Source organism: Vipera ursinii (genome assembly GCF_947247035.1).
Source record: "Vipera ursinii genome assembly, chromosome: Z".
Taxonomy (NCBI): domain Eukaryota; kingdom Metazoa; phylum Chordata; class Lepidosauria; order Squamata; family Viperidae; genus Vipera; species Vipera ursinii.
Genome location: NC_139517.1, coordinates 19,086,036 through 19,229,744, shown reverse-complemented (window position 1 = coordinate 19,229,744; position 143,709 = coordinate 19,086,036). Strand labels below are relative to the sequence as shown.

Here is a 143,709-nt window from a genome sequence, read left to right as displayed (position 1 = left end):
AATCATTTCATTATATCTTTAAAAGCTATCCTGTTTGTCATGTAGTGCCATACACAGAAATACCCTTTCCCGTGCCCCCAACAATTTATACTAAAATCAAGGAGAAACTTGAGAAACTCACGTAAGTGGCAACAATGCTCTGCTGAGCAAAGACGACAGCCAGGAACAGAAAGGGGGCAGAGCCAAGCAGTCCAATGGCACACACCAGGGGATCAGCACGGGGATTGGTGCGATGCCAGCGTCTTGAAATCTCCACTCCAGCAGTAACACCCAGGACACCAGTCACACAAGTGATAATACCAAAGATGAGGCTGCAGAGGTAATTACATACGGCCTGGTGAGGCTCTTCAGACGTGGTTCAAAATGAGTAAACAATCAGCGGGTTGCTAGTCTTTTCAAAAGCCATACAAAGTATTTTAGTTGTCATAATGCTCCTCCAAAAGAGTCCGAGAAAAATAAAATAAACTAGAAATCGAGACACAAGACAGCTCCCGGTGTTAACTCACCTGTCGGAGTCTCCATGACAAACCTTACCACTAGGGCAAGGTGGGAGATTTCCGGCGGCCAACCGTGAGCGGTACAGGAAGGCAGGTGCCCACAATGCTAGAGAGCCTGTTACAAATGCCACCGCTGTGAATCCTAGTGATGACAACACAAAGCTACGGCTGCCAGTCAGGGGGGACAGAAAAAAAACAAAGTAGTAATGTCAGCATGTATTATATAGCTTTCTAGATTGCTAGAAGCCAGCGATAACAGCTCTGAGCCATCAGAGATCTGTCATCGAAACATCAACACATACCTCTATGTGTTCCTAAGTAATGATTTACAACTGAGTCACAAGTTGTCCAAAAAATGACTATAGACATAACCTGTACACGTATTAGAGGTCATCTATGGTACTTTTCTGATGGTATATGTCTTAGACCAGTGTTTCCCAAACTTTTTCCTTCATTACCCAATACCACTTAGAACAGGGGTCCTTTTATGACCTGTGGACTTTTATGGTCCTTTTATGGCTTGTGGACTTCAACTCCCAGAATTCCTCAGCCAGGCACGCTGGCTGAGGAATTCTGGGAGTCAAAGTCCACAAGTCATAAAAGGGCCAAGTTTGAAGACCCCTGACTTAGAAAGTCTTACTGAAATTCAAGGACCAGTTTGAAGTCCCTTCAGCACCACCGTAATTTGAAATGGTTGCTGAATGAATAGTAGAGGGCTATCTGTACTGTAAAATCTTTTATCAGTAGAAGACAACATACGTAGCTCAGGGTTGGATTGTGGAGTGCCCGGTGTTCTTTGAGCTTGGTTGTTCCCTTGCAGACATTTCATTGCCCAACTAGGTAACATCAGTGCAGCAGGACTCCAAAAAAACCCCACCCCAATATCATTGGATGATATTTATGCTATTTCAACCAAGTATCACTAGTAATTTAATCAATTTTCATCTCTGTAGGAATACTTTGGGAGATTTTCCAAATATAGTTTAATAAAAATGGCAATTTTAAGTCAATTTAAATGTCCCTGTTGTGATGGGTAATTGGTTCATCTGTCCTTACCCAAATAGAAATCAATTTTACCCAATTTGGGGTAATTTACCCAGGTTTGGAAAGCACTGTCTTAGGCCGTGAGTAATCAACTGGCTATGTGAGTAGCACAAGGCTGAGAAGCATTATCTCACTGCAAAGGACTTATACGCTAACATTTCTGACTCTGGCATCTCTCTGTCTCTGTCTCTCCTGCAATGCTACCTAAACAAATTCATTAGATTAGAGACAAACAAACCCCCACCTCCATCCAAGTGCTGTATTATTCGGCTATTCAAAAGAACACTATGAACCCAGTTGCTTCCTCCTGTACCAGGGTTTTTAAAGTCAGTTTATTAAGTTTAGTTAGTTAATGAATAAATCTCGAACTGCTAAGCCAAAATATGGCTTCTTTTAGTGATCCGGTCAACTGTGCTTTATTTACATATCATGGTTAAACAAAAATAGTTTAGCAGATGTATTAACATAGCTCATTTCTTAGAAAACTAGCCGGCTGGTGACATTTAACCCAAGGCTTTAAACCAGGGCTGTCAAACTCAATTTCATTGAGGGCCGCATCAGCATTGCGGTTGCCCTCATGGGGCCGGGTGGGTATGGCCAGGGTGGGTGTGGCCTGCTGGGTGGGCGTGGCTACAGTGCGTATGGCCTACTGGGTGGGCGTGGCCAGCTCTACATCGTTCGCATCAAGGGTGCCTATGGGGGCCTGGGCAGGAGTGGGACAGATCTGAGGGTCTCTGGCAGAAGGAGGGTCTCTGGGCCAGGGCCAAGGCAGTGGGGGCCGTTCCCTCACTGTTTCCAGGATGGCTTCGCGGGCCACATGAAACCACTTTGCGGGCCGGATCTGGGCCCCGGGTCCTGTGTTTGACATGTCTGCTTTAAACTATAAACAAAAGGACTAAGGCAAGAACATTTTGAAGAGTCTTTTCTTGAAAGAACAATTTCCATGTTGACCTGCTCTCCTAATTTCATTGCAGAGGATTTAGGGGTACATTTCATGGCTTACAGAGAGAACTGATCAGGTCTGTTAGAACTCAAGACGATGCTCTACGTCACGCCCAACATCTCTTGCAACTTCTTTGGCAATGGTGTCTGTCACGATTGGCTTGAACAAAATCAAAAATCTGCTAACAGTCTGTTTACCCTTCATGCTGATAAATGAAACATCAAACATACTATCCTGCAAAAGTAACCCACACAAATAACTAGCCTCCTACAGCAGTCAGCACTTCCCTGGTATTATTCTATTTCATATTTATTTTATTTATTTATTTATTTATTTAATCCCATTTATATCCCGCCCTTCTCTGAAGACTCAGGGCGGCTTACAATTTTTAAGCACAAATCAACGTGCTTAGCAATAGCCTTCATTCTATGTATATGCCTGCTTATATTAGGGCTTTCACACATACCCCAAGCGGCATTATTACAAAGTCAGCTTAATTGCCCCCAACAATCTGGGTCCTCATTTTACCTACCTCGGAAGGATGGAAGTCTGAGTCAACCTTGAGCCTGGTGGGACTCGAACCTGCACTAATTGCAGGCAGCTGGTGTTACTTAAGGAGGCATTAGCCCACTGCTCCACCAAGGCTCTTTTATATTTTTATATTTTATATTTATATTTTATATTTATATTTTGCATATTTTTATGTATAGCTCAAGGTAGTGAACGTATCTTTTGCTCCTGCCTATTTACTCCAAAACACCCCTGTGAGAGGAGCTGAGCCGAGTGACTGGCCTGAAATCACCTAGCAGGCTTTTCATGGCTAAGGGAGGCCTTAAACTAACAGTCTCCTAGGCCAGCACCTTCACCACTACAAGGAAGTAGTCAGCATTTCCCTGGTAGGTACAAAAAGAAGAAGTCCAACTCTCTATTATACCTACACACGGATGCCTATTCCTTGGCCAGACCTTTTTGTAGACGTCTCCTACCAAGACCACCAGTGGAGCATGGCAATCTGCTGTTTTCTGTCAGCCCTATGAATTTTCATACTGAGCATTGAGCTCTTTTTTTTTCAAAAGCATCCAAACCAAGTGGTCTCCCAGAGGAATGTCGGTGATCCAGTCCTCTCCACTAGCCCTTTCGCTTGGAGGGGCAAAATTTCATGTCACGTCTGGCTACCCTGCAGGTTACGAAATAAAAGCTTGTTTCTTACTGTCATTTACTATGAGTATTTTGAACTGAACCAGAACTATTAAAATGAGGGCTAGAAGACAATTCAGGGGGAAAAAATGGAGAAGCAAGATCTCTTTCTGTCACATGACTCACTTGTGGATCAGGGCTCTCAAATCAGTTGTCCATGAAGTGTAATGAAGAGGGGCATCAGTGCGGGTCTCCACAGCTCCTCGAGGTGGCTCACGCACTACAGTTATCAATAATATCAAAGCTAATGCTCCCAAACCTGGGGTCACCTGTGTGGAACATAATTTTAAAAATCCAATTTGAAACGTTCTAAAAAGAGGGAAAAAAATAAATGTGAAAGACTGCTATCTAACTTGGGGTAAAAAGAAGTTTTGAGAATTAAGATTTTAAAAAGAGATTTAACCTAGATGTACAGCAACAAATATTGACTAAGGTAAGCTATAAATTCTGCTTACCCGCAAGGCCCAGTGCCAGTCATCAGCCACATCTTTCACTTTGGATCCTACGATATAGCCCAGTCCACTGTAGAAGCAAATCAGGAGAGCATTCAAATCTATACTCTGGCAGGTTTTCCAACTTCCACCAAAGCTAGTTAGCACTTTTATCAGCTGAAGTCCCAATTAGTCTTTCAAGATATGGCTATGCAAGCTCTAGAATGTAATGTTAAGTTTTTCATTTTCGACACAAGATCTCGAGTTAGAAACCCATCTTTTCACCCTCCCTCCAAAATACAGAGCACAGGATGTTCCCACCTGCCCACAGGTATAGCAAAGTAGAAGATGCTAAGCATGCGGGATCTCCGGTCACCCAAGTACAGGTCAGCAATAATGGTGGGGGCAATAGTTGAATAGCTAGCCTCTCCCACACCCACTAGGCCTCGTGTAAGTAGCAACATCCAGAAGTACTGAAGAGGAGATAAAACAAAACAAAACAGTACATGAACAATAGAGAAGCAGACACCCTCAAGTCTAGAACACCCTCCAAAGCAGGGGTGTCAAACTCAATTTCATTGAGGGACGCATCAGCATTGCGGTTGCCCTCAAGGGGCCGGGTGGGTATGGCCAGGGTGGGCGTGGCCTACTGGGTGGGCGTGGCTAGACTGTGTATGGCCTACTGGGTGGGCATGGCCAGCTCTACATCATTCGCATCAAGGGTGCCTATGGGGGCCTGGGCAGGAGTGGGACAGATCTGAGGGTCTCTGGGCCAGGGCCAAGGCAGTGGGGGCCATTCCCTGTTTCCAGGATGGCTTCATGGGCCACATGAAACCACTTCGTGGGCCAGATCCGCCCCCCGGGCCTTGTGTTTGACATGTCTGCTCCAAAGGAACCTTGAAATTTTTGCTTGTGAGCTATGAGTTGCTCTGTTCAGATTTCATTTAGTTGTTTACTACTTATCTAAAACAAAAATTCCTTCAGCCATAAAATAGGAAAACTTAGAAAGCTTTCTTGCTAACTTTGGGGAAATTGAGGTCTGATTAAAAGAGAGCAAGAAATACAGCTGCATGAAGACAGCAACAGCCAGAGGGCTAATACTCCTTTTATCATCTGCTACATTTCACGTATTCGACTGTATGGAATCCCTCATCGCTAAGCCTACTAGAAAATTCTGCATCGCTTGAAAATGCAGAATTTCTGGAGAAGGCAATATATACATTCAATTCAATTTCTCCATACCTGTAATTTTAATTTACCAGGCGTCCCCTTTTCCATACCAGTGCAGGTTCGAGTCCCACCAGGCTCAAGGTTGACTCAGCCTTCCATCCTTCCGAGGTAGGTAAAATGAGGACCCAGATTGTTGGGGGCAATAAGCTGACTTTGTAATAATGCCGCTTGGGGGGGGGCCTAATAAGCAGGCATATACACAGAATGAAGACTATTGCTAAGCACATTGATTTGTGCTTTAGATTGTAAGCCACCCTGAGTCTTCGGAGAAGGGCGGGATATAAATGGGATTAAAAAAAAGATAAATACCTCCTTGGGGGTGAAGCTGCTCCCTAGAGTCACAATAGACCAGAAGAAGATTCCTATACACATCAGGTATTTGCGATTGTAACGATCACCCAGGTAACCAAAAATAGGCGCCAGTACCATGTAGCTGCTAATAAAAACTGTTAGGAAAGACAAAAAAAAAGTTTTATGTTTGACCTCTGTTCCATGTGCCCTAACTGTGTACAGTAAAGGGTTGCAAGAGGGGACAGAAAAGACAACCAAGGCCTATTGTGCCAGTCCTCACCTGTCTGTAGCAGTCCTGATTTGCTATCACCAATAGCAAAATACCCCTCAATGTCAGGAAGAACACCTGAAACAAGGCAAAAGAAATAGAGCTTCGGGTGAGGAGATAAAACACAGTATTTTCACCCATTTCATCCATGATCATATTCTAACCAAAGCCAGGAACAAATGGGGGAAGAATCTATTTACCTTTGCTTTAAAAGTTATACACCTTCACCCATGTCATCAGTTCAAAAAGAAGCTGGAAGAATTTCAGCGACCATCCCATTGTGCTTACCGGCCACAGTGAAGCGATCCATGTAGTTCAGTAGATTAATAAAGAAGAGTACGCCCACAATAAGGCCTGCATGTTGAGAGGATATCCCTGTCAGGGCCCGTACTTCTTCTTCCCCTATGTGCCCTGGCTGAGGATCATCTTTTCCTTCACCTTCAGTATCATCTGCCTGGGTGAAAATTGGAGCTGTATCAGCATAAGGTTGCTGGTGGGATCCCATGGCCGGGAATAAGAAAAGTCCACTGTAATGAAAAAAAAAGAAATGTATAATTGCAGGGGGGACAAGCTTTAGTTTTTGTAGAGGGTCTACAAAAACTGTATAATTACAGGAGAACAGGATCCATGAGAGAGAGACAGAGACAGAGAGAAAGAGAGAAAGAAAGAAACAAGGCCTATCAATTTTTGTAAGCCGCCCAGTCACTGAATGCGAATGGGGAGCCCTACAAATTTTCATCAAACAATCAATCAGCTGAAGCATGGTGTAAAATTAAATGCTACTATTAAGAGTCTATGGAGATTCTCAGTCATCCAGGTCATGGTGCTTTTTCAAGAGGCACCTGGACTTTCTTGTTGTTCTTTGAAGATGTTTTGCATCCAAGAAGCTTCTTCAGCTCTGTGCAAACATCAGTTAGAACCACACCAGTTAGAACAATTAATCAGTGCAACAACCTGCCTCCAGAAGTTGTGAATGCTCCAACACTGGAAGTTTTTAAGAAGAGACTGGACAACCATTTGTCTGAAATGTTTCCTGCCTGAGCAGGGGGTTGGACTAGAACAGGGCTTTTCAACCGGTGGTATGCCTACCACTGGTGGTACGTTGGCACCCGGCAGGTGGCACATGTACGACGGGTTGAAAAGCACTGTAAAAAAAGTGTTTAAAAAGTGTAAAAGTGGATGAGGTGAAGCGGCTGCAGCACCATACAGGCTTGTGGGAAAGTCAGGTGGAGCTGCTTGAGGTGTTGCCTGGGTTCTGCGGAGAGCCCAGGATTGGCGCGCACAGCTCCAGCTGATCGGCGAGAGCCTTGGGGGTGGCAGGCAGCCACACGTAGTCTTTGGGCAGAGATTCAGCTTGAGCTGCTTGAGGTGTTGTCTGGGTTCTGCTGAGAGCCCAGGATTGGCGCACGCAGCTCCAGCTGATCAGCGCTTCCAGCGCACCTGGAAGACAAAAGGAGGAGGGGGGGAGAGAGAGGGGAGAGGCTATAAAAGGAGATTTTGGCGGGAGGGAGAGGAAAAAAAAGACAACGGGAAGAGGGGGAAAGAAAAGGGGAGGGCGAAAGAGAGGTGGAGAAGCGCAGACTTGAGGAGAGCAATCAGCTGGAGGTTCACTGAAAAGGGGGAGAGAGGAGATGATATAAAAGGGGGAGGAGAGAGAAGAGAGGATATAAAAGAAGAGGAGATATAAAAAGGGGGGAGAAGAGAGATATAAAAGGGGAGAAAAGAGAGGATATAAAAGAAGGGGGGGCAGAAGATATAAAAAGGGGGACAGAAGAAAGGAAATAAAAGGGGGAGACAAGAGAGGATATAAAAGGAGGGGGGAAAGAAGATATAAAAGGGGAGGATATAAAAGGGGGAGAGAAGAGAGGATATAAAAAGGGGAGAAGAGAGGATATAAAGGGGAGAGAAAGGATATAAAAGAAGGGGGAGAGAAGAGAGAATATAAAAGGAGGAGGGTGGAGAGAAGATATAAAAGATAGGTGTTAAATGAGTTAAATGAGTTTTGCCCCATTTTATGACTTTTCTTGCCACATTTGTTAAGTGAACTACCGCAGTTGTTAAATTAGCAACCCGACTATTAAGTGAATCTGGTTTCTCCACTGACTTTGCTTGTCAGAAGGTTGCAAAAGGGGATCACATGATCCTGGGACAATGTGACCCATCATAAATATGAATTAGTTGCCAAACATCTGAATGTAAATCACATGATCCTGGGGATGTTGCAACGGTCGTAAGTGTGAAAAATGATCATTAGTCACTTTTTTCAGTGCCATTGAAACTTTGAACAGTACTTTTATCGCTTTTTCCCTTTTTTTTTGGTCATCAAGTTTTTGGCACATTGCTAGGCGACTGGTGGTACTTGAATATTGCCATCTCCTAAAAGTGGTACAATCCGTGAAAAGGTTGAAAATCCCTGGACAAGAAGACCTCCAAGGTCCCTTCCAACTCTCTTATTCTGTTCTGTTCCGTTCAGATAAAACATCTTCAAAGAAAAACAAGGAAGTCCAGGTGCCTCTTGAAAAAGCGCCTTCAGGGCTACTACAATTAAAGGCACCGATCAGTTAAGAACCAGACAAGGAAGGTACCTGAACTCACAGCAATAATAATAATAATAATAATAATAATAATAATAATAATAATAATAATAATAATAATAATAATAATTTGGAAGGGACCTTGGAGGTCAGTCCAACCCCCTGCTCAGGGAGGAAACCCTATACCATTTCAGACAAGTGGCTGGCCAGTCTCTTCTTAAAAACTTCCAGTGTTGGAGCATTCGCCACTTCTGGAGGCAGGTTGTTCCACTGGTTAATTGTTCTAACTGTCAGGAAGTTTCTCCTTAGTTCTAGGTTGCTTCTCTCCTTGATTAGTTTCCACCCGTTGCTTCTTGTCCTGCTCTCAGGTGCTTTGGAAAATAGCTTGACTCCCTCTTCCTTGTGGCAGCCCCTGAGATATTGGAACACTGCTATCATGTCACCCTTCGTCCTTCTCTTCGTTAAACTAGACATACCCAATTCCAGCAGCCGTTCCCTATATGTTTTAGCCTCCAGTCCCCCGATCATCTTTGTTGCTCTTCTCTGTACTCTTTCTAGAGCCTCGACATCTTTCTTTTTTTTACATCGTGGTGACCAAAACTGGATGCAGTATTCCAGGGGTCTTCAAACTTGGCCCTTTTATGACTTGTGGACTTCAACTCCCAGAATTCCTCAGCCAGGCACGCTGGCTGTGGAATTCTGGGAGTTGAAGTCCACAAGTCATAAAAGGGCCAAGTTTGAAGACCCCTGCAGTATTCTATCCTAAACTTCACTTCAACAGTGGGACCAGGAGCCAATTCCTTTGCCCCGGATGCCTTCATTTTGCAACTGAACCTCAGGAATCCTTTACCAACCTACCACAAATCCCTGCTTATCTCCCAGTAGATTCGTTTTCAAGCCACGCTTGCTTCTTTCGAAGAAAGCCGGGGGGGGGGGGAAGAAATGCTCTTAACCGTAGTGCCTGCTCTACAGGGTTGTTGTCAGAAATGGTCCCAAAGAACTACATTTACACCCCACCCCACCCCCTTCAAAAATAAAATAAAATAAAATAAATAAAATAAAATAAAATAAAATAATAACAATAACAACAACAACAACAACAACAACAACAACAATAATAATAATAATAATAATAATAATAATAATAATAATAATAATAATAATAATAATAAAAAATAAAGACTCTCGGGCCTCTTTCGGAAAGAAGAAATAGCGGGTGGAAAGAGAACGGGGAGGGCAGGAAGGCTCTTTCAAAAGCTACCAACTGTCCAGTCATGATTCTTGGAAGGCTTAACCAGGTATAATAATAATTCAGCCATAGCCCCCACCCCACCCCCCAAGATCAGTCAACCCCTCCCCCCTCCCGGGATGACCCATTAGAACAGGGGTCTTCAAACTTGGCCCTTTTGTGACTTGTGGACTTCAACTCCCAGAATTCCTCAGCCAGCCATGCTGGCTGAGGAATTCTGGGAGTTGAAGTCCACAAGTCACAAAAGGGCCAAGTTTGAAGACCCCTGCATTAGAATGAACTCGGGGAGGGGGAACCCTTTCACTTAGCGCGTGCAAAATTGCCCTTCGAATGCAATGCAACGTTCCCCTTCTGCAAACTTACCCGGCCTTTCTTCCCCTCCGTTTGAACAGCCGGATCAGATCACGTGAGGGCTTTTTTTAAAAAGAAAAAAAGACGTCCTTTAAAATGAACAACAGGGGGGAAAAAATCACTTCCTTATCATATGACTTTCCCTCTCCCGCCCCGCCTTTTCCGCCCCTGCCTCGCGCGCTGCCACTTTAAGAGAGGCCGAGGGGGGAGGGGGGTTGCCTCTACGACAAGCCAATAGAATGGGCCCTTTCATCGGACGAAGCCATGAAAAGCGGCAGCTTCCGTTGCGCTTGTTATCGGCCCTGGCGCAGGCTCCTCCTACTTCTCCCCCTCGCTCATTGGGTGTTCTGTCTTTGTTCGTTGTTATGGTTACGGAGTACTGCTTTTGCCCAGCGCGGTTTCCTTACCTCGCGCTGTCTCCCTGATTATTCTGTGCGCCCAAATTTACAAAATGTCACATTTAATCTTTATAATTACCAGTTTTTGCCCGAGCTCTCTCCGTTCTCACACTTCTCTCAAAAGTTATAGAGCCATCTCACTCATCTTAAATTTTATTTATTTATTTATTTGATTTGATTTGTATACCGCCCTTCTCCCGAAGGACTCAGGGCGGTGAACAGGGACATAAATACCAAAATACCAAAATACAGAAATTAAAAACAAATTAAACCCTAGTGCCCAAATGCAGAAAATAAATTACATTAATGGCATGGTTTGGCAAGTCCCAATTTTAAAAGAGGAGGAGGTGGAGGTGAGGTGAGAGAACAAATTGTTTAGTACAGGTAGTCCTTGACTTACAACAGTTCATTTAGTGACGGTTCAAATTTACAACGGCACTGAAAAAAAGTGACATGACTGTTTTTCCACACTTACAACCATTGCAGCAGCCCCATGGTCACATGATCAAAATTCAGACGCTTGGCAACCAGTTCAGACACTTGGCAATCAATTCATCTTTATGACTGGTTGCAGTGTCCCAGGGTCATGTGGTCACCTTTTGTGACCTGACAAGCAAAGTCAATGGGGAAGCCAGATTCACTTAACCACCGTGATACTAGTACTGCTACTATTAATAATAATAATAAAATTGGAAGGGACCTTGGAGGTCTTCTAGTCCAGCCCCCTGCTCAGGCAGGAAATCCTATACCTATACCATTTCAGACAAATGGTTGTCCAGTCCCTTCTTAAAAATTTCCAGTGTTGGACCATTCACAACTTCTGGAGGCAGGTTGTTCCATTGATTAATTGTTTTGTCAGGAAATTTCTCCTTAGTTCTTGGTTACTACCTGAACTTGCAGTGATTCACTTAACAACTGTGGTAAGGAAGGTTGTAAAATGGGGCAAAACTCACTTAACAAATGTCTCACTTAGCAACAGAAATTTTGAGCTCAATTTCAGTCGTAAGTCAAGGACTACCTATATAGCTGGAGCCTTACAATTTACAATTATTGTAAATCTTCTGTTGGACTAATACAGATACAGACTTAGCATCAATGTTAGTTAATTTGGCAATAGAAGCATGCCCCATGTAGTGCCCCAAGGCTGCTGGTTAACCATTTCCAGCTGTTGGTTACATAAAACTAAACCATTGTGGTATCACTAATCTTAATTGATACAAAAATCTGTTCGTGGAAGGTCATGTCACTTAAGTATATAGCCCTATGCAGATTTATTCAAGTTGTGAGCACAGAGTCAAGGTTTCTTAGGTATTAATGAGAGTTTTCATAATTATTTTTGTGATATCCCCCTTCAAACCCAATTTTTTTTATTTCAGATTTGCAGCCTAAAATCACATGCTAAAGTATATACAGTACTTTGTTTTACAAAGCACAACTGCTGGATAACAATAGCAAACCCAAACAAATTATATTGTGGTTTAACATTATGTTCTTATATAATACTATGAAATAATGGCTGGGCAAATACAACTCATAGCTACCTGTGCTTAACTATGATGTTTCTACTCAAGCCATTTTTCTGCATTTGCATAATACAATTATAAAGTAGCCAACCTGGGTTTCCAGAAAACACTAAACATGATAGTTAATGTGATTTAACATGTCATATGAATACAACCAATTTGGCTCTATCATGGCCACAATGATTTTTAATCATGGCTTATAGTTTAGCTAGTTTTTTGAACACATCTCAAGCATAATGCAGCTATCATCACTTGCTATTAGCTAGTTTGGAGATGGTGGCTACACATTGTCTAAAGCCCCATTCTTGCAGTAAGATATTGCAGATTTCTTGTGAATTGTCTTTCTTATAAAAGGGTTGTAGACAATCACAAATTTCTTTCTCCCTTTTTGAAAGGCAGCTTACTGAGTTATATTGCTCTAATTCAGACATGTCAAACACAAGGCCCGGGGGCCAGATCCGGCCCGCAAAGTGGTTTCATGTGGCCCGCGAAGCCATCCTGGAAACAGTGAGGGAACGGCCCCCACTGCCTTGGCCCTGGCCCAGAGACCCTCCTTCTGCCAGAGACCCTCAGATCTGGCCACGCCCACCCAGTAGGCCATACACACTTTAGCCACACCCACCCAGTAGGCCACGCCCACCCAGGCCACACCCACCCGGCCCCCTGAGGGCAACCGCAATGCTGATGCTGCCCTCAATGAAATTGAGTTTGACACCCCTGCTCTAATTGAAAACCTGTAAAATGGGTATGGGTACTGTAGTCCTGGACTTAACAATTGGTCACTCAGCAACTGCATTAGAACACGTACTTTAAGGCCCATAAAGCATTTTCTGCCAATATAAAATGTGCAAGCCCTCCCCCCATGCCCCCATGCCATAATTAACCTACCAATTAACCTGCTGGAGTCACAGAACTATTTAAAAGCCATATACAGGGAGTGCAGAATTATTAGGCAAGTTGTATTTTTGAGGATTAATTTTATTTTTGAACAACAACCATGTTCTCAATGAACCCAAAAAACTCATTAATATCAAAGCTGAATATTTTTGGAAGTAGTTTTTAGTTTGTTTTTAGTTATAGCTATTTTAGGGGGATATCTGTGTGTGCAGGTGACTATTACTGTGCATAATTATTAGGCAACTTAACAAAAAACAAATATATACCCATTTCAATTATTTATTTTTACCAGTGAAACCAATATAACATCTCAACATTCACAAATATACATTTCTGACATTCAAAAACATAACAAAAACAAATCAGTGACCAATATAGCCACCTTTCTTTGCAAGGACACTCAAAAGCCTGCCATCCATGGATTCTGTCAGTGTTTTGATCTGTTCACCATCAACATTGCGTGCAGCAGCAACCACAGCCTCCCAGACACTGTTCAGAGAGGTGTACTGTTTTCCCTCCTTGTAAATCTCACATTTGATGATGGACCACAGGTTCTCAATGGGGTTCAGATCAGGTGAACAAGGAGGCCATGTCATTAGATTTCCTTCTTTTATACCCTTTCTTGCCAGCCACGCTGTGGAGTACTTGGACGTGTGTGATGGAGCATTGTCCTGCATGAAAATCATGTTTTTCTTGAAGGATGCAGACTTCTTCCTGTACCACTGCTTGAAGAAGGTGTCTTCCAGAAACTGGCAGTAGGACTGGGAGTTGAGCTTGACTCCATCCTCAACCCGAAAAGGCCCCACAAGCTCATCTTTGATGATACCAGCCCAAACCAGTACTCCACCTCCACCTTGCTGGCGTCTGAGTCGGACTGGAGCTCTCTGCCCTTTACCAATCCAGCCACGGGCCCATCCATCTGGCCCATCAAGACTCACTCTCATTTCATCAGTCCATAAAACCTTAGAAAAATCAGTCTTGAGATATTTCTTGGCCCAGTCTTGACGTTTCAGCTTGTGTGTCTTGTTCAGTGGTGGTCGTCTTTCAGCCTTTCTTACCTTGGCCATGTCTCTGAGTATTGCACACCTTGTGCTTTTGGGCACTCCAGTGATGTTGCAGCTCTGAAATATGGCCAAACTGGTGGCAAGTGGCATCTTGGCAGCTGCACGCTTGACTTTTCTCAGTTCATGGGCAGTTATTTTGCGCCTTGGTTTCTCCACACGCTTCTTGCGACCCTGTTGACTATTTTGAATGAAACGCTTGATTGTTCGATGATCACGCTTCAGAAGCTTTGCAATTTTAAGAGTGCTGCATCCCTCTGCAAGATATCTCACTATTTTTTACTTTTCTGAGCCTGTCAAGTCCTTCTTTTGACCCATTTTGCCAAAGGAAAGGAAGTTGCCTAATAATTATGCACACCTGATACAGGGTGTTGATGTCATTAGACCACACCCCTTCTCATTACAGAGATGCACATCACCTAATATGCTTAATTGGTAGTAGGCTTTCGAGCCTATACAGCTTGGAGTAAGACAACATGCATAAAGAGGATGATGTGGTCAAAATACTCATTTGCCTAATAATTCTGCACTCCCTGTACACTGAGAAGTTCTCTAGATGTATTTACATGATGCTGTTAGATGTACAAGTTAGGTAAAAAAGATTCAGTTGTTAAAAAGTGGAGTATTTATGGAAATAGGCAAGATAAAGCTATAAGCATTCCATAGCATTGTGTCTCTATCATCTGTCTGTCCGTCCATCCATCCATCCAAACCCTCATTCCTGTAACCTTTCACTGGGGAAAACCCTGCATCACAGGGCAACAATTTTTGAACCAAGATACTTCAAATGAGCTAACTTACAGTATGCATCCAAAATCCAGGACCTATAACTCCCATGGAACTGAAACTTGGCAACCTCAGTGGTACCTCGGAACTCATTGTTAATTGGTTACGGGAGGTGCGATGAGTACCAAAAACAATGAGTACCATTTTTCCCCTGTAAGGAATAATGTAGTTAAAAGGCAGCCAACACCAACAGATTCTAGCTAGTGTGCTCAGTACCAAACAAACGATGAGTCCTGGGATAAAATGTTCATGTCAAAATGTATTGAATACAAAATTCGATGAGCAGTTGCGTACCAAGGTACCACTGCATTGTAAAACATTTTGACATAAAAATTATCAAAAAGCAGTTTGTGACATAATACAAAACATCATAAAACATTTCCTGTGTTGTTGTTTGGTTGTATTATTCAGTTCAACATGGGCTACATTCAAGGCAGATACCTCTCTGAGCATCTCCCTGAATTTTTAAGTTTTCAAGTACATTAGAAGCTCTGCCATTGTTGAAGGCATTGAGGGTAAGGAAATATCTCTGAAATGATGAATCTTAAACCAAGGGGGTCACAGGTAGTCTAGTCCACTCCAGCCTTTTTGTGCCACTCAACCTAAAACCTAAAAACAAGTCTTCTGCCATCAGCTGACTTGAGGAGGTATGGCTTGTGGTAGAGTTAGGAAATACATTTTATTTACTGTTCCTATGTTATCTGTGGATATATTTATCTATTTAATGATTTACAAGACTATATTCTTTAGGGGATCAATGTCCTTTTTCATTGGTAAGACTGTAATTTTGTTTTATCCAATTGTAGGTCCTATGAGCTCAATAGTGTAAATGCTGGCATAAATGAATTTCTATTTCAACTTACTGTATGAAGAGCTTTGTATCTAACTAGAATTTGCTTGAAGACAAGCAAAAATGCTCTCCAGCACCCATTTTGCTGCTGAATTATTTCTTCCAGGACATTTTATTTGCCCAAGAGAAAGGAATCCAGGACAGATGAAGACAAAAGGAGATTCCTGCAGAACTCTTTAAGTGTTTGGGTTCTTAGTGTATTCGCTGTGGTTTACAGTGCTCCAAATTATGATTAAAAAGTCAAAAATAAAATTGCTAAGTAAACAAAAAAACCCCATTATTTATCAGTGTGAATGTCCCACAAGAGAAAAAAAAAATAGGAAAGGTTTTTTGGCTTGGATTACGTACAATTTTGGAATATGTTATTTTTCAACATCAATGGTATTAGAAGCTGTTCATAAATTAAAACCTTGTCTACGTGCAAAGTATGATTTCCCTGTCTTTAAAAATGTCAGCTGCTTTAATGAAGAACACAATACCAATTTCTATGTGCATACATTTTGAGCATAAGCAGAGTTTCTTCCAAGTTGGTATTCTCCACATGACCTATTGGAGGCCAGCACCTAATCAGCACTATTGACAAATATCGGGATTCAGTGAGTAAACTGGAAAAAAAGCCAACATTATGGTAAAAACGCTTCCATAGTGTTGTCAAGAAAAACACAAGTGTATACCCTTGCAGTCACTGGGATTTTAGCTCTACACAATGAGACTTGATATATTCTCGTTGTGTTGTACTCCAAATCACCAAGCTTGGAGATTATGAGAAATTCAAAGTAACAGAGAGCACCTAAATATGATATGCATCTGTTTATCCAAGACAGCAAAGTTAGATCTACCCAGCAATTTGGCAAAGATGGAAGTCCACAATTTTCTAATTGACGTGACTCTACTTAGGAAACCTTAGGATGTTAATACCATGGAAAGTAAGAAAATATAATATAGTATTGGGATTGTTTTTCATATTATGATTGTCAGACAGCCAGATGTTTAGACCAGATCTGGCATTTTTGTCTGCCTATCGAGTCCTTCCCAAGGGATAGGCAGATGTTGTTGTGTAATAATATTGAAATATTGACAGGATGTAAGCTGTTCCAAGGGACGCGGTGGCTCAGTGGGCTAGGATGCTGAGCTTGTCGATCAGATGGTCGGCAGTTTGGCAGGTCGAATCCCGAGTGCCGCGTAACAGAGTGAGCGCCTGTTACTCGTCCCAGCTTCTGCCAACCTAGCAGTTCGAAAGCACGTAAAAATGCAAGTAGAAAAATAGGGACCACTACGGTGGGAAGGTAACAGCGTTCCGTGCGCCTTTGGCATCTAGTCATGCCGGCCACATGACCACGGAGACGTCCTCGGACAAGCACTGGCTTTTTGGCTTTGAAACGGAGATGAGCACCGGCCCCTAGAGTTGGAAATGATTAGCACGCATGTGCGGCGGAACCTTTACCTTTACCTAAGCTGTTCCAAGTAAAGCTGCTGTTTGCAATTGACTGGTGATTTCGTTAATACCGATAGCGTTCAAGCAGTGTTCCTGATTTTGGAATCATACCCGAGGTGTCCATTACTATTAGTCATATCTTTGCTTTCTTTTGTTGTTCTAGTTATGTTTACAGGTCTTTATCTTTTGGGATGTACTCCATTTCTCTCTCTTCTGTTCTGCAGTCTTCATATTATTATTGTTGGTTGCGGTCAGCTATTTAGACTGCATTTGGCATTTTCATCCACCTATCAAATCCTTCCCAAGAACCTGGGACAGGCAGATGTTGTTGTTTGATGGTGTTATTAATATTTATTGAAGTAGAGTTATTAAGAACATAGCATTCTCTTAATATCCATCATTATTCCTCTACAAAGTTTGTGTGCAAGCAACAGGACCATTAACAAAATTTAATTTTATTACATATTCCAAATTTGGGTACAGGACATACAAGAACAAAGTGAAATTTATCCTATGTTTACTTCTTCCACAAATTAAACTGCCACTTCCCACTGTGATATTAGGCATGGTGAAAATTAAATCAGGGAAACTAGGATGCAGGTAATTCATTCAGAGTGGGTAGGTAGCAAAAAACCAAAAAAAAAATCAAGTCTAGACATGGATTCTTTGGAGATGCAAGGATGCTAGTTCCACACTTCAATCACATCACCAGATTCCATCCCCAATTGTTCAGGGGTCAGAGTTTCTGCCAAACGCTGCCCATCAAAATAGAAGACAAGTTTGCATCTGCCTAGACCTTGAGCTTGTCTGTATTGCTTCATAAGGACTTCTAAGGGCTCCCCCTGCAGAAAGGAGAACGTAATTACTATACTGTGATGCGTCTTCACAGAAGAAACCCTATAAGCCATACCTTAGTTCTTTTACCTTCTGGATTGTAATCTCCCTCACAGAACTTTTGTCTTTTCCTTGTACTCGAAGCAACAGGGTTCCAGAATCATCCGTCCGTTGGCTACTGGTCTCCACTATACAATCTGGAAGTTGTCCAACAGAGAATGTTTACTCTACCTTTTCTCCAGAGTTCAAAACAGCAAAATAAGAATGTGGCTGAACAGGGAATTTAGTTATGTCCCAAACCTTGCAGTGGTTCTAATTTTTGAAAAAACAAAACAAAACAGGCTTAGGCAATATAGTAGGGAGAACACAAGAAAACTGCTGTAAGATACTGGACTGTACAAAAGTTCGATTCATTTGGGAGGCAACAGGTCTGAGGAATTTAAAATAGTCAATGAGATTGGAAGCAATGACAATCTGAAGTTAATAAAAAAAAGAAGTCCCTAAGGCAGGGGTCCTCAACCTCTGGTCTGTGGACCAGTACCGGGCCGCAGCATGCCAGCAACCGGTCTGCACAAACAAGCACAGCTCCATCCGCAAGATGCAGGCAGCACACAAAACCACACACCCTCCGGTCTGCGGAAAAACCTCTCTCCACGGAACTGATGCCCCAAAGGTTGAGGACCCCTGCCCTAAAGTATTCACCAATGATGTCAGCAACGCCAAGGTCCAACTTAGCAGGAGTAGCATCAGTCGCAAGTTCACAATCTCGATGGAGGAGGAGGATTCTGTTCGGATGAACATTTAGTATCTGTGACATGTGCTCAACCACACGCTGAAGAGGCTCTGTCTACAAAATGGGAAGTAAATAGCTGTGTAAGAAGACGAGGTAAATGGATTCTCTGTGCCCTTAATCGTGGCTAAAAGGCTGATATTGCAGCATTTGGACAATAAATATATGGCCCCATTGACTCAGTGGATCAAAGACCCGATTACGCTTGCCCTTTATGAGAAAGTTGCCTATAGACATAGATTTAGTGCGGACAAGTGTAATGAAATATGTGACTCATTTATACAAAATAAGTAGGTTAAGAAAGCATGATACTCATATAAGCGCATTAAGAAATAATTGCATACATATTTACATAATATTTGTATTAAATATATAGAATTGAAACTGTTTACTCTTATAACAACATATAATACTTTTGTTTCCTTTTTTCAATTGTTCTTTTAAAGCATTTGATATGCATTTTGTTTGATAATGTATTATCTTTGTTTAGTTCCCTTTGTCTTGTTCTGTTGTTTTAAAAGCAATAATAAATTAAAAGTAGCTGGGGAAGAGAATAGGATATACTAGGATCCTCAGATGGATGTCCAGATCCTCCTCAGTGACATACTTCCCAGTTCAAAAATTGTTGCCCATCATTTGCATGGCTAAAGGTTACAGGTAGGAGAATTTTAGAAGTATGTAGATGTGGCTATATAAGCAAAGCAGACCGAATGTTGTGGATCTTTGGTTATTCAGGTTTTTTCCCCGCGTAGAACTAAAGGTGCAGGGGCGACGTTTCGACGGAATCCCATCCGTCATCATCAGGCTAGTGGCTTCTGCTTCCTTCTTCTGGGAGAAGCATGTGGCTGTTTGTTCCTCTTTTTTAAACTGCCAGAGGGGGTGTGTTCTGTGGGTGGAGGTGTGCTCTGATTGGGTGGGGGAGTAAGTGTGTTCTGATTGGGTGTGTGTGTGTTTTGAATGGTGGGTGTGTTCTGATTGGGTGGGGGTGTGCTATTCTCTTCCCCAGTGCCTCCGCACTGAAGCTCAGAAAAAGAAGTCTCCATTGCAGATGTTAGGACTGAGTCCTAGAAATGCGCGGGGAAAAGAAAAAGAGAAAACGAAAGCCCACGTGAGGACAGCAATGGGAAGTGAACAGGGATAAGGTGATCAAATACCAAAGCATCACACCGTTTGAATGCAGACTCTGTAAAGATCAGCTCGGCATCGGACTTTCAGCATCAACTCCTGGGGCTCAAACACATCAACCAGAATCACATCATCCTCATCACATCCTGACCCTTGCTCTTGCAGGCTCTTCTTAGCAGCTGAGAGGGAGATGGTCAAATTTCTGAGACTCTGATCGAAGATTCTGCTAAGAAAGTAAGGGCAAACCTGAGTGAGAAATCCATACGCTGGGTTTTGCCTTGGGATGCCATGAACTAGATGAAGGGGTAGGCAACCTTGGCTCTTTTATGACTCGTGGGCTTCAACTCCCAGAATTACTGAGCCAGCCATGCTGAGGGGAAAGGGAGAGGTTTCCAAGCTGAGCCATGCTGGCTCAGGAATTCTGGGAGTTGAAGTCCACGAGTCATAAAAGAGCCGAGGTTGCCTACCTCTGACCTAGCCCAAGGGGTAGGCAACCTTGGCTCTTTTATGACTCGTGGACTTCAACTCCCAGAATTCCTGAGCCAGCCATGCTGAGGGGAAAGGGAGAGGTTTTCAAGCTGAGCCATGCTGGCTCAGGAATTCTGGGAGTTGAAGTCCACGAGTCATAAAAGAGCCGAGGTTGCCTACCTCTGACCTAGCCCAAGGGGTAGGCAACCTTGGCTCTTTTATGACTCGTGGACTTCAACTCCCAGAATTCCTGAGCCAGCCATGCTGAGGGGAAAGGGAGAGGTTTTCAAGCTGAGCCATGCTGGCTCAGGAATTCTGGGAGTTGAAGTCCACGAGTCATAAAAGAGCCAAGGTTTCTTTCTTCCTATGCTGAGCTATCTGAAGCATCATGGCATGTTATCTCAAACTGGTATGACAGCTCCTGTTTAGCTGGAACAACCTAGGGAAAGAAACCTCCAATTTAAATCAATTGTACCCAAGATCCCAATCCTCCCTAAAGATTTTGTTCCTCCGCTATTATCAACCTACTGTAGCCCCACCTCATTTCCAGAAATATCAATTTCTTACTGGGCTTTTACACGACGCTTCTTTTGCTGCGGTGGAGAAGGTGGAGGTGAAGGTGAAAATGAAAGATCTTTACATCTGCCAAAAGGAGAACAGACAAAGTCATGGTTTAAATTCAGCTTTTCTGGAAAGTCAGGAAGCAAACAAGAGAACTGAAACTTTGGTTTTTGCTTCACTTGCTTTACAAGAGTTTGCTCTTTCTCTTTCTCTTCCTCCTCTTCTGATGAGCTAAGGACCAGAGGCTTACTACAAAGCTCTTCAACTTGTTCAGGAAGCTTCAGAGGATTTTGCAACAATTGTAGGCTGCTTTGAACCTGCAGATAAGAAACAAAAGAAGTATGGGGGGGAATTTATCAGGTTACTACAAAGAGAAACAGGAATTAGTCACTCAATATGTAGGAGTCAGTGATATGGTACTAGTATATCTAGATCAGACATGTCAAACTCACGACGTCACGTGACGCCGCGCAACGTATTGGGACGGTTTTGCCATTGCCGGCAATGGGGTGGGCGCAGCTTCCAGATGACGCATCCGGCCAACGGGCTGGCAGTTTGACACCCCTGATCTAAATGAATGATCAATCACAGTAAAAGTGGGATGCTATGGTTCTTTGCTTCTCTTCAACGAAGGGTACTGGTGACAATAAGGAGCAAACTTGACAATAATTGAAGGTAACCAAGATAGCTTTGAGGGCAACATTAATTACAGTGCATTAAAAGAATTACAACGGCCTTCTCTTTAAAAAAACATCCAGACCTCTTCAAAAATATTTTAGACAATCAGCAGCAATTTTTAGAAAAAAGGAAAAAAAGAATACACCTTTAAACAATAAATCACCTTTTTTGTTATCTGGACATCATGTTTTAAATAATAGAACCTATTACTGCAGTATCTGTAGTTACTACATCTCCCTTCTGGTTCATATCCAGCACGTGGGTCACTAAGATCCTTTTTACCCAGGTTAAATTTGGTCTATAAATAATTCTTGACTTACGATCAAACAACAGTCAAAAGTTACAATGCCTTGGAAAGAGTGCTTTATGGTCCCTAAAGCACTTCTGGTTGTTATAAAATGTTGCACACATGCAAACCCCACAATCATGTAATCATGATTTGACTGCTTGGCAACCTATTTGCACTTACAATCGGTTGCCAAGCTCCCCATGATATGTGATTGCCATTTGAAATCTTCTCTGCTGGCTTCTCCAGAAAGTCAATGGGGAAGCTGGCAGGAAAGTTTGCAAAGCTGTTGCCACTGAGCTGAGATTTCCTCCGGGCAGGCAATTCTTTCAGAGTGACAGGGCTATCTGCCAGGAGGAAATCTTAGCCAGGAGGGAATCCCAGCTCCCTGTGGAACTGAGATTCCCCCCTCTCAAAAGGCATTCCTCTGAGATGAAAGAGCTGCCTGTTTTACAAAGAATAAACACAAATTGGGCAAGGGACAGTTACAAAACTCTTTTCTCCAAGGAACAGCGCAAAAACCAGTTGGAGGAATACTGGGGGCTGTACAACAGTCATTAAATTAAGCTTTCTCTTGTCCCTAGCAAGGAACACCAATGTTTTTGCAAGATGAGCAAACCTTTCTATTGAATTATTTAATAATGGAGATCAGGCACATCCTTCCATACTAAACAAGAAGCAGCAGAGACTAATTTCTGTAATCTCATTTTTAGATATAAACATTCATGTCTTAGTGTTGACCATCTGTGACTTCCTGAACACATCCCTGTAGAGATTTTTTTGGCAAGATTTTCAATAGTGGCCTGTCTTTACTTGTTTCCTAGGGCCGAGACTGTTAGCCCAAAATCATTACCTACTTTCATGCCTCAACCAGGACTAGACATTTCTAGTCCAATGCCAATGCCTTTAAACCACTGCACCAAACTCGTTCTCAACCCCATTATACAGATTTATATTCATTATAATACATATATTGCAGCAGAAAAATTGATTGGGTATCCATTTGGATACAGCAGCAGCATACAGTAATTTAACTGGAAATGTACTTGTGATAAAGACGCTGCGGTAGTGAGGGTGGCACAACAAAAACAACAGTTCACTAAGTTAGACAAAGTCTGTGTTCTTTGAATGAGAATTATTATTGATATGTTAATTACCTCCCTATGGCCTTGTTTCCCAGCAGTTCCTAATCACATGTTTTGCAATTGAACGTTTTAGGGTTGACCTGACAATTTTCTCTCTCCCTGAAAAACCGGGTTTGAGAAGGGGATAATTTAACTTAATGTCAGGACCCACCCCAATCCACGTCCTAGGAAAACAAAAACTCTTGGGAGTCAGTTCTAGTCCAAAAGGAATTTTTACTAGGACATACTTGGTTGTGGAAATACAAGACAGGACTTAGTATTGCTTTACAAATTGAAACTTTATAAAGGGTTCCCGGTTCAACCCCCCTTCCCTCAACCACATTTGGCCAGCCCCCCATCCTTTTACTTCATGTCATCCCTTTTGTGGGAAAAGAGGAACTTCGAATCTTTATGGTTATTGCCTTCTTCCTGGAGACACAGGCCAGATGCCTTCTTCTCTGACCCTCCCTTTTGTTCCCCTAGTTCAGGGGTAGGCAACCTCGGCTCTTTTATGACTCATGGATTTCAACTCCCAGAATTCCTGAGCCTCAGGAATTCTGGGAGTTGAAGTCCATGAGTCATAAAAGAGCCAAGGTTGCCTACCCCTGCCCTAGTTCAAAAGATTTCCCTTGGTCTTTGAAATAACCTAAGGCAGGCTGAATCCACATGCGCTCCCCCTTCCTCGGGAGATGGCAGAATCCATGGGGGGGGGATAATGTTTTAAACATACATTCATGAATGTGATATAACTGGATTCTGACACTTAACTAATCCCATTTCTCCACTACAAATGAAGACGACGGAAGTGGAAACGCGGTGACACTGAACATTAAGCTAAGCGTGAATCAAACCCAAACTTTTATTATAGCCTTTAGCCCAAAGAACTCTGCAATAAAAACACATCACGTAAACCTCTAACTAGCGTCAAATGGGCAAGAAAACGTCACGGAATAAACAAAAGTGAAGACTAACACACAGTGCTTTTTTTTGTAAAACAAAAAGGTGCCGGAACTCACAGATGTCATACAACCCGCCTTGCCTACCCTACAAGGTTCCATCCAAAAAAAGGTGCCGGAACTCCGTTCTGAGCGTTCTATGAGAAAAAAAAAGCCTTGCTAATACAGATAACAGCGGTCACCATCAAAATGTGTATCCATCTTGGCAGGGCTTTTTTTTTCTCGTGGAACGCTCAGAATGGAGTTCCGGCACCTTTTTTTTGGATGGAACCTTGTAGGGTAGGCAAGGCGGGTTGTATGACGTCTGTGAGTTCCGGCACCTTTTTCTTTTACAAAAAAAAAAGCACTGTATCTTGGGCACCAAATCAAGTCATCCGGGAAAAAAAAAAGAGGTGGCGATCCAGGGATCGGGCAGGAGAAACCAACGCGAACTTGGGGGGGGGGGTCGAGAGGGAAGAAATGACGTCACGCACCCCTGGACCATAAGAAAGGCTGATCGCCAAAGAATTGAAGCCTTTGAACTCTGGTGCTGGAGAAGACTCCTGCGAGTCCCTTGGACTGCAAGGCGATCGAACCGGTCAGTCCTAGAGGAGATCAACCCGGACTGCTCTTTAGAAGGCCAGATCCTGAAGCTAAAACTCAAATACTTTGGCCACCTAAATGAGAAGGAAGGACTCACTGGAGAAGAGCCTAATGCTGGGAAAGATCGAGGGCAAGAGAAGAAGGGGACGACAGAGAATGAGGTGGCTGGATGGAGTCACTGAAGCAGTAGGCGTGAGCTTAGATGGACTCCAGAAGATGGCAGAGGACAGGAAGGCCTGGAGGAACGTTGTCCATAGGGTCGCGATGGGTCGGACACGACTTCGCAACTAACAACAACAACCCCTTAAAACAGGGGTCTTTCAAACTTGGCCCTTTTATGACTTGTGGACTTCAACTCCCAGAATTCCTCAGCCAGACAAGCTGGCTGAGGAATTCTGGGAGTTGAAGTCCACAAGTCATAAAAGGGCCAAGTTTGAAAGACCCCTGCCTTAAAAAGTCAGCCCGTCCGCACACACCTTGTTTGAATAGATCGGGACGGCGGGGATGTTGGCGATAAGGCGGCGTCGCTTGCGAAAGGGCTTCCTGGGGGCCTCTTCTGGCTCCGAGTCGCTGCTGGAGCAGGAACCTACCTGTTGGGAAGGGGCGGGAAACACCCGAGGGCGTGACCCAGAGGCCAAAATTCCATCCCGCTTCCCCCCAATTGTTCCGTCCCTTCCCGCCTTGCTCCTATTTACCGTCTCCGCCATGGCAGGACAGGACCCTTTCCTATTGGTTTCGCTATTCGCGTTGCTCCGCCTCCTAAGCCTCCGATTGGGCTCCAGCCGAGATTCTTTTGTTTCTTCACACCTCCAAGCAAAAGTTTAAAGCGAGCTGGGATTAGCTAGAGAGAAGGCTTCGCTTCCGGCAGCGCTAAGCAGCCTGGGGATGGTAGTTTTTTTTCCCCCTTCTTCTTTTTGTTTTGTTTTAAGGCAAAAAAGGGGCACGTTCCGATGGTTTGTTTTTCCGGGGCGGGTCGAGAAGAGCAACCTGGGGTTGCGCGCTGTCTCGAGAGACGCCTTTTTTTTTTCCTCCCCCCCCTGAGGCAGTAAACCTCTGGATGAAAAGCAAATACCTATTTTGCACCGTCTTAACCCTTGCAGGGAATCGTCCATTTTGGAGGGATTAATTGCTACTTGGACTCAGCCACTTGGCAACTCCCGGGAGGCCGTACCCATCCAGGAGGGCTATGAATCCAGAAGACAAGTGGCTGAACTCGCAGCTCCAAAGAGGCTGTCCACTGCCTCGACAGCAATCGGCTCAGCTCTCAGATAACGAGGCCTCAGACGGGTCTCCCCTCTTAAGGAGTCTCCCTAGCCCAGGGGTAGGGCAACCTTTTATGACTCATGGACTTCAGCTCCCAGAATTCTTGAGTCACCATGGCTGACTCAGGAATTCTGGGAGTTGAAGTCCATGAGACATAAGAGCCGAGGTTGCCTAACCCCTGGCCTAGTCAGAGTTAGCTCCCAGCAAAATCTAGTGATTTGATCTAACGGATGCCAAGAATATTCCTCACGCCCGCAACCTTGCAAGATCCTCCTTACCCAGGAGAGATGGGATTATCTGAAACAGGGCAGCTAGTTGACTCCCTACAGAAGCAATAAGGGGGATGAAGTAATTATGTTTTGCGACTCTCATCCCCACAAGATAGAGACTAATACATGTTTTTACCTGCGTTCGGGCGAGTCTCACACTCTGTCTTCCTCCTGTGGTGCTGTAGGCATCGCTTAAGCTAGAATGATAGAGGTGCCTCGTACATTTTAGCTGTCTTATTTATCTCTCTGTTGGAAGTTAAAAGGCCTCTGATCTGCCCCCAGCACTTTTAGCAGCTTTCTGATCTGCCGATCACCATACAATTAATTCCAGTAAAGACTAGCATCCCACTAATGAGATCAAGGAACAGGAATTCCTTCAGGGTAAGGAAAACGCCACTTGGAGGGAGGGAGCTACGTATCTGAGGGCAATCTTTCTTTCCGGATTTCACACACTTCAGGAGCAAAGCAAGGAACAGCCCAAACCAGCATAGGAAGGTCTCATTAAACCTGCATGTACACAAACCAGACCTCAGAATTTACACCAAGGGATTAATACCCCTCTAAAACCAAGTCCCTGCTCTCCATTTTTCTCTGCAATCTGCCCTTTCTGTACTGAAGAATAAAATCTTTTTCACAGTATGTCTGGATTTATATTTTCTTGGATTTGTTCTTGCTTCACCCTGGCTCGTGGAAACCCCAAATTACAGGTAGATCTTGACTCATGACCACAATTCAGTCCAAATTTTCTGTTACTAAGCAAGACAGTTGTTAAGTGAACTTGGCCTCATTTTACTACAGGGGTGTCAAACTCAATTTCATTGAGGGTCGCATCAGCATTGCAGTTGCCTTCAAGGGGCCAGGTGGGTGTAGCCAGGGTGGGCACGGCCAGCTCTACATTGTTGGTGTCAAGTGTGCCTGTGGGGGCTTGGGCAGGAATGGGACAGATCTGAGGGTCTCTGGCAGAACGGGGTGGGGACCAGGGCAAGTGCCAAGGCATGGTCCACTGGAGGAGCCTCACTGTTCCTCTCAGGCCATGCCGGTGTGTGTGTGTGTGTGTGTGTGTGTGTGTGTGTGTATGGTGGCGTGAGCCGCCTGGAGCCCTGGGCAGCAGAGGTCACACGCCTAGCTCGGCCCTCGAGCACCCGCGGCACCAAGCCCAGCCCCACTTCCCCAAGGGGGAAGCACTTACCTCCTCCTCAAGGTTGCTGCTGCTCTGCTTGCTCTCCTTAGCCAGGTACGAGGGCAAAGTCAGAGGGAGGCCCATTCCCTCTCCATGGGAGGAGACCGGGCTTTGTATCCAAAGCTTCCTTGGCAATAGGACGGGAGACCTCCAGGATAGGCCAGGAGAAGGGGACAAGGTGATGGGGAAAGGGCAGCAGGGCAGCACTAAGGCAGGACTTCCCTCAGACCCTCCTTCTCCTTCCTTCCTTCCTTCCTTCCTTCCTTCCTTCCTTCCTTCCTTCCTTCCTTCCTTCCTTCCTTCCTTCCTTCCTTAGAACAGAGTGCTGGGAAAATATCTGAGGGAGGGAGAAAAACAGGCAAGAAATGCAGCTGGGAAACTATTGCCGTGAGGAATGAAGAAATGCACCATCGCCTGGAAATGGCCAGCACATGGCCCTTGCCTACTTCACATTATCTGGCTTGGTGGGCTCTGGGGGAGGGGATGCCATGAGCAGCATGAGAGTCAACGTTACCTGCGCAATGCCGCCCAGCCCCCAGCCTGCCCGGTTTCAGTAGGCAGCAAAGCGCTCTCCTCACAGCACCAAGAGGCTGAGCCAGGCGGCACGAATCTGAAAAGAAGCACCACGCTGCCCAGCCCCCAGCCTGCCTGATTTCGGCAGGCAGCAAGGTGCTCTCCTCAGTGCGCCAAGAGGCTGATGTGGGCGGTGCAAATCCAAAAAGAAGCGCGATGCTGCCCAGCCTCCAGCCTGCCCGGTTTCGGCAGGCAGTGGGGCGCTCTCCTCACAGTGCCGAGAGGCTGAGCCAGGCGGCGCGAAACTGAAAAGAAGCATGACGATGCCCAGCCCCCAGCCTGCCTGATTTCGGCAGGCACCAGGGCGCTCTTCTCAGTGTGCCAAGAAGCTGAACCAGGTGGGGGGAATCCAAAAAGAAGCACAATGCCACCCAGCCTGCCCGATTTCGGCAGGCAGTGGAGTGCTTTCCCCACAGCGCCGAGAGGCTGAACCGGGCAGTGCGAATCCAAAAAGAAGCACGATGCCGCCCAGCCCCCAGCCTGCCTGGTTTCGGCAGGCAGTGGGGTGCTCTCCTCACAGCGCCGAGAGGCTGAGCCAGGCAGTGCGAAGCTCGCCAGGTTTGCACCTTGCTGCCAGCTGAAACTGGGCAGGCTGGCGAGAGGCTGAGCCAGGCAGTGCGAAGCTCGCCAGGTTTGCACCTTGCTGCCAGCTGAAACTGGGCAGGCTGGGTGGTGGCGCACTTCTTTTTGGATTAGCGCCGCCCAGCTCAGCCTCTCGGCGCTGTGAGAGCACCCAGCTCCCTGCCGAAACCCCTCCCCCAGAGCCCATCAAGCCAGATATGTGAACTAGGCGAGTGCCATTTGCTAGCCACTTCCAAGCGATCTTGCATTTCTTCATTCTTCACAAAGGGTGACACCTCCCCAGCGCGCGCCCAGCGGGTGGGGCTGACGCAGCAGGGGATGGTCCCTCGCTGTTTCCAGATGGCCTTGTGGAGCTAAGACTGAATGCGTTTCAGCATAGATGGCCACCACAAAATTGTACATTGGCTCCCGGCCCGGTGTGGGCCGGGACCAAGGCAGCGGGGGCAATTCCCTCAGTTTCCAGGATGGTTTCGTGGGCCACATGAAACCACTTCGCGGGCCGGATCCGGCCTGCAGGCCGTCTGCTTTACTACCTTTCATGCTACAGTTGCTAAGTAAATCACTGCAGTTATTAGTCACATGGTTATTAAGTAAATCTGGCTTCCCCATTGACTGCTTGTCAGGTCACAAAAGGTGATCATGTGACCTTGGGACACTGGGAGTCAGTCACCAAGCTTCTGAATTTTGATCACATGACTAGGGGATAGGTGTGAAAAATGGTTGCAAGTCACTTTTTTCAGTGCCGATGTAACTTCGAATAGTCACTAAAGGAATTGTTGTTAGTTGAGGACTGCTTGTATTCTTCCAATATTACTATCAATGTGCATTAAAATATTAAAATATAAAAATGAAAAATGAAAGTTAAAAATTTAAAAGAGCCAAGGATGTTTAAAGATTTGAACGGTGAAGGAAGGGCTCAAAAGACGCCAACCAGCCCCATTGTTGCAACCTTATCTGGGCTCCCCATGCACAGCTATGTTTTCGCTCCTTTCCAGAAGGCCAGGAGGGTGGTGCCCTGTCTGAAGTGTAGTGGGTTAACACACACAAGACGACACCAGGCAGTGAATTCAGCTCTTTATTTGTAGAGAAGAACCAGCAACAGAATGGGCTGCCTGTGCCCTTTATATACTCTGGCTGCTGAGCTGACAGCCAATCAATTTAACCAGGCTTTCCCGCCAAAAGCTGAGCCACGCCTTGCGGCAGTTATGTACAGCCTCTTCTGTCATCTGTTAAGCTATTGCTTAATACAATACACACTCCAATACACAGCACTGTCTCACCTCCAGAGGGAGAATATTACACAGGGCCAGAGCAAAGGCAGAGAAAGCAATCCTTCTGGAAGCTGCCAGAATATAGTAAATGTGTATTCTTTGACTCTCCTACTAGTGGGATCGATGTGTTATCTATCCCTGTAATCTCTTTCCTGCAATATACATTTCCTGCTACAGTTGTAAAACCTGTTTCAATATCCAGCTCAGGTCAGATTTTTAATTTCAGGAACACTCACACAAGTGTATACATCCTGTCTTTATTAGCTGCCCTGTCCTGTGGTGAAACAATAATCTCATCCAATGTAATAAAACTTTTCCACAGACTAAAAGAAAATAGGAAAACTATAGAAAATGATGTAAATCGACTAATGAAAAGAGGCTAATACACCGGTCTGAGCATACTTTTTTTTACATATTATCACCGAAAGACTTCAAACTGTTTACCATTTCATTTGCCGATACGTATCTTAAACACATCCTGTTGTGTTCTAAAAAAACAAGTTTATTTAATATACAAAGTTTAAAATGAAGTCAGAAACCAGGGCTTAAAAAGTGACCATCGTAATGATAAAACATAATTGAGAAGTATAAAAATGTCAGGATGATGGACAAACTGTGAATTGGCCCAATCAAATGATCGCTTTGTTTCCCCCCCCCCCCGCCCCCGGGTGCAACGTAGCTAATTATCATGCAAGACAGGAAACTGCAATCTGTTTATTCTGTACAGTGAAAAGAAGCGTGTTCTCAGAACTATTCACGAATAGAGAAACCCAAATACAGGTAGTGCTCGACTTATGACCACAACTGAACCCAAAATTTCTGTTCCTGAGACATTTGTGAAGTGAATTTTGCCCCAACTGACCACCTTTCCTGCTAGTGGTTAACTGACTCGCTATAGTTGTTAAGTTAGTCACATGGGTTAAGTGAAGCTGGTTTCCCCACTGATTTTGACAGAAGGTCACAAAAGGTGATCACATGACCCTGCAACATTGCAACCATTATAAGCAGGAACCAGTTGCCATGTGTCCAAATGCTGATCACGTGACCACGGGGAATGCTGCAAAGGTCAGAAGTGTGAACAATGGTCGTAAGTCAATTTCTTCAGTGCCGCTGTAACTTTGAACGGTCACTAAATGAATGGCTGTAAGTCAAGGACTACCTGTATACAAATTGGCATAGCTTTTAAGCGCTTTTGGAAAACAAAGGCACATGATCATATCAAGCAACCAGTAACAAAGTATTCACAGTGCTGTAGAACAGAGGTCCCCAACCTTTTGGGCATTATCTCAATTTGAATTATTTGAATTCTGGACTGCAGAAACATGCTTTGGAAACTGCATGCTTGTTCTTAGAATTCTAGATTCTGGGTCTGCAATTAAAATGAAAAAGCCGTGAATTCATTTTTGGTGGGGGGGGGAGGGAAGGGTTTAGTAAATGAAAGCCTAACCAACCATTCTACTAAAGTTGAATTAATGTTGAGAAAGGTTTAGTACTACAATGGAAGAATGGATGACAAAGGTGATGGAGTTGGTGGAGATGGTAAAAACTGACTTTTAATTCAGGAGAAGAATCTTATCTAGTTTTGTTTCTCCTTGGAAACCACTTCTGGACTTTGTACTCGAAAGTGAAAATAATGAAACCTTGATTTTAGGTTTTGATTATTAGAACGAGTCTGTTTTTATATATTTGGCTTGAAATATTTAGAAGTGTAAAGCAAAAGGTTGAAGTTATGACTTTTTTGTATTTACTGTACAGAAGTGGGAAGTCAGTATTTTTTTCCCTTTCGTTTTCTCTGCAGCACTCTTACTTTCCTCTTTAACTTTCGTTTCTATTTGCATTTTACCTTATAATAAACTCTTATTAAAGTTTATAATTGAAGAAAGAGAGACAACGGTTTATGTCTGCCCCTTGTTTCTCAATTTCATGGAACCTAGACATATTTTTCCCTCTGGTTAAAACTATCAGTCAAAAATTGTTCAAGTTCTAAACGCCTTACTTGATTTTAGATCGGGCTACTTGAAATAGCATATTTTACCATATAAATCCACTAGGTTATAAAACCTTGAAGAGATTATTCTTGTCTTGTCTCACCAGTATTTGAAGCATGTTACATAGGTGTACAGAAAAGTCATTTACAATGGCATTTTTTTCATTTTGGCACTTGCTCTAATAATGAACATGATTTCAATGCATTGGTAGAATTATTTTAAAAACGTATAGAAACTCCAAAAATTCTTTCTATGTAATATATGTACACAATACTTTCTTGCTATTATCTTTTGGGTGAAGCAGCTTCATGCAAAGCACACAAAAGAATATAAAAAATAGTAAACATGGCAAAAGCAGGAAAGTAGCTAAATTTACATCAGTAATATGTATTTTTTCATACCTTTCTAATCTTGAAACTTTACTTCCACATCCATTTCGGACATTACCTTTCATTCTTTATACTTCTCACTTCCTTCTTTTTGAGAATATCATTAACTCCACCCAAACACAATTTTCTTCCTTGCCGCCTATCTTTATACTCACTCTTTTTTTTGAAAAAAGTGATTTTGAAATTACATTTAAAAGAATGTGACTTCTTTTCCATTCAAGGCTCAGCTGGCAAGTATAGCAACACTAAAAAGTCTTACATATCTGATTTAAAAAAAAAATGGGCAGCACCAATTAGGGAATATTTTTTAATAAAAAATAGCCCAGTAAGTTTGTACAGGTAGTCCTCAACTTATGCAACTGAGCGCAAATTTTCTGTTGTTAAGTGAAACATGTCTTAAGTGAGTTTTGCCCCGCTTTATGATATTTCTTGCCATATTTGTTAAGTAAGTTGATAAGTTATTAACCCTTACGCCAGTTAAGTGAATCTGAGTTCCCCACTGGCTTTGCTTGTCAGTGTGATCACATGGCCTCAGGACACAGTAATGATCATAAATATGAACCAGTTGTCAAGCATCAGAATTTGGATCACATGATCATGGGGATGCTGCAAAGGTTGTAACTGTGAAAAACGGTCATAAGTCATATTTTACATAAGCCGTTGAAGAGTCACGAAATGAGCTGTTGTAAGTTGCGGACTAGCTGCACTTCAGCCTACATGCACGTCAATCATAGCCACTCTGGTTGAAAAACGGGGCTCTGTGAAATTTATGCCTTTGAACTGTGGTGCTGGCATAAAAGATTGCACATACCATGGACAGCCAAAACAACTAACAGAAGGGTGGTGAATCGTATTAAACCAGAAACAACACTAGAATCCAAAATCACAACACTACGTCTGACTTACTTTAGCCATGTCATGCGTGCAAATTCATTGGAGAAGCCAATGATGCTCGGAATGGTTAACGGATCAAGAAAAAGGGGCTGCAAAGAACTCGCTGGCTTAATACCCTCGGAGCTGATACAAAGATGAACATCCAACAATTGAGGAAAGCTGAACTTGACAGGATAGCATGGAGACCACTTGCCTATAAAGTGGCCAAGAGTCAGAACTGAATGAATGAATAAAATGTTTGAAATTCAAACAACTATTTTGAGTTTGAAAAGCTTCCAAACTGATCAAAGCAGTCTTTTTCCACTTGAAATAATTTCCGTCCTTGAAATAGGGTAGTTCAAATTTGAGGTTTTTCCAGTTCTAAATGTTTTGCATAGATCTAGCTAGAAAGTTTTTTTTAAAAAAAAAACAGGCAGGGGTTTTTTCCCCCCTCCCCCTTTTCTAATAACTAACTAAAAGAGAGGTTTAGTGTTTGGCTTCACAGCATAATTTGTAGAACAGATTGATTTTTAAAAATGAAAAGGCTAGAAATCTGGGACTGATGGCTTATTCCATAGAGTAATTTCCACTTGTTGTCTTTCACAGATGCCTCGCCTTCACATATTTGTGGTTTCCTTAAGCCATGGAAGGAAATGAGGCATTGTATAGATCACCAAAGAGAAACCTGTAGATTGGTTTTTCACAGATGACCATTTTCAGCAGAATATATATAGTAATCAACCATTAAAGTCGCTGTTCCTGCTCATCATTACACTCTTCTGTATGCATTAATCCACTACTGGTCTCTCCAGTCTTGGGGTTTGAGCTGTCAAGTACCTTCTCTTCATCTGTCTTTTGAAGAAGCTTTTTCTCACTGGATATTCCTGTAACTAAATTATTCTTGACTGTAAACGGAGAGAAAATTTTTAAAAATGTCATTAACAGGTACAGGTTAATTCACATATGACTGGTCCCTTAATGACCTTACAAAGTTACTACAGAGCTACGTACAATTTGTTTTCAGTTAGGACAGCCTTATCCTTGGCATGGTCATGTCATCACATTTTGGGGACTTTGACAACCAGCTCCCCTTTACTGCTGTTTGTACCGTCTCAGTCACACGACCATAAGTTGCAATTTATCTGATAATTTCCAGCATTTACATCCGGTTTCTGGCACAATCCATTGGGAAAGTGGATTTTTTTAACAACCACTGTCTTCGCTTAACAACTGCCACAAAAATTGTCACAATAACCTATGACCATAATTCTGGGCTTAAATATAGTCATAAGTCAAGGACTAGCTGAACAGTTTCCTCACTGGCTTTGCTTTAACAGAACATAATAGAATACCAGAGTTGGAAGGAACCTTAGAGGTCTTCTAGTCCAACCCCCTGCTCAGGCAGGAAACCCTATACAATTTCAGACAAATGGCTGTCCAATCTCTTCTTAAAAACTCCCAGTGTTGGAGCATTTACAATTTCTGGAGCCAAGTTGTTCCACTGATTGTTTTAACTGTCAGGAAATTTCTCCTTAGTTCTAGGTTGCTTCTCTCTTTGGTTAGTTTCCATCCCTTGCTTCTTGTCCTGCCTTCAGGCGCTTTGGAGAATAGCTTGATTTGCTCTTCTGAGAAATTGGAACACTGCTATCATCCCACCCCTAGTCCTTCTTTATACCCTTCATTTTTTAGATGTGAAAGCTTACCTTTATTTTTACAGTACAGTACTGTTCCAGCTCCTAGTGCCAATCCAGCTATGAGCCCAACAGCCAATCCCAACAGTGAAGGAATCACTGCAGTTTGTGGAATTGTAGGGGTAACTGTGGGCCAAGAAGTTGAGAGAAAAAATGTACTCCTAGTACTTTGGGTACCTGGGAGATGAAGAAGAATAATTGCATGTAATAATTGTTATCACTGTGTGTTGGGGGGAGAGAGCACGGGGGGAGGCTCAGCTAATCTCAATGTACACATGTTGTACTTTGACAATAAAGGTTTATTTATTTATTTATTTATTTTATCTCCCTCACCTTCTGGCTGCCAAAGGACAGACTGTTCCAATGGGGTCTCCAAAGCTTCATGTTCTGCTCGACAAACATAAGTCACTTCAACATCATTCTTCTGGGGGAATAAGACACTGTTGATGGAAAACATCCCATCTGGCATGCGGTGCACCTCTGACTTTACATGCTCTTGTGGCACTCCGTTTTGCAACCACTGAATGTGGATTGGAGAGGGATAAAATTTGCTCACACTACACTCAGCTGCTACAAATTTCTCCCCCTGTGGCCTTGTGATCAGTTGAAGGACGGGGCGAGCTGCAAAGAGAGGAAGGAAATTTGAAGCCCTGGATCCAATCGGCCAGTTTTTCTCAAACTTGGCAACTTGAAGATGGGTAGGTTGAGTAACACTGCAATAGACAATTCCTATCATCAGTTCCCAACTCCTTGAAGCCAGCCTGAGATTACAGATAGTCCTCAGCCTACAACCATTTATTTAGTGAGCGTATGAACTTACAGTGGCGCTGAAAAAAATAAGGTATGACCATGTTTCACACAACCATTGAAGCATCCCCATAGTCATGTGATTAAAATTCAGACACTTGGTAACTGGTTCATATTTATGATTGTCGCAGTGTCCTGAGGTCATCTGATCAGCTTTTGCAACCTTCTGGAAGCAAAGTTATTCTTGGCACAGCTGTTGTGTAAACTAGGGTCAGCTGTTTCAGCTGACCAGTTAGGAACACCAAGATCAGTGTCCAGCTACTGACTGTGCCCCTCTTCTGTCTAAAACAGTGTTTCTTAAACTTGGCAACTTTAAAATGCTTGTACTTCAGAATTTGGGGAGTTGATGTCCATGCATCCTAAAATTACCACGTTTGAGAGATCTGAAACAAACACAGGTCATGAGCTACGAAGCTACCTGTCAGCGCTGCTAACATCGGATGTTCTTGCTTTGACAACAGATGGAAATGCAGCCATTTTACTCTTTTGCTTTTAGAGTTAGTTGATGCTGGGAGGAGGAATGTGGATGAGAGTCCAGCTAGTCATAACAATAATAACTCAGCCGTGGGAATCCAAGGTTATTGCTCCCAAAGTTGATAAAGATTTGGCGGCCTGGAGAGCTGGGGAGAAAGCCTGCACTTCAAGCTAATTGGGGAATGTGATTTATGACCGTTAATTGGAGGAGGGAATTGTGCTTTGTTACTTTGTCCTCAGGGGAGGGGAAATCAGTTTTTGGCTTTAACTATGTCATGCCAATACTTTGTTTCTCGAATAAAAGATTCTTTAAGGTAAACAATGCCTCAAAGTTCATTTGAAGAGTTTTCATCTGTTGGAACCATGACGCTACCTGCCTTTGGGCATTCCTGGATCCTACAGGGAGCCAAGATGCCTGATGCCCACCAGTGGGAAACCAGGCAATTTCTAAGCCTTACGGAGCCCTAGGCTCACGATTGACTTGTGCTAGCAGAGCGGTTACAGGGCATAAAGGCCATATATTTACAATCTCAAAGAACCAATCTATCCAGACAGTAAATCTACTGTAGTTTTTATCACGTGCAGTTTGAACAACCATCATTACAGATATATGCAGTTACTGCAATACCCTTGTGTTTTTATTTCTCACTTCTCCTGACCAACAGCAACATCTCTGGGGTCCACATCCAATGTTTGGGGAGCTGCATGTAGCACTGGGACCTTAAATTGTGCACCACTGTGTCTGAAAGGTGCAATGATGTCAAATTGACGTGTGCCATGTTCTGATTCTACAGGGAGCACAATTTAGTACTTTAGTCCCTTCCCCCCCCCCTTTGGCAGATATCCAAGTTGTGCATATCCTTCAGGGTGACATATAAAATATCACATGGTATCTTTCAACTTAGTATCACAACATATACAAGGCCCCAAGAGCTTTTCATCTTCCACTAAATACAGATTAGTTGAAAGAATGACATTACCCATAAGGCAGAAACGTCTGCAAGTTGAGTCTAAAGCCAGCTGTGAACCTAATGGCTGGTTTATGCTACACAACAGTATGGTTTGTTTGGTTCTGACTTTAGGATGTCACGATAACAAGCCACACGACGTTTGTCAGCTAAGGGTCGGTAACTGGGTGGGTCACATAAATATAGTCAATTAGGACTTTTTAAAAAATAAAAATTTAAATAAGCAAGATGATGTTTTCTGCCTTTTGTGGACTCAGCGCTGCCTTTCAGCCCAAATGTCAAGAAACAGGTTAAAATAAAGAGGCTGTGAGTGGACAGCTGGAGAACGGCTGCCAGCAATCCTTGCTTTCCAAGCAAAAGGTCAAACTCACCTTGCAATCGCAACTGGAAATTTAGCACCTCTGGCCCTTCGTTTGCTTGGTGATGGATATGGCAAGAGAAGTTGGCATTGGCATCCGAAAATTCTGGTATGAGCTTCAAGACACTTTCTGCTCTGAACAATTGGCCGGTGCTGGGCTGAGCAGGAGGCTGTTCGGGGCCTTGCACAATCCTATCATTTTGGAACCACGTCATGGATATTTTGCCAGGATAAAAATCTGTTGCTGTACACGCAACCGTGCTTGGCTTGGTCAACTGCACGTTTGTGGAGCCAAGTTTAACAAGTGGGGGAGCTGGGAACAGAGAGGATAGAAGAAGACATTCTTACTGTCTAGGAACCCCATTAAATCCATTAGTGAGCATCCAAGGCCAACAGCTGTGATCCACCTACTGCTATATAGTATTGCTTGGAAATGTACAGGAAGCTGCACCCAAGACAGAATGAGAAAACTCCAAAAACAAGAACAGAAAGATTGTTAGCTTCCTACAGGAAATGTTTCAAAGCTGTAATTTCTCACAAAGGAGGTGGCACTGTTCGAAAGAATGTCTAAACATCTGCACCTGTTTCTCACAATTTTCTTACTCTGGGTCAATAAACAATTGTACATAAACACTGTAACACACATTCAAGTTGTAGAAAGATGCATTTAACTCCATACCAGGTACAGGTTGTATCCAGTTCTGTTGCCTTTGGAATTTACTGAAACACACACACACACACACACACACACACACACAGACATGGTGGCTCAGTGGGTTAGGATGCTGAGATTGTCGATCAGAAGATCGGCAGTTTGGCAGGTCAAATCCCGAGTGCCGCGTAGCAGAGAGCCTGTTACTCGTCCCAGCTTCTGCCAACCTAGCAGTTCGAAAGCACGTAAAAATGCAAGTAGAAAAATAGGGACCACTAAGGTGGGAAGGTAACAGCGCTTTGTGCGCCTTTGGCGTCTAGTCATGCGGGCCACATGACCACGGAGACGTCCTCGGACAAGCGCTGGCTTCTTTGGCTTTGAAACGGAGATGAGCACTGGCCCCTAGAGTCGGAAATGACTAGCACGCATGTGCGGGGGAACCTTTACCTTTACCTTACATACATAAAATGTATGGATGCATTTACATGTAAGAAAAAAAATGTAATAAAGTCAAAGGACACAGACCTACAGTAAGAAGGATTTTGGCTGACAAGTAATTTTGATGGGCAAACCAAGCTAACAAACTTTTCTAGGGAGGAAATTCAAAGAAATTCAAATGAAAAGAAGACACTACTGATAATAATCTCTCCAATGGCCAACAGTGCAGCTCAGATAATGGCTAATCCCAAGAAAAGCAAGATCTGATGACAATTTCAGATGGTACAGATAGCATATAGGTAGATATGACAGGGCCTTATTTTATTTGCATATTCATTCTAATTATGTATATATTTCTTTTAAATTTATATGGGGGTCAGAGGATATACCTGACAAAAAAAAAGGTGGAAGTGGGGCTGGGTGGATTTATTCTCTCCCCCCCCCGCCCCCATTTGCAGAAACTCTCTATTTTTCTATTTAACTCATCTAGTATACTTCGTAATTAGATTTTGATGGTGCATATATTTACATATATATTAGTAACTATGTGTGTGTGTGTGTGTGCTGTATAGAGAGAAACGCACATATATTTACTGAGTATATACATTATATACTCAGCTTGTATAGCAATAAACAGCACTGGATTCCTTTGTTGGGTGTGTGCATGTATCTGGTTTTGTTCCTGTTGGTTCCCACCCTCTGACAAACTGCAACAGCTGATGACGTGTGGTGCGCTGACAGGTAGCAAGGGGGCTGTTGCCTGAAGCAGGATATGGCTCCCTGTTCAGGCAATCTCTTCTCCCACTTGGGAATGTCACAAGTTCCCACCCAGCTTGTTAACAACTGGGTGAATACATCACAAGGAAGAAGTGGTGCTGGCGGAATTGAAAGTCCTCCTGCTTCTGCCAGATCTACAGGTAGTCCTCAACTTAGGACCACAATTGAGCCCAACATTGACGTTGCTAAGTGAGAAATTTTGCCCCATTTTATGACTTTTCTTGCCACATTTGAATCATTGCACTTTTGTTAAATTAGTAACACGGTTGCTAAGTGAATCTGGCTTCCCCATTGACTTTACTTGTCGGAAGGTTGCAAAAAGTGAGCACATGACCCTGGGAGACTGCAGCCTTCATAAATCTGAGTCAGTTGCCAAGCACCCGAATGTAAATCACGTGACCGTGAGGAATGCTGCAAAGGTCAGAAGTGTGAAAAAATGGTCATGTCAATTTTTTCAGTGCCGTTGTAACTTCGAACGGTCATTAAGTGAACTGTTGTAAGACAAGGACGACCTGCATTTCAACCTACGTGCATGTCAATCATAGCCACTCTGGCTGAAAAACAGGGCTCTATAAAATTGAGGCCTTTGAACCATGGTGCTGGCATAAATGATTGCATAAACCATGGACAGCCAGAACAACTAAGAGGAAGGTGCTGAACTGTATTAAACCAGATTGTCCTATCAGGAGACATCACCTGCTGACAAGTCTTTGGGCAGATCATGCAAAGCTACTTCTTTAACGGGTCTCCATCCCTGTGACTCAAGCACTGTAGCTAAAGTGGAGGTGGATTGTATCTTCCTGGTAAAGCAAGAAGTAGATGTAGTCCTCGACTCCTGACCATTCAATTAGTGACCGTGTGAAATCGCAACAGGACTGGAAAATATTACTTATAACCAGTCCTTGCCCTTACAACTGTCACAGGTGTCCCTCCCAGTTGTGTGATTAAAATCCTGGTGCCTGGCCCTGCGGCGCTAATTTTTTTAGATGCTGAAAAAGCTTTTGATCAATTGAATTGGCAATTTTTGATGAAAGTTTTAGATAAAATGAATTTTGGGGATAAATTTCTGCAACCAATTAGGGCATTATATCAAAAACAAACTGCCCGAATAATAGTTAACAATAGTTTGACTGAAGCATGTAATATTGAGAAGGGCACAAGGCAAGGGTGTCCGTTATCGCCTTTATTATTTGTGTTAACATTGGAGATATTACTAGTAAAAATACGGAATTCGGAAAGAATTAAGGGTATACAAATTAGAGATCAGGATTATAGATTGAGGGCGTTTGCAGACGATCTGGTTGTTACAGTGACCCAGCCAGAAAACTCTGTTGTGGACCTGATGGAGATAATAATGCAATATGGGAGGGTTTCTGGATTTAAAGTTAACGCACAAAAAACTAAAATTTTGGCCAAAAATATGACAGTATCGCAAAAGGCTCTTTTAGAAGGATTAACTGGATTTGAGATTGCTAAAAGGGTCAAATATTTGGGGGTGTTTTTGTCACCCTCTAATACAAAGCTATATAAAAATAACTATGAAAAATTATGGGGAAAAATTCAAAAAGAAATGGAGAGTTGGGAAAAATTGCAATTGTCTTTGTTGGGAAGAATCGCAGCAGTGAAAATGAATGTCCTGCCTAAATTTTTATTCTTATTTCAAATGATACCGGTTCTTAAGAAAGATTCTAATCTGGAGGAATGGCAGCGAGGTATCAATAAATTTGTTTGGGCAGGGAAAAGGCCACGAGTTAAACTTAAGATTATGCAGGATACTCGTGAAAGAGGTGGTCTTAAAATGCCTAATCTTAAATTATATTATGAAGCTGCTGTGTTAGCAGGAATAAGTGATTGGATTAATTTGACACAAGAGAGATTATTAAATCTTGAGGGCTACGACTTGTTATTTGGCTGGCATGCATATTTGTTGTATGATAAGAAGGTAGACAGTGTGTTTAAAGTGCATATCTTAAGACAGGCATTGTTGAGAGTTTGGAAGAAGTATAGACATAAGTTAGATTGTAAGATACCATTATGGGCAATCCCAAAACACGCAATAGAAAATATAAATGTTGGTTTTAAACATGATGTAACTACGTATAAGGAGATTTTAAGTTTGGAAAGAAATGTCTGGTGTCTGAAACCGTACAGCCTCTTGCGAGATGAGAAGATTGTTCAAACTTGGTTTCAATATATTCAGCTATGGGCCAGGTGGAAAGAAGATCAGAAAACTGGTTTTACAATGACTGATGAAAATCTGATTAAGCAAATTAGAAATCAGGGTCCAGCACATATCAAATGGATATATCTTGCATTGATAGAAATTGACTCAGAAACAGAACTTGTTAAAGATTGTACGATAAAATGGGCCCAAAACATCCAAGAAGTTATTACAATGGACACGTGGGAGAAGATCTGGGTGAGGAACGTAAAATTTACACAAGCTCAAAACTTAAGAGAGAACTTTTATAAAATGTTTTATAGATGGCATTTAGCTTGCAAGTATGTATCCGAATTATCAGCCCAAATGCTGGAGGTGTGGTGATGAAGATGCAACATATTTTCACATATGGTGGACTTGTAAAAAGGTTAAGGCCTTTTGGATAAAAATTTGGTGGAATATGCAGAAGATTTTCAAGCAAAGGATAAAGTTTTGTCCGCAACTTTTTTTGCTGGGTATAATTACAGATGCTACGGTTGTGGACACTAAGCTGATGTTGAATTTAATTACGGCAGCAAGACTTTTAATAGGTCAGTATTGGAAGAAGGAGGAACTGCCGACTATAGAGGAATGGACTTTAAAGGTTTCTGACCTGGCAGAAATGGCAAAGATCTCGGCTTATTTGAAAGATCATTCGCAAGAACGCTATATTATGGAGTGGAAAAAATGGATTGAATATATCCAGAAGAAATATGGGACTAAAAAGTTTCATTTAGCATTTGAATAAGTCTTCCTTTTTATTTTCTTTTTTTATATGAAATATTAGTATTGTTTGTAGTTATCTTATATGAGCTAGAGAGTGATAGATTTAAGAATTTATTGTTGGTAGCATATGGATGTTAATGATTGTTCCTTGTTTTTATACCCTGTACTTAGCTCTGGGAAGTGGGGGGGGAGGGGGGAAAGGGGGGGAGCGGTAGGGAGGGATAGGTAGGGGAGGGGGGATTGTTAAAGATAAAATGTATTTTAAAACTTTTCAATAAAAAAAAAAATCCTGGTGCCTGGCAATTGCCATTTATTATGACATTTGCAGTGTCCAGGGGCCACAGGATTACAATTTCTGGCTTTTATTGCCAGCTTCTGGCAAGCAAAATCGCTGAAAATCAGATTCGCTTAACAGCAATGTGATTCACTTAACAGCCACAGTGATTTCTTTAATGACCGCAGCAAAAAAAAAAGTCGTAAAATTGGGCACAACTCGCAAAAGCCGCTCTTCATAGTGACAGGCATTCCAGCCTGATTGTGGTCATATCTTGAGGGCTCCCTGTAATTGAAAATGTTTTCAAGCAAAACGAAAACAAAAACAAAAGCCTGGTGCTGTAGATATTACTGAGTAAGTATGTTTTAGCATCATTAATAGTCAGTGACCCCTAACTCCCTCCAAAAGACTTTTAAAATTGTGGTCTAGATCGGGGGTAGGCAATTAATTTTCCCAAGGAGCCACATTGGAAACTGGGACTGTTGTGGAAGGCTGTCGCCGCCACCCCCTGCCCTCCTGCCACCCCACCCCTGCCCTCCTCCCCCGACGTCCCCACCCTTTCCCCCACTGCCAATGCCATGCCTCCCACCAGATGTGGCCCACTGGTAATAAAATGCCCATCCAGATCAAGGGTTTTGACCTGTGTTGTGTTCACGCTTAAAACATCTTTAAGGTTAACGTAGCACCCTCATCCCGTTTCCCTTGATTTCCTTTACCTTCCACTCTCAACTCTACTGACTGTTGTTCAAGGTCAGGGCTGTAGATAACAATGCAAGTATAAGTGTTGCTATCTGCATCCTGCACATCTGGAAGTAGAAGGCTGGCATTGCCCCGTAGCAGGTCTTCAGGAGACATCTTTGCCCCTTGGTGAAAGACTTCTAACTTATCTTCATACTTAGCAATATCTCTGGTGCCCACACGCCACGTCACAGCCAGGCGTTCGAGATCTATGTGCCCAGAAGAATCCTGGAAGTAACAAGGCAGGAGGACATCAGAACCCGGTTTGGCTTGAATTGTTCCTTCGGGGAGCGTAACGCTCAAAGCTGCCTCTGAAAGAGAAAGACAGCAGGACGAATTGCCGTTAGAAAATCAACAGACAGCAGGATGAATTGCCATTAGAAAATCAATAAGATTTCTGCTTATTTGAAGGATCATTCACAAGAAAGGTACATTTCGGTTTGGAGAAGATGGATAGATTATATCCAGGATAAATGTGGGACTAAAAAGTTCCATTTAGCTTATGAGTAAATTTTAGATTGTTATTATTATATTTAGTATTAGTATTGTTTGATAATTTGGATATTTTTTGTTTGCTTGTATTTTTGTTATAGGGAGTTAAAGCGTATTATGTATTTGGTTATTTATATAGTTGGTTAATGTTAGCTAGATTATGATTATTATATATTTGTAACCCTGTAATCAGCTCTGGGAAGTGGGGGGAGGGGGGGTCAAGGGTGGGTTGGGGGGGATAATATTGTAATTTTTACAAAACTTTTCAATTAAAAAAAAAGAAAATCAACAGAAGGCACCACAGTTCACTTAGTGACCGTTCGCAATTACAATGGCACTGGGGGAGAAAAAAAATGACCATTTTTCATGCTTATGACTTTTGCAAACGCTTGGCAACTGACTCGCATTCATTATGGTTGCAATGCCCTGAGGTCAAGTGATCACCAATTTGCAGCCTTCTTCTAAGAAAGTCACCAGAGAAACCAGATTTATTTAACAACAGTGTTATTAGCTTAACAACTCCAGAGATTGACTTAACAATTGTGACAGGAAAGGTTGCAAAATGGGGCAAATTCACTTAACAAATGTGGCAGGGGTGGGTGGGTGGGTGGTGGTGTATGAGCTGAAGCGGTGGCAGCACCGCACAGGCCTGAGGGAGAGTCAGCTGGAGCTGCGGTTTTGCTGGGGCTCTGTTGAGGCCCAGGATCGGCGCATATGGCTCCAGCTGATCGGGGCATCCAGTGGCCTGGGGAAGAGTGATGGGAGCTGGGGAGCTGCTGGGGGTGGTGGTGGTGCTGGCCAGGATCCAAGAAAGAGGGCACGAAGCTCCTGATGAGTGCTACTGGAAAAGGCCAGAGAGGCAGTGGGTGACTGGATAAGGGAGGAGAGAAGGGGATATAAAAGGAGGGTGTTTTGGTGGGAAAGGAGAGGGGTGAAGAGGGACAAATGGTGATAGGGAGAATAGGAGAGGCTTCTGTGAGGCAAGCCTAAGGAGAGATGGGGGATAGATTAAGAGAGGCTTCTGTGGCAAGCCTGAGGGAGAGAAGGGGACAGAATAGGAGAGGCTGTTGCGGGGCAAGCCTGAGGGAGTGAGTTTGAGTGAAAGGGAGGAGCAGAGACTGTGGAAGGAGAGCCCCTCGTGCAGTGCGAGAGAGAGAGTGGAAAAGACAGAGAAGAAGGGCTGACCAGCCACCTGAATACCTCCCCTTTGTGTGACCCGCCTGCTGAAACTGATCACCACTCCACCATCTGACCCAGGCAAGCAGAGGTGCCTGAGCGAGGGACCACTGCGGACCGGCAGCCATACCAAGAGGGCCAGGAGGACCCGGACTCCAGCGATCCTTACAGGGGTAGCGCTACACAAATGTTTCACTTAGCAACAGAAATTTTGGGCTCAGTTATGATCATATGCCAAGGACTACCTGTATGTGGCCTGGCATCCACATAAGTTCAAGACTGTCTATTTTAGTGAATAGAATAGAATAGAATAGAATAGAATAGAATAGAATAGAATAGAATAGAATAGAATAGAATAGAATAGAATAGAATAGAATAGAATAGAATTCTTTATTGGCCAAGTGTGACTGGACACAAAAGGAATTTGTCTCCGGTGCATAAGCTCTCAGTGCACATACAAGCAACAAGTGATAAATCGTGATCACAATCATAAGATAGAATAATCATAAATCATAAGATGCAACAGTCAGTGATAGTCATAGGATACTAAATTACCAGTTAACATAAATCATAATAGGATACTAATAAAAAACATTAACATAAATCATAAGATACAAACAACAAAGTTATAGCCATAAGAAACTACGGAAATAGGTAATAGGAAAGATGAGAAGGGTAATAGTAATACAGCCCTACTAGGTAGTTTGACATCCCAGGCGTAAGACAGTATTGTGGGAATTAGTTGTTTAGCGGAGTGATGGTATGGGGTGGGGGGGAACTGTCCTTGTATCTAGCTCTTGTATCTAGAGGTCTTCTCAGCTGAGATCAACCCATCTGAAGAGATCTTCCGAGGAAAAGCTGGTTTTGATCCCCACGTTTTTGTGAGCTGGTAAGGGGTTGAAGCCAGAAAGTGGTTTTTTTTTCTCATCATGGCATCTCTTCAGAAGGCAGGCTGGGCCCTCAATGATGGTCTTGTGAAGATAGTGAAGACCCAGCACTTTTGGATGGTGCACAATGCACCATCTGAAACAAAATTTTATTGCTTAATTCATTAGTCAGGGTATGGCTATTTATTGTTGTTTCATTTTGACCTTGCTGCTCTAAATTTATATATACATATATATATATATATATATATATATATATATATATATATATATATATATATATATATATATATATATATATTTGTTTTCGTAGATTCTCGCGGGTGTCTGTATGTGTAGATCTAGAGTCTCGGGTTTCTTCCCGCGTTCCTTTCATCTTCAGAAAGTTGTGGCGACGTTTCGACGAAATCACATCCGTCATCATCAGGCCGGAGTGTTCCTCCTGCTGCTTCCAGGAGCAATGCGTGGTCTGGCTGTTCCTTTCTTTCCAACTGCCGGTGGGGCTGAGTTCTGACTGGGTGGAGGCGTGGCTGCTTTCTGATTGGGTGGGGGGGGTGTCCTCCGACTGGGTGGAGGCGTGGTTGTCTTCTGATTGAGTGGAGGCATGGCTGTCTTCTGATTGGGTGGGGTGTGTTCTGAATGGGTGGGGTTTTTTGTTGTGTTGTAATATCCTGAGTGTTGTGATTTGGTGTCCTGAGGAGTGGGCTGTGTAGTGGCCTCCAGAGCTTTGGTTTGGCTCCGAGTTCGAGGACCTGCTATGTATCTCTGGTATGGGTCAGTCAGGTTCGTGTGTGCGTTCTTCTGCTTGGGTGATGGCACTTTTGCTTGACTTGTTCTGTCTTCTGTGTGGGAGAGTTTTTGTTCTGGGTGTGGATGAGTCTTGCTGGGGCTGGTGGCATTTGGGGTTGTTTGTTGGTTTTTTAAATCCTTGTTTGCTGAAATTCGTTTCTCTATCAATGCTGGTTTCCAAATGGCATGTAGGCGGGAGGTGTCGTCTCGCTTGTTCATACTGTCTGGGTGTTTTTCTATTTCAATGGCTTCTCTGATTATTCTGCTATTGAGATGTTCTATTTTGGCGATTGTTTTTGTACCTTCAAAATTGATGTTGTGTCCCGTAGTGTTTATGTGTTGTACTAGTGGAGATGTGTGATCTTTTTTCTGTACTGAGTTCTTATGTTCTTCTACACGTACCTCTATTCTTCTGTTAGTCTGTCCGATGTATGTTGCTGGACAGGAGGCGCATGGGATTTGGTATATGCCCTGGTTTTCCAGTTCTATTTTGTCTTTGGGATTTCTCAGGATGGTTGATATCTTTCTGTCAGTGTTAAATGCAGTTTTGATGTTATGTTTGCGTAGTACTTTACTGATTTTGTCGGTTGTTCCTTTTATGTAGGGCAAGATGGCTCGTCCGTTGTTCTGTTCTTCTTCTTGGATGTTTTTCTGTTTCGGAGTCCCCTGCTGAATCATATTGGTGATTTTGTTTTTTGTTTTTTCAGGACACCAAATCACAACACTCAGGATATTACAACACAACAAAAAACCCCACCCATTCAGAACACACCCCACCCAATCAGAAGACAGCCACGCCTCCACTCAATCAGAAGACAACCACGCCTCCACCCAGTCGGAGGACACCCCCCCCACCCAATCAGAAAGCAGCCACGCCTCCACCCAGTCAGAACTCAGCCCCACCGGCAGTTGGAAAGAAAGGAACAGCCAGACCACGCATTGCTCCTGGAAGCAGCAGGAGGAACACTCCGGCCTGATGATGACGGATGTGATTTCGTCGAAACGTCGCCACAACTTTCTGAAGATGAAAGGAACGCGGGAAGAAACCCGAGACTCTAGATCTACATATATATATATATATATATATATATATATATATATATATATATATATATATATATATATATATATATATATATATATATATATATATATATATATATATATATATATATATATATATATATATATATACATACACACACACACACATATATATACATATACATATATATAAATTTATATATATATATATGTGTGTGTGTGTGTGTGTGTGTGTATGACAAATAAATACATAATTGGGATGAGAATGGTATATATCCTTCAGGTGAAGGTTTATTCTTTGACTGAACTACAATGATAAGAATTCCTCGAATGCAGGTTCCTTCCGAAATTCATCATCTGTTTCCACCTTATCTAGAGCAGTAAAATATTATTTCAGGGAAAGTTTGGAGAGCCTTTTTTCTTTCTAATGATCTCCTCTAACTGAGGGCATCTCTTGACATTTGAACAGTGTGCCGAAAGCTGCCATTTCAAAGTGATATAAAAGTTCATGACTTAGCCTAATACAACAAAATCAATTAGTGTCAGGATCCCAAGAACCAGTGCTTTTTTTTGTCATAGAACGCACAGTTGTCGTTGTTGTGTCGAAAATAGGAAGAGAAAGATGGGTTGTATATGTTTGCCACCTTATTTGTAAAAATAATGAGAAAGAGAAAGAGAGAGAGAGGGAGGGAGAGAGGGAGGAAAGAAAGAAAGAAAGAAAGAAAGAAAGAAAGAAAGAAAGAAAGAAAGAAAGAAAGAAAGAAAATCTCCCTTCTGAGAATCCAGCCCTCTTGAACTTTGATCTACCAATCCTCATTGCCACAGGTCTCCAAAAATGACCATCAAGCTGGGTCCGTTGCCTCCCCATTGCAATAGCCAATTGCAAGATACTGGGCACCATCCACAGCTTCTCTCACCCTGTTGTTGGTTGCTGTTCTTGGCCCCACCCCACAAAACAGATGACGGACCATGTTATCAACAGCATTGCGAGTAAACACCAATTGCATGGTTTTCCTTGATAAGCCGCCCACGATTAAGCCTTAAATTTGACATCCTTGAGGACAGAAAAGGAAAAAAGACATTCCCATCCCATGGGCTGAAAAGGGAAATGGCGGAACTCTTTGCCAATTTTCTGTGCTTAAAAAAAGACAAAAGAAAGAAGGACGTGGATTAAAATTGTAAAAAAAAAAAACAACTAACACAAACTAAAGAAAAAAGAACGGTAGGGAAAAATAAAAAGCAGATGAAAAAGGAACCAGAGAAAAGAAAGAATATTATAAGAAAAAGAAAGCCATAAAGAAGTGACTTCAAACCTTCACTACTACATAGTTCATGCTACGGCATAGTTTGAACCTTCATAGTCCGGTCCATATAGTAGCATATTATATAGACAAATGTAGTAAGTCTTCAACCCCCCCTTTAAGGTTCCATACAGCTACTGTATCTCTTGGTCCCACATCCCATCCCCATCCCTTATCTGCAGGATAAGCAAATCCACACACAACACGGTCAACTTTCCTACCCCGTTATCGGCAAAAAAAAGTCCGCAAAGGATTGCCAGAATTTTTGAAGTTCAAGTCCGCACATCTTAAAACTTGCCCAAGTTTGGGAAAAAAAAAACAAAACGGCGCTCGGAGCCGTTTATTATAAAAGACCGATCTGGAAATGCCTGCGCCACAGGATCGCAGCGCGGGGTGGGGGTGGGGGAGAAATGGGGTCCTAACCGTTTTTCATCCGCTTAAGGCCGGGGGTCTTCAAACTTGGCCCTTTTATGACTTGTGGACTTCAACTCCCAGAATTCCTCAGCCAGGTGCCTGGCTGAGGAATTCTGGGAGTTGAAGTCCACAAGTCATAAAAGAGCCAAGTTTGAAGACCCCTGGCTTAAGCAAATCCACCTAGGCTCAGAAGACTTCGGGGCGATTTCCCACGATAACCCCGCTGCGCCTTTTTCCTTGGAAGAATTAACTGCAATTGGAGTGGGGTTTTTTTTTTGGAGGGGGGGGGGAAAGAGGTGGTTAAAAAGCGAAAGACTTTCCGCCCAGCATCCAGGTACAACATCGCTCCTCTCCCGTCTCTGGCCTGGCTTCGCTCCCAGTCAACGTCCCGGGACGGTTCCCGAGCCCGGTGGATGCTTGGGCGATTCGGTTTTCTGGTTACTTACGTGTAAACGGCAAATACACCAAGAGGCAAGCGAAGGATCCGAAGGAGAGCGACATGCTTATTTTTAATCCTACGTTACAGTTTCGCTTTCGTCTGGCGTTCGCCCATGCTCAGCGTTTTGTTTTGTTTTTTCCGTTTTCCGATTAATCGAGAGGGGAGGGGGGGGAAACACCCACCCACAGAGCTGAAAATTAATTTACGGTATAATAAACGATAGTTACCCCGCGAAAAAGGGGAGGGAGTGGGAAGAAATTGAATTGAATAATAATAATAATAAAAAGCTAAATAAAGACAAACTGGGGACGGGTAGTTTACCCGAATGACGCGAATTCAAATAAAAATTTAAAAAAAAAACTTGTTGAGAGCACAAACTTGATGAGAAGCAGAAGACAATCCAGTAGAGAATGTTTGATTTTATGGGATATAAAGGTAAAGGCTCCCCCCCAAAAGGGACGCGGTGGCTCAGTGGGTTGGGGCGCTGAGGTTGTCGATCAGATGGTCGGCAGTTTGGCGGGTCGAATCCCGAGTGCCGCGTAACAGAGTGAGCGCCTGTTACTCGTCCCAGCTTCTGCCAACCTAGCAGTTCGAAAGCACATAAAAATGCAATATGGTTCCGTGCGCCTTTGGCGTCTAGTCATGCCGGCCACATGACCACGGAGACGTCCTCGGATAAGCGCTGGCTCTTTGGCTTTGAAACGGAGATGATGAGCACCCAGTGGCGTAGCGTGGGTTGTCAGCACCCGGGGCAAGGCAAGTAATTTGTGCCCCCTAACCTGTGGATTTTAGCACTTGAGTCTCTTCCACTAGCTCAGGAATTCTGGGAGTTGAAGTCCATGAGTCATAAAAGAGCCAAGGTTGCCTACCCCTGAGTTAGGTTCAAGGCAAAAAAGGGTCTCTGGAGAAGAGGGAAAATGCTAGTTTAAAACTGAAACAAGGCAACTTTAAGGTGCCTCAGCTGTGATTTAGGATGAGATAAAGAGAGGACATGGCGTTGAAAATGGTTAATGGGGCATGTTTGTTCCACTCTTAGTGGACGTCAGGATAAACCCCACGAGAGAATGACCTTACAACAGATGTGAATAGGCTTGGACTACGTTTGTAGATTGAGTGCATACATCACATGGAGTGATGATGGGCTTCATCAAGATTTATGATCCCACAATTGGCTAGTTTTCTCCATCTTGTCCTAAACCCTGGATACCAACCACGGTTTATGGCTTAGCATGTGGCGTGGGGTTGACCCAACATGTTAGGCGACAAACAATGACTTCCAACTTACAATGCCTCAGCTTCCCAAGGTTATTCCAAAGCCGGAAAAGCCAACCAACCCACCCTCCAGCTTTGCCTGCTTAGGCTGAACCCCAGGAACTCATACTTGCTGTGGCGCCCGACCCATTTTCTGCCCAGACGCTGCTTATCCAAGCCAAGCCGCCTCCTTCTCTTTGGCACCTCACCCCAAAGATTCGCCGGCCTGGCTGGAAACTCTCGCTGCTGGTGACGTGTGTCGGGGAGGGGGCGGTCCCGATCGCCGATGCACGGTTGGATCGGCAACCTGCCGACGCAGCTTTCGTTCCAGAGCAGGGACCCCCGGAGAGACGCTGCAGCAATCCTCCCCCCGCGGGAAATCCACCCTCTTTCAAGCCCCGCCGTGCCCCCCCCCCCGCCTTTGGCAACCCCGGGAGCACCTTGGGAGAGCCTCCGCAGCGGAGCCCCGGGCTTGCAGGAGGGCCGCGCTCTGTGCACGCTCAGGAGCCGCCTTCTCCTTTGCGGGGGGGGGAGGAGGGAGAGAAGGCTTCCGTCCAGCGCCAGAGCGAAGGCGGAGCGGCCCGAAGGAGGAGTCACGCTGTGTGGTTGTGTGTTTGTGTGTGTGTGTGTGTGTGTGTGTGTGGCGCGCCGTGGGGCGTCAGGCCCTTCCTGGCTGGGGCTCCGGTGCCTCCGCCCTACCGGATCCCGGCGCCGTCGAGCGTGCCCCCCCCAGAAGTTGCGCCCGGTGCAGCCGGCCCCCCCTGCACCCCCCACGCTACGCCACTGTGAGCACCGGCCCCTTTAGGTTCCCCTGCACATGCATGCTAGTCGTTTCCGACTCTAGGGGCCGGTGCTCATCCCCGTTTCAAAGCTGAAGAGCCAGCGTTTGTTTGAGGACATCTTCCGTGGTCATGTGGCCGGCATGACTAGACGCCAAAGGCGCACGGAACGCTGTTACCTTCCCACCGTAGTGGTCCCTATTTTTCTACTTGCATTTTTACGTGCTTTCGAACTGCTAGGTTGGCAGAAGCTGGGATGAGTAACAGGCGCTCACTCTGTTATGCGGCACTCGGGATTCGACCCGCCAAACTGCTGGCCTTCTGATCTTCTGAACTTCTGATTATGGGATATATCATGGGATATATTATGGGATATAGGACCTGATAAAACAGATAGCAAGAGAAATAAGAACAATAATATGTTTTGACAAGTTTTTCCAGTTTGTTAATGTAATGTATTGGGCCTTTTACTGGGAACTGTTTTCACGTGTCTTTGAATGCTGCTTGAAATTGCTTAATTAGGGTGTTGCTGGCTACTCAGGACAATCACTGGTTGGCTCTGGGGTGGGAATAGGTTCCTTCAAACCTATTGGCCGCCTAGCAGCCAACTGTATAAGTAGTTGCGTGGAAGCCTCTGTTTTCAGTTCTGTTCCTGTTACTACAATAAAGCAATGTTTCTGTTTGAACCCTCTGGTCTCCCTTCTGCTTCCCAAGAACCCACTACACAACAGTTAACATCGGTGCAATGAGAACTTTCTTATACAGTAATTGGCCTTATTCAAGATGGCAACGAGGACGTTTATGGCAAGGAGGCTGAGGGTTTGATGAACTGGTGTAAGAAAAACAGTCTAGTTTTAAACGTTGGAAAAACCAAAGAGATCATTGTCAATTTCAGAAAAGGCAGGCACAGCCACACTCCTCTCTGTATTAATGATTCACCTGAGGGGACGGTTGCCAGCATCAAACTTCTGGGTGTGCAGTTAACGAGTAGGCTGGCTTGGTTGCTCAACAGCAGGACACTGGTGAAGCGAGCACAGCAGCGCTTGCTTTTTCTGCATCACAAGAGAAAAGCACATCTTCCTTCCCCTGTCCTTACCACTTTGTACAGAGGGACAATCGAGAGCATCCTGTCATAATGCGTTACTGTCTGGTTTGGAAGCATCACTGCTTCAGACAGGAAGGCGGTGCAGAGAGTGGTGAGGATGGCAGAAAAGATTATCGGCAGTTCCCTCCTGTCCGGCGGGGGTGGTGGATATGAGCATTGTTTGAGCAGGGTCCGCAGGATTGTCTGGGACAATATACATCCTTGTCACAATCTATTTTCTTTGTTACTTCCTGGGAGGAGGCTTCATGGTATCTGAAGCAGAACATCCAGTTTCGGTCACAGTTTTATTCCATAGCTTTGGAGGGCAAGCTGTTGCACTGGTTAATTGTCCTCACTGTTAGGAAGTTTCTCCTTAATTCCAGGTTGCTTCTCTCCTTGATTAGTTTTCATTGTTTCTTGTCCTACCCTCTGGTGCTTTGGAAAATAAGTTCACCTCCTCTTCTTTGTAGCAGCCCCTTACATACTGGAATCATTTCACCCCTAGTCCTTCTTTAGACTGGCAATATGCAATTCCTTCAACCGTTCTTCATATGTTTTGGTCTCCAGACCTTTAATCATCTTAGTTATTCTTCTTTGCACTTTTTCCAAAGTCTTTTTTGTAATGTACTGACCAAAACTGGATGCAGTATTCAAGGTGTGGTCATACTAAGGATTTATAAAGCAGTACTAATACTTCACATGATTTTGATTCTATACTAAGGTGACTTTGGTCTATATTTGGAGCAACTGTTCGTGAGAATGAATTCCTTTGGGCTATGACTGTGCATTTAAGAATTTCCAAGAGAAAGTAACAACGAAGCTTATTATGATTCGTTTCACCATCAACCAGATGTTCAGACTGGATTGTCATTTTTATCTACCTATCAAGACCTTCCCAAGAACCTGGGATAGGCATATGTTGGTGTTAAAGGTATTGTCACTAGATGTAAACTATTCCAAATAAAGTTTCCTTTTGCAGTTGACTGATGTAATTTTGTCAATGCCGATGGTATTTAAGTAGTGCTCCAGATGTTTGGGGATTATTCTGATGATTGATTTTAGGTTTTTTATGAGAACTAAGAAAAACAGGAATTCCTTTGGTGCTCCAGCTGTGTTGAGATTGCACCCAAGGTACTAACTTTGCTTTCTTTTGCCATAGTTGTTCTATTTCTATTTGCAAGTCTTTGTATTTTGTTATCTTCTCCAGCTTTCCCCCCCACACACACACTACCCTTCTGTCTGCACTACTGCCATAGCCACTATCCAGACTTTTTTTGTCTATCTTATCCATAATTGTTAAGTCTGGTGTGTTATGTAGCAGGTGCCTTTCTATTTGAATTTTAAAGTTCTAGACTAGAGTAGTTTAACTTCTTCATTTTCTGTTACTTTCTCTACTTTATGGTCCCACCAGTTCTGGTTAAACAAATCACTGCAATTTTTAAGTGAATTATATGATCATTAAGAGAATCCAGCTTCCTCATTAACTTTGCTTACTATAAGCTAGCTGGGGAGGTCACAAATGGCAATCCCACGGTCCCAGATGTTGCAACTGTTGTGAATACAGGCAATCCTTCACTTACCACCACAAATGAACCCAAAATTTCTGTTGTCAAGTGAAGCCTTTGTTAAGTGAGTTTTGCTCCATTGTAAAACCTTTCTTGCCACAGTTGTTAAGTGCATCACTGCAGCCGATAAGTTATTATCCTGGTTGTTAAGTGAAACTGGCTTTTCCATTGACTTTGTTTGACAGAAGGCCAGAAAGGGTGATCACATTACCTCTGGACACAGCAACGGCCATAAATATGAACCAGTTGCAGAGCATCTGAATTTTGATCACATGATCATGGGGATGCTGCAAAGCCATTGTAACTTTGAACAGTCACTACATGAACTGTTGTAAGTCGCGGACTAGCTGTACTTCAGCCTACATGCACGTCAATCATAGCCACTCTGGTTGAAAAACGGGGCTCTGTGAAATTTATGCCTTTGAAGTGTGGTGCTGGCATAAAAGATTGCATATACCATAGACAGCCAAAACAACTAACAGAAGGGTGGTGAATCGTATTAAACCAGAAGCAACACTAGAATCCAAAATCACAAGACTACGTCTGACTTACTTTAGCCATGTCATGTGTGCAAATTCATTGGAGAAGCCAATGATGCTCGGAATGGTTAACGGATCAAGAAAAAGGGGCTGCAAAGAACTCGCTGGCTTAATACCCTCGGAGCTGATACAAAGATGAACATCCAACAATTGAGGAAAGCTGAACTTGACAGGATAGCATGGAGACCACTCGCCTATAAAGTGGCCAAGAGTCAGAACTGAATGAATGAATAAAATGTTTGAAATTCAAACGGGCCCATTTTGAATATCAGACAACTATTCTGAGTTTGAAAAGCTTCCAAACTGATCAAAGCAGTCTTTTCCCACTTGAAATAATTGTTTCATGCTTGAAATAGGGTAGTTCAAATTTGAGGTTTTTCCAGTTCTAAATGTTTTGCATAAATCTAGCTAGAACTTTTTTAAAAAAAAAGCCAGGCAGGGGTTTTTCCCCCCTCCCCCTTTTCTAAAAACTAACTAAAAGAGAGGTTTGGTGTTTTGCTTCACAGCATAATTTGTAGAACAGCTTGATTTTTAAAAATGAAAAGGGTAGAAATCTGGGACTGATGGTTTATTCCAAAGAGTAATTTCCACCTGTTGTCTTTCACAGATGCCTCGCCTTCACATATTTGTGGTTTCCTTAAGCCATGGAAGGAAATGAATCATTGTACAGATCACCAAAGAGAAACCTATAGATTGGTTTTTCACAGATGACAATTTTCAGAAAAATATATATGGTAATCATCCAGTCAAAGTCGCTGTTCCTTCACATCATTACACTCTTCTGTATGTATTAATCCACTACTGGTCTCTCCTGTCTTGGGATCTGAGCTGTCATGTACCTTCTCTTTATCTGACTTTTGAAGAGGACTTTTCTAAATGGGTGTTCCTATAACTGAATTATTCTTCACTGTAAATAGATAATTAAAAAAGTGTCGTTAACAGGTACAGGTTAATTCACATATGACTGGTCCCTTAATGACCTTACCAAGTTACTACACAGCTACTTACAACTTGTTTTCAGTTAGGACAGCCTTATCCTTGGCATGGTCATGTCATCACATTTTGGGCACTTGGCAACTGGCTCACCTTTACTGCTGTTTGTACTGTCTCGGTCACATGACCATAAGTTGCAATTTATTTGATCGTTTCCGGCATTTACATCCGTTTTTTGGCATAAAAAGGCCATGGGGGAAATGGATTTCCTTAACAGCCACTGTCTTCACTTAACAACTGCCACAAGATTGTAAAAAAAAAATGGGTCTGGTCACGTGTTGCTTTAACGGAGGACCACAACAACCTATGACCATAACTCTGGGCTCAATTATAATCATAGCTCAAGGACTAACTGTACTGTGGCCTCTTCCATCCTAGTTTTTTCCCTGTGTTTGCTTTGTCTCTCCCCTTCATCCTTGCCATTAAACTCTTCATTTTTTAGATGTGAAAGCTTACCTTTATAGTATGCTATTCCACCTGCTAGTGCCAATCCAGACCCAAGTCCAAGAATGAATCCCAACAACCAAGGAATCACTGCACTTGTACCTGTGGGCCAAGATGGCGAGAGCAGAAATGTATTCCTAGTACTTTGGATACCTGGGAGACCAGGATGAATAATCGCATCTCTCTCACCTGGCCGCCAAACGACAGACTGTTCCAATGGGGTCTCCAAAGCTTCATGTTCTACTCGACAAATATAAGTGAGTTTAACACCACTCGTCTTTGGGAATAAGACACTGTTGATGGAAAACATCCCATTTGGCAAGTGGTGCACCTTCGACTTTACAAACTCTTGTGGCACTCCGTTTTGCAACCACTGAATGTGGATTGGAGAGGGATAAAATTTGTTCACATTGCACTCAGCTGCTACAAATTTCTCCCCCTCTGGCCTTGTGATCAGCTGAAGGATGGGGCGAGCTGCAAAGAGAGGAAGGAAACTTGAACTTCTGGATCCAATATGCCAGTGTTTCTCAACCTTGGCAACTTGAAGATGGGTGGACACTGCAATAGACAATTGCCATCATCAGTTCCCAACTCCTTGAAGCTAGTCTTGGACCCACCTGAGATTACAGGTAGTCCTCAACCTACAACCATTTATTTAGTGACCATATGAAGTTACAGTGGCACTGAAAAAAATTATCACCATTTTTCACACAACCATTGCAGCATCCCCACAGATCCCGTGATCAAAATTCAGACACTTGGCAACTGGTTCATATATTTATGATGGTCGCAGTATCCCGGGATCATGTGATCAGCTTTTGCAGACCTTCTGACGAGCAAAGTTAATGTGGGAGCCAGACTGACTTAACAACTGCATTGCTAACTTAACAACTATAGTGATTCATTTAACAACTGGGGCAAAAAGGTCATAATATTAGGCAAAATTCACTTAAGAGGAGACTTGCATAGTAACAGAAATTTTAGGCTCAGTTGTGGTCATAAGGCAAGGACTACCTGGATTCTTGGCACAGCTGCTGTGTGAACTAGGGTGATCTGACATCAGCTTGTTTCAGCCAAACACAAAAATCAGTGTCCAGTGACTGATTGTGCCCCGCTTCCACCTAAAACAATGCTTCTTAAACTTGGCAACTTTAAGATGTTTATATGTCAGAATTCTGGCAGTTGCTATCTATGTGTCTAAAAACTGCCACATTTGAGAAACACTGATTTCAAACAAACACAGGTCTGAGCTACGAAGCTACCTACCTTTGGGCATTCCTGGATCCTACAGGGAGCCAAGATGCCTGATGCCCACCAGTGGGAAACCAGGCAACTTCTAAGCCCTACGGAGCCCTAGGCTCACGTTTGACTTGTGCTAGCAGTGGGAGAGGTTACAGGGCATAAAGTCCATATATTTCCAATCTCAAAGAACCAATCTATCCAGACAGTAAATCTACTGTAGTTTTTATCATGTGCAGTTTGAACAACCATCAATACAGATATATGCAGTTACTGCAATACCCTTGTGTTTTTATTTCTCACTTCTCCTGACCTATAGCAACATCTCTGGGTCCACATCCAATGTTTGGGGAGCTGCGTGTAGCACTGGGACCTTAAATTGTGCACCACTGTGTCTGAAAGGTGCAATGATGTCAAATTGATGTGTGCCATGTTCTGATTCTACAAGGAACACAATTTAGTACGTTAGTCCCTTTTTTCCCCTTTGGCAGATATCCAAGTTGTGCATATCCTTCGGGGTGACAAATAAAATATCATATGGTATCTTTCAACTTAGTATCACAACATATACAAGGCCCCAAGAGCTTTTCATCTTCCACTAAATACAGATTAGTTGAAAGAATGACATTACCCATAAGGCAGAAACGTCTGCAAGTTGAGTCTAAAGCCAGCTGTGAACCTAATGGCTGGTTTATGCTACACAACAGTATGGTTTGTTTGGTTCTGACTTTAGGATGTCACGATAACAAGCCACACGACGTTTGTCAGCTAAGGGTCGGTAACTGGGTGGGTCACATAAATATAGTCAATTAGGACTTTTTAAAAAATAAAGATTTAAATAAGCAAGATGATGTTTTCTGCCTTTTGTGGACTCAGCACTGCCTTTCAGCCCAAATGTCAAGAAACAGGTTAAAATAAAGAGGCTGTGACTGGACAGCTGGAGAACGGCTGCCAACAATCCTTGCTTTCCAAGCAAAAGGTCAAACTCACCTTGCAACCGTAGCCGGAAATTTAGTACCTTTGGCCCTTTGTGCGCTTGGTGATGGATATGGCAAGAGAAGTTGGCATTGGCATCCGAAAATTCTGGTGTGAGCTTCAAGACACTTTCTGCTCTGAACAATTGGCCGGTGCTGGGCTGAGCAGGAGGCTGTTCGGGGCCTTGCACAATCCTATCATTTTGGAACCACGTCATGGATATTTTGCCAGGATAAAAATCTGTTGCTGTACACGCAACCGTGCTTGGCTTGGTCAACTGCACGTTTGTGGAGCCAAGTTTAACAAGTGGGGGAGCTGGGAACAGAGAGGATTAGAAGAAGACATTCTTACTGTCTAGGAACCCCATTAAATCCATTAGTCAGCATCCAAGGCCAACAGCTGTGATCCACCTACTGCTATATAGTATTGCTTGGAAATGTGCTGGAAGCTGCATGCAAGACAGTATAGGAAAACTCCAAAAACAAGAACAGAAAGATTGTTAGCTTCCTACAGGAAATGTTTCAAAGCTGTAATTTCTCACAAAGGAGGTGGCACTGTTCGAAAGAATGTCTAAACATCTGCACCTGTTTCTCACAATTTTCTTACTCTGGGTCAATAAACAATTGCACATAAACACTGTAACACACATTCAAGTTGTAGAAAGATGCATTTAACTCCGTATCAGGAAGAGGTTGTATCCAGTTATGTTAGGTCTGCAAAAAGTGGCAGTGGAAAGGCAAGTGTAACACTGGACTATAGGCAGAACAAACTCCCAAGTGGTTCAGCCATGGTGAGTTGCTCAAGGACTGCAGCAATATTGGGCACAACTCGCAATAGCCACCACCTTCTTAGTGACAGACAATTCCAACCCGACTGTGATCATATCTTGAGGGCAACCTGCAACTGAAAATGTTTTCAAGCAAAAACCCCCCACTAGTGCTGTAGGTGTTACTGAAAAAGTTTGTTTTAGCATCGTTAATACTCAATGACCCCTAATTCCTTCTGAAAGACTTTTAAAACTGTGGCCTAGATCAGGGGTAGGCAATTAATTTTCCCAAGGAGTCAACTGGGACTGTTGGGGAAGGCTGTCACCGCCACCCCCTGCCCTCCTGCCACCCCACCCCACCCCTGCCCCATCGCCCCCGCCTCCCTCGCCCCTGCTGCCAATGCCCCCCTCCCACTGGGATGTGGCCTGTAAGCCATAAAACGCCACAGGGTTTTAACCTGTGTTGGGTTCACGCTTTAAACATCTTTAAGGTTAACTAGGACCCTCATTCCGTTTCCCTTGATTTCCTTTACCTTCTACTCTCAACTCTACTGACTGTTGTTCAAGGTCAGGGCTGTGGATAACAACGCAAGTATAAGTGTTGCCATCTGCGTCCTGCACCTTTGGAAGCAAGAGGCTGGCATTGCCCCGTAGCAGATCTTCAGGAGACATCTTTGCCCCTTTGTGGAAGATTTCTAACTTATCGTCATACTTAGCAATTTCTCTGGTGCCCACACGCCACTTCACAACCAGGCGTTCGGGATCTATGTGTCCAGAAGAATCCTGAAAGTAACAAGGCAGGAGGACATCAGAACCCGGTTTGGCCTGAATCGTGCTTTTGGGGATTGTAACAGTTAAAGTTGCCACTGAAAGAGAAAGACAGCAGGAAGGCCTGCGGTTAGAAAATCAATATAAGGCATTATGTGGCTTGGTATCTAGGTAGGTTCAAGACTGCCTATTTTACTTGAGAGTAGGGATCTTTTCTGTTGAGATGTTCTGATTTTTGACTGTAATAAACACTTGACTGACTGAGATCCACCCATCCGCAGAGATCAGAGGTGGGGAACTATGGCCCCTTTATGACTTGTGGACTTCAACTCCCAGAATTCCTGAGCCAGCATGATCACTGTAGATCTACTCTGGGAATTGCTAGGGAGGAGCCTTCTTAACTCTCTTTCTCCTGGCCAAACACTCCAGGCTTTGCTGACCCTTTGCGTTCTGGAATGCCAAACTGGAGAGCCGATTTGCCCTAGCGGTTAAGGCAAGAATTTTTTTTAAAAAGCAAAAGAAAAAAGAAAAAAGAAAAGTTTTCTCTTCTGAGAATCCAGACCACATAGCACCGAGACAGAATTCAAGCCCTCTTGAACCGAGGGCCACAGGTCTCCAAAAATGACCATCAGGCTGGGTCCGTTGCCACCCCATTGCATTAGCCAGTTGCAAGATATTGGGCACCATTCAGAGTTTTTCCACATCTCTCACCCTGTTGTTGGTTGCTGTTCTTCGATTTTCTGGTTACTCACGTGTAAATGGCAGATACAGAAACAGGCAGGCGAGGTTTCTAAAGGAGGGCGACATTTTTTAAAGCCAATGTTTTGCTTTTTTCGGCGGTTGGAATCCACCCATGCTTAGGGATTGGTTTTTTTGGGGGGGGGCTTAAAAAAGAAACATTTGCTGATTAACCGCACACAACTGGAAATAAATTGAAGGCATAAGCAATAGTTACCCCTCAAAAACGGGTGGGAGGGAGATGAAGCGGGAAAATAAAATTTAAAAAAGGTAAATAAACGCAAATTGGGGGTGGGTAGTTTTTTTTTTTTTAAGTTTCCAGCCTGGAGAGGATGCTGTTCATTCTGTGGAGCCTGACATTGTGTTTGCAATTGTTACTAAAGTGGCTTTGGTCTATGTTCACTAGAATGTTCGTGAGAATGAATTCCATTGGGCTATGACTGCATTCAAGAATTTCCAAGAGAAAGTAACAACAAAGCTCATTATGATTCGTTGCACCGTCAGCCAGATGTTCAGACTGGATTGGGCATTTTTATCCACTTATGGAGACCTTCCCAAGAACCTGGGATAGGCATATGTTGGGGTTAAAGGTATTGTCACCAGATGTAAAACTATTCCAAATAGTTTTGCGGTTGACTGAGGTAATTGTTGTCAATGTCGATGATGTTTAAGTAGTGCTCCAGATGTTTTTGGATTATTCTGACGATTGATTTTAGGTTTTTTATGACAACTAAGAAAAAATAGGAATTCCTTTGGTGCTCCAGCTGTGTTGAGTTTGCACCCAAGGCACCTGTTACTATTGGTACTAACTTTGCTTTCTTTTGCCACAGTTGTTCTATTTCTATTTGCAAGTCTTTGTATTTTGTTATCTTCTCCAGTTTTTTTTCCTCTTCTACCCTACTGTCTGCACTACTGCCACGGCCACTATACAGACTTTTTTGTCTATTTTATCCACAATTGTTCAGTCTAGGGCAGGGGTAGGCAACCTCGGCTCTTTTATGACTCATGGACTTCAACTCCCAGAATTCCTGAGCCAGCATGGCTCAGCTTGGAAACCTCTCTCTTTCCCCTCAGCATGGCTGGCTCAGGAATTCTGGGAGTTGAAGTCCATGAGTCATAAAAGAGCCGAGGTTGCCTACCCCTGGTCTAGGGTGTTATGTAGCAGGTGCTTTTCTATTTGAATTTTGAAGTCCTAGAGTAGTTTAACTTCTTCGTTTTCTATTACTTTCTTTACTTTATGGCCCCACCAGTTCTTGCTTGAAGGCAGATGGTGTTTCTTGCAGATATTCCAATGCACCATTATTGCTACTTTTTCATGCTGTTGCTTGTAGCCAGTCTGGGCAAAACGAAGCCCCGCTGCCAATCCTCAACAGAAATGCTCACAACAATGAAAACCTCGGACAGGAGGAAGACCGCCGCCGGGCAGGCAGGCAGGCAGGCAGGCAGGTGTCTTGCTTGGCTGTGGCTTGGGGGGCACTTTTTCAGTGCCATTGTAACGTCAAACAGTCACTAAACGAACTGTTGTAAGTCGTGGACTACCTGTACTTCACCACTTTTTTCCCTTTTTTTGTCATCACGTTTTTGACCCCTTGCTAGGCGACTGGTGGTACTCGGATGTTGCCATCTCCTAAAAGCGGTACAATGGGTGAAAAGGTTGAAAAGCCCTGGGTTATGTGATCGCTATCAAGTTGGTTGGGGTTTTTTTTTGTGTGTTCTTTCATTTAGTGAGCTTGTAAAACGTAATAAAATTAAAGTAATGGTGCAAAGAGTTGACCGGTTGCCCAGAAAGCGATGTAAAATAGTATTATTAAGTGAACAAGGCTACAGTTATAAAGAAATTAGAAGAAAAATTGGTGGAAACTTAACCAAAGGAGGCATTTCTATTGTACGCTTTTCCCAAAAGGTTTCCACAATTTTGGCCACTACTGCACAGTTGATGTGTTTGGGATTTATATTCCTGATACCTCAGGGGTTCTAGATTATAAAAAATGCAAATACAGGCTGTCCTTGACATACATCTACAGTTGGGACTAGGATTCCCATTGCTAAGCAATGCGGTTCTTAAGCGAGTCAAACATGATTTTGCCATCTTTTTGCCGTGGTTTTTTAAGTGAATCACGGCGGTCGTTAAGTGAATCCCCCACTGACTTTGCTGGTCAGAAGCCAGCTGGGAAAATGGCAAATAGCAATTACATGACCCTGGGGCAACCATCGTAAATACATGACTTTTGCCAAGTTCCCAAATTTGGATCGCGTGACCCTGGGGAAAGCTGCAATAATCATAAATGCAAAGATCAAGTCACGTGCCTCTCTTTCAGGGCCATTGTCATTTCAAGCAGTCGCTAAACGAATGGCTGTAAGTCACTGAGCTGTAGGCATACTGTACGGTATGCTATTTCTATAAAACCTGGATCGTGCTCAAGCTTCAACCCTATCAGAATAAACTTTGGGGAACAGGACGAGACTCAGAAAAGTAATTTTAAAAATGAGATAGTGCTTCTCATTTTAGATTCCATGTCATCTAAGTCAGCATTCCCCAACCTTTCCGGGATGGTGTCCCGGTGCGAGGGTGGGGCAGGGGAGGAAGAGGAGATGGTTTTATGAGAAGGACAGGCATGTGCGCGTGCGTGTACACTTGTGTGAGCAGTGAGTATGCGCACCTGCTGTTCGTGCGGGTGTGGCTGCATGCATGCATGCTGGCCCAACACTCACGCGGCCTGGTTGCGAGTAGACCATGGCCCACAGGTTGGGGACCCTTGATCTAAATTGCACAGTACATTACAACCTCTAAAAAATGGGGCCCCAAAGGAGGAATTTAATTTAACCCTGATGCAGGAAAATACAGAAGGCCAGGAACTGCAAGTAGAAAACGCAAGTCCTGAGAACAAAAATTTGGCAAAGAACTGAGAAAGGAGCGTGTAGAAGAGCTGGCGGGAGATATTGTGACTGTGCTGAGGAAACTTTCAGAGGCAGAACTGCAGAAGGTTAGACTGTAAATAACACAAGGAAACAGGAGAGCGGATATAACAAGAAAAGCTATCGGGTTTGAAGATAAACCCAGCGAAGAACCTGTGTAAAAAGACAGGAAGAAATGCCTCTTCCGCTCCTCCATTTACACAGTGATTCTTTTAAAAGATCTGTATGCCATTCAGATTGTCTAGTCAACAATTAAATCTCATCCTGTTTTTAACTCAGGAGAGGCTTATTTCCCCCTTATTTGAATAAAGGTGAAAGTACACGCCAGTGGTGGAATTCAAATAATTTAACAACCAGTTCTATGCAGGGTAGGAGGGGGTGGCTGCTGCCATGAGGCAGGGGGGGAGGGGGGGAGCTGCCCCATGCACCCCGCAACCACTTACCCTGCTGAAGGGCCCCTGCAGCCAGGCCATGCAAAGGGCAAACTTTAAAGAAAGTTAAACAGTATGGCAGCGAAAATCCAGCATGGGGAAAAAAAACTGGTTTTTTTGAGACGCCAGACTAGCGTACATTCACATGCCTCCAATCCTGTTGGTTGCTGCAAAACCAGATTGGAATCGTTGAGCCGCTCCTTCCAGCCTATTTCAGAGCCGGTCTAAAAGCGAAGGGACTGGTTCCCACCCCACCTGTGAGCATTTCTGTTGAGGATTGGCAGTGGGGGTGAGGTGGGGGGGTGTTTGGTTTTTATCTCCCCCCCCCCGTCTGCTGGGTGGTTGCAGCAGGTTTTGGTCACTTCACATGACCCTGGGACACTGTGACCGTCATAAATATGAATCAGTTGCCAAGCATCTGAATGTAAATCACAAGACCCTGGAGATGCTGCAACATTCCAGCTGATCGGCGCTTCTTCTGGGCTCAGCAGAAGCGCCAGGATCAGCACCGAGCTCCAGCTGGAGCCTGGCGCTGATCCTGGTGCTTCCGCTGAGCCCTGCAGCTCCAGCCGTCTCTCGCTCAGGCTTACGTGGTGTTGCCACCGGTTCAGCTCATTCCCCTCCCCACTACCACTTTTCTAGGATGGTTGCGTACCACCTGCCAGGTGCCAATGTACCACAGGTGGTACCCGTACTACTGGTTGAAAAGCCCTGACATAACACACTGACAAATGTCCTCCTCTCAGCTTCAATTTGTTGTTGTTAGCTGCGAAGTCGTGTCCGACCCATCGCGACCCTATGGACAACGTTCCTCCAGGCCAGCTTCAATACATGACATCAATAACTGAATCCTACTGTGATCTGATTGGCTCATTGCCAAAACAAGATGACACCTGATTGGCTCTCTAAACACTCATGCTCATTGGCTACAATCAGATGAAGGAAAGCTACCGGATATCAACCTCAGCAAAACCGTGCTTCCTTTTTCTGGTTATTTGGCTATCACTTTTCATAGAATACAGTACAAATAATTGAACAAACTATCAACCTCAGCAAAACCGTGCTTCCCTTTTCTGGTTATTTGGCTATCACTTTTCATAGAATACAGTACAAATAATTGAACAAACTATGTTGCATTACATTTTTGATTAAATTATCTTTCATTGGTATATAATTTTATGGTACTACTCCCCCCAAAAAGTGGTGTTATTAGCCATCAAACCTCAAAAATACACTTTTCCCAAAAGGTTTTCATAATTTTGGCAACTACTATGCATAGCATTGGGTTGGGGAAAGGCAGAAAATGTCTTGCTGTGCAGGCATATTTCTCACATGGCAAATCATAGCTCTTTCTCCTTAATTTCAGTTGTTTAAGACTAGAAACAATTACAGGTAGTCCTCTAATTATGACTACAATTCAGCCCATCATTTCTGTTGCTGAGCAAGATGGCTGTTAAGTGAGTTTTGCCCCATTTTACAACCTTTCTTACTATCATTAAGTGGATCTGGCTTCTCCATTGACTTTGCTTGTCAGATCGTCACCAAAGGTAATCACATGATCCCCGAGCACTGCAACCATCATAAATACACGCCAGTTGTCAAGTATCCCAATTTTGTTTACATCTCCATGGTGATGCTACAATGGTCATAAACGTGAAAAACGGTCATAAGTCATAAGTTTTTTCAGTGCTGCTGTAACTTCGGTCACTAAACAAGCTGTTGTAAGTTGAGGAGTGCATGTATGTAGCACTGGCAACAGCTGTTGGAATGTTTTCAAGAAAAATGCCTTCATTTCTCCATAAGATTACAATTACCTGACCCGAATTCAAATAAAAATTAAAAGCGAGCTTGTTGAGATCACAATGTGGCAAGAAGCAGAAGACAATACAATATAGAATATTTTATTTTACAGGATAGAGGACCTGGTAAAACAGATGACAGCAAGAGAAATAAGAACAATAATACACTGGGAGAGGTTTTCCCAGTTTGTTAACCTCAATGAGAACCTTTTTGTATAGCCAGGAGATAACCCACAGCCCTTACACTGTGCTAGGTTGTAATGGAATATATTTGATGTTGATGTATTGTAACATACTTGTATGAATGTTACTGAACGTATTTAGATATCATTTAAAGCTTGGCACAGTGATGGCGAACCGGTTAGAGACTGAGTGCCCAAACTGCAAACCAAAACTCACTTATGTATTGTCGGGTGCTGGTTGGGCGTGGCCCGTTGGGTGGGCGTGGGCCATTGGGTGGGCGTGGCTGTGGTAGTAACGGCAGACTGGGTGGGACTAAAAAGTTCAATCAATTCCAACTTTGTGAGATTTTTTTTCCCCGCGAGAAGTCGAAATTGATTGATTGAACCTTTTTTTTTTTTGCACAGGTGGCGGAGGCCTAAAGCGAAAAGGTTTTATAAAACCCATCTGAAGGCCTAGGACTGGGGCGACGGTGCACGTGCCCACAAAGAGGGCTCTGCGTGCCACCCGTGGCACCCGTGCCATAGGTTCTCCACCATGGGCTTAGCATTATTATTGTAGGTCTTCATTAAATTATGGCTGAATAGAATGTCTCAACCAAACCAAATGTGTCCTTTTTTGATAGATACGCAGGAAAAACATCTCTTTATAGAAACCATTTTTTTCTCTATGGGCGTAACCAAGTTCTTGGTTTTCTTCATACATACATATCTAATGACTGTAATCTCTTACCCTTCACCAAAATCCCTAACATATTTTGCCTTAAAAATGGATTTGATTATATGCCATCAAGTTGGTTTGACTTAGAACCCATGCAGGTGGATTTTCTCTATGAAGATCTGTCCCCAACCCACTCCTTTAGTCTTCCATTGATGAACCCATCACCACTTTAAGTCCATCCACCTTCCTCCTGATCATCCTCTCCTTCTGTTTCTTTCCACCTTTGCCAGTATTACAACCTTCTTCAGAAAGCCAGATCTTCATATAGTGTGTCCAAAGTAGAATAATTTGAGTCTGGTCATTTGTGCGTTAAGTGAGACTTCTGGATTGATATGTTCAACGACCCACTTGTTTGTTTTCCTGGCTATCCACAATATTTTCAATGTTCTTCTTCAACACATGCATCCCAAAAACATCACTCCTCCTCCTATCCTGTTTCTTTTTAAAAGTCCAACTTTCACTTTCCTAGACTATCGCAGATCCTTGTGGATATAGGCATATCACCACATATCGCTGCAGCGGAATATCTTTTCCATTTAAAACAATTATGTAGCAAAGTATTTACTGATTGCTTTGTTGAAAGAGCATTTATACTCTTATGCTTCACTGTCTGAAAACAAAGGGCGGTTTTGTCATTGTCACGCGCACCAATCAACAGTCTGAAACGAAGAAAAGGTGGTTTCATACTTATCATAAGAACTAATAAATCAGCAAGTGACTTCGTTGTTCCAAAGCTTGATTCTCTGAGTAATATTATCTATCCGCCACGTGTTGATTCATCAGATCCATAAACTGCTTTTTTTTTAAATGTCCACATTTGCTTGGAAGTAATTGTGAAAGAAAAGAAACATTTTCAGAGTCTCTGAGCAATTGAAAAATGCACGTCTCAAGTTACACTTCCTTCAAAAATCCCTTTGCCATTCTTCACTGCTCCAACTGCTAGACATCAGACAGAAGTCTAATCTCCCAAAGTTTTCTTCTCTTGTAAAAGGACTGATGTATAACACATTCAACATTCCTCATCTTCTGGAACAACAGAGTAGAATTCTGGGTAGATATATCTTTAATTTAGAGAAGAAAGGAATTGCTCCCAGCTTGCTTTCGTGCTGTGGCAATCCTAGTCTGAGCATAGCAGCCCACCTCTGAGATCACCCCCAAAGGGAACAGAGATATGTTGCCATCTGGAGCCAGAGGGAGAACCTGTGGAAAAAATGAAGATTGTAGATAATGCTGGGGAAGGTAACACAAACCTACAACCTAAGTCCTGTATGAGCAACATTTCGTGTATATTATGGGATTTGCAGCAATTTATACATAATATAGGACACTGAATTCATTAAATTGAATGTTTTCTTTAACAGTTGTTATGGGGGTATCTTGGTACACCCATGTTACACCACTCCTGCGCGAGCTGCATTGGCTTCCAGTTACCCTCCAAGTGTGATTCAAGGTGCTGATAATCAGCTTTAAAGCCCTACATGGCTTAGGCCCGGGGTACTTGCGAGATGCCAATGTCAACCTCCCATCGCCCGGTTCGCTCCCATAGAGTCAGCCTCCTCAGGGTGCCGTCGGCCAGGCAATGCCAGCTGGCGACCCCTAGGGGGAGAGCCTTCTCTGTAGGCACACCGACCCTCTGGAATAAACTGCCCCGGAGCTGCAGACGGCCTGACCTTCGATCCTTCCACCGTGACCTAAAGACCTGGTTATTCCAACAAGCGGGCCTGGACTGCTCATAGTTTTAAAATTTGGTTTTTTATTGGTTTAAATTGTTCTTATTTCTTATATTGTTTAATCCTCTTTTAATTTTTGTATTTATATCTTTTAACTTTTTATTGTTGTGAGCCGCCCTGAGTCCTCAGGGAGAAGGGCGGCATATAAATTTAATAAACCTAAACCATTTAGTAAACCTAAACTAGCAAAAATAAAATAAAATAAATCCCTGGCCCACTTGATTTATTTCCCTGGCAAAAGATAAATTTCTAACTCGGTGACTGCAAAAACACGTTTGCACATGCAGCATCCCTATGGAAACGTTTCCAGCTCCATAACTTCCCTTTCCTCTCAACTTACCTTCTCCATGTGGATCCAAGATGCCTTCTCTCCGTGAATTGAGACTTGTGGGGCTTTCCATATTTTCATAGGAGTCGGCATCTGTAGCGGGAAACGTGTTATAGATTAATTGAATTTCCAATCCCAGTTTACGACAGTGGGATTTTTGGAACTGGGAAGTGTTGGAGCTATCCAAGGAGTTCAGTGTTAGTCATTTTTTCCCCTGTCATGTCCTTAATACTAGGCTTTCCAGATACTGGAGACAATCACAAAGGCTATAGCTTTAGATTTTAAATATCAGAAATAAATTGAATCTAGCATACTTCTGAGTTAACATTTCTCTGTTTGTCTAACTTTGGACCGATGCTATTTCTTGAACCAGCTGATTAACAAGAAACCTTGTGCTTCCTGTGTAGATTTCCAGATTTAAACCAGAGGCTTGGAAACATTAGGCAGTTTTCTTGGCAAACTTTTGGAAGTGGTTTGCTTCTTGGCAGTGAGAAAGAATGACTGGCTTCGTGCCTAAAACAGCACTCGAATTCACTCTCCCAGATTCTAGTCTGATGCCTTAATGACTACACCAAACTAGCCCTTAGAAATCATCTATTCCAACCCTTTGATTCATGCAAATTCCATTAATACTTGGATTGTTCAGTTTGTCACAGATGGTGCAACAGATGTACAAATGGTTTCCTCCCTCTTTGGTAAGATAACAAGCAGCTGTAGCTTTCTCTGGTGTGGATTCTGCTACCAGTTTTTTTCAAACTAACAAATGAAAAATTGGAAAAACCCTTTAGGAGTGCTGCTTCTTATTTTTCGCTACCATTGACTAACTAGATCTCCTCCTTTATTGTCTGGAATGGATGTCTGAACAGTGAAAGAAAACGCATTGCCTGCTGAGTTTATGTCTAGGCATGACTGAAATCCAGAAACATTATCAGACATAACCAAAACCATAGTTAGAGTGCAGGTAGTCCTCAACTTACGTTCGTTTAGTGACTGTTGGAAGTTATAACGCCACTAAAAAAAATGCGTTATGAGTGTTTTTCACATTTACATCCATGGCAGCATCCCCATAGTTGTGTAATCAAAATCTGGACGCTTGGCAACTGGCATGTATGTATGACGATTGCAATGCCCTGCGATCACCTTTTGTGATCTTCTGACAGAGTCAATGGGGAAGCCTGATTCCCTTAACAACGATGTTACTAACAACTGTGGCAAGAAAAGATCGTAAAATGGGGCAAAACTCATTCAGCCACTGTTGCTTAGCAACAGAAATTTTCGGCTCAATTGTGGTTGGAAGTCAAGGACTAGCTGTAAGTTAGAAACTGTTCTGAAAGTTACACAAAGGAAAATTCTGTCAGGGAAGAGAATCAGCAATAACAAGCATAGACAGTATAGATTAGTAACAAGTCTCTTTGTTCCATATTTTCTGTCTCGGCCAAGTTCCTACGGAAAGAAGCAAGTTAAAAACAAGTATGTTTGGCCAAGGACAAGACTGTTTCTTTTTCTCTAAATCAGCTATTGTTCCTAAATAAGGAAACCAGGAAGATGACATACGGTATTCAATTAGTTTGACAAATGTGCTTGTTTGCTTGCAAATGTTTTCTGCTCTTCAAACAAAATATCCTATGTTCGCAGATCAATAAAAGCTCAAAGTGCTCTTCAAGCAACTGTTGGTTTTTCTCCATCTGCCACACAGTTTTAAATGCAAAACAGTCACCCACTGTAATTCACTGCAATACCATGGCTTTGAAAAACATTCCTTTTTGCTGCTTGTTCTTAATTGTTCAGAGGAACAATTCTTAAGTTTACGCCCAGCATCTAATGGAAGTAGCTTTACATCTTGCTATGGGGGGTGAGCTATTGCCCCCCGTAGATAGGGTGCGCAACTTCGGGGTCCTCCTAGATTCACAGCTCTCTTTAGAAGATCATATAGGAGCTGTGATTAGGGGGGCCTTTGCCCAGGTTCGCCTGGTGCGCCAGTTGGGGCCCTATCTGAACCGGGATGCCTTGCGTACAGTCACTCATGCGCTCGTGACCTCTCGTTTGGACTACTGTAATGCTCTCTACATGGGGCTGCCCTTGAAGACCACTCGGAGGCTCCAACTGGTACAGAATGCAGCCACGCGAGTTGTGTTGGGAGTCTCCCGATACTCCCATGTTACACCTTTGCTCCGCGAGCTGCATTGGCTGCCGGTTGCCCTCCGGGTGAGATTCAAGGTGCTGGTAATGACCTACAAAGCCCTACATGGCATGGGTCCGGATTACCTATGGCAGCACCTGCTGCCGGCGTCAACCTCCCTCCGTCCAGTGCGCTCCCACAGCGTGGGCCTCCTCAGGGTGCCTCCGATCAGAGAATGTCGACTGGTGGCCCCCAGGGGGAGGGCGTTCTCTGTGGGCGCACCAGACCTGTGGAACCGCTTGCCGGTTGAGCTCCTGATGGCCCCCGACCTTCGCTCCTTCCAGCGGGATCTAAAAACCTATTTATTTGAGCAGTCCGGCCTGGTCTGATGGGTTTGGGGTTGGGTTTTTAATATGGTTTTAACTATTGTATATATCGGGCATAAATTATTTAATTGTTTTTTAACTTTTGTACTTTGTTTTTTAATATTTATTGCCCTGTACACCGCCCTGAGTCCTTCGGGAGAAGGGCGGTATAAAAATTTAATAAATATAAATATTATTTGAAGGGGTAAAATAACTATTTTATTTATATGGATTTATATCTTGCCTCTTCTTCAGAGGTTCAAGATGGCAGGCACAGCACTTCCTCTCCAGAACAACAACTTTATGAGATAGGTTAGGTTGAGAGTGAATGATTGGGCTAAAGTCATCTAGTGATTTTTTTTGGGGGTGACTTCAAGTCAGTCCCTATAGTCTTGGCAAAGCAGGGCTTGAAGTTTCTGCTTCTCAGTTCCTGCAACCAACTTCCTTCCTAGAGAATCCAGGATACTCACCCTCTTCATTGCTTGTGTTGGTATGCAGGTGAAACAGCTTGCTTGCGGTGGGGCATAAGGATCCATTCATCTCTTCATAGGATTGAGAGCCTGATGAACAAAGCAGGATTTTCTCAATGTAAGGTAAAGGTAAAGGTAAAGGTTCCCCCGCACATGCGTGCTAGTTGTTTCCAACTCTAGGGGCCGGTGCTCATCTCCGTTTCAAAGCTGAAGAGCCAGCGCTTGTCCAAGGACGTCTCCGTGGTCATGTGGCCGGCATGACTAGACGCCAAAGGCGCACGGAACGCTGCTACCTTACCACCGTAGTGGTCCCTATTTTTCTACTTTCATTTTTTACGTGCTTTCGAACTGCTAGGTTGGCAGAAGCTGGGATGAGTAACAGGCGCTCACTCTGTTACGCGGCACTCGGGATTCGACCCGCCAAACTGCCGATCTTCTGATCGACAAGCTCAGCGTCCTAACCCACTGAGCCACTGCGTCCCTTCTCAATGTAAGGCTAGGTTAATTACTCCTGATATTATCTATCTGGTAAATATTACCAGCCCCACAGCCACGTTTTCATCGTAGCTTGATGGGACGTTTTCTAAGCAGCCTGTTGAATAGCATCTCAGTCCCTTGATCCACATCATTTATTATGTTCACCAGTGACCCATTCGCAATGGGATTAGGGCCAAATGGTTGACAGCAGATGAAGAGGGTAGATGAAAGAAGGGGCACGGTGGCTCAGCAGTTAAAGATGCTGAGCTTGTCAACTGCAAAGCTGGCAGCCCAGATTTGAGACCTGAGCACCACACAATGGGGTGAGTTCCCATTACTTGCCCCCTCTCCTGCCCACCTAACAGTTTGGAAGCATGCAGATCCGAGTAGATTGATAAGTACCACTTAGGTAGGTAGGTAATAGCATTCTTTGTGCCTTTGGCCACATGACCACAGAAAATGTCCTCAGATAACGCTGGTTCCCTCAGCCACAAAACATAGATGAGCACCATACCCTAAAGTCGGGCATGACTGACAGGGAAACCTTTACCTTTTTTACTTTCAAATAAATTCAAGGACTCACACTTTGAATATCGAATTATATTCTTGCAGAATGCTTCTCACTCTTAGCAGCTATCTTGCTACTGTTGCTTTGCTGTCATTTAAACTGAAAAGCAATATTTTTGAAGTAATAAATCTGACCTACCTTGTTTTGAGTTCTTTGTATCTAACACTTTTCAATTATTCTATTTTATTTTATTGTATTTATTGTATTACAGTAACAACAGTAAACGTATTTACTGATGTTATCAGCAATTCGGCATGGCAATCTAATCTGTTTGTTTTCCAATCTGAGAACACACGGGTAGTTGCCAAGCAACCCAGGTTGTCATTATTGCACAGGGCAGCAATCAGCTCTTGGAGGTGAAGGACTGTGCCAGGTGTTGTAGCTAATTGGAGTTGGCAATAGAAGCAGTTTAGAATAAATCACGGTACAGGTAGTCCTCGACTTAGACGACCACAATTGAGCCCCAAATTTGTGTTGCCAAGTGAGACGCATTTTGTTAAATGCAATTTTGCCCCATTTCTTGCCACAGTTTTTAAGTGATTCACTGCGGTTGTTAAATTAGTAATACGGCAGTTAAATGAATCAGATTTCCCCATTGATTTTGCTCGTCAGAATGTTGCAAAAGGTGATCACATGATCCTGGGACAGTGCAACCGTCATACATATGAGTCAGTTGACATACATCTGAATTTTGATCACATGACCATGGGGAAGTGCTGCAAAGTAGGAAAAAAAGGTCATAAGTCACTTTTTTCAGTGCCATTGTGTCAAGGTAATGATTTAGAAGCTAACCAGCTTGTATAATGTGAGATGAATGATGCAATCTTATTTATTTATTTTATTAGATTTATATACCGCCCTTTCCCGAAGGACTCAGGGCGGTTTACAGGGTATTTAAAACAAGAAATACAAAAGTTAAAAACAATTTAAAAAATTACATCAATTCCTGAAAAAAAAAGTAAAAACCCCAATTAAAATTAAAATTAAAATTCTCAGCCTGGGCCAGAGAGCTCGAAGAGCCAGGTCTTCAGGTCCCGGCAGAATGAACGGAGGTCGGGGGCAGTCCTGAGCTCCATGGGCAGCTGGTTCCAGAGGGCAGGCGCACCCACTGAGAAGGCTCTCCCCCTGGGTGTTATCCGCTGGCAATCTTTTACCGGCGGCACCCTGAGAAGACCCTCCCTGCGGGAGCGCACTGGACAAAGGGAACTTGATGCTGGCAGCAGGTGTTCCCTCAGATATCCCGGACCCAAGCCATTTAGGGCTTTATAGGTCATCACCAGCATCTTGAATCTCACCCGGAGGGCAACCAGGAGCCAATGCAGCTCGCGGAGTAGAGGTGTTACATGGGAGTATTGGGAAACCCCCATCATAACTCGCGCGGCCGCATTCTGCACCAACTGAAGCCTCTGATTGGTCCTCAGGGGCAGCCCCATGTAGAGAGCATTGCAGTAGTCTAAATGGGAGGTTACGAGAGCATGAGTGACTGTGCATAGGGCATCTTGGTCCAGGTAGGGTCGCAAATGGCACACCAGGCGAACCTGGGCAAAAGCCCCCCTGGTCACTGCTCCTATATGGTCTTCAAAATTGAGCCGGGAGTCAAGGAGGACGCCCAAGTTGCGAGCCCTATCAATGGGGGGTAACACCTCACCCCCCATCGTTAAAGGTGGAATGGTCTGGAATGACTTAGGAATGACTCGGCAGGAGTCTGTATCTCTTTAAGAGCTTGAGTATAAAAGGGAAGGCCTTGCTGGAGTCTTTCTCTCTCCTCCGTTCCTTGCTGTAATTGCTGTGTATTGGAGTGTGCTGAATGACCGTGTGTATGTATCTTGTTTCTAGTGTATATGGTGTAGATAGTGTAATATAAGATAGGGCAATATAAACCAACATTTAATACAGACCACCGTTTAGTGTATTTATTCCTGGGTGACCTCAGCGCAATAAGACTGTGCATGCTCTGACACGTTGTAACTTTGAACTGTTTCTAAATGAACGGTTGTAAGTCGAGGATTACCTGTAGAGTATCTGCTCAAAGGGATTAAGACACCCTTGGACGGATGCAGGACAGATCAGAGCTTCAAAACATGGGAGATGGGGGGAAATTCATGTCCTCATTAAGAAATGAGAGGTAGTTTTTTTTTATTTATGGCCATTTGGTTAGCAACTGTTTGAAGTTATGATGCTGCTGGCGGGAAAAAGCGATTTATGACCGGTCCTCACACTTACAACTATTGATTGATTGACTGATTGATTTCAATTTATATACCGCCCTTTTCCCGAGGGACTCAGGGCGGTTTACAGGGCAGATTAAAACAATACAATATATACAAGTTAAAATAAAAATTAAATTAAATAGCCCCCCAAAATAAAATAAATAGAATAGAATAGAATAGAAATAAGGAAATAGAGTTGGATGCATTTACGACCATCTTTCCATCTGGCTTCCAATAAGCAAAGCCAGTGAGGAAGCTGGCAGAGAAGGTTGTAAGTCCTAGTCATGTGATGTCTCGCTTAATGACTCTGGTGAAAAAGACTGTAAAATCGGATGTAGTCACATGATGCCTCGCTTTACACTCACTCGGTTTAATAAGAAAGTTTCTGGTCCTTATTGTGGTCTTAGGTTGGGGACCACCTATATGGGTAGTCCATAGTGGGAACAGGGCAAGATTAGAAGACTTCAGAGGATTTATATAAAATGCATTATGCTCAGTTGTCTTTCCGTAGAGGCTTTAAAAATGCCAATGCATTTTTCCATGCATTTCCAATTACATATGTAGGAGGGAATTGAAAAAAATAATAAAAAGATGGTAATGCTATAATCAAACTGGTAGGGTATGAGAAGAGACCCACGCGAACTTTGGAAAAAATATGGTTCACTAAAATTCTCCTTTTTACTTACCCGTAGAAGGTTCACTGCCTCCATCCTGCCTGTCTTTATGGATATCCAGTGCCAGCTGTAAGCGTAAACCTGCAAGCAGAGATGGATAACGATAGCCAAATGGCATTTTATACTGCATTTACAGAGATGTCATTCATTTAAACCTTAGAACAGAGCTTTCCTATCTAGTAATCTTTATACTGAGTGGCCCAAACCCCCAAGATTTCCACAAATGGGGTACTGTATAAAAAGAATGCCATTTAACTAATTGTGTTCCCCAGAAGTGGTATAAATAGACTGTCTCTTACACAAGACTTAATATTTAAGTAGTAGCCACTGTTTCTAATTACTCTATTTTGTGTACTTAATATTGATAAAACCTCTTTGGGAATCATTGTGGCACTGGGATTTCATCTTACCCATTATATATCAGACTTCTACCAGTCTAAGAAACGTCAATTTCAAACTCCACTGATTTGATGGTATGAATTGATTTAAATAAGTTTGATATAAAATAGGTGTTTTTAAGGCCTTAAGAGCACTCGTTTTTACTTCTTCCTCCTGCTTATCCACTTATTTTCTATTTCGAGTGTGGCATTATAGTTTGAGCGGTATTATAAATCTAAGGTGGTATTATATATGGGTTGAGATTGGTACTCTGGAATAATGTAACCCCAGAGTATTTACTCTATAGATCCCAGAAACTCACTATCATAATCTAGCTCCTATTTCTCACTTTAATGTACCTTGCAGAACCGTGGTGGAGATGTATGAGTGGAGGGGAATAGCTAATGTACTTTAAGTTCTATGGAGGAAAGGCCAGATAAAATTTAGGCAGTATTAGTACCAGAAGAAGCCCCCAACTTACAACTATTACTTTAGCAGCCATTTGAAACTGCAACGACTCTGGAAAAAGTAGTCCTCAAACTTATGACCACTGCATCACCCCACCCCCACCCCACAGTCACATGATCAGAATTCAGGCACTAGGCAAGCAACATGTATTTATAACAGTTCCAGAGTGTTGGGGTCATGGGATGGCTATCTGAGCCTTTCCCAGCTAGCTTCTGACCAGCAAAGTCAATGAGTGAAGCTGGATTCGCTTATGTGATTTCCTGTAGTGATCTGCTTAATTGCAAAAACGGTTGTCAATTGGGTGTGACTCATTGAGCAAGTGCCTCACTTAGCAATGGAAATTTTGGTACCGTTGTGGTTGTAAGTTGAAGACTATCTGTAATACAGTGGTGGGATTCAGCCAGTTCGCACCACTTCAGCAGAACCGGTAGCTAATTTTGTGTCGCCCAGGCCCAGAATGGACTTCTGGAAGCGGCATTCACACAGAGAACCGGTTGTTCACATATTTGAATCCCATCACTGCTGTAATAATATTAATAAATAGGCCTAGAAACAGATTGGCTTTTGCTGAGAAGATGGAGACATGTCCTGCATTTGGAGATAACTCATTCTGGACTTTGCAATGTATGGCAGTGAAAGCTGGACCATAAAAAAGGCTGAGCGCCAAAGAATTGAGGTCTTTGAACTGTGGTGCTGGAGAAGACTCCTGTGAGTCCCTTGAACTGCAAGGCGATCAAGCCGGTCAGTCCTAGAGGAGATCAACCCTGACTGCTCTTTAGAAGGCCAGATCCTGAAGCTAAAACTCAAATACTTTGGCCACCTAATGAGAAGGAAGGACTCCAGTGAGAAAAGCCTAATGCTGGGAAAGGTTGAGGGCAAGTGAAGAAGGGGACGACAGAGAATGAGGTGGCTGGATGGAGTCACTGAAGCAGTAGGCGTGAGCTTAAATGGACTCCAGAAGATGGTAGAGGGCAGGAAGGCCTGGAGGAACGTTGTCCATAGGATCGCGATGGGTCGGACACGACTTCGCAGCTAACAACACAACAACATTCTGGACTTGGATTTTTTCCCAGTGTCTGTTTAGTACCTGCTATGAGTCGTGCTGTACCAGAACTCATAGGACACTCTTCTTCCAAATTTATATAGTTTTCATTGTCTGTTGAGTAAATACAGTAGATTATCACCAGCAGCCCCATGATTAAATAACGTTGTCAGCATCTTATGTAGTCAGTTTTTATTGTGAGAAATAACCTTAAAGTTCTCATAAGCCATTCAGGGTCACTTGATAATGAGATGGGTGGCCTATAAATTTAATAATAATAAATAACTAAAGCCGTAAGAAGGGCAAATGAGGAAAACAATGTTCCTGCAGTAATGTGATGCTTCAAAATCTGCAGCTGTCCCAATGGCATGATGTGAACGTTCCTGAGAATGAGGATTTGCAAGCAGTAGCAGTGCTGAAGTATCTTTACAATTTTGCAATCAATATAGTCAATATATTTGTTAATTTCAAAATTCTGCAGGCATCTTTGTTTGAAAATAGTCTAGATTAGAATAAAGAACAAGAATTAAGCATTCTGGACTAGGGGGGAAAAACTAAATCCTCAGTATGACAATATCCACTTGGATTATTACAGCACTGTACTTCTAGCTGTCTATGAAGATTCTCAGTCATCTAGGTCATAGATTTTATTTTATTTTTTATTACATTTATATCCCGCCCTTCTCCGAAGACTCAGGGCGGCTTACAAGCTTAGCAGTAGCCTTCATTCTATGTATATGCCTGCTTATTAGGGCTTTCACACACACACACCAAGCGGCATTATTACAAAGTCAGCTTATTGCCCCCAACAATCTGGGTCCTCATTTTACCTACCTCGGAAGGATGGAAGGCTGAGTCAACCTTGAGCCTGGTGGGATGTGAACCTGCACTAATTGCAGGCAGCTGGTGTTACTTAAGGAGGCATCAGCCCACTGCTCCACCAAGGATGGATAGATAAGAAAATGGACAGATGCATCAAAAGTGCTTTTTATTTTTGAAAAGACAACTGGACTGATTTTTTTGAGGAAAAAGAAAATGTTTCGCTTCCTATCCTGGAAGCTTCATCAATTGTATTTGATGCTGTGGGAGATGAAGGACAGTTATTGACAGTTGAGATTAGTTGGTGGGAGGGGGAATGATAGGTTCTGACAGGATGGTAGTGGTGGAAAAATGGAAAGTTTGTGTGTCCTCTTTTTCCTCCAAAAAATCATTCCTGTTGCCTTTTCAAAAATGAAAACCACTTTTGATGTACTGCTACGGTACACTTCACATTACCTGTAGCTAAAAACGCCTGGGTATGTGTGAAGATACATTTCAACACATGCAGAACACCAGCTTCAGAAAACCAGTTGGCTTTCCTGTCTATTAGTATTGGTCAACCTTGGCAACATTAAGATTTATGGACTTCAGCTCCCAGAATTTCCCTTCAGCATGCTGACGTGAGAATGTTGTGATTCAGGGACAGCCTGTGGGTTCGGCAGTTGGGTCGGACGACTCAGAGGAGGAGGGGGGTGTTGAAGACCTTGCTGAGGGGGTTGAAGATCTTGCTGATGATAGCCCTCAGCCAGGCCCCTCCCACTTGGTCACCACGGAGACCCAGCTGTGTGAGCCTGACAGTGTGGATGAAGATGACCCACAGCTGGCCCTGTTCAAGGACGCCCGATGCAGGAGGCAGTCAATTAGGAGTAAACAGAGGAAGGCAATGGGGCTTCTCGGAAGGAGGCAGAGAGAAGCCATGCCCTGAACTCTATATAAGGGGAATGTCTGGGAGGGCTGGTTTGCTGAAGGCAACCGCTCGGATGGTTCATGTTTCTTAAAGCTCCTGTTTTCTTGGTTCGTGTCTTGTTTGTTTTTGTAGCTATAAATTTGGCAGGCGTAATTCCAGCCTCTTGCCGGTTGTAAAGGGGTTGTCCCTGCCTTTTCTGCAGGGCCGGTAGCAGGCTGGTACAGAACAGAGAATTTGGGGAACTGAATTCTCCACATCTTAAAATTGACAAGTTTCAGAAAACCTGATCTATATCAGGGTTATGCTTGTGCTTTCAACTTCCATATCAAATCCAGACACTACCTTCAACAACGGGGTCTTGGTCTTGGGTCAAATTCTCAAGGATCTGTTCAGTTTTGTTGGAATACCATGAGCCATCTGTGGGACATAAGAAAGCAACAATTAAGACTATTCTACCAGGATCTTATCATGACACCTGCATTCCCCTTTCTGTCAAAACCCTCATATACTTCTCAATACCTAAGTTCCCATTGCGAAGATCAAACTTCACCTTGTCCTTCTTATTTTCATAAATGAGCACATCTATGATAGAAAAAAGAACAGCTGTCATTTTAAAAAATAGAGGAAGTAAAGGATGGCTGTTATTGCTTTGCATACTGTTTATGAAACATATCTGGGGAAGAAGGGTGCGTCCTCTTTCTAAGATCTTGAGGAGCTGTGGACCACTCTTGTAGCAATGGTTTAAAGGACTTCTCCACTTGTACCTCACCACGGCACAAACTTGCTCTGGCAACATGTGTTTTCTGTTGTGTCCTTGTGATGAGGCCTTCATCTTATCCACAGTCTTTTCCTGATTGATGTTAAAATATTATTTTCCCCCTTATTCTAACCCCATCTACAGTAAAGGTATCCTCAAGGCATGTCAGTTCTATTACATTTTGTTACACATTTCCTTGGAGGGGAATCAATCAATCAATTACTCTCTTAGTGATTTGAAAGAGAGGCCCTAGGGACAGGATAGGGTTGATAAGGAAAGGAAATTTCAGCCTAGTGCTCTTCTCATATTCAAAGATAGGTGGATGGTCCTGGCAACGGAGTAGAAAAGAAGGACTGTAAAACACTATCTCTAAAATTGTTTGATTATTATATGCCATCAAGTTGGTGTTAGATCTTATTGACCACGTAGATAGATTTTCTCTAGGACAAATCTTTCACCAACCTGTTCTTTCAGATCTTCCACACTATCGTTGGCCATCCTTTTTTCTTTCCTTCCACCTTTCCCAACATTATACATCTTTAGAGAGCTAGCTCCTTGCTTATTGTTCCTAATTTGAATCTAGGTGTTTGTGCCTCAAGTGAGAGCTCTAGGTTGATTCGTTCACTGATCCATTGTGTGAATGGCCCATTTTGGGAATTCCGTGAGTTGAAGTCCATAGAAATGGAAGTCGCTAAGCTTGGGGTACATTCATATGGAAAGCGCTAAGAGCAGACATGTCAAACACAAGGCCCGGGGGCCGGATCCGGCCCACGAAGTGGTTTCATGCGGCCCACGAAGCCATCCTGGAAACAGTGAGGGAACAGCCCCCACTGCCTTGGCCCTGGCCCAGAGACCCTCCTTCTGCCAGAGACCCTCAGATCTGTCCCACTCCTGCCCAGGCCCCCATAGGCACCCTTGATGTGAACGATGTAGAGCTGGCCACGCCCACCCAGTAGGCCATATGCACTCTAGCCACGCCCACCCAGTAGGCCACACCCACCCAGGCCACACCCACCCAGCCCCTTGAGGGCAACTGCAATGCTGATGCGGCCCTCAATGAAATTGAGTTTGACACCCCTGGCTAAGAGTATTGATACTGAGATATGGCCACAAGGCATGCAGAACACACAGTGTATCTAGGTTTGGATGAGCGCAAGTGTGCTTCTTAAGTCAAGATGTTGGCTGGTCATTAGTCCAGTTCAGAGTAGAGAGTTCAGAGTATAGGTCCTCAGCTTTAATAAAGAAACACTGCTTGTACCTCAGTTCAACTATTCCAACTTAAAGGTGAATTTTAATTTTGAAACACTGTTTATTATACCATAGCTTCTTTGGCCACTTCCACATGGCTGCCGGCTTCGCTGTTTTCCATTTTTACACTGGTATATAGCACCCAGAAGCTTTTTCAACCTTCCCTTTCTTGCATTGGCTAGTACTTCTCCAGCCAACTAGGGAAGTGGGGGTGGGGAGCATTTTAAAACCAAGAGGGAATTGGTGTCTTCTCCATTCTTGCTCTTTCTTTTACCAGTAAGGGAAAGAAAAAAGACCCAACCCATTTTAGCAAATCTGCTCCTATACTTATTCGGGATGACAGGTAGGGGAATAGCTGGAAAAAGAGTGGAATTCCTGGAGGCAAAATGAGGTGGCATTTCTATTGGAGCAGAAGCCAAGCCAATTAATAAACTTTTCTTCCCAAGGTGTCACTCCCTTAATAGGAATCCATTATTAATCCATTCTTCCAGATCAAGGTTTTCCAATCCTGTGGGTCTGAATCCACCTCAGCTTTGCTTCAAGTACAGGGTAAATTCCTTGCTCTCTCCTGTCCAGCTTGTTCTATTCAGAGCAGGAGCATCATATTTCAGATAAATGGGCTGAAGGCATATACAGTAGAAGGAATTAGAGATTAAAAGGCTGGCGTTTGTGTATTTTGTCTCTACCTGCACCTTTCCACACTCATGTTGTGGATAAACATCTGAGAGAGTTTGGTATACAGGTCCTCGACTTATGACTATAATTGGGGCCAGAATTTTGGTTGATAATCAAGATGAATATTAAGTGGATAGTATCCAATTTTACATTTTTGGCCCCAAATTGTTAAGTGAATCACTGCAATTGCTAAGTGAATCGTGCAATTGTTGCGTGACTCTGGCTTGCCCCAGTGATTTCGTTTCGTCCAATTGACTTTGAAGGAGAGAGAGAGAGAGAGAGAGAGAGAGAGAGAGAGAGAGAGAGAGAGAGAGAGAGAGAGAGAGAGAGAGAGAGAGAGATGCTGCTTTCTGCTGCTTCCTGCGGAGATGCAGCAAAGGCAGGAGCCCCGCCCAATACACTTGTCAGCTTGTTGGAGAACAGCGTGAAGCCAATCTCTTTTTTACACACACACACACACACACACACACACACAGAGAGAGAGAGAGAGAGAGAGAGAGAGAGAGAGAGAGAGAGAGAGAGAGAGAGAGAGAGAGAGAGAGAGAGCGCTGCTTTCTGCTGTTTCCTGTGGAGATGCAGCAAGGGCAGGGATCCCGCCCAATAAGCTTGTCAGCTTGTCGGAGAACAGCATGAGGCCAGCTGGCCAGGTAATAATAATAATAATAATAATAATAATAATAATAATAATAATAATAATAATAATAATAATAATAATAATAATAAGTTGGAAGGGACCTTGGAGGTCATCTAGTCCAACCCCCTGCTCAGGCAGGAAACCCTATACCATTTCAGGCAAATGGCTGGCCAGTCGCTTCTTAAAAACTTCCAGTGTTGGAGCATTCGCCACTTCTGGAGGCAGGTTGGTCCACCGGTTAATTGCTCTAACTGTCAGGAAATTTCTCCTTAGTTCTAGGTTGCTTCTCTCCTTGATTAGTTTCCATCCGTTGCTTCTTGTCCTGCTTTCAGGTGCTTTGGAGAATAGCTTGACTCCCTCTTCTTTGTGGCAGCCCCTGAGATATTGGAACACTGCTATCATGTCACCCCTCACCCTTCTCTTCGTTAAACTACACATACCCAATTCCAGCAACCATTCCTTATATGTTTTAGCCTCCAGTCCCTCAATCATCTTTGTTGCTCTTCTCTATACTCTTTCTAGAGTCTCAACATCTTTTTTACATCGTGGTGACCAAAACAGGATGCAGTATTCCAGGTGTGGCCTTACTAAGGCATTGTAAAGTGGTATTAGTATTTCACGTGATCTTGATTCTCTCCCTCTGTTAATGCAGCCTAGCACTGTGTTGGCTTTTTTGGCAGCTGCAGCACACTGCTGGCTCATATTTAAGTGATTGTCCACTAGGACTCCGAGATCTCTCTCACAGTTACTACTATTGAGCAAAGTACCACCTATACTATACCTGTGCATTTGACTTTTCCTGCCTAAATGTAGAACCTTACTTTTTTCAACACTGAATTTCATTTTGTTAGCTAGCACCCAGTGTTCGAGTCTGTCCAGATCCTGCTGTATCTTAAGCCTATCTTCTGGAGTATTGGCTATTCCTGCCAGCTTGGTGTCATCTGCAAATTTGATGAGTTCCCCATCTATCCCCTCATCCAAATCATTGATGAAGATGTTGAAGAGCACTGGGCCCAGAACAGAGCCCTGGGGCACCCCACTACACACTTCCTTCCATGTAGATGCAGTTCCATTGAGGACCACACGCTGAGTACGGCCTGTCAGCCAGCTATGAATCCATCTGGTGGTGATGCTATCTAACCCACATTTTTCTATCTTATCAAATAGTAAGCCGAAGATCAGAAAGAGAGAGAGAGAAGAGAAGAGAAGAGAAGAGAAGAGAAGAGAAGAGAAGAGAAGAGAAGAGAAGAGAAGAGAAGAGAAGAGAAGCGCAACTGCCTCTCTCTCTCTCTCTGCAAATGGTGGAGGACGACTGGGAGCCGCAGGAGAAGGCTGAAAGACCTGCATGCGGCTCCAGAGCCACGGGTTGCCGACCAGTGACCTAGAGTCACTGCAACCATCATAAATATATGTTGGTTCCCAAGCCCTCAAATTTGAATCTTATGACTGTGGGGATGCTGTAATAGTCATACGAGTGAGGATCAGTTGTAAGTCTTTTTTTTTCAGTGCCATTTTGAATGGTCACTAAATGAATGGATATACATCGAGGACTATCTGTACAAGATTCAGGATTCCCCATCTCATACACATCACAACTGAATGTTTAATATTCTCCTTCAGTATTTGTTTTTAACCTACCCTTAAAAATTGTAGTTCTCTGCCCACAAATGGAATAGGGTTTTGCTCCTATCCAGGCAACCTTACTCATTCAAAAAGCTGCCGAAGAAAGAGGGTGCAGGGGGGATCTGTACAAGATGGTCAAGCAAATCAAGAAGGGCATCTGGACCCCACGGTCATGACCAGCATCTTGACTTTTTAAAAAAACTTTTTGCAGTTGCCCCTGAAAAGTTCATCAGCTCACTTCACCAAATCAATGAAACAATCTTACGTGTTTACATTAGGAAAGCAAAACTTGTAAGAGAAATTAGTTTACCATTCAGAGTTACATCCCCCGGTTTCACTTCTTCTTGAGCATTTTCATAGTGTTCTTCATCTGAAGCAGAATCAAACAAGATGAAAAAGGTTACAAGAAGTCCTTGAGATATGACTGGTCACCTAACTGCAGTTTGAACTGATGACACATCCCCCTCCCCAAACTACATTATGACCCCATTTCAGAGCTATGGCCATTGCAGTACCCTGTGGTCATTCACCCTTAGGACTGACCAGAGGGACACTGCAAACCTGCTGCCTTTCTCCTAAGGGGCACGGGACGTGAATTTTGTAATTTGTTAACTAACATAGACACTTTGTATCTTAATTTGACTTATTTTCTTTTTTAAAATGATATTCAAGTTCAGTACAGACTAGAACGTAGGAAAACTTGTATCCTAGGATTGTAAGGATTGATTAGACAATTTTTAACATTCCTAAACTGAAAAGATAATTTTCAGAAGAATATCCTGGAGATTATCTCCTGATAAGAAAAAGGTTCTTAGTGTCAACTTAGTGGCATTTGGTTATCAAGCAAGCTTTGTAGTTGATTTACTCTGCAAGAAGGGGTAACTCTTATCTTGACCGACCAACTTTCCTCTTTCATTTTTCTTTGTTGTATTAACTATCAAAAGGAATGTAAGATGGATCGTGAGGTTCTCCCTTTTCATAGGAAGATCTCACTTTATTAGGGTACCCTAATAAATTGCTTTAAATGATCTTCCGACTCCGTTGTTTATTGGGAAGTTAAACTGAGGCAGAACCTAGGGCCAGATTTGGCTATCACTCCCCTCATCCTGCCCTGCCTGGACCCTGCAGTGCTTGGGCTTCTTCCACCAGACGCCCATACCCATCCCACACTGACCTTTTGACAATCCCTGGACCTCTTGTTGGGGCAGGGGGACAAAATGGCAGCCATGGAGCAGATGGCTCCATTTTGCTGCCTTAATGCAGTTTGCAAGGGCTGCGGAAGCCTTCTGCAGCTTTCAGAACTTTTCTGTAGCTTTCAGCAGTTTTTCACACCACCGTGCAGACTTTGTTAAGGTAGCAAAATAGAGCAATTTGTCCCTGGCTCCCATGGTAATAATAATAATAATAATTTAATTTTTATACCGCCCTTCTCCCGAAGGACTCAGGGCGGTGTACAGGGCAATACAATAAAATACAATATATAAAAATTAAAAGAAATATTAAATACAGTAGCCCAATTAAATAGATTAATACAAAATGTTAAAATACCCCTAAACCCATCAGACCAGGCCGGCTAGTTCAAATAAATATGTTTTTAGGTCACGTTGGAAGGAGCGCAGGTCGGGAGCCGTCCGGAGCTCCACCGGTAAACGGTTCCAAAGGTCTGGCACGCCCACAGAGAAAGCCCTCCCCCTGGGGGCCGCCAGTCGACACTCTTTGACCGACGGCACCCTAAGGAGGCCCTCTCTGTGGGAGCGCACTGGACGAAGGGAAGTTGACGCCGGCAGCAGGTGCTCCCGTAAGTAACCCGGACCCGTGCCATTTAGGGCTTTATAGGTCGTTACCAGCACCTGGTAGCCAACCAGAAAGGGCTGCCATTTTGCCCCGCCCACTTTTTCTTCACTTTCATTACTGGTAGTACTTTCCTCTTCCACATTCTACTATGATGCTTCTAGTTGCCCAATTTAAAGCTTGGTCAGGAGCTGTGGTTTCCTTTTATTTTGGGGTGGGTTTTGTTTTTTGTTTTACCTTTCTTATGCCTGCATAGATTATATTTTAACACTGAGATGTTGAGTTCAGTTTCTCAGAACACTGTGCCACTGGAGTGCTCTACTAGGTAAATTGATGCCAACCATAACTAATACCGGTAAGTTCAGAACAGGGTAAGATTGCATGGCATTTCCTAATATAAACCAAATCATTCATTGATTCATTTGGCATTGCCCCAAAGAAAAATCATATTATGATGACCGTAGCATATGATTCCAACTTTCCCCACATCCAACCCTATATATCTCAAGAGAGTAATTTTTTCAGGTAAGAGATTAAGCTCTCAGTTGACTGTACATGTGGTGGTCACCCTGCGTCTAGGGCTTGAGAGCCAACTATTGACCTATAATTTCCTTCCCCATCTCATGCTGCCCCCACCCCTAACTTGACCCATTTTACCATCTGACTTCAACTCGGTTTCACTGTCAGGGCATTCATATTCTTCTTCATCTGCTGGGAAGAAAAGGAAGGAACAGTTATGCACAAATCTTGGAGTAGCTTTCTCTGACTGACATAAGGCATGGCTTCTCAGAAGTCAAGTCGCGTCCCCCTCGATAGTCTCAAGCAACTTGCAGGGGGACTCCCATCACGCTTGCACGTAGCAGGGAGCAAAGCCACAAGTGGGAGAGGTGTCCGAAACGTCTGTCAATCACAAATACTTTTATTATTTGTGTAGTTGTGAGGGTATATGGTTCCCTTCATGGGAAGGAGTCACACTAATTGATTCACTAAATAATATAGTGGTTCAGATTGGTTGAGAATGCTCTTTTTAAGGCACTGACCTCCTACATTAAGAATGGACTGCATGATACTACAGGTAGTCCTTGACTTATGACCATAATAGGGACTGGAAAGTTTATTGTTAAGTGTGCCGTTGTTAAGCAAGTCATCACGTGATCGCATCTGATTTTTACAAGCTTTTTTGCTTCTTGGTTTACACCATTTTGAACTAAAGTAAAAAAAAACTTACTTTAAATGTTAAACGCTCTTTCACATTAAAGAGCCATTCCCTACAAGCGTTTCTTAACCTCGGCAACTTTAAAATGTGTGGATTTCAACTCCCAGAGTTCCCCAGCTGGCATTCAATTCTGGGAGTTGAAATCCAGCCATCTTAAAGTTGCCAAGGTTGAGAAACACTGTTCTGTATGATTAAAAAAATAGCTTATCTGGTAGCAAGAGGGCATGGAAGCTTGTGAAAAGTTGTATTTTAAAATGAAACAAATATAGTCTCTTTTCCTTGTTAGGTTGGCACATTGATTAGTCAACTGTAGAAGTTACTGTAAATCACTCACAATGAAATAACTCCTTGTTTAATCATGCAAAAAGAGGAAGAGTCAAACTTATTTCCTTCCTCTACCCTCATCTGTGTTGCTTGTATCAAGAAGTTGCCTAGCTGAACCAGCTTGTTGCACAAAGCATGCTATTAACACTACTGGTGGCACCAGAGCTTTTTTTTCTCATAGAACGCTCAGAATGGAGTTCCGGCACCTTTTTTGGATGGAACCTTGTAGGGTAGGCAAGGCAGGTTGTATGACATGTGTGAGTTCCGGCACCTTTTTCTTTTACAAACAAAGCACTGGGTGGCACAATGCATGAAGTTATTCTGTGCAACTACCAGATTTACTATTGCTGTTAGTGATTGTAAGGTTTTGTTTTTTTAACCGTGTGAAGATGCAGAACTTGGAAGAGGAGAAGGAGACAGAGACAGAGAAGGAGGAGGAGGAGGAGGAGGAGGAGGAGGAGGAGGAGGAGAAAGAGGAGAAGAAGGATCTACAAAATGGCCAGCTTATTTTTTTTATGGGTCATCATGAGCATAATGTGGTCTGGTATTTTTTTTTCTTTTTTGCCATTAGTCTCTCATAGAACTCCATCAAGTTCTTGAAGAACCCTATGTTTCTGAGGAATACAGTGTCACAACAACATTTCTGGGGTTATCAGAGTGGACCAAGTCTTGTTGTTTGTTGTTATGCATGGCAAAGGCAGGTGCCCCACGTTGAAAGAGGGAGGGCCTCATTTCTTCAGTTTTTAAACAGCTTTACCCATTTCCTGTGCTGATTTTTTTTCTTTTTGCATCCTGCCTTCATTTAAGGAAGCCTTACTAGTCACAGGTGACTATGACTGCAATGTTGCTTTACAATAACAGGAAAAGTTATAAATAAATGCCTAGGAACATTTAGAACATGTCTAAACATCATAAATTACAGACTTGTTCACTACAGACCCTTGTTCATGCAGTAAGAGTGATGAAGCCATCTTGGCGGATTGGGCTGTTAAAAACTGCATCCTATTCTGCCTACTTGTCTGAACTATCTCATTGTTAACCTCACCTCTGAAAGAATTTACTTTTTCAGAACTCTTGAGCTGGGGATTCCTCTCCTGTGCTTTGCATCGTTGCCTTCACACCCTCAGAAATTAAACCAAAATAGCAACTCAAAGCCAATTTGCAATAGTGACGAGTATCTGTAGCTCGGGTGTAGCATGCAATCAATTCTACGTGGGACAAACATCACGTCAATTAAAAACCAGGATCCACGAACACCGGCTGGTAGTCAAACACCATGATCCCAAATCTTTAATCTTTACCCACACCGACACCAAACAGCATCAGTTCGATTGGAGCAACACAAAAATGTGACCAGCCATATGCTAAATAAATAAATAATCATTGGCCATACTACCAGCCGCCATGCTTGTGGGTTCATTGAAGCCTGGCACTTCACAAACAATTCCATCAACAGACATATTGACCTACAACCAGTCTACAAACCCCTCAGAATCAACCACACAGCCAACCAGGGGCAGCACTGACCCTCAACCAACCATGCAAGCCTCTCCTCTCCCATCAGCAGTACACCTCCCAAATGACCCTGACCTGATGTAACTTCCCCAAGGCCCATCACAAGACTCACCAATGACTCACACCTGACCCATCACAAGATCCATCACTTCACATACCCACACCTGAGCCCCATATAAACAGAAGAACACTGATATCCCCTAAAATCAGTGGTGGGATTCAGCTGGTTCACACCGGTTCGGTGGAACTGGTAGCTAATTTTTGGTTGACTTCAGCAAAATGGCTGAAGCCCTAGCTCTTTTTCACAAGGCCCAGAACAGACTGCCGGAAGTACATGGATGCCACTTCTGGAAGTCCGTTCTGAGCCGCGGAGGCCTCCCAGCCCCAAAATGGCCCACTGGACTTCTAGAAGTGGTGTCCCCGCAGAGAACTGTTCAGGTATTTGAATCCCACCCTGCCTAAACTTCCCTGAAGATGTTACTTAGTAACGAAACATTCAGAAACCAACCCACCAGCTTGGAGAATGAAACTTCACCCTCATCAAAGTCAGATTTTTAAAAGCAATTCATAGGGTATAGATAAAGACTGATGTCTCTCAGGGTGCAAAGAGAAAATATCTGCTGCAAACTCCACGTAGGTGTAAGGAAGGGCATCTGGCCAGTAAATGCTCATCTCCACCCAGTCACCCTGACCCCATCCCAAATCAAGGGGTTACAGATCATAAAAAAAAAGACAGAGTAAGTGTGATGTTTAGAATGCTACCTCACCTGATCATATAATATTATTTGCTATTACTGTACCATTAAAGGGACGTGGTGGCTCAGTGGGTTAGGACGCTGAGCTTGTCGATCAGGAGGTCGGCAGTTTGGTGGGTCGAATCCCGAGTGCCGCGTAACAGAGTGAGCGCCTGTTACTCGTCCCATTACTTCAGTCATAATCAGTCTTTGCTCTTTACACCATTTTTATTATTGGCACTTCCTCTATTACAAATTGCACACACAGTGCCTAACCCTATGCCCTGCCTATCTGTACTTACCTTCCAACTTGAGAGTATCAGGCAAGATTTTTCCTTTCTGCAGTAACCTTTGACCACGTTGTGCACCCACTTCTGGCCGCATGTTTTCATAAGCATCAACTTGCTCTGTGACTTAAGAGACAAGAAGCACATGGCATCAAATTATCTCTTCCGAAGGAGATATCTTAAAGCCAAATAATGATACAAGATGCATAATCCATTGAGCATGCACCTTCGTGTGCCATGAAGGAAATTGTAATCTTTCAAGATGCTACAAGACCCTTGCATTTGCTTCACACTATATTAATTCTATATTAAAAATTTCTGGTTTTGTCTATAAGAATATTCCAGAAATTATACAAAGGCATTACCCTTATTACATTCCCCTCACAAAGAAAAGGATGTCAATCTATTACCCAAAGCACTTGGGGGCAACACAAGAAGTAATGAGTGGAAGATCATTAAAGAGAGAAGCAACCTAGAACTAAGGAGAATTTTCCTGAGAGTGGGAACAATTAATCAATGGAATGGCTTGCCTCCAGAAGTTGTGGATGCTCCCTCATTGGAGATTTTAAAGAAGAGTTTGGGCAGCCCTATTATTCTATGTCATCATCTCCTGAAGAGTAAACACTGCTGCTGCAAGGCTGCCTCATTCATGATGTCGCTTCCAAACCCAGCAGCAGCAGTCAAATGCTGTCATATTATGATTATGATTATTATTCTGTTACTTTCCATGTACACTGAGAGCTTCTGTACTGGAGACAAATTCCACACTTGGCCAAATAAAGCTATTCTATTCTATTCTATTCTATTCTATTCTATTCTATTCTATTCTATTCTATTCTATTCTATTCTATTCTATTCTATTCCACTCCACTCCACTCCACTCCACTCCACTCCACTCCACTCCACTCCACTCCACTCCACTCCACTCCATTCCATTCCATTCCATTCCATTCCATTCCATTCCATTCCATTCCATTCCATTCCATTCCATTCTATTCTATTCTATTCTATTCTATTCTATTCTATTCCACTCCACTCCACTCCACTCCACTCCACTCCACTCCACTCCACTCCACTCCACTCCACTCCATTCCATTCCATTCCATTCCATTCTATTCCACTCCACTCCACTCCACTCCACTCCACTCCACTCCACTCCACTCCACTCCACTCCACTCCACTCCATTCCATTCCATTCCATTCCATTCCATTCTATTCTATTCTATTCTATTCTATTCTATTCTATTCTATTCTATTCTATTCTATTCTATTCTATTCTATTCTATTCTATTCTATTCTATTCCATTCCACTCCACTCCACTCCACTCCACTCCACTCCACTCCACTCCACTCCACTCCACTCCATTCTATGCTACTCTATACGTCTACATGACATGTGATGGCAGAAATGTATACTAAATTAAAGAATTGCTGGCTGCACTTCCAGTCTCTATTCTAACTCAGCATGAAGAAAAGGGTTCTGTCTGCACATGGAGCAAAGAGGGAGGAAAGAGGCAAGCTGGAGGGGGCACCTCCTTTGGGTCAGTACTTGGCAGTTGAAAACCCACAAGTTGCTGCTGTCAGTTCTCTGACTGCCTGGACTGACAGCTTCATGGGATTTGAGAAGTGGCAGCCAAGGGGCTATTCTCTTAGGTAACAGGGGAACTAGGGAGAACAGAACAATTCTCCCAGCACCCAGGACTCACTTCCTGCCGCAGAGGGCCTGCTTAAAAGCTACTTCTCCCTGCTTTCCTTCTTTCAAGGAAAAGGAAGCCGTGAAAGCAGCTGTGCAGTCAGGAGTCTGCGGTTAAGACTACCCCCAGTTTCAACAGCAAAGACCTTGGGCAGCTTGACCGCAAGGTTGCCTCAGTTTCAAATTTTCAATATGTCATCAAAAAAATAAACTACATCAATGTATTGGAAAAACATCTTGTGTGCATACACGCCTGTGTTCACAAACACACACATACAAGAATACAAAGATGATGGGTGGGTCTGGCCTTTCACCCTGCTCCGTTCGGCACAATTTCCTTCTGAACCTACTGTCAGTGCTGCAAACATTGACATATTTTTGCCCTGACAATATAAGAGACAGCCTGTTACTTTAAATTGCTTTGCTTTGGGGGGAAACAGCGGATGTTTTAAGAAGATTAGAAAAGCCGGCGTACAGAATGGGAAGTGAAACCTCATGTGATGGTGGTCTCCCAATACTCCCATGTAACGCCTCTTCTCCGTGAGCTGCATTGGCTCCCAGTTGTCCTCCGGGTGAGATTGAAGGTGCTGGTGATGACCTATAAAGCCCTAAATGGCATGGGTCCAGATTATCTTCAGGAGCACCTGCTGCCGGCGTCAACTTCCCATCGCCCTGTGCGCTCCCACAGAGAGGGTCTCCTCAGGGAGTGCCGGCTGGTGGCCCCCAGGGGGAGAGCATTCTCTGTGGGCATGCCTGCCCTCTGGAATCAGCTGCCTGTGGAGCTCCGGATGGCTCCCGACCTTCGCTCTTTTCGCCATGACCTGAAAACCTGGTTATTCGAGCTTGCCGGCCTGGACTGAGGGATTGGGGTTTTAAATTTCATAATTTAATTTATTTTGTTTGGGGCTAAATTTAATTTAATCTATTTTTAACTTTTGTATGTTATATTTTAATTGCCCTGTACACCGCCCTGAGTCCCTCGGGAGAAGGGCGGTATATAAATCTAATAAATAAATAAATATGTAAAACTAATTGGATAATGTGATTTATGATGTGTAGATAAGGGTGGGGATTGTATGTGTTACAGTGGGTTTGAGGGGAGGAGATCTCAGATTCTGGCATCCTTCCATGAGTGCTGATGTTTAATTTCATTATTAAGACTTTTTAGATAAACAATGCCTGCATTTTGTTTGAACTGTCTCATTTATCGGAACCATGACACCTACCTTTGGTGGTATCCAAAGAGTTCTTCTCAAAATGTCTTTTTAAAAAAAATCACTGATAAATAGAGCAGGCATGTTTAAGAGAGACATTGTTTGATGCAATAGAAAGCTCTTTCCTACTTCGCCTTGCAACCTTTCCCATAATTGGGTGTTTCAAGTTTCTTATGAGTTTAGCATTGTTCCAGAATAGGGAAACTTCTTTCACAATAAACAACCTTTTGCAACAACACTACTACAGAATAATGCTAAACCTATGCCCCAAAGTGTTTTCTGTACCATACAACATACTTGCGTGAAACCAGAGCACACTTGCTACATGTGAAATCTCCCCTTCTCTTCAACTCCAGCCCAAGCCCATGTTAGGGAGATGATTTTCCTAGTGTAGATAATGCTTGGTTGGAGCCAGAAGATCTGCCAATTACTTTCCTTAATTTGTCCTGCATTAAATCTGTAAGGACAACATCTGTGTTTTGCCACATTCCTAAAGCAACTTTCGCTAGCATATCTTTCTGCCAATTTAAGTAGTGGGAAAATGCACATTAGCATATTCATGAGGAAGAATTTTATGAATGGTCCTAATAAACTCACCATCATCATTTCCTGGGCATACCGTAATCCTATTGGCAATAGATCTTTTTTTCCGTTTGGCATAAAAATATCTTCTGGAAATGAGAGACACATAAAATGTGAATGACATCAAGATCTGAGTTGAACACAAGTAGCTTTGTCGCGGCACAGAGGTGAAGGAAATGTTCTCTTTTGGACATCAAATGCTCCACAGTGTGAGCCTTTTTGGGAGGACAGTTGTGGTTATCTCTCATCAGCTTCAAATAGTCCACTAGAATACTATATCTGATAACAATTATCACCTGGGCCATTAGGGGAGGGTTAGGGTCAGGGAAAATATCTGGGATCCTTATTGAGTCCCTATATGCAGCAGGGAGTTGAGAAATACATAATTTCAACCTAGAAATCTCTCTCCTCTCCCCAGACTCATTAAAACCATTTAATTCAGAACCTAAAGGTACCTTACTGTATTAATGGGATTTATAAAATTAAGGAATCTCCAATAGACATAGACTAATTTTAGTAAATGGGCTAGACATGCAGTCAAATAAGAATTATTTCTAGCAACTGTTCCCTCAGAAAATTGGAGGCCACCAGATTTGGGAAAGATTGATCTGGGGCAAAGAGCCATCTCTTATTCTGGGTTGAAGATCAGACTTGACCCTGAGTACTGTGCTTGTAGCATGACTTTCCAAGAAGGAGGAGATAAACATGCCAAGGACTGAATCTAATCTAATTGACATAAAGCTTATCTGGGCATGTATTTAATCATTTCCTTCTTCTGCCTTGCTAAAAATTCTAATCTGCTAAACACTTTTGATTATTTTTTTTCTGTATGCCAAATTTTCAGGTACTGCACAGCTTAAGTATTTATGCTTTAGGATTTCAAGTCTACAAAACATCTGGAATTTCACCACCAGATGCTCACTCTTTGCCAATAAAGTTAATATGGAGTTATTCCTTCATTTATCTTATCTATTCCCTCCTGTTGCCCCTTTGCCAGGCCTGTCTTGTAGAGGCCACAAGTTTCTCTTACACATTGTTCTCCAAATTTGGTGCACAATTCCCACTACTTTCTTGCACTCTGTTACATCATAAGTACTTGCCTGCCATTATGACTCATCAACTTCTTTTGTTGTCTGCGAGTTCGGTGGACTGAAAGAAGAAAGGTGGACAGACAGCATTTTATGTAATGGATTTTCTTCACTGCAGCCATTTTGGCACACTAGTGTGGTGTTTTTCAACCTCAGTAACTATAAGATGTGTGGACTTCAACTACAGAATTCCTCAGCCAGGAACATCTTAAAGTTGCTGAGGTTGAGAAACAAGGCACTAGTGTGTCAAAGAGGGGGGAAATTACCTGAAGATTTCATATTTCAGGAAAAATAAATTGGGCGGCTGCATGCAACATTCAGGGAAAGAGTCCAAAGTAGATGAAAACTACCTCTTCATCCATTTATTCTCCATTAATTCTCTTTCTCAGACACAAATGTATGAACACACATATACATTATAACTTGATAAAGTTTGCCCTGAAAAAGGGACCCATCCTACATGTTATGTACTGGGCTCATTAGTAATACCACGTGGTAAGCTGGAGCAGCTAACGACTCTCCAGCAACCCGGAGTACAAGTCTCCAGTGCTGCTATTGGCTGTCTCTAGGCGGCAATGGTTGCTTCAAACCTATTGGCTGCTGCCTAGGGGCTAGACTATATATTGCAGCTAGTTGCAACCATTTCCCCAGTTCTGATTAAGTAAACCATGAGTTTTCCTGTACTCATTTACCTCGTCTTCATTCCTGCACCAAAGAACCCGCTACACAACACTACACGTAAATGCAAGTCACATAAATGCAATTCACTTCTACTTTAGGACATAAAATTGGCTAAGGGGCGCTAAGCTTTTATGCCTCCTCCTCCGTGGTCCTACCTTCCCCACTGTCTATATAATTTGCACTAATAACAAAAAAAAGATAAATAATGCATACTGTATTATTTCCAATGGTTCATGAGAGCCCCTTTGTTACTTGCTGTTCTTACTGACCAACCTGCAACTCTTAAGGAATAACTATAAACCCACTCAGAAGAAACTATCAATAGTTCCTGGCAGAGAAATAATAAACGGGGATGGGTCAGTTCATTTGGGAGAGGAACAGCAAGAACAGAGCTAGAAGGGGCAGTATGTGCTCTTAGTAAAAAGCAAGTGGAGGTTTAATACTCCTTCCTCCTCCTATTTCCCCCACAACAACAAGCCTACAAGGTGGGTTAGGCTAAGAGAGAGTAATTGGCCCAAAGTCACCCAGCTGGCTTTTATGCCTAAAGGCATGAAATTCACAGTCTTCCCATTTCTAGACTGGTGCTTGAACCACGAGACCAAACTAGCTCTATGACAAGATGGGACAGTTGTCACAAGGAACCCTCAGAGGTTATAATGCCTCTAAAGCAGGGCTCAATTTCATTGAGGGCCACATCAGCATTGCGGTTGCCCTCAGGGGGCCGGGTGGGTATGGCCTGGGTGGGCGTGGCCTACTGGGTGGGCGTGGCTAGAGTGCATATGGCCTACTGGGTGGGCATGGCCAGCTCTACATCATTGGCATCAAGGGTGCCTATGGGGGCCTGGGCAGGAGTGGGACAGATCTGAGGGTCTCTGGCAGAAGGAGGGTCTCTGGGCCAGGGCCAAGGCAGTGGGGGCCGTTCCCTCACTGTTTCCAGGATGGGTTCATGGGCAACATGAAACCACTTCGCGGGCCGCATCTGGGCCCCCGGGCCTTGTGTTTGACATGTCTGCTCTAAAGTTAATATGATGTTATTCCTTCATTTATTTTATTCACCCTAAAATATCATCATTTACTGAGGTCTCTCAGAGGTCTGCAACAAAACATCAAAATTAGAGCTCAAGATATTAAAAATATTTAAAACAACAGTCAAAAGGCCTATCGGGTACCTCAGTTTACCAGAGAGTTATTCCCAAATAATGAATGGGACTATGGAGAAGAGTCAAGCTGGGTCCCTGTGAAGCATTCCAAAGGGATTAATCTCAAATAATCACAACCAAGGAGGACTCCTAGAGCATTCTCTCGAGCCATGTAAATTTTAAAAGTAATAGAGGTAGTCCTTGAATGACAACCATTCATTCAGCAACTGTTTGAAGTTACAACAGGCACTTTAAAAAAAGTGACTTATGGCCTGTCCTAGCTTTTATGATCATTGCAGTATCCCTAAGGTCATGGTAACTAGCATAATGTCAACCTACAGCTCAAGTATCCAAATAAAAGTCCAGAATTTGCATTGATTGTAGTGAGATCATGTGATCACCAGTTGCAATCTTCCCACCCTGCTTCTGACAAGCAAAATCAAGCCTTATCCAACAAAATGAGTTTCAATGTGGAGAAAAGCAAAGTTTTACATTTAGGCAGGAAAAATCAAAGGTATAAGTACAGATTGGTTGAGACCTGGCTTAAAAACAGTAACTGAGAGAGGGACCTTGGAGTCCTAGTGGACGATCACTTAACAATGAGCCAGCAGTATGCAGCAGCTGCCAAAAAATCTAATACAATCCTGGGTTGTATAAACAGAGGCATAGAATCAAGATCATACGAGGTATTAGTACTGCTTTAAAAAACCCTAGTAAGACCACACCTGGAATACTGCAACCAATTTTGGTCACCATATCACAAAAAAGATGTCAAGAGTTTGGGAAAAATTCAGAGAAGAGCTACTAAGATGATCAAAGGCCTGGAGACTAAAACGTACAAAGAATGGCTGCAGGACTTGGGTTTGGCTAGTCTAAAGAAAAAAAGAAATAGGGGAGACATGATAGCAGTGTTCCAGTATTTGAGGGGCTGCCACCAAGAAGGGAGGGTCATTTTATTCTCCAAAGCACCAGAGGGCAGGACAAGAAACAATAGTTGGAAACTGACCAAAGAGAGAAGCAACCTGGAATTAAGGAGAAACTTCCTGACTGTGAGGACAATTAACCAATGGAACAGGTTGCCTCCAGAAATTGTGAGTGCTCCATCACTGGAGATTTTTAAGAAGAGGTGCTAGATAGTCACATATCTGAGATGGAATAGGTTCTCCTGCTTGAGCGGGGGGCTGGACTAGAAGGCCTCCAAGGTCCCTTCCAGGTCTATTCTATTCATCAACAATTTGGACGAGGGGATAGATGGAGAACTCATCAAATTTGCAGACGACACCAAGCTGGCAGGAATAGTCAATATTCCAGAAGATAGGCTTAAGATACAGGATGATCTGGACAGATTTGAACAATGGGTGCTATCTAACAAAAATGAAATTCAATGGTGAAAAAAGTGAGGTTCTACATTTAGGCAAGAAAAACCAAATGTACAGGTATAGTATAGGTGATACCTTGTTCAATAGTAGTAACTGTGAGAGGGATCTTAGAGTCCTAGTGGACAATCACTTAAACATGAGCCAGCAGTGTGCTGCAGCTGCCAAAAAAGCCAACACAGTGCTAGGCTGCATTAAAAGAGGGATAGATTCAAGATCATGTGAAGTATTAATACCACTTTACAATGCCTTGGTAAGGCCACACTTGGAATACTGCATCCAGTTTTGGTCACCACGATGTAAAAAAGTTGTTGAGACTCTACAAAGAATATAAAGAAGAGCAACAAAGATGATTAGGGGACTGGAGGCTAATACATACAAGAAACGGTTGATGGAATTGGGTATGTCTAGTTTAATGAAGAGAAGGGCGAGGGGTGACATGATAGCAGTGTTCCAATATCTCAGGTGCTGCCACAAAGAAGAGGGAGTCAAGCTATTCTCCGAAGCGCCTGAAGACAGGACAAGAAGCAACGGATGGAAACTAACTAAAGAGAGAAACAACCTAGAACTAAGGAGAAACTTCCTGACAGTTAGAGCAATTAACCAGTGGAACAACCTGCCTCCAGAAGTGGTGAATGCTCCAACACTGGAAGTTTTTAAGAAGAGACTGGACAGCCATTTGTCTGAAATAGTATAGGGTTTCCTGCCTGAGTAGGGGGTTGGACTAAATGATATCCAAGGTCCCTTCCAACATCATCATCATCATCATCATCATCATCATCATCATCATCATCATTATTATTATTATTATTATTATTATCATCATCATCATTATTTTCAATCGGGGAAGCTGGATTTACTTAATAACCTTGTGATCCATTGAATAACTACAGTAATTCGCTTAACGTTGTGTCAAAAAAGGCTGTAAAATTGGGATTGACTTAATAACTGCTTTGCTTAAAAATGAAAAATCTGGATCCAGTTGTGGTCATAAATCAAGGACTAGCTATATCCAAATGGGAAGAAATATTTATTTATTTATTTATTTTATTAAACTTATATACCGCCCTTCTCCCGTAGGAATCAGGGTGGTTTACAAGGTTTTTAAAAACAATTGTCACTATCTATATTGAAGGCATTAGATTTTTATTAACCTATTAGATTTAACCCATCGGAGATAGCAAAATAACTTACAGGGAATATTTAACCATACATTTCTCTCATTAATCTTCTGAATGTAAAGATACGTACCTTGCCGGAATGTTAGAAAACAAAAAACGGAGCCAAGGCAAACAATCATATATACCAGCGCTACAGACCAAATCATCCAGTGCCAAACAACTTCTAATGGGATGCAAAGGAAGGAAGAAAAAGATACGATTAGAACTTATTAAGCTTCAATTCAAAGATATTTCTAAAGCAAGAAGCAGGGTTTTTTCTACAGATAATGCACATATGTAGTAAATAATAAATCAATAATATTAACATTAAATGAAAACTGCAACAAATAAATTCAAATATATATGCTTGAGGATAAATCAATTTGTATTCCCTCTATTTGAAAGAAAAGAAGATGTGTCTTCTAAGACACCGCCTGCTATTCCAATTCTGGTTTTTAATAAGCACTTGTATTAAATATAATAGTACTTTTTAAAAAAATAATAATCAAATACTGGTTGAATCTGTTGCCCATCACAATTTTTAGCATGTTTCCATATTACGCTTGCACAGTGTAAATAAACATTAGGCACTGAGCATTTTAAACGTTAATTTTTCAAACTAAATTTTATTTTTATTTTTTATTTTAATTCCATTTATATCCCGCCCTTCTCCGAAGACTCAGGGCGGCTTACAAGCTTAGCAGTAGCCTTCATTCTATGTATATACCTGCTTATTAGGGCTTTCACACACACCCCAAGCGGCATTATTACAAAGTCAGCTTATTGCCCCCAACAATCTGGGTCCTAAATATCCTGTATTCAGGCCTGGATGTTAGGCTTAAAGGCTATTATCAATTTTTCAGCGCCTGATGAAACAGTCAATGCTAGTGAAAATCCAAGCATAGAATACTGGTTCCAGCTACAGTGTCATTCATAGCTTGTTACCTGTCTGAACAATAAGGCAACAAATGTACATAATGGTGCTAATCGGAAAATGTGACTAGATTACTGTATATAGCAATGCTTCTCAACCTTGGCAACCTTGGGTGGACTTCATCTCCCAGAATTCCCTAGGTTGAGAAACACTGCTATATGGTGTAAGGAAAATGACATTGGCAGAGGTTTGCAGAAACCATTTCCTATGCCAAAAAGTTGAAGCATTTTTAAAGTCCAAAACGAGATAACGTTTGGAACCTGCTCAGGCAGATACCTTCCTAATTCATTCGAGGGGGTGGGGGAAATAAAAAGAGCATTGCAAGATTCTCAATAAAAGTAATATTAGCCTTCCTGTAGAGTTGATGTCCCACTCTGATCTATGATCTGCCACTTGAAGACCTTTTTTATCATATAGATTACCCATAACCCTCTGTTTAAATGTAGATCAGCACTTCTATCATATGCAGTGCCCCCTGAGGACCCTAGGATATTTCAAGAGGGCCAGTAGTGACAAATATGTCATTGGGAACCACAACATCTGCTGAGCGGCCACAGATAATATATGCAAAGAATATTACATTGCACAGAAAACACGCACATACTGTCCTATGTCTGTATCTGGTAATGGGAAAAGGGTGAGGGATGGATGGTAGCACCACAGGAGAAAAACAAGGTTGGAAGAGGGCCACAGTTTTTTTTAAAAAAAAAGATTGAAAAACACAGATCTAGATTATAGTTTCTATAAATAGATACTATGGGGTTATAATATGAATTTTTCAAAAACAAAGTTATCATTTTTTCAGATTGGAAATACAGATAGTCCTCAATTTACAACCACGATTGAGCCCAAAATTTCTGTCGTTAGGTGAGACATTTATTAAGTGAGTTTTGCCCCATTTTACGACCTTTCTTGCCTGAGTTGTTAAGTGAATCACTGCAGTTGATAAGCGGTTGTTAAGCAAATCTGGCTTCCCAATTGACTTTGCTTGTCAGAAGGTCGCAAAAGGTCATGATACACATAACCCCGGCACACAGCAGCGGTCATAAATATGAACCAGTTGCTCAGCATCTGAATTTTCATCACATGATCCTGGGGATAAGTCCCTTTTTTTCAGTGCCGTTGTAACTTTGAACGGTCACTAAACAAACTGTTGTGAGTTGAGGACTACCTGCAATACGTTTGGATTTTATAAACCCGTTGGCATGCCTGAGTTTATAATAACTTATATGCAATCAGAGCTTTCCCTTCCCACCCATTAACTTAGAGCCGCACCTGTCTTTGCTATCACCTCTAGATGAAAATGGCATGTCTGGTTTTTCCAGTGGCAGGAATAGTTCCCAGCATCTTCAAGAGTTACTCTTGGAAGGATCAAAGAAACAAAACTAGCATTCATATCCAGTGAGTAGCGAATGGAACGCCGTATTGTTATATTAATCAGAACCATAACTTGATCTGGTGAATCATGCTGAATCCAGAGCAGTGTCCCCTCTGTCCAGTTTCTGTGCACTGGGGCATCACAAGAAAAATATTGGGGTTCCATTGCTGAATGAGACAAGTCTTCCTGGTGCTCTGCAGAAGAAAAGTTAGTAATAATAAGTTGAGCTGAAGCACAATTTTTACATTAATTTCACTTAAGAAATTTGAAGACGTTTTAAAGCCTAGGTGCATTTTGGCTACACTTCAGACAGCTCAGAAATTTAAAGGGTAATGATTCTGTTTTAAAGAAGCTTTAATTTTCAATTTTTAAAAAAATGAACTTAAAATATTTATAAGATTCATTCCATGATAGTTCTATATATGTCCCAGGTCACCTTCACATTACAGGCACACTTGCCAAGTCTTAAGAATATTTTATTTTGGCTACAAAAATGTGGAGCACATTCCAGATGTTTGCAGTCTGAGGTATGACAGAGTATTTCCCCATTTAAAAATAATGCCAATTCCACTCACAGATTTGCTATTCAATTCCTGTCCATTGCTTATCACTCTTTAGTAATTAAAGGAATTATCTTCCATCTTCTAAACCTCCATTCATGTGTTTGATTACAAATCCCATCAATATATGTTACAAATAGTGGAAAGTATAGCCCAATACAACTAAAGGATTTTGGTGGGGGGGAAAAAGCAAGCATCATCTAGATCAGGGGGTCTTCAAACTTGGCCCTTTTGTGACTTGTGGACTTCAACTCCCAGAATTCCTCAGCCAGCCACAAGTCATAAAAGGACCAGGTTTGAAGACCCCTGGTCTAAATTGATGGGTTATAACCTACACCCTACCAAAGATGAATTCATGTAAAATCCCCTTATTCACCTCTTTCCAACCCCACACAAATTTATACTTCTTCCCTATTCATTTCAGTCATTGCCTTTCCCTTATGGTAATAGAAAGATTACTCACCCCACCCCCCTATCCCCAATGAAAAATGGAAGCCGGTTCTGATTCGGCCTCAAGTGTGGTGGAATCTCTAGCTAGAGTGGGGGGGAGGAGTGAAAAGACTGGGGAGGTTGGAGTCCTTGCAGACAAGGAATCAACGGAGACCACCACCACCACCATCATCCCACCTTGGAATTCCCAAAGTCTTCATCCAGCTGTTCCCTTGTAAATACCATAGCTAAGCAATAATAAAGAGGCAACTCTGATTAACTCATGGTGTTGTTCTGGTGCCTGATGCCTGACATAAGGGAAAGAGCTGTTTCCATCTGAAAAATTACCATCACGATCTTCATAGCCTTTTTTCTCATATGTTTTCATTTTTTCTTGGAGGTTGTCAGAATCATTTCCACCTGAAAAAATAGCTTCAGGTAAACCAGAGGTCCCCAACTCTTAGTCTGTGGACCAGCACTGAGCTACGGCATGCCAGAAACCGGGCTGCACAAACAAGCCAAGTCCCACACACAGGATGCAGACAGCACACCAAACCAGGCCCCCTTCAGTCCATGGAAAAACCTCTCTCCACGAAAGAGGTTGGGGGCCACTGGGGTAAACCATCCAGATTCATTGGGAGATGGGTGGTGTATAAATTTAATGAATTATTATTATGCTTCCTTGCACAATCAGCTAGATGTTTAGATAGGATTTGGCATTTTTATCCATCTATTGAATCCTTCTCAAGAGGCAGATGTTGTTATTATCTACCTAGCCCACTCTTTTTTTTCAGCCCAGAAAATTATCTTTTTCCCAGCCCCACATTTTTCTCCTCTATCCCTCTAACTATTTTTCCTTAAGTGGTCCCTTATGCATATTTTAGACTATCATGGTCACCTTATCCTATAACCATCCACAGTCAAAGGACTTGAGAATTCTGCCTTGCAGATCAAAAGGCAAAGTATTATGGGGTATATTCTTAGTTTATACAGGATGTTGGCCATAACAATAATACCATCTAAGCAATTATCACCATTCTTCTTCTTCCACATGCATATGTTTTATTGTTAAATATACCTTTCTTCCAGGACATGACATACAGATATTTAAGTTTTCCCCATTAAAATTAGCCCTGGGAGATTGGGCTGGGATGGATAGGAAGAGAGACTGATTGGCCCCAAGGCAGCTTAGCTAGATTCTGTGGCTGAGGGAAGATTTTAACCTGCCTCTCCTTGGTCCCAGTCAATCGGTGTAATTGCCATATCATGTTGGATCTTCCTTCTCTTCTTTCTTGTCTAGTAGTACCACATTTTTTGGACACCAGTGACTAATTTGAAGGCCATGCTGTTACCTGCTATGCTGTCCTACTTAGATTCTTTTCATCCTGGACTTATGCATCATCAACAATACATAACATTTTGAATGCAAAATAAAAGATGAATTTCCTACCCACTGTTTCTAGAGCAGACTTCCCATATGGGGTCTTGACAGATAACTCTAGTCATCCCCCAGCCAACAGGGTCAATGTGGCTAGGGATGGTGGAAGGTCAAAGTGAGGGATGGAGGGAGCTCGGGAGAACAGGCAATTCTGTAACAACTTTTCATTATTAATAGCTTTTAGAATTATAACACTTACTAGTCCTGTTTGGGAGCACATGTGGGTTTCCTGACCGGTCATTCCAATGACAGGTAAACCAAGTGGTGTTTTGCACATCAGTTCTGTAGAGCGACAAGCCCCACATAGCATTCAACCTTGCCTTTGGGTGGTGGTACCCCAAATTTACGTACAGCAGTTCATTCCTTTTTGGACCAAGCCAGTTCAGATCTAAGTCACTTGAAGTCAGAGGGTGATCCAGAATGCAGGGTAAAGAAACTTGCTGGAATTCTGAAACATGAGATATAGTTCTTAAAACTTTTGTTTCTTTCTAGGAGCAAGTATTTTTTTTTCTGATTAGTGTTTGTAGATCACTTTTTCATCACATGGAAGTGCTCAACAGGTCAAATAAAAACAATGATACTTTCAAAATCAAACATATAATTAGTAACCATCAAAGAATTTATAATTGTTACTACCAACTGAAAAAGGAATTTTTCAATTAAAAGTTTCTCAAGAAGAATTCAGTTCTAATACTAGTTAAAATATAATACAGCAAATTCTTAAAATGGATTAAATTAAGCCAGCAAATTAGAATAGGGATCAAATGACAAATGGAGCAATTTACACAGCTTTTAAAAATTAATAAACAATATCTAAACTGATGCTGGGTTGTTGTTGTCTTTTATCCCAATGTTTAATAGTACCTGATGGCTTCCAAAACTGAATTTCAGATCTCCAAGATTTCTGAAAATGGTTAAAATAATGCTTACTGAATACATGTATTGTCTATGTACGACATTTTTTTAAAAAAAGAGACAGATCTACAACCTAAAATACATGACATAACAGGAAAAAAGACATGGAGAGTGATAAGAAAAGCAAACAAACCACGTTATGGTGCTTTCTGATCTCAAGCTTGCGAGCCTCAGATATTTGGGTTGGGACTGGCCAAAATGGAAAAAAGACACACATTGTTTCTAAAGTTTTACACTGCACAGAATATCAGAGTTGAAAGGGACCTTGGAGATCTTCTCGTCCAACCCCCTGCTCAGGCAGGAATCTCTATACCATTTCAGACAAATGGTTGTCCAATCTCTGCTTAAAAACCTCCAGTTTTGGAGCATCTACAACTTCTGGTGGCAAGTCATTCCACTGATTAATTATTCTAACTGTCAGGACACTGCTGACTTTCCCATGCTATACCTACATGTTAATCTGAAATCGGTTATCAGCTCAGTCTTCAACCATCCCCAACCATCTACAAGACCCACCTGTGACTTGGATCACCTGCACGGTTTCCATGGGTGTTTCAGTGGCTGCTGTCCAGTAGTAGGAGAGGCATAGAAGAAGCAAGGAGCACAGAACGGGTGCCATTGTCTCCTTCCTACCAGCTAAAGCAAACAAGGCTCAAACAAACTTAAAGAAGCGGTCAGAACAGCAACAATTTTAGCAAAATAGACTGCTCTGAAGCGTGAATTCTACATTAAACTCCCTTGAGAGCTAAATGGTTGCCCCAAGGGAGAAGAGAAAAAGCAGAGAAATAATTCCACCAGTGCTCAGTAATTGAGAGTGTAAAATTTAGTGCCTAATGTCTATGCAAAGTTTATTTCTGTATTTAACACCTTTACTACATTCAAACAAGCCACAGTGGTCTCTTTAGGAACTGTGGGTCTGAGTTCCCAGGTCTGTGCTTTTCCTCTTTTGGTTTTCTTTTTCTTGGGGGAAATGCCGATGTTTAAATAAACCTTGAGAAAACTGGGCCATTGCAGCTCCAGATGGGTTCTCTAAAGCAGACAGAGGTCTCTTCAAAATGAAACAGAAATCTTTGTCAAGGTTGCACACCATTACTGTATTTGGTGGGCTGATTATTAATTATAGCATGTACAAATTTTTACTCTGATTGTTTGCCCTTTCAAACGGTCCATCCCCAAAATATTAGTTTTTCATAATCACGATGGTCATTGCAACAATAGGAATTCTAGGGACATTCTAGGACAATATTTTAATGTAGCATTTCCTAACCCTGGCAACATCCAACTGTGTGGACTTTAACTCTCAGAATCCCCATCATTGGCCGTTCTAGTTGTGAAATTCTGGGATTTAAGGAACACACACACAAAGGTAAATGACCAAGGTTGGGATACAGTTTTAAGGTACTGGGTAGAATCCATTTAATGCTACTCATCCTCTAAGGAATTCAGATAGATAGATAGATAGATAGATAGATAGATAGATAGATAGATAGATAGATAGATAGATAGATAGATAGATAGATGGACAGACGGGTGGGTGGGTGGGTGGATGGATGGATGGATGGATGGATGGATGGATGGATGGATGGACGGACGGACGGACGGACAGACAGACAGACAGAGATGATAGATAAGCAAAATGGGGAGTGCAATGATATGAGGGAGTTGTGCAGAAATTTTTGTTATTGGTGTGTGTGTGTCTATGTTGTTGGCTGGTCTGGTGTGGGTTGGATACTAAAAAGATGAGTGTTGGGAAAATACCAGGATGCTCATAAATTAGTAATAACAATTTGTTAAAATGGACCCTAAAAATACAGAATAAGATGACGGAGGTTTCCTCAGGCCCAGGGATTCCCAAACTGTTCAGCTCAGAGATCCCTTCATGAAGTTTCAGATTGTTCCTCAACCCCCAAACATTTACTATCTGAAAATAATCTAATAAATACTATTTTATCTAAAACTACTATGAATAATAACAAGAACAATGACTAGCTCCATCAACCCTGGGTATGGTGTTTGTGTGTGGGGGGGGGCAATATTGGCCACTTTGGAGAATCCTTCTCTAGCCAATCCTTATGGGGAAGCATTACAATTGGTAAACAGACAGTTCCATCATGGTTTTCACAGCAAGAGTATTTGCCAAAATTTTCTCCTCCCTTTCCCTTTTAATGAAACCTGACACAGGCAGTCCTTGGCTTACAACCATTGATTGAGCAACCATTTGGAATGACAACGGCACTGAATAAAGTGACTTATGACCCATCCTCCCACTTACGACTGTTGCAGCATCCCTGTGGTCACATGATCAAAAATTTGGGTGCTGGGCAACAGGCATGTATTTACGATGGTTGCAGAGTCTAGGGCAGGGGTAGGCAACCTTGGCTCTTTTATGACTCATGGACTTCAACTTCCAGAATTCCTGAGTCAGCATAGCTGACTCAGGAATTCTGGGAGTTGAAGTCCATGAGTCATAAAAGAGCCAAGGTTGCCTACCCCTAGTCTAGGGGGAGGGGTTTCATGCGATTGCCATTTGCAACTTTTCCAGCTGGCTTCTGACCCGCAGAAGTCAATGGGGAAGCTGGATTTGCTTAATGACTGCAGGATTCAGCTGGATTGATTCGCTTGCCAACTGTGGCAAAGAAGGTAGTAAACAATTGCCTTCCTTAGCCACGGAAATTCTAACCCCAATTATGATTGTAAGTTGAGGATTACCTGTATAGGGTCACCGCAGCACTATACGTCCTAGAATCTGCAGGAAGGAAAATTGCAGCTATTGATAGATGTTCCAGCCAATAGGAAAACAGCTTCCCACATCCCACCTTGTAAAACGGAATTTTGTCATTTTTCACGTGAAGTATTAGTACCGCTTTATAATAACTATAAAGTACCGCTTTATAGTGAGGCCACATCTGGAATACTGCATCCAGTATTTTGAACACATTACAAAAAAAGATGTTGAGACTTTCGGGAAAAAGTGCAAAGAAGAGCAACTAAGATGATTAAAGGCCTGGAGACTAAAAAATATGAAGAACACTTCCAGAATTTGGGAATGGCCAGTCTAGAGCAGGGGTCTTCAAACCTGGTCCTTTTATGACTTGTGGACTTCAACTCCCAGAATTCCTCAGCCAGCCTGCCTGGCTGAGGAATTCTGGGAGTTGAAGTCCACAAGTCATAAAAGGGCCAAGTTTGAAGACCCCTGCTCTAGAGAAAAGAAGGACTAGAGGGGACATGATAGTAGTATCGCAGAATATAAGAGGCTGCCACAAGGAGGAGGGGGTCAATTTATTTTCCAAAGCACCAGATGGCAAGATAAAAAACAACAGATACAAACTAATCAAGGAGAGAAGCAACCTGGAATTAAGGAGAAACTTCCTAACAGTGAGGACAATCGACCAGTGGAACAGCTTGCCTTCAAACATTGTGGGTGCTTCATCACTGGAAGTTTTTAAGAAGAGACTGGACAACCACTTGTCTGAAATGATATAGACAGGGCTTTTTTTGTCATAGAACGCTCAGAACGGAGTTCCGGCACCTTTTTTGAATGGAACTTTGTAGGGTAGGCAAGGCGGGTTGTATGACATGTGTGAGTTCCGGCACCTTTTTCTTTTACAAAAAAAGCACTGGATATAGGGTCTCCTGCTTGAGCAGGAGGCTGGACTAGAAGACCTCCCAGGTCCTTTCCACCTGTATTCTGATTGATCCTTGAACTGTAGGATTCACGTGGCAGCCAAAGACTCATGCAAGAGGGCCTTATTTCAGCCAGCAGACAAAAACAGCTGCCTCTGGCACAGGAGATTCATTGCATTTCTGCAGGCATGCTGCTGCTGTTAATCAGTCATCCCAGGGTGATGGTTTGGGGAGGGGTTGCTGCGGTTTGCAAAAATGTTTTGCAGCTGGAACCAATAATGGATGTGTGGGCAGAGCTCTAACAGCCAGCAACTGATGCGGAAATTAACCATGATACAGGACATTTCAACCCAAGATTTGCTGAGCTGCAAAATAGGCACCGCATCAGGGTGTTGCCAAGCAGGAAAACTAACAATCCTTTCCATACATAAATATTGTTCCTAACCATCATGTCACCCACATGTGTTTTCTGATGTCACACAAAAACACCACCATTTCATATTGTGCAAAATAGGTGGCAAACTGCCGTACTGATACACTGTAAATAAACAATCATACTTGCATCATGTACTACACATGTATACTGTGTAAGAATAAGTTTGCATTGCAAGGTGTGTTTCATCACAAGTCCTTCTACACACACACACACACACACAAACACACACACAAACACACACATGGATGCCTATGATTCCGTAGAATGATCTTGCTTTCTTGAATCTCCCATCCTTATTTTAGCTGAGGCATAACAGAATGCCAAAAATATATTCAATATTAACACCTTATCACTGTCTATTAAAATAACAACAACAACATCTACATCTGCCTATCCCAGGTCCTGGTTAAGGACTCTATAGGTAGACAAAAATGCCAAATCCAGTCTGAACATCTGGCTGACTGTGCGATGATCAATAATGATGATGATGATAATGATGGAGACCTTAAAGGTCTTCTAATCCAACCCCTGCTCAAGCAAGAAACCCTGTACAATGTCAGACAAATGGTTGTCCGATCTCTTCTTAATAGCTTCCAGTGATGGAGCACTCACAACTTCTGAAGGCAAGTCACTCCACTGAATAATTTTTCTCACTGTCAGGAAATTTCTCCTTAGTTCTAGGTTGCTTCTATCCTTGATCATTTTCCATCCATTGTTTCTTGTCCTGCCTTCAGGCGCTTTGGAGAACAGCTTCACTCTCTCTTCCTTGTGGCAGCCCCTGAGATACTAGAACACTGCTATCATGTCCCCCCCCCTCGTCCTTCTCTTCATTAAACTAGACATACCCGTTTTAGCCTCCAGCCCCCTAATCAACTTTGTTGCTCTTCTTGCACTTTTTCTAGAGTCTGAACATCTTTTCTATATTGTGGTGATCAAAACTGGATGCAAATTCCAAGTGTGGTCTCACTAAGACTTGCTCCAGTCTTGTGCTTTTCAGATGAATTACAATCCACACTCAAGGATTCCTTTGTTGATTTTGCAATTGTGTTGTTTCAGGGCTTTTCAACCTTTTCACCCATTGCACCACTTTTAGGATATGGCAACATCCGAGTACCACCAGTCGCCTAGCAAGGTGTCAAAAACGTGATGACGCAAAAAAAAGGAAAAATAGTGATAAAGTACAGGTAGTCCTCGAATTACAACAGTCGCTTAGTGACTGTTCAAAGTTACAATGGCACTGAAAAAAGTGCCCCCCAAGCCACAGCTGAGCAAGACACCTGCCTGCCCGCTCGGCAGCGCTCTTCCTCCTGTCCAAGGTTTTCATTGTTGTGAGCATTTCTGTTGAGGATTGGCAGCGTGGGTGGGGGGGATGTTTGGTTTTTATTCACCCCACTGCTGGGTGGTTGCAGCAGGTTTTGTTCACTTCACATTTATTTATTTATTTATTTATTTATTTATTTATTTATTTTATTACATTTATATACCGCCCTTTCCCGAAGGACTCAGGGCGGTTTACAGGGTAATTAAAAACCAGATACAAAAGTTAAAAACAAGTTTAAAAAAATTACATTTGTCCCTGTATAAATAAAACCCCAATTAAAATAAATTTCTCCTCAGCCTGGGCCAGAGAGCTCGAAGATCCAGGTCTTCAGGCCCCGGCGGAATGAACGGAGGTCGGGGGCAGTCCTCAGCTCCACTGGCAGCTGGTTCCAAAGGGCAGGCGCCCCCACTGAGAAGGCTCTATCCCTGGGTGTCGTCCGCCGGCAATCTCTTACCGGCGGCACCCTGAGAAGACCCTCCCTGTGGGAGCGCACTGGACGAAGGGAACTTGATGCCGGCAGCAGGTGTTCCCTCAGATATCCCGGACCCAAGCCATGTAGGGCTTTATAGGTCATCACCAGCATGATGACCAACAGCATGATGACCAACCAACATGATCCTGGGACACTGTGACAGTACATTCCAGTTGACCGGCGCTTCTTCTGGGCTCAGCAGAAGCTCCAGGATCAGCGACGAGCTCCAGCTGGAGCCTGGCGCTGATCCTGGTGCTTCCGCTGAGCCCTGACAGCCCTGCAGCTCCAGCCGTCTCTCGCTCAGGCTTGTGCGGTGCTGCCACCGGTTCAGTTCATTCCCCTCCCCCGCTACCACTTTTCTAGGGTGGTCGCGTAACACCTGCCAGGTGCCAATGTACCACAGGTGGTACCCGTACCACTGGTTGAAAAGCCCTGGTTTAGGCTGCAATTTCCCACCATAAGTATTCCGCACTATGCAACTCCTATTATTCCATCTGTGTTTCCATTGGGCCTGCTTCCAAATGAGGCATGTACAGCATGTGTTTTTATTTGTACTTGAAAAACCTCCCATTATGACTTCCTGTTTTTGGAAGTCTTTCTTGAGTGATAGAGCTAAGAAGCTTGTATCTGGAAATACCCAAAGTACATATTGCTGCTGGCAGAGCAGATTTATTTCTGCCCATGCCATGTGATTTGCATTTTCTAACTGAATATGATAGTTTCAATCTGTCTCATACAAAAATAAGCAATTAGCAGCTTTCAGTTTTTTTGTTGGTTTTTGTACTGTTTTTTTGCATGGGAGAGCCAATTTGGCAATGCCAAAGAGCCTTGGTGGAGCAGTGGGCTAATGCCTCCTTAAGTAACATCAGCTGCCTGCAATTAGTGCAGGTTCGAGTCCCACCAGGCTCAAGGTTGACTCAGCCTTCCATCCTTCCGAGGTAGGTAAAATGAGGACCCAGATTGTTGGGGGCAATTAAGCTGACTTTGTAATAATGCCGCTGGGGGGGGGGGCAAAAGCCCTAATAAGCAGGCATATACATAGAATGAAGGCTACTGCTAAGCTTGTAAGCCGCCCTGAGTCTTCGGAGAAGGGCGGGATATAAATGGGATTAAAATAAAAATAAAATAAATGCCACCAGTTGCTCTCTTGCAGAGAAATCCCTCTGTCTGGCCTATTCAGGAGGAGGAACTATAAAGTGGCAACTTCTTATTTTTTTCCAGATGTTTGCACAACTGTGGGGTGGTGGTGGTTAAAGGTTACGTTCCTTTCAAAATGAGAGTCAAACCACAGTGAAAACAAGCATTTCCTGACAACTATGGCTACTATGTGACCCAAAGTGCATTGTTGTTGTATGGAGGGGAAAATATACACTGCTTACTGTACTATAGTTCTGTGGGCTAATTCACCCAATATACTTTGTTATAATGTAGTCTGCTTGGGTTTTGATTATGCTTTTTGCCTTAGGATTGATATTTGGCCTGGGCACCGGCTAGTTCAAAATTTTTCAGCTGGTTCCTTATATTTGGATTTTAGTTCCAAGAATTTTCCAGCCAGCACCAAATTTTGGCAGTTAGACCATAATGTTTATGGTTAGCTGTAGAGTTTATGAAACTGAGACATTTGAAGGGTTCAGATAGGCCTTGACTTACAACCATTCATTCAGTGACCATTCAAGGTTACAATGGCACTGACAAAAGTGACTTATAACCATTTTTCACACTTACGACCGTTGCAGCATCCCCATAGTCACGTGGTTACAACTGTCCCGGGGTCATGTGATTCCCCTTTTGCGACCTTCTGCCAGTTTCCCTTAATGACCATGTTACTAACTCAGCAACTGCAGTGATCCACTTAACAACTGTGCCAAGAAAGGTCGTAAAATGGGGCAAAACTCCCTTAACTTCTGTCTTGCTTACTGACAGAAATTTTGGGCTCAGTTGTGGTCGTAAGCGGAGGACCACCTATATACTGTATTGGAAGAATACCAGTCTCTGGCCATACTCTAGTGAGTCACACAACAATAAGAGAAAAGCCGGAAATCTTTAATACAGTTAAGAGTTTATTCTTTAATATCAATAAATAAGCAGCTAGAAGAATCTCTTCATTTCCTCCAAGTTGAGGAGTTTCATTTGTTTGTTTTTCCTAACAAAATGTTTCCTTCTGTTTTTGTGTGCATTAAAAAATCCAGCCCTTGGCTTGAGGTGGGTTCTAGTCATGAGACGGGGGAGGACGGGGAAACGAACGTAGTGTGGTCACTAAGGCGGAAAGCACTCGGGACGGTATGTGTCCAAGTGTGTGCGCGCGTGAGCTTGCGTGTGCAAAGGCAAGGACAGGCAGGTGGCTCAAAATGTACAGAAGCCGAGTTGCTGGTGATGTTTGTGGGTTGGGTAGAGAAGCAGCTGACAGGGAACATGGCGTGGCAAATGCCAGCATTGTGGCCCACACTAGCAATCCCACTAGCAGAGCGGTTAAGGCAGGGGGGGGCGGGGAAGAAAGACAATATTAAATAACAGAGGGGCACAGAAGCAGAGATGGGGCAGAAGACAAGACAGTGGGGGTTTGGGGAATGGGCAGATCTTGACGGTTGGGGGGGACGACGTGGTTATTTCCATGATGACTCAAATGTTCACTTCTTTCCTTCTAAATTGTCTGTAAAAAGGGAGGAAGAGAATAAAGAATAAAGGGCAGAGAATGAAGAAATCAAGACCCCCCCACACACACACAGACACACACTGCAAGCAAGATGAATAACCTAGAACTAATTCCTGCAAAAAATTGGTCTGCGATTGGGCTGGGAATGCAAGAGGCCTAATGCGGTTCACCCTCTTTCTCCAATAGCAAATGGTACTCTAGCAAGTAGCTATTATTGTTCCCCTTTTCCACCTCTCTAAGCATTTGTCCCTTCAGCTGATTATATGAGACGTATAATCTCATAATCTAGTAGCCATGTTTGTTTTCTACATCCTATTGGGGAACACTGCCCTTCTCATTGGAGAAGGCATGCCAAATTCCATGGGCGCATACTCCATTACTTTGAGCTTGCTTTCTCTTCTAATTATTACAATAAACCCTAGCAAGATTGTGTACTCCTTGGTATTTGTTGAGGGTAGTATTTAAAGTGCAGTCTCTCACTTTATGAACTCCTTCCTTAGAGACACGTACCTGGCAATTATATCCAGAGTACTTTCTTTCCCTCCCAATCTTTTAAAGAAATGTTTATGCCTTCTGTATATTTTTCAATTCTCTCTTTTTTACAATTTTAAATGGTCCAAGGTATACTTAATACCTTCTATATTTGATTATTGCTTTTCATGGAATCTAGTGAATGGTTTAAATAAATAGGTTGAAATTTAACAGACATCTCACTAGGTGGGAGAAAACAGGCCTGCATGTTATCTTAATACTGGAGAGAACTCTTAAAAAGAAAAACCATAATGCTGTGCCCAGTTTATGCTTAGAAAATGAGACAAACCATTAAATAGCTTTCCTCTAGAGCTGAGACCTCTCCTGACATGAATTACCTTCCAGATGTTAATTAAAAAAAATTGAAGCTTTCCTGGAGATTTTTCATAGTTTAACTGGGCTTCTATTTTCATGTGGATCAATATTTTTGTATGTTGTTCCAGCAGTGATGTTCATTTAAACTTTGCTAACTATTTATATGGTATTGTTGTATTTTATTGTGGACTGTACTGGATATTGCTGAAATCTTCTGATTGTGGAGGTATGGGATGGATGGATGGATGGAGATAGATAGAGAGACAGAGATAGAAAGATGGATAAGAGAGAGAGAGAGAGAGATGGAGATAGATAGAGGTAGATAGAGGTAGATGATAGATAGATAGATAGAGAGAGAGAGAGAGAGAGAGAGAGAGAGAGAGAGAGAGAGACAGACAGACAGACAGACAGACAGACAGACAGACAGATGTAGATATAGATATAGATATAGATATAGATATAGATATAGATATAGATATAGATATAGATATAGATATAGATATAGATATAGATATAGATATAGATATAGATATAGATATAGATATAGATATAGATATAGATATAAATATTGTTGTGTATGTAGATTAGCAGGGGAGTGGCTCTTCCACCGGTGGGAAATCCACGACCCTGGGTTGGGTGTTGATTCTTTGGTGGGAGATCCCGGCCCGGGGGTTGGCTAGCGTCCAGCAGCTGCTGGACATATATATATAGCTACACAGACTGGGGACCCCCAGTTCGCTCCACGTGTAACCAATAAACAACACTGTTACAATCTGCCTCACTGTGTGTCGTCGATCCGAACACAACAGATATAGATATAGATATAGATATAGATATAGATATAGATATAGATATAGATATAGATATAGATATAGATATAGATATAGATATAGATATAGATATAGATATAGATAGGTAGACAGACAGACAGACAGATAGATAGATAACTATATTACAATCAAATAATTCTACTGCTTAAGAACTAATTTTACAAACTGAGTGGAAATTGCTTCCTGTGAACTCTATGTGGCATTGGAGCCTTAGGGGGAAATCAAAGAGACCTGGGGATGTTCACTGCCCTGGATTCATGCTAACCCCAGTGCAGAAAAGCTCACCCAACCCAGAACATCATTTTCTCCACAGTTTTGCCCAAGTATCCTCACCCACCTCTTAAGAAGAAACTGACAACACCAAAAGCAGCCGGCCCACAGAAGGAGCATCCCCCTTATGCTGTCCAGCAAATGTGTGGCCAAGCAATGACTTAAATCAGACGTTTGCCTAAGCATGACACGAAGGCAACAAAGGCACAGCTAGCCACAGTCGGGAAGGCTGTGGAAAGCAGAAAAGACTTCTGTGCAAACAAAGGTCAGGACAGGACTATCCTCTCATTGAGCCAAACACAGTGAAGTCAGAAGCACCTCAGAAAGGGCACCAAGGCCAAAAAATGGCCAGGAAAAGCACAACGTAAGAAAAGGTCTGGCTAACAGAAGTACAATTTGGAATGTAACATTTAGGGTTTCTAGAATCCAACAGATAAAATTGTAAAATGGTTTGCGCTGAAAGTTACCCCTGTCTTTTTTTTGTTAAAGGACCCTATGAAGAATTATTATTATTATTAATAATAATAATAATAATAATAATAATAATAATAATAATAATAATAATAATAATGTCTAACCCCCTGCTCAGGCAGGAAACCCTACCATTTCAGACAAATGGCTGTCCAGTGTCTTCTTAAAAACCTCCAGTGTTGGAGCAGTTCAGCGGTTTCAAAACTGAACTCTAAACTAAACCACTCTAGGATTCTTTAGAAATGTCTGAGATGTTCCTCAAAGGAAGGATCAGTAAACTCAGGCAGCAAACTTTCCCTAAGAACTAATTTGCCTACCCTGCTGAGCTTCCTCGGCAACACAGGAACTGCAGAAGTCGTAAGAGGTGGTGATGGCCATTCATACAGGGGTCAGTTTTAATGTCAAAAAATGCTCCTTTTCCCCTCAATTATCTGTCTTTCATATAACAACTGCTGAGAGGATGGGAGATGACTTTGACAGAAATACACAAGATCCGTCTCCAACGTGATTGAGATATGTGTGAAAGACGTTTTAGGTCCACAACAGACAAATACTGGAAGCGGTTCAGATACATTCCTAAATTACTGAAGTGTAAAAAAGAGAAGGCATAGCACAATCAAACCTGCAAGAGTCTGTTATTATAACCAAACTCAATAAAGCTATATATATTTTTTTCCTTTCTCTGAAGTTGACTTCTTTCTTGGATGGAGTCCCCTTAGTGGTGCTGACGTCAATCTTGCAAATCTGATTATGTTGTAGTACCTCCTTTTCTTAATAGTTCAGTGAAGGAAAGAGGGGGTCTGTCTAAACCGCTTCTGAATATTATGTCTCTTGTGAACATAAAATATGTTCTTTTTTTGCCCTAGTAATAAATCTCACATGTCTCTGTCAAGGTTATTTTCCCTACTTTTTATAGCAACATTACAGATACACAGGTTCAGCAGTCTTCTAAGAAATGCTTAGAATTGTAATTTTGCTTATTTGTATATCTTGACACATGAGCAAAACTACCGTTTCCAGATTTTCAGTGGACTGAGATAGGAAGCAATCAATAAAACAGATTATTATTGGACCTTTCCTCCTCCTTCTCTCTTCATCACTAATTCATTTACATTCAATATTATGCATAAAGGCTTCATTGGGGATGAAGCAGAAGGTGGAGGAAGAGAAGAATGAGGGTACACTTCCTGATTATTCCTATATTCACATTACCTACGTCTACTATATAGGTAGAGTCACCAAGACTGGTTAGATCAGACTCCAACCTATTCTGGGAAGATCAGTGGATTAGGCCTGGTTCTATATTCTCTAAAATATTTGAAGTTCTCTAAGCAGATACATGTAGGGACGCGGTGGCTCAGTGGGTTAGGACGCTGAGCTTGTCGATCAGAAGGTCGGCAGTTTGGCGGGTCGAATCCCAAGTGCCGCGTAACAGAGTGAGCGCCTGTTACTCGTCTCAGCTTCTGCCAACCTAGCAGTTTGAAAGCACGTAAATATGCAAGTAAAAAAATAGGGACCACTACGGTGGGAAGGTAACAGCGTTCCGTGCGCCTTTGGCGTCTAGTCATGCCGGCCACATGACCACAGAGACGTCCTCGGACAAGCGCTGGCTCTTCAGCTTTGAAATGGAGATGAGCACCAGCCCCTAGAGTCAGAAACGACTAGCACGCATGTGCGGGGGAACCTTTACCTTTACCTTTAAGCAGATACACAAAGATTCTTTGGCAGACGTGTTAGTCCCACCATCTTAAAAATGCTAAATTTTAAACCCCTTGGAAATTCAGCCTGCTCTGCGGGCATTCAAAACATAACGTTTATAGTGGATGTTTATTGAAATGGCCACGACCATTCATTCCAGCAGGAGGTTGAATTTGTGGAACGTGGAGCCTTGCACTGATCAGATTACCATCAACCAAACATTTCCTGAAGGAATGGTACTCTTGGAATAATTCTCTTTCAGGGAAGGATTTTCTGTCTCTTGCCCTATGAAGCAAGCCCTCTCCCCCCGATGTGGATGGACCCTAGTTTCCTGGACAATGTCAGCTGCAGCAAACAGACTGTCCAAGCAAAAAAGAAACATTTTCCCCAGCTCCCCACAGATATTGCCTATTTTTCTGCATAGATCAACAGACAGATATGAAGGAATTGCCAGAGAACAAACAAGGCATGCAATTGAGGGTTGTACAGTAAGATACCTGGGAGGCAGGATACAGGAGAATAGAGGGGGAAGGAGTTTATGCTACAGGATGGAAAGGATAAAAGAAGCCAGAGTTAATGGAGATTAGGAAGGAAATTCACAAGAAGAGGAGAATATTATTAGTCTGGATGGAATGAGTAAGTAAAATAAATGACTGAAGGAATGATTAGCAACCCATAAAGGAGGGAGAACTCTTTAAAATAAGAGATACACAAACAACTGTTCCTTTTCTCTTTGGCTATATCTTATTACCCAGAACTCCCAGACGGTTTGCCAAAGATGCTTTTTCAAAAGGTAACTCTTTGTTTTTCCTTGAAGAACTGAAGAAGCTTCTGGGATGAGAAGCGAAGCTTCTTCAAAGAAAAACAAAGGAAATCCAGTTGTCTTTTGAAAAAAAAACACCTTTGGAACAACCGTGATCTGGATGACTGAGAATCTCCACAGACACCCAGATAATTCCCATCTGCCTCTGTGCTTCCTCTGGTCTAACAGGACCTACTTTAGCTTCAGATTTAAAAAGTGAAACCAAGGATCCAGGGACAACTCCACAGTTGGACAAAATGGACTCTTTATCAGAATTGTACGTTCCTTGGGACTGAGATCAGATGCATCTGGATGTGCTCCATGGAGTTCATCAGGAAGGAACCCAAGTGACTAAGGACCAAATCCTATATTTAAAGATGTGTTACACTGAATGAGTGCAGATGGGAATTCTAGCCTAATAGAGGAAATACCAGAGGAAGGCAGGAAATAATTACAGAGAGAAAGATCAGAACGGGGGAGGGAGGGGGACATTCCATTTCTTATTTTCTCCAACTTGATGATTTTGTTTTCATGGATTCCATCTGGGAAATCCACTTCCAGTATGAAAGAAAAGGCAAAGGGCTGGGAAGATAAAGTAGGTTAGGGAGGCTTACGCTCCAGATAGTTCCGGGCAACGAATTTGAGACATTCATCCAGAAAGATGACAGGCAAGGATATTTTCAACACCACGAGCCAGTGGTGCAAGTCCAAGTGTGTCAGTTTGAAGATCATCTGGAAAGCACAAGAACAACAATGGAGACATCAATAGAGAAATATGTATTTTCTTCTACCTTTCCGCTCCTAGTCAGAATATGTACTAAACTGACTTAAATGATAGGCTAAATTAGATATAATCAGCTGAATCCTGATTAAAGATTAGATTTAATAAATGGGACTTGTAACTCCAAGCACGTAGGAGTGTATAAATCCTTTGATGGAAGAATTCTGGAATAAATGGGAGAACACTTGAAGCATCTCTTTTGGAGCTATCATAGAAGCTGTTTCTTCTAGACTAACTTTTTTGCTTTTAGAAGCTACTCTTAGATGTTACCTTGTGAGCATGCGTGCATGCATAGCTGCTTCACTTGTTATTTTCCCCAGCAAGCAGAGTTGGCTGTGCATATGCACACATGAAGAAGCAGCCAGAAATGGTTTCTGGAACAGCGGTAGAAGCCTGGAGCAGACTTCTCCAGCTAGAAGAACAACTATTTGAATGATTGGGCTTTGCCATGCCTCAGATCTGAAGGCAAAAAGGTTCATAGAGAAGCATGAATCTAGCACCCATCTGCTACTCCCTAAAACTTCTGGGTGTGTTTGTCATGTAGCTGTCCTCTTTAGGTGCCACAGGATCCTGGAAATGACAACGGTTGCTTTGAAGAGCTGAAGAAAAGTAATGCTTTATTTGCACCCCTGCAGACTCCATGGTCCCTTTTTATTTTTAAATCCAAAAGTAAAATCCCCCAGCCCTCACTGATCAAAAATACGATGTGGTCACTATTACTTACAGGCAGGGGATCAACATAAAGGATGACAAAATGCAGAGACATGGAGAGGCAGATAGATCCCAGAAGCCAGAAGTTCACCCAGGGAGGCATCCGTACCAAGGACTGGTTCTCTGAAAGGCTATTGTGAAGAGAGAAATGGGAAATTAAATCAAAGTTATAATCTCCACTGTGCTTTTGAAATGAGAGCCCCCAGTCTTAAATAATCAATCTGTGCGAATACATAGCAACTAGTTCTCAAAAAATAAATAAATAAATTGAGATACATGAGAAGTGAGTAGCTTTTCTTTGAGTAAAAGGTTAATTTGATAGATTTCAGCTCTGCAATGAAGGTTCTAGCCCTGGGAGTTAGTAAATGGGTGTATTTGAAGATTTTATTTATTTATTTATTTATTTATTTATTTATTTATTTATTTATTTATTTATTTATTTATTTATTTATTTAGATTTGTATACCGCCCTTTCCCGAAGGACTCAGGGCGGTTTACAGGGTAATTAAAACAAGAAATACAAAAGTTAAAAAAGATTAAGAAATTACAACAGTCCCTGAAAAGGTAAACGCCCCCAATTAAAATTAAAATTAAAATTCTCAGCCTGGGCCAGAGAGCTCGAAGAGCCAGGTCTTCAGGTCCCGGCGGAATGAATGGAGGTCGGGGGCAGTCCTAAGCTCCACGGGCAGCTGGTTCCAGAGGGCAGGCGGCACCCTGAGAAGGCCCTCCCTGTGGGAGCGCACTGGACGAAGGGAGCTTGATGTTCCCTCAGATATCCCGGACCCAAGCCATTTAGGGCTTTATAGGTCATTACCAGCACCTTGAATCTCACCCGGAGGGCAACCGGAAGTGGAAGAACACATTTCAGGTAGTCTTCGATTGACAACCATAACTGAGCCCAAAATTTATGTTTCTAAGTGAGACATTTGTTAAAGGAATATTGACCTATTTTACAACCTTTCTTGCCAGAGTTGTTAAGTGAATCATTGCAGTTGTTAAGTTAGTAACGCAATTGTTAAGTGAATGTGGCTTCCCCATTGAGTTTGATTGTCAAAAGGGGAATCACACATGACCCTGGGACATTACAACCGTCATAAATATGAGTCAGTTGCCAAGCATCTGTATTTTGATCACATGACCATGGGGATGCTGCAATGGATGTAAGTGTGAAAAAATGTTCATAAGTCGCTTTTCCCAGTGCCGCTGTAACTTTGAATGGTCACTAAATGAGCTGTTTTAAGTTCAGGACTATCTGTATTAAAATTTGAGTGCAGGATTCAATTAATCTCCGACTTTGTTTTAAATCAACATCTTTATGACTTTGAAATGTGATCAGAATGTTCTTTGCCCTCCCTTCTGAACAGTAAAATATGAACTGATTATGCAAACAATTAGATGTTTTAAATTAAGGGTACTTGTCCTTGGGGCATGGCAATAATTCTGCTGCAATAGCTGGGAAAGCACTGCTATGGTGCTAATGAACCTTGGCACATTTCAGCAGGCTGCCCTTCTGTTGTGAAGAAACATCCATGGTAGATAAGATGTAAGTGACTTACATTGCTATTTTTCGGATATTCACTGGTTCCTTATATTGCTGCAAAAAATTATTCTGCCTTACATATTTGCAGCGGCTGGTGTCTTGCATGAAATGTAAGTTTACTCAAAATAGAGCTTTTTGCACATTGCTAAAAAGCTGAATCAAAGCTGAATCTCTAATATTCATTTTTTACTGGCATGGACTTTGAGTTATCTTTACAGAGAACATTCATTTCTCCTTCCCCATCATCCTGCACAATTTGGAAAGCTGGAGAAAGCATAAGATTTGTCTGAGATGGGAACAAAGCTTGGAGAAATGCTAGTGAAAAACGTGGCAGGCAGTATCATGTGCCTAAAGCCATCCTCCATTTTACCTGTTGAGCGCATTGCACATCTCAATGGTGACCAAGACGGACAAAGCCATAGTCATGGGGACAGAGGACTCAAAGATTTCACAGTCCAAGCCGTCAAAGGAAGGGTGGTCATCTGTACATTGCATGAAATGGGACTAGGAGAAGAAAAGAAGAATGAGGAAAAGCGAGATTAAGATGGAACGGGGTTTTTCCGAATTACGAAATCCTTCATTCCTCATATGATACTTCTGTTCTTGTCTCCCACAACTTAGAGCACAGGTGTCAAACTGCCGGCCCGCGGGCCAGATGCATCATACTGAAACTGTGCCCACTCCACCTCCGGCAATGGGGGAAAAGCCGCGATACGTCACAACATATCACAAGACATGGCGAGTTTGACACCCCAGACTTAGAGCAATCAAAACTCACCAACTGATGGTAAGTCACTCCAGGTCCATCCTCAGCATATATGAACCACCAGGCAGCAGCCCCAACAGTGGCCGCTCCGACGTATACTGTAGGTAAAACAAAAATGGAAAGATTATTGTGAGCAGAGAAAAAGCCAGTAACAGCAGAATGTGGTATTTCCTCAAGGATGACCACTGAGAAACTGGAACAAAAGGGCTACATTGTTTTTTTTTCCTTGCACTTTGGTGGCACAGTGGTTAGACTGCAGTATTGCGGGTTAATTCGGCTCATTGCCAGGCGTTCGTCTACTCCTGGCCTAGGCCTAGGCCGCTTTATGACTTGTGGACTTCAACTCCCAGAATTCCTGAGCCAACATGGCTCAGCTTGGAAACCTCTCCCTTTTCCCTCAGCATGGCTGGCTCAGGAATTCTGGGAGTTGAAGTCCACAAGTCATAAAGCGGCCTAGGCCTAGGCCAGGAGTAGACGACCTTGGCTCTTTTATGATTCGTGGACTTCAACTCCCAGAATTCCTGAGCCAGCATGGCTCAGCTTGGAAACCTCTCCCTTTCCCCTCAGCGTGGCTGGCTCAGGAATTCTGGGAGTTGAAGTCCACGAGTCATAAAAGAGCCAAAGTTGCTTACCCCTGCCCTAGCCTAATGGCTCTGTTTGCAAACATATGATAATAAATATGAACAAAATGCAACTGACTGAAGAATAAGCCAAAGATAGCCTAATTGTACCAGGCTAGGTCGTGCCGAAGATTTGTGCTTGCCTGGGATTTTGGAGATGATACAGATTGCTGAGCTGAGATTACTGTTAGGTCACATAAGACAAGGATGAGGGCACAGACTTGAATTCACAGTTAGAATATAGGGTCAAAATGTATGATATAGGTCCAGAGCTAGACCTAGGCAACAGCTATGGGAGGAAAGTACTTACTTCCAATGGCCATGTAGCGGAAGAAGAGCCAACCGCTAATCAGGGGCTCCTTGGGGCTGCGAGGGGGCTTGTCCATGATGTCCAAATCAGGGGGGTTAAAACCCAAGGCAGTGGCTGGAAGCCCATCAGTCACCAAGTTCACCCACAGCAGCTGTACAGGGATCAAGGCTTCAGGGAGACCGAGGGCGGCTGTGAGGAAGATACTGGCATGGGGAGACAAGCATGAGATCAGAGAAGTCTCTGGAAGTCAGGCGCATGTGACATCACCATCAACACTTGGGGGGACAGATCTCCCCACCTTAGTTACTCGGTATTTATTTGGCCCACTGCAAAACTGTTTTCCAGACAACCTAGTTTAGCTTTGAAGCTGACCAGATGACAATGGGCAAAGCCCCTTACCAGACAACCTCACCCACGTTAGAGGAGATGAGGTAGCGAATGAATTGTTTCATGTTGTTGTAGATGGCCCGGCCTTCCTCCACCGCAGCCACAATAGTGGAGAAGTTATCATCTGCCAACACCATTTCAGAGGCACTCTTGGCCACGGCAGTGCCAGAGCCCATGGCAATTCCAATTTCGGCTTTCTTCAGAGCTGGGGCATCATTTACACCATCACCAGTCTATCAGGAGACAGAAAGGGAGGAAGGGAGGAAAGAAATAAGAGAGTTAACTGAGATACGGGGAATTAAATATTGGGAAAACTTCATGTTCTAAGAACAATCCTCCTGAAATGAAAAGAGACACTGATTTGTTTACACAACAGTCAGTTGGGGAAATGGTCAATTATTTCATCTAGTAAATTTCATTCAGGATTTCATTCTTTTTAATGAACATCAGGCTACAAAAATTTAAACAGTCATACATCTCTTACAGGCAGTCCTCGACTTTGCAACCATTCTTTTAGCGACCATTTGAAGATACGACAGCACTGGAAACAGTGACGTACGACTGGTCCTTGCACTTATGACCATCACAGCATCCTCATGGTCGTGTGATCACAATTTGGGTGCTAGGCAACTGGCATATATTTACAGCAGTTGTGGCATCCCAGGGTCACCATTTGCAACTTCCAGCTGACTCCCAACAAGCAAAATCAATGGGAGGAAGCAGGATTCGCTTAATGACCATGTGATTCACTTAACAACTGCAGTGATTCACTTAAAAACCATATCAATAAAAGTCATTAAATCAGGCAAAAGTCACTTAACAACCACCTCACAACAGAAATTATGGTCCCAATTGTGGTCAAGGGACTACCTGTATTAATTTTTTCTAGCGCCAGAGATATACTGTGGAGAGGAGAAGATGGATTGATTATATCCAGAATAAATATGGGACTAAAAAATTTTCACTTAGCATTTGAATAATTAGTGGAATTATATGATGTATAACTAGCTTGTAGTTATTTATTAAGAGTTAAAGTGCGATAGAATTTAATATTTTATTGTTGTTTGCATATTGTAGATTATGTTTGTTTGTATTTTTATACCCTGTATTTAGCTCTGGGAAGTCGGGGAGGGGGAGGGGGAGGGGAGGGGAGAGTTGGGAGAGGTTTGGGGAGGAAGGAGGGGGTTGGGAGGGGTTTTGTATTTAAAAATGTACTGTAAAACTTTTCAATAAAAAAAATTTCTAGCGCCCATTCAGTCATCTGGACCTAATGGTGGGTAGTTCCCTGCCCACCTATATTCCCCTCTATTCACCATGGCAGTGATCTCATCGAAGCTCTGCAGGAACTCCACAATCTTTGACTTGTGCATGGGCTCAACCCGCGCAAAGCAGCAAGCTCTTCGGCAGGCTTCCCGTTGCTCAGCAAAGGGCAAGTCGTCAAACTCCCGGCCGGTGTAGGCCTTGCCGGTCACTTCTTCATTTTCGCTGAAGATGCCAATGCGGCGACAGATGGCAATCGCGGTACCTTTGTTGTCGCCGGTGATCATGATGACGCGGATGCCAGCTTCACGACACAGTTGAATAGATCCTGAGACTTCTTTGCGGGGAGGATCCAACATTCCTACGCAGCCCACAAAGGTCAGGTCATTCTGCGAAGGTCAGAAAAAAAAAAGATTACCAGCTGGCCCACACTAGATAACCGACATCTGGTCTTTATATCAAGTTTATACCATGCCAAAGGCTGGAAAGTCTGCAATAAAGACAAATATAGTTCGAGCTGAATTCTCTGATCATCTTTTCCCAAGAGCTGTGAAAACATGGATCTTCAGAGAGGCATCTGGGAACGTTTGAAGATTTTGTAACCCAAATGATGACACATCAAGTGTGTATGGTTTACGTTACTGATATTTTTTTAATAATGTAACTTCTAAGTTATTGGGTTTCTTTGAAAATGGAGCAATTTACAAGCTAAAGTAATGAAAACTTTCCGTTGAAGAGATCTACTTTAATACCGTGGCTTGAGGGGAGAATTAGATCGAAATATCCACAGAGTCAAAGCTTAGGATGATGGGAAACGTCTCTCAGACTACCTAACTCACAGCTCACTTGTGCATATAGGAGGGGGAAAAGTTTTAATATGCTAACTCAAGTTTCTTGGAGAAGAAATATCGCAAATAAAATAAAGAAGAATTGATAGGAGATAAACTAGGAACAGAGAAAAGTAAAAAGTGGCCGGTTGCCACTTTAGTGTTCATACAATGGACCAAAATATCAGTGCCAATTTTTGTTTTGGTCCCTTATATTACCTAGGGTGACTTCAAAACCAGAATGTATGGTTCAGTGGCTTGCATGAACTAGGTAATGATGATTTTTTCAATAAACCATGGTTAAACACACCATGGTTTACAATATGGTTGCATGAGCACATTGCTTATATGCAGTAAAAGGTAAAGGTAAAGCTTCCCCCGCATGTGCATGCTAGTCGTTTCCGACTCTAGGGGCCGGTGCTCATCTCTGTTTCAAAGCCGAAGAGCCAGCGCTTGTCCGAGGATGTCTCCGTGGTCATGACTGGATGCCAAAGGCGTACGGAACGCTGTTACCTTCCCACCATAGTGGTCTCTATTTTTCTACTTGCATTTTTACGTGCTTTCGAACTGCTAGGTTGGCAGAAGCTGGGACGAGTAACAGGCGCTCACTCTGTGTAACTGGTTCTCTGTGTGGATGCTATTTCCGGAAGTGTGTTCTGGGCCTGGGCAACAAAAAATTAGCTTCCAGTTCTGCCAAAGTGGTACGAACCGGTTGAATCCCACCACTGCCTATATGTCCAACGCCTGGCTTGCTTGGCATGTTGTCCTTCAGAGTTCTCAAGAAGCAGAGGTTGAGATGAAGGAGTTGCTCTTAAGTGACTAAACATAAACCAATTACCTTCCATTTTTGCCACCAGGACTTTGGTATAAGTTTAAGGGTCATGGACACAGGCCATTCCCACACTCCAGAATCAAGTTATATATAGTATCTAAAGTTAATCAAGGTTGTTTTTTTCAGCAGCAAAGTATGAATTTCCTTTTACACACACTTGTACGTGTTAAAAATCCTTACATTTAAATTACTATATTTTCTTAAAATGTATTTACTGAGGTTTATATTTCATACTGCCCTGAGATACTGTTTAATTCATTTTCATCATTTCTTTTGCAAGAGGTTCCCTACCCCTCGAAGCTGATCTGGGAGTTTTTTGCTACTCTTTGAAAACTCCCAGATCAGCATTCAGGGGCAGGGATCTCTTACAAAAGAAAAGATGAAAATAAATCAAACAGTATCTCAGGGCAGTATGAAATATAAACCTCAGTAAATACATCTTAAGACAATATAGCAATTTAGGCTAAACTACACACAATCGTCTTCAAAGTAAACAGTATATACAATGTCGTAAAAATGTCGTATCCAACCTTGGCAACTTTAAGACTTGTGGACTTCAATTCTGGGAGTTGAAGTCCACAAGTTTAAGTTTAAGTTTAAGTTTATTGAGTTTATATACAGCCCTTTTCCCGTAGGACTCAGGGTGGTTTACAAAGTATTTAAAAACGTTAATACAATACAAAAGTTAAAAACAGTTAAAATAATTAAATTTAATCCCTGAAAAAATATAAAACCCCATTTAAAAACTCTCAGCCTGGGCCGGAAAGCTCAAAGAGCCAGGTCTTTAGGTCCCGGCGGAATGACCGAAGGTCGGGGGCAGTCCTAAGCTCTAGGGGCAGCTGTTTCCAAAGGGCAGGCACACCCACTGAGAAGGCCCTCCCCCTGGGTGTTATCCGCCGGCAGTCTTTTACCGGTGGCACCCTGAGAAGGCCCTCCATGTAGGAGCGCACGGGACGAAGGGAACTTGATGCCGGCAGCAGGTCTTAAAGTTGCCAAGGCTGGATACCTCTGCTCTATAGCTTTCATTAATAATCTACCATCACTGATCAGTTTTACCTCATATTCAATAAATTTAGTGGAATCTACTAAATACATGTCTTCTTTCTTTGGTGGGGTGTCACGAGTGGCTAATGCCAAGCAACGGAGAGTATCCCGTCCTGTGCCCCACTCTTTGATGACTCCCAATATGTGGTCCTTAACACAGGCAGTGAGGGGAACACGTGTGGTGCCCACACGAATATAGTTACAACGATCAATCACACCCTCGGGGGCACCCTGTGAAGACACAACAAAAGTAATGAGCATTGTCACTTGTGGAGAAAAGGGATAGAATAGCAAGCAATGTGACAACATAACTGTTTAGACCCGGTCATAAAACTTTAGCATAGAAGTTCTCTTTCCTTTATGCGGAAGAGTAAGTGGTAGATATAGTAATCTGAAGGTCCATCACTGAACTGTATGACTGCTGAAGAAGGTTCAGATAACTGAAAATCTATCCATTATTTCCCCCTTTCCCTCCAATAGGAGAAAACTTACAAATAAGAACAAAACTCCATACATATAAAACTAGCTACAAAAAAGACGAGAGTGCCTGGTCTTTTCCCTGATATGATGGTCCATGGAAAGTTTCCAGGCTAAGTTGAGTGCCAGGTTAAGTTCCACCTGAACATTTACCATTTATATACACCAGGTAGTCCTTGACTTACGACCACAATTGAGCAAAAAATTTCTGTTGCTAAGTGAGACAATTGTTAAGTCGCCCCATTTTACAACCTTTCTTGCCACCATTGTTAAGTGAATCACAGCAATTGTTAAGTTAGTAACACGGTTGTTAAGTGAATCTGCCTTCCCCGTTGACTTTGCTTGTCAGAAAGTCGCAAAACGTGATCACATGACTCTGGGACCCTGCAACCGTCGTAAATATGAGCCAGTTGCCAAGCATCCAAATTTTGATCACATGACCAAGGAGATGTTGCAACAGTCATAAGTGTGAAAAAGGTCATAAGTTGCTTTTTTCAGTTCCATTGTAACTTTGAACAGTCACTAAATTAATTGTTGTAAGTTGAGGACTACCTTTGGACAAGTCAACTAGAAAAAATTAGTTAAAGTTAGAATACAGGCTGAGAGAGAATTCCTATTTCCCCTTGTGGTCACTGAGATGGGACACAGAAGTGTACTACCAACCTTGACGAACATTTTGTTACCAACAGCAGCCCGGGAAGCTTTGGCTGGAGAGCAATAGACAGACATGGACTTCCTGTCACGAGAGAACTCAAGGGTGAATTCCTTCTTCATGAGTTGTTTGATCACCTGAACAAATGCAAAGCCAAGGGAGAGAAAGAGAGTTAAACCTTACTTTGCTTTACAAGCCAGAAGAACCAAAGCAAATTAATGAGATGGATCCTAGCAATTGGTCCTCCAAATATACTAGGCCTGGTGTCAGAATCCATTTATATCACATTCATAAATGTATGTTTAAAACATTATTCCCCCCCCTAGATTCTGCCATCTCCCGAGGAAGGAGGAGCGCATGTGGATTCAGCCTGCCTTAGGTTATTTCAAAGACCAAGGGAAACCTTTTGAACTGGGGGGAACAAAAGGGAGGGTTAGGGAAGAAGGCATCTGGCCTGTGTCTCCATTTGAATCTGTAAAGGAAGAAGGCAATAACCATAAAGATTCGAAGTTCCCTTTTTCCCACGAAAGGGATGACACGAAGTAAAATGATGGGGGGCTGACCAAATGGGGTTGAGGGAAGGGGGGTTGAACCGGGAACTCTTTATAAAGTTTCAATTTGTAAAACAATACCAAGTCCTGTCTTGTATTTCCACAACCAAGCATGTCCTAGTAAAAATTCCTTTTGGACTAGAACTGACTCCAAGAGTTTTTGTTTTCCTAAGATGTGGATTGGGGTAGGGTCCTGACACCTGGTTTCTAGTATTAGCCCAACACAGAGGGCATGGCTATCTCTGGAAAATATGTAATGTGAGAATAATCATCTTTTTTGAGCCTCAGAAGAGACATAAATACACCTGGAGAAGGCCATCAGATTGCAAGAAAACAAATATATATTTTCAGTACAACAAGCAAAACCTATTCTTTAATTAGGTATCAGCTTCCAGGTGATGCTACGTAAGTCTACAGCAGATAAAATAGCAAAAGGCTAGTGGTAACAACCACCAATAATTTGGAACAGTTTGGAATTGTAAGCCACCCAAAATTATCGACTGAGGTGGATTGCTGTAGGAAGGAATGAATGAATGAATGAATGAATGAATGAATGAATGAATGAATGAATGAATATTTATTATAGCATCGTCTTTCACAGACTATAATTTAGTTCATCAGATCCACTCCTTTGATGTCTGCTACATGGCAGAATTGGCAAATTACAAAAAAGAGAGGAGAAATGGTACTTGGATGAGTTACATCTCCAGAGAATCAACTTCCTTTCTCAATCTACAACAAGCCCCTAACACAAACACATTTCTACAGTTGTGTTCCTCCTGTGTTCCACTGAACAGTGCCTCTGCATTCCAAACCTGTTCCACAGCAGAGCGTGGGGGAATCTTGAGAACCTCAATATAAACAATGAATATTGAGGCATGAAAACATGAGCTTCAACTCTACAGTGGAGCTGGACATGGCACAGTTCAGTGACCAAGGAATAGAGATCTTTATGTGAATCTGGCACTAAGTTGCAGGAGGAAAGAGAGAAGACCATTGAGTCATTGGTATAAAGAAAGAGACCCCAAGAAAGGATCCTCTCTAATTCTTCACAGTATTTATCTGATAGTTATACAGAGTGTGCTTCAATCTGGCAAGATTCTGCCTATAGGTGAACAACAAAGAAACTACTTTGAGAAGTTAATCATGGTGGTCTTGGTGTTGTGATAGTGTCAGCCTGTGCTCCTAGCAGCTGAGTCTGAGGAATCTGAGGAGGAGGAGGAGGAGGAGGAGGGGTTTGGAGAGCCTTCGGTGTCAGAGGGAGGCTCTGATGCACTGCAGGACTCTCAGCCTGGCCCCTCCAGTCGTGTTCCTCCTGAGGCTCAGCTGTGTGAGGAGGAAGTGTCAGAGGAGTCACAGCTGAATCTGTTCAGAGATGCTAGAAGCAGGAGGCAATCCAGCAGAGTAGAGCCAAGAAAATCAATGAGGCAACTCAGTGAAAGGAGGAGAAGGCATTGAGAAGCCACGCCTTGGGACAGATAATAAAAGGGGAAGGTGTGGGCAGTGCTGGTTGCTGAAGGCAACCGTTCAGAGACATTCAAAGAGAATCCTGGTCTGTTCTTGTTAATCTGTTTCACTCTTGTTTGACTCTTGTTGGATGTTTTGAATCATGTATTTTTGGTTGAAGAAAATATTCTGCTGCTTTTTTGTTTGAAAGACTTTATTATTTGGAACTGTAAATAAATTTGGGTTGGGTTTTTCCCAGCCTATTGATTGTTAAAAGGAAAAAGGGGTTGTCCCTGACACACAAAAAGGGCCGGTCGTAGGCTGGAACAGAACACTTGGTTCCCTGTGCCTGACACTCTAATGACAGTCAGTTCCCGGAAGGAGAATGTACTTACTGAGTTGCAGGCATTGGCCCGATCCACCTTGCTGAGATTTCGTACATCTGTGTTGAAGACATTCATCTTTTCAACCAAGCAGGTAAGGGCAGTTTCAGTGGCCTCACCAACCTTCTCATATATACCTTTGGACTGGAAAAGGGAAGAATCAGAGATACGATTTAGGTATATTGAATTGTGATCAAGAAAGGCTTGGGGTGTATTATCAAGATTCAGCCTGGCAAGAATTATTAATTTAATGTAATTTGAGAAAACATCTCAGACTTGGCCTTCTCTAATTATCATGAAGCAAAAGAGAGGGTTGGGAAGAAAGTATTCAGACTCGCAATATTCTCTTACTGTAACCATTTCATAAAATAATTAGCATTCGTAACTCTGTCTTTTCTAGTCTGGTCTCCCTCAAAGGACTCTTTATCATTCTCAGGGCTGTTATACAGGCTTATAACTAGTCTCTGGTATTGTTGCTGTTGTTTGTGCCTTCAGCCTAGTCTTTACTCCTGGCAACTATATGGATAAGTCCATGCAAATGTTTGGCAACTTTTTCAGAAGTGATTTGCTGTTGCCTTCTTCCACTGGCCCCGAGTCTTCCAGGTGGCTTTGTGCCTAAGGCAGGACTAGAACTCCTGGTTCCCTGCTTTCTACACCAGGAGTCCCCAGCCTATTGGCCACCGGGCTGCGTGAGTGACTAGCCAGTGCACATGTGTCTTTGCATGTGCACAGCCCCACTCTCATGAGTGTCGCCGGGAGCATCACGGGCTTTTACAGCCCCACTTCTGCAAGCACCACCGTGAGCGTTGAGGGTGTTCGCGGCCCCACTCCCGCGAGCAACAGGGGTTCGTGCATGCACACACAAGCATTCAGACCCCTCAAAACCATCCTTTCTTTCCCCTCCCCCCTTGCTCCGGTCCTCCAACCCCAAAAGGTCGATTGGTGGCCCCCAGGGGGAGATCCTTCTCTGTGGGCGCCCCGGAGCTATGGAATCAGTTACCGGTTGAGCTCCGGATGGTGCCCGATCTTCGCTCCTTCCGTCGCGATCTAAAGACATTCTTATTTGAACAAGCCGGCCTGGCCTGATGGGGGATTGGTGGGGTTTTTTATTGTTATTTTAATATTTGTATTTACTGTTTTTAGTGGGCATATATTTAATTCTTTTTTTAACTTTTGTAACTTTGTCTTTTTTATTCTTGCCCTGTTGACCGCCCTGAGTCCTTCGGGAGAAGGGCGGTATATAAATAAAATTATTATTATTATTGTGTAGTGGGTCCGATGCAAGAGAGACGCCAGCCGGTGTGTGAGTTCAGCTCTTTATTGGAAGGGGAAGTGAACTGAGGAATGAGGGCTACCTGGCCTCCTTATATACCTGGCCAGGTAAGCTAACAGCCAATGGGGTTGGCCCTAGGTTTCCCGCCGAAACTGTCCAGGCCAACGCCCCCTGAGGGCTGTTGCTATGCAGATGCCTGCATACATAACAATTATTATTATTATTAACTCTGTTCTAGACCTCTCTCTTTAAATAATGCACCAAACTGGCTGTCTCCAGCCTTAACTGCCTAAAATACTGACCACTGGTGCATGTAGCACTATTTTATCAGCCCTGTGAGAAAAGAAAGCAGCAGTAATGAATTCTGTAAATTGCCTGCCCTCAACATCTGACCACATCTCCAGAAATACAAAAAAGAGGAGGAAGTTTGGACCTCCTTTTATTCCAGGCTTTCCTACATTTAAGATTTAACAGTCATTTTCTCAGCTCCAATGAACCTGCCAACGCTACTTTGGAGAAGGAAATTAAAGAACTTTGGAATTTATTCCTGCTGGAACATTGTCCAGTACTAAATACGATTCCTCTGGATGCCAGGTCAAAATCTTTATATCGCCTTTTAAGAGTTTGTAGACTCGAATGAGGTTTTTGTTTTTGTTTTTTAATTTTCACCTTTTTTACCTCTGGTTTTATTATTTTAATGATGAATTTGTTGGCTTTATTTTATTTTGCAGATTTTGGTGAAGGGAGTCACACATATCTCTTAATGAACAGTTGGTGAGAAGTGGATGATGAAGCCAAAGAGAAGCATTCACCTCATTGAAATCCAGTGAAGAGTCATTGCAAAGGGCACAAATCGTGGCCAGTTCAACAAGACCATCATATTGTCCAGTTTTGACTGGTTTATCGTTCTTAAATCTGCAGGTTCCAAAAAAAGTAAAAAAATGCATTTGTTTTATTTATATAGCCCATTTATACGGCCGCCCATCTCACAAAAAGTGACTCTGGCAACATACAAGAAAGAGATAAAGCAATAAACATGTAAGAAACGGTCATTATTTAAAAGTTTAAAAAGCATCAGGCACACAAGAGATTACATTAGTAAGGGACCCTCACAGGGATAAGGACATAGCCAGGCCTTAAGAAACTTCTGAAAAATAAGTAAGGATAGAGCTGACTACAGTTCAGGGCTGAGAATGTTCCAGAAGGTGGGTGACAAAGCAGAGAAGGCCTGCCTCCTCAGGCCCACCAAGTACAACAGATGGGAATCGCAGCATGCCTCTTCTGCCAGATCTCATGGGATGGGCTATATCTGGGGAATGGTGGTCCTTCAAATAACCCAGCCCCATGCAATGAAGGGTTTTAAAGGTCAAAACCAAGACCTTGAATCAGATCCAGAAGCAAATTGGCAACCAGTGCAGCCTGTGAAGCAGAGATGACACAGAGATACAGTATAACATGTCCTGTCCTAGACACACATGTAATTGCTGATGGAAAGCCCATATTAATGAGGTAAAATGAGGACCCAGATTGTTGGGGGCAATAAGCTGACTTTGTAATAATGCCGCTTGGGGTGTGTGTGAAAGCCCTAATAAGCAGGCATATACATAGAATGAAGGCTACTGCTAAGCTTGTAAGCCGCCCTGAGTCTTCGGAGAAGGGCGGGATATAAATGGAATTAAAATAAAAAAATAAAATAAATTAATTAGCCAGCGCACCAGTACTAAAGAAACCAGGTTTCAAGTATTACAGAGACCATCCTGTGTGGCCCTCACTGCCCACATCACTGCATTTTGCACCAGCTGAAGCTTCTGGATACTCTTCAAGGGCAGCCGCAGGTAGAGGGCATTACAACAATCCAGTTAGGAGGTGACTAGGACATGAGTGACAGTGATCAGAGCCTCCTGATCCAGGAACAGATTCAACTGGCACAACAATACAAACCTGTGCAAAGGCCCTCCTAGCCATGAATGCCACCTACTTTTTAAGCAAGCTGTGAGTCCAGGAGGATGCCAGATTGTGCACAGGGTCTATCTGGGGCAGTGCACCCCATCCAGCACCAAAGATGGCATAGTCTGGAACTGGCAAGGCCCCAAACTCAAAGCCACTCAGTCTTGCCAGAATTCAGCAAACCTGTTGTTTTCCATCCAGACCCGCATAATCTGCAGGCACTGGGATAGGATGCTCATGTAATTGCTTAAGTCAGCAGGGGCAGAGAGATATAATTGGAAAGAGCACAGATTATTGCTTTGAATGATGGGAGAAACAAAACAACAGCTAAGAAATCAAAGCATCTGAATAAATATCACATTAAGGCAGAATATGATTTGTTTGGTTTTGATTTAGTATTTTGCGTGAGCCTAGCCATTATAATTTCAAACCATAATAACCAATAAATTATGTGTTAGTGAATCCAATCACTTCAACTTGAGAAAACCATAGTTGAAGCAAAACATATATATATATATATATATATATATATATATATATATATATATATATATATATATATATATATATATATATATATATATATATAGGATTAGGCTATCAGGTTTACAGTTTTGGCTTTATTTAACGTTCACATTTGTACTTACACTTCTCCTTCGGGGGTGTAGGTGGAACCAGTGATATTGAATTCATTCAAGGAACAAAAATCTCCCTCTATTTTGTCCACAACAAACATCTAAGAAAAAGGAAGGAAGGAAGGAAGGAAGGAAGGAAGGAAGGAAGGAAGGAAGGAAGGAAGGAAGGAAGGAAGGAAGGAAGGAAGGAAGGAAGGAAGGAGGGAGGGAGGGAGGGAGGGAGGGAGGGAGGGGAGGAGATTTCAATATGGATGAAGATGAGATGCCCAAAAGAGACTCTAGATGAGAAAAGTGCTGGCATCCACCTTCAGCTCACCTTGCAAACAGACATTTGGTTGGTAGTCAGAGTGCCGGTTTTGTCGGAACAGATGACAGAGGTGCAGCCCAAGGTCTCCACTGAGGGCAGGCTTCTCACAATGGCATTTTTCTTGGCCATACGGCGAGTCCCCAGAGCTAGACAGGTCGTGATGACAGCGGGAAGGCCTGGAGAGGCAGAAGAGGAAAGAACAAAAGGATAAGCTTGGGGAATACATGTCACGTTCAGACATATAGCTCTGATGACCCCTTTGGCTCTTACTACTCATAATTATACCTCTTTTTCAGATAGCATTGGGAAACACCCATTCTAAGATTCCAATACTGTATGTGACAAAAAATGCCAAGGCTTTAATGAGAAACAGCGTGTCAAAGCCCAATACTATAGGAAATATTTTGGATCTGAGCAGTCTCTAAAATCTCTGAGTGACAACATTGGAGTAAGAGGACTGAAAAAGATCTTAACTCTGTTCTCTGTGTTGAAAGGCCGAGACATACATTACTGTAGTCAGATCGCCAGAAAATCTACCTTGGGGGAAAGGTAGGCATATTTGTATTTTAAGAAATAACCTCCTCCTCCCCGTCAGTCTCCCAAAATGACTGCCAAGGTGGGCCTGAGTAGTTAGAATAAACGAAAGTACCAGAAAGCAAATTTGCGACATGATTCTCCATAACTCTATAAAGTTTTTCACCTCTAGGATGCGTTGTGCTATCTCAGCTGATTTTGCCTTTCTATTAGACCAGGGGTCCCCAACCCCCAGTCTGTGGACCAGTATCGGACTGCGGCATGCCAGCAACTGGTCCGCACAAACAAGCAAAGCCCCATCTGCGGGATGCAGACAGCACACCATGCACTCTCCGGTCCGCGGAAAAACCTCTCTCCACAGAACCGGTCCCGGTGCCCAAAAGGTTGGGGACCTCTGTATTAGACAGGTGAGCATCCTTCAAGATCGTGCACTGGGCTGTACTCGCTCCCTTCTTTATTGTCTCAAAAATGCCCCTTTGCTCTATGCAATTCCCAGAGCATTCCTGGCAACAACAACAACAAAAAAAGGATGCTAGAGGTTGCCACTTTGCTTTGCAACCTGCTAGCTCCCCATTTGCTATTTTTAAGTTTTAAAAGATTATATAAAATCAGGTAAGGCCATAGGATATAGTAGCACCAAGGGAAGTATCAGTGCCACATTTAGACCTGATGTTTGGAGCACTTTTTGGTTTTGACTTAATGTGATTACAGGTAGTCCTCGACTTACAACCACAACTGAGCCCAACTTTTCTGTTACTTGACTGTGGGAATGTTGCAACGGTTGTAAAAGTGTGAAAAAAATGGTCATAAGTCACTTTTATCAGTCCTTTTTGTAACTTTGAATGGTCATTAAATGAACAGTTGTAAGTCGAGGACCACCTATATATTATAAATTCAACCACCTAAATTTGTAAACCAGTCATTATAGCTTAGCATTATGTATAACTAGATTACAGCAGGGTTTTTTCAACAAACTATTCATGTAACAAATGAGAGTTTGCACAAAGTGTAAATCTGCTCACGGATAACTTAAAGCTTTGTTGACAGTATGGGTTAATATCTAAAGGGTGGGACTCCGACTCCTTCAGATCCTTCAGTGCACTATATGTCCAGTGCAGAAGAAAATGAAAGCACGAACATATGATGACAGCAAAAGCTATTTCAAAAAAGAAAGACATTTGCTGGCACTCATTAAGCCTGGACAGGTGGTTACAGGAACCTGGAATGACCTCAGCTGACCTTCTGGGATGGCAGCCACAGCGAGGGCGACGGCAATCTTGAAGTAGTAGATGGCGCCGCGGATCCAGGAACCGCCATGTATGGGATCGTTGAAATGCCCGATGTTGATAAGCCAGACAGCCACGCAGATGAGGGAGATGACTTTGGACAGCTGCTCACCAAACTCGTCCAGTTTCTGCTGCAATGGCGTCTTCTCTTGCTCTGTGGCTGCCATTTGATCGCGGATCTTACCGATTTCAGTGCCCACGCCTGTGGCGATGACAATACCAACAGCCTTTCCGGAACCAATGTTGGTACCCTGGAGCGGGTTTGAAGACGAATAGGAACAAGACAGATTAAAATCAACAAAGGAAAGTGGCACTCAATAAATAATAATGGATGGGGGAAACTACAGTTATTTTAGATAAAGAAGGCTGTAAGCATGGCTATGTACAATCTTGCATAAGCACATTGTTTCATTTCTTAAAAATCCAAGGTCTCCAGGCCTCATGGCAGTAAAGGACATGTCTGTGCTACATCTATAGCATGTTCGTTCTCTATCTGCAAAAAAAAAAGGTTGGAACTATTGTTTAGGAAATTGCTGAAATGTCTGCTAGGGATCATGGCAACCGCAAAACTCCCATCCTATCACCCATGCCAACAAACATGCTGCTAAACTCTTAATGTCGAAGCAAAAATAAGCAAATAACAGCACATTTCCTTAACTTGCGGAATTAGCTCTTGCAAAGGTGAACAGAAAGAGAAATGATGAGTAGCAGACTCAGTTACAGCATAGATTACTGAATCATTGGAGGACCTGAAGGACCAGCTTGGGGACACATCATGCTGGATAAAATCTTTCTGTAAAATCTTTCATGCTGGATAAAATCTTTCTGTAGGCAACCTTGGCTCTTTTATGACTCGTGGACTTCAACTCCCAGAATTCCTGAGCCAAGCTACCCCTGGTATGGTCATTAAGAGTCAACGCTGAGTTGATGGCAAATCATCAATAATTTGATTACCTTACACTTCCCAGGTCTCCCTAGTTCAGGGGTAGGCAACCTTGGCTCTTTTATGACTCGTGGACCTCAACTCCCAGAATTCCTGAGCTAGCCATGCTGAGGGGAAAGGGAGAGATTTCCAAGCTGAGCCATGCTGGCTCAGGAATTCTGGGAGGTTGAAGTCCACGAGTCATAAAACAGCCAAGGTTGCCTGCCCCTGGTATGGTCATTAAGAGTCAACACTGAGTTGATGGCATATCATCAATAATTTGATTACCTTACACTTGCCAGGTCTCCCTAGTTCAGGGGTAGGCAACCTTGGCTCTTTTATGACTCATGGACTTCAACTCCCAGAATTCTTGAGCCAGCTATGCTGAGGGGAAAGGGAGAGATTTCCAAGCTGAACCATGCTGGCTCAGGAATTCTGGAAGTTGAAGTCCACGAGTCATAAAAGAGCCAAGGTTACCTACCCCTGCCCTAGTTGTATCTGACTTGTAATCGCATTCACATTTTTGGCTATATCATATCATACTTTCTGACACTCATTAATAGGAAGCATAAAATTATGGAATTTACGAGCTTGTCTTTTTGCCCTGATCTCCCCAGTCACCTATAGGTGAAATAAAAGTGCAATGTAATATCAGCCAATTTACATTGTTGCTTGAGAGAGCAAATGAAATGATGTCACCTGATTGTCCCCAAAGTGCTTTCTAGAATAGAATAGAATAGAATAGAATAGAATAGAATAGAATAGAATAGAATAGAATAGAATAGAATAGAATAGAATAGAATAGAATATAGAGTAGAGTAGAGTAGAGTAGAGTAGAGTAGAGTAGAGTAGAATAGAATAGAATAGAATAGAATAGAATAGAATAGAATAGAATAGAATAGAATCTTTTGTCACTTTAAATGTACACTAAACAGCATACTTTGAAATGAAATTTCATTGCATTCAGCTTTCAAAGAAATACCATTTTGCATATACCCACACACCCATACATATATGACACAGAGAAACATCACAGTCTAGTTCGAATATATACCTACACATGGCAGAAAAAAAAAGAATCCTGCAAATTTACAAGACCGATGGCATAAGGAACAAAGCTGTTACAGAATCTAGTAGTTCTGCTATAAATACTTTGAAACCTCCTCCCAGAGGGGAGCAACAGAAACACACTGTGAAGTGAGTGTGTGGGGTCTCTAATAATGCTCCGCACTCTAAGCACATAGTACTTATAAGCAGTATCCTGAATAACAGGGAGCGGGCTTCCTATAATCTTCTCAGCTGTCCTTATCACACTCTGTATGGACCTTCTATCTGAGACACTCCTACCAACAAACCAGTGATGCAGTTTATTAAAACATTCGCGATCGTGCTTCTGCAAAAAGTGGCCAGGACAGAAGGAGAAAGTTGTGCTCTGAGCTGAAGAAGCTTCTTGGATGAGAAGCAAACTGTCTTCAGAGAAAAAATAAAGTCCAGTTGTCTTTCGAAAAAGCACTTTGGGGACAACCATGATCTGGATGACTGAGAAACTCCATAGACATGTCACCTGATTTTTATCCCACTGCATTACCAAATAAAAATAATTGGAATATGGTATTTAGTGTCCCATTAGTATCCCTGCCATGTACTATTTGAATCAGGGACAAAAAGATGCATCAGCAGGCTTTACATCTTTAGCCCTGTCAGTAGTACTCACAGAAAACAGCATGTTCTTCTTGTCCTGATTTACAGCCCGGGGATCTGGGACAGGATCAGTATGTTTGATCACAGAGACAGATTCACCTGGGTGGGTAAATAAAGGGTCAGACCACTTGCTTCATACAAAAGAGGGTCATAGGTACTTTATGTTATGTGGACTTTAATCCAGAATTCCTCAGCCAGCAAGCTGGCTAGTGAATTCTGGAAGTTGAAGTCTAAAGGTAAAGGTAAATGTTCCCCTGCACATGCGTGTTAGTCGTTTCCGACTCTAGGGGCCAGTGCTCATCTCCATTTCAAAGCCGAAGAGCCAGCGCTTGTCCGAGGACGTCTCCGTGGTCATGTGGCCAGCATGACTGGCCGCCAAAGGCGCACGGAATGCTGTTACCTTCCCACTGTAGTGGTCCCTATTTTTCTACTTGCATTTTTACGTGCTTTTGAACTGCTAGGTTGGCAGAAGCTGGGATGAGTAACAGGCGCTCACTCTGCTACGCGGCACTCGGGATTCGACCCGCCAAACTGTCGAGCATCAACAATCGAGTCTACATGTCTTTAATTAGCCAAGGTTAAAAAATACTGGCATGGATCATATCCAAATCTACCTAAACCAATGATTTTCCAAAGCACGTTTTCCCAACCACAGATTTTTTTTCCATAGAGACTATGATCACTAAGATAATCCTATCCTTCCTCTTTACAAAGTGGTTTAAAATATAGGTTCTATTCCAGTTCTTCTCAGATTGGCTGAGATTTAAAAACATAGCCTCTGTTGTTATTCCCTCTTTCTCACCCCCCCCAACACCCGCTTTTTTTTTTAACTTTTTTTCTCCATTCTCTTATGGGCAGAATATATTTATTGCTAGCATTAGGTATGAGTTCCTTACCTGTCAGAATAGACTGGTCCACACGCAGAGTGGTGGATTTGATGGAAATTATGCGGATATCAGCTGGGACTTTGTCACCAACTGGGGAACAAAAAAAAGAAAAAAAACCCCTCCAGTTTTAGCAGAACAATCACTATTGTTTGATGTAAAAAAAATAAAATAAACAAACCCCTCCTATTGACTAGTTTAAGCATCTTTGTTGAAAGAGAAATGAAGGTATTAATACCAAGTTCTGAAGCTAGGATATATCACCATTTTATTATTATTATGAAAAAATCCCTGCTAGGATAGCACATGTGAGAGTCAGTTCTCATACAGTCAGTGAAAAACAAGACAACAGCAAAATTGAGCAGTGCAGAAATAAAGAACAAATTTATATAGTCTAATCCTTGCAATGGAAAGAGACAGTCTACAGGGAGTCCTTGACTTACAACCGTTTGTTTACTGACCGTTTGAAGTTACAACAACACTGAAAAAAGTGACTTACGACCATTTTCCACACTGTCACGGCATCCCCATGGTCGCATGATCAAAAGTCAGATGCTTGGCAACTGACTCGTATTTATGACGATTACAGTGTCCCAGGGTCATGTGATCCCCTTTTGCGACCTCCTGACAAGCAAAATCCTTGTCAGGAGGTCGCAAAAGAGCCTTGGTGGAGCAGTAGGCTAATGCCTCCTTAAGTAACACCAGCTGCCTGCAATTAGTGCAGGTTCGCATCCCACCAGGCTCAAGGTTGACTCAGCCTTCCATCCTTCCGAGGTAGGTAAAATGAGGACCCAGATTGTTGGGGGCAATTAAGCTGACTTTGTAATAATGCCGCTTGGGGTGTGTGTGTGAAAGCCCTAATAAGCAGGCATATACATAGAATGAAGGCTACTGCTAAGCTTGTAAGCCGCCCTGAGTCTTTGGAGAAGGGCGGGATATAAATGGAATTAAAATAAATAAATAAATAAATAAAATCAATGGGGGAGCCAGATTCACTTAGCAACTATGTGACTAACTTAACAACTGCAGTGATTCACTTAACAAATGTGGCAAGAAAGGTTGTAAAATGGGGGAAGACTCACTTAACAAATGTCTCGCTTAGCCACAGAAATTTTGGGCTCAGTTGTGGACGTAAGTTGAGGACTACCTGCATTATGTAGAACTGGAAAAGGGGGAAAAAATACAATATGATTTCAACTTTGTTTTTATTGGGTTTCGTTTTGATAATGCCAAATCTTGAAAATACTTTTGATGATTGATTCTTGAGATGGTATAGGACAGGGGTAGGCAACCTTGCCTCTTTTATGACTCATGGACTTCAACTCCCAGAATTCCTGAGCCAGAAATTCCTGAGCCAGGAATTCTGGGAGTTGAAGTCCACGAGTCATAAAAGAGCCAAGGTTGCCTACCTTTGGTATAGGACCTCCTGCTTGAGCAAGGGGCTGGACTAGATGACCTCCAAGGTCCCTTCCAGCTCTATTCTATTCTATTCTATTCTATTCTATTCTATTCTATTCTATTCTATTCTATTCTATTCTATTCTATTCCTTATTCTTTCCTATTTTCTATTCTTTCCTATTCTATTCTATTCTATTCTATTCTATTCTATTCTATTCTATTCTATTCTATTCTATTCTATTCTATTCTATTCTATTCTATTCTATTCTATTCTATTCTATTCTACTTCAAGCTATTATAATAGTATAAACATATACCATATAAAGATAGCTTCTATATATCCTTCCCTATAACCACTGAATACTAGAATAGCTCCCACAGCTAGTGCACTGAATATAAAGTATGAGGGTCCAGGAGTTCAATTCCTGATAGAGGATTTGAACCCCAAAGAATAACACTTGGATAGCTACCTCTGATGGGTTCCATATAGGATGAAACTGGTCATATGATGGTGCCTAGTGGTCTCTGTAACTAATTTAATTCAATAAACATTGTTTATTATAACTTCTGTGATTTCTTTTGAGTGCTTCCAGTACTCATGACTGAGTGAATCTTGACACCATGAAAAATACGAAAGACACCTATGAAACCAGAGCTAGAAAGAAAAGATTGCTCTTTCTCTGTCTCTACATAAATCTGGATTGCTCTTCTGGCTCTTGCTGTTACGTAGGGGATACAGGCAGTCTTCCACTTACAGCCATTCAGTTAGTGACCGTTCAAAGTTACAACGGCATTAAAAAAAAGTGCCTTATGACCATTTTTCACACTTATGACTGTTGCAGGATCCCCATGTTCACATGATCAAAATTTGGGCACGTGGCAACTGGCTTTTATTTACAATGGTTGCAGGGTCCCAAGGTCATGTGATCACCTTTTGTGACCTCCTGACAAGCAAAGTCAAGAGATACTTACCAACCGTGTTGCCAACTTAGCAACTATAGCGATTCACTTAGCAACTGCGGTAAGAAAAGTCATAAAATGGGGCCAAATTGATGTTGATTGCTTATTTAGTATTGTATGAATATCACTAAATATTGTATCCTATGATTTCTGATGAATGTATCTTATGATGACTATGATCATGATTTATCATCATCATCATAATTTATCACTTGTAGCTTGTATGTACACCAAGAGCTTATGCATCGGAGACAAATTCCTTTTGTGGCCAGTCACACTTGGCCAATAAAGAATTCCTATTCTATTCTATTCTATTCTATTCTATTCTATTCTATTCTATTCTATTCTATTCTATTCTATTCTATTCTATTCTAAACAGTTGTCCTGCTTAACAACAGAATTTCTGGGCTTAAAAGAAGTTGTAAATCAAAGACTAATTACAACAACAAGAACAACAACAACAACAACAACAACAACAATAATAATAATAATAATAATAAGAAGAAGAAGAAGAAGAAGAAGAACAACAACAACAACAACAACAATTTTATTGTCACTTTGAATGTACACCAATCGGCATACATCAAAATGAAATTTCTTTTTTTATATAAGTTTTTTTATTAATTTTCTCATATTACATTCACATGTTGAAAAAGCAACGCAATGGCTGGGTACAATAATTCCATTACAGTTGGGTATCATCCATACCGATCTCAAAATTTGACAGTAACTAATTCTCTCTCTTTCCCCCTTAATATGTACATGTCTCTTTCACAGACCAATAAAATTCTTACTCTATCAGTCAAGCAAAAAATAGCTTTCTAATATTCACCAATAATCTTCAATTATGTATATCTTAATTAACTTAACATTCAAACTTTTAGACAATCAATGACCTACCGGTAATAGGTTTTTCCTTAATTTTAATTTTCCATTGATATTTTAAATTTAACGTTGATCTTTATCATTTCCAAGTTTTAAATGACCCCAATTTCTATCACAGTTCCCCAACCTTCTAATATTTAAAGTATACCTCTTCTCTATATAAATTCTCGCAATCTATATCAGCAAATTAAGAATGTAAGGTAATATTTTCTCAGGTCTCCTATAATCTCAAGTTAAATGACCAAAATTTAGACCAAAAGTAGACTAGCCTTTATTGAAAAGATTCAGCTGCATTTGCATTGGGTAAAAATTGTCCTGATGGCAACATGAAACTGAATTATGTGCCTTGTAAAATATCTGCAGAAGCTCTGCCCAAGTACGTGCTCTCAGCATGTTGAGGGCAATGCCCAGA

General features: G+C 42.7%; 4 protein-coding genes and 1 long non-coding RNA gene across 10 annotated transcripts in view; all 5 read right to left on the bottom strand.

The window, feature by feature from the left end:
* SPNS1 (SPNS lysolipid transporter 1, lysophospholipid) overlaps positions 1–10,145 on the bottom strand; it is a gene marked incomplete at its 3' end in the record, with an annotated part of 11,669 nt that extends 1,524 nt beyond the window's left edge. The window contains exons 1-9 of the mRNA XM_083377430.1: positions 10,048–10,145; positions 6,190–6,428; positions 5,914–5,979; positions 5,652–5,788; positions 4,434–4,585; positions 4,137–4,203; positions 3,808–3,950; positions 507–665; positions 122–311 (exon numbers count right to left, since the gene is read on the bottom strand). Coding sequence (XP_083233556.1) covers positions 122–311; positions 507–665; positions 3,808–3,950; positions 4,137–4,203; positions 4,434–4,585; positions 5,652–5,788; positions 5,914–5,979; positions 6,190–6,406 — 1,131 coding nt within the window. The 5' untranslated portion in view covers positions 6,407–6,428; positions 10,048–10,145. The remainder of the gene's footprint in view (positions 1–121; positions 312–506; positions 666–3,807; positions 3,951–4,136; positions 4,204–4,433; positions 4,586–5,651; positions 5,789–5,913; positions 5,980–6,189; positions 6,429–10,047) is intronic.
* Positions 10,146–17,389: 7,244 nt separating this feature from the next.
* On the bottom strand, positions 17,390–25,501 carry NFATC2IP (nuclear factor of activated T cells 2 interacting protein). 3 transcript variants are annotated; one of them, XM_083376604.1, is made up of 8 exons: positions 25,462–25,501; positions 25,085–25,196; positions 24,866–24,979; positions 20,770–21,080; positions 19,777–19,960; positions 18,522–18,666; positions 17,910–18,016; positions 17,390–17,827 (listed from the first exon to the last, which is right to left on the bottom strand). In XM_083376604.1, exons 2-8 carry the CDS (start codon positions 25,094–25,096, stop codon positions 17,669–17,671), a joined length of 1,032 nt encoding a protein of 343 aa, XP_083232730.1. In that variant the 5' UTR covers positions 25,097–25,196; positions 25,462–25,501; the 3' UTR covers positions 17,390–17,668. The 3 variants fall into 3 exon arrangements, with proteins under 3 accessions (XP_083232730.1, XP_083232728.1, XP_083232729.1); XM_083376602.1 differs by lacking the exon at positions 25,462–25,501 and having other exon boundaries at positions 24,866–25,409; XM_083376603.1 differs by lacking the exon at positions 25,462–25,501 and having other exon boundaries at positions 19,777–19,957; positions 24,866–25,409.
* Positions 25,502–31,966: 6,465 nt separating this feature from the next.
* LOC310648632 (tyrosine-protein phosphatase non-receptor type substrate 1-like) lies at positions 31,967–93,682 on the bottom strand. Of its 3 annotated transcripts, none has more exons than XM_083376581.1 (13): positions 93,473–93,682; positions 89,984–90,088; positions 86,550–86,603; positions 84,412–84,471; positions 79,684–79,746; positions 79,507–79,581; positions 77,484–77,552; positions 75,563–75,631; positions 71,622–71,711; positions 58,307–58,606; positions 34,802–35,089; positions 34,481–34,594; positions 32,680–33,682 (listed from the first exon to the last, which is right to left on the bottom strand). In XM_083376581.1, exons 1-13 carry the CDS (start codon positions 93,579–93,581, stop codon positions 33,522–33,524), a joined length of 1,557 nt encoding a protein of 518 aa, XP_083232707.1. In that variant the 5' UTR covers positions 93,582–93,682; the 3' UTR covers positions 32,680–33,521. The 3 variants fall into 3 exon arrangements, with proteins under 3 accessions (XP_083232709.1, XP_083232707.1, XP_083232708.1); XM_083376582.1 differs by lacking the exons at positions 32,680–33,682; positions 34,481–34,594; positions 34,802–35,089 and adding exons at positions 55,313–55,547; positions 56,090–56,179; positions 56,267–56,551; XM_083376583.1 differs by lacking the exons at positions 58,307–58,606; positions 71,622–71,711; positions 75,563–75,631; ... (5 more) ...; positions 89,984–90,088; positions 93,473–93,682 and adding exons at positions 37,089–37,388; positions 42,859–43,191; positions 49,430–49,769 and having other exon boundaries at positions 31,967–33,682; positions 34,481–34,645.
* A 5,249-nt stretch (positions 93,683–98,931) lies between these two features.
* On the bottom strand, positions 98,932–105,207 carry LOC310648669. The gene is made up of 4 exons (XR_014494129.1): positions 105,072–105,207; positions 103,840–104,088; positions 101,111–101,407; positions 98,932–99,085 (listed from the first exon to the last, which is right to left on the bottom strand). It is a non-coding gene; the product is annotated as an uncharacterized lncRNA (long non-coding RNA).
* Positions 105,208–112,450: 7,243 nt separating this feature from the next.
* The window catches only part of ATP2A1 (ATPase sarcoplasmic/endoplasmic reticulum Ca2+ transporting 1), a 45,291-nt gene continuing 14,032 nt past the window's right edge, over positions 112,451–143,709 (bottom strand). The window contains exons 6-23 of one of the 2 annotated variants that reach the window (XM_083376549.1): positions 140,067–140,147; positions 139,184–139,269; positions 136,501–136,798; positions 134,737–134,903; positions 134,433–134,521; positions 132,651–132,753; positions 130,578–130,709; positions 128,197–128,322; positions 127,069–127,287; positions 124,407–124,742; positions 123,106–123,326; positions 122,707–122,909; positions 121,789–121,874; positions 121,381–121,514; positions 119,484–119,601; positions 118,593–118,710; positions 117,674–117,717; positions 112,451–113,058 (exon numbers count right to left, since the gene is read on the bottom strand). In XM_083376549.1, coding sequence (XP_083232675.1) covers positions 117,713–117,717; positions 118,593–118,710; positions 119,484–119,601; positions 121,381–121,514; positions 121,789–121,874; positions 122,707–122,909; positions 123,106–123,326; positions 124,407–124,742; positions 127,069–127,287; positions 128,197–128,322; positions 130,578–130,709; positions 132,651–132,753; positions 134,433–134,521; positions 134,737–134,903; positions 136,501–136,798; positions 139,184–139,269; positions 140,067–140,147 — 2,522 coding nt within the window. In that variant the 3' untranslated portion in view covers positions 112,451–113,058; positions 117,674–117,712. The remainder of the gene's footprint in view (positions 113,059–117,673; positions 117,718–118,592; positions 118,711–119,483; positions 119,602–121,380; positions 121,515–121,788; positions 121,875–122,706; positions 122,910–123,105; positions 123,327–124,406; positions 124,743–127,068; positions 127,288–128,196; positions 128,323–130,577; positions 130,710–132,650; positions 132,754–134,432; positions 134,522–134,736; positions 134,904–136,500; positions 136,799–139,183; positions 139,270–140,066; positions 140,148–143,709) is intronic. The other variant, XM_083376548.1, reaches the window with a different exon arrangement.

What these genes read in the sequence shown, in the direction of transcription:
- LOC310648632 (XM_083376581.1), bottom strand. Translation starts at nt 93,581, where the DNA reads ATGTCATTCACATTTTATGTGTCTCTCATTTCCAGAAGATATTTTTAT. An exon ending in AGGCAGTGAACCTTCTACGG is followed by an intron (nt 71,712 to 75,562) that starts GTAAGTAAAAAG and finishes TTTGTTCATCAG; the next exon opens with GCTCTCAATCCTATGAAGAG. An exon ending in ACTGTACTGTAAAAATAAAG is followed by an intron (nt 33,683 to 34,480) that starts GTAAGCTTTCAC and finishes CTCCGTTTACAG; the next exon opens with TCAAGAATAATTTAGTTACA.
- NFATC2IP (XM_083376602.1), bottom strand. Translation starts at nt 25,096, where the DNA reads ATGGCGGAGACGGTAAATAGGAGCAAGGCGGGAAGGGACGGAACAATT. An exon ending in TCCCGATCTATTCAAACAAG is followed by an intron (nt 21,081 to 24,865) that starts GTGTGTGCGGAC and finishes TCTTATCTGCAG; the next exon opens with GTTCAAAGCAGCCTACAATT. An exon ending in AAGCGTCGTGTAAAAGCCCA is followed by an intron (nt 19,961 to 20,769) that starts GTAAGAAATTGA and finishes TTACTTTCTTAG; the next exon opens with CAGAATCTTCGATCAGAGTC.